The 144,179-nt window shown below is 38.0% G+C and overlaps 1 protein-coding gene across 1 annotated transcript; it reads left to right on the top strand.

Annotated features, from left to right (window-relative positions):
* The first annotated feature begins 47,349 nt into the window (after positions 1-47,349).
* Positions 47,350-103,715, top strand: MAN2A1 (mannosidase alpha class 2A member 1). Its single transcript, XM_032213800.1, has 23 exons — positions 47,350-47,555; positions 47,849-47,990; positions 56,903-57,163; positions 63,826-63,970; positions 67,727-67,898; positions 68,847-68,974; positions 69,796-69,969; positions 72,233-72,419; positions 75,360-75,537; positions 76,952-77,154; positions 78,848-79,033; positions 79,249-79,363; positions 80,302-80,369; positions 88,809-88,974; positions 89,964-90,197; positions 90,280-90,402; positions 91,801-91,915; positions 94,333-94,466; positions 95,507-95,648; positions 95,941-96,074; positions 98,259-98,453; positions 100,010-100,120; positions 101,153-103,715. Exons 2-23 carry the CDS (start codon positions 47,850-47,852, stop codon positions 101,303-101,305), a joined length of 3,465 nt encoding a protein of 1,154 aa, XP_032069691.1. The 5' UTR covers positions 47,350-47,555; position 47,849; the 3' UTR covers positions 101,306-103,715.
* Positions 103,716-144,179: the final 40,464 nt, after the last annotated feature.

Here is a 144,179-nt window from a genome sequence, read left to right as displayed (position 1 = left end):
TATTTAAAAAATGAAAATAGGGATCGACCTCCTCTCATAATATTCCAACAAAGACAATCAAGGACATCCACATAATTAGAAAAAATATATTTCATTCCATTGTATCCTGTTCTTGGTGACTGCCTGCACAATTTCCTTCAGATTTTTAGGCATTGATTTGCCACTGCCACCTCCTTAGGACTGAAAGAAATTGACTAATCAAATGTCGCCCAGGTGACTTATGTCTAAAGCAGAACTAGAACTTACAGTCTCCTAGTTTCTAGCCTTATGCCTTAACTACTGTGTCAAACTAGCTTTTTTGTTCCATAATTAGAATATACTTTCATTGGTAAATGATATATTTTAAAAATAGCAACTTTAGTAGAATGCTCCTATGTTAATCAAACAGGTTACCAAACCATGATTGTTAGTAGTAGCTATAAAGCTACAACAGAAAGGAATCAATTATGTTTATAATTAGCTATAGGTATATGCCAATCTCTTCTGATCTATAGTAGTAACTTTCCATGCATTCTCAGTAGCATTCTCACTCTTAGCAGCATGATCAAGGGCCACAATGCATTGAGATGTTAAAAACTGTTGTCCAATATACAGTATAAGAGGTATCCAATTGGGATAGGCTAAATAGTTCTACCTATTAACTGGAATATAATGGATAACCTCTCCATTCAGGTTAAATTTTGCCATGACAAAAATAGAATAGAATTATAGAATCTATCTCCAGATTCCATAGTATTCTCTTTCAATGCCTTAGCAAATTCTACCTACATTGTGTATTTAGTTCCTTCATCTGTTCAATGGCTCTAAGAAACAGTTAGAATTAAGCCAAGCCTAAGAATTAAGCCAAGGACAGACACACTTTTAAGCTACTGCAAACATCTGGAATTTTAAGAGGTCATTGTTGATCCTCTCATAAGATGATCATCATTGGAAATGTGAGTTCTGCAGTTTGAAAATCATTGCAATAATGGTTGCTAGTCACAATCCTCCTATTTACCTATTCTAACTCCCCTGATTACTCTAAAGCATACTACCCAGCTTACCTTTGTTTTATTTTCTCTGATAATTGATTACATTTCCAAACAAACCAGTATATTTCAGCATTTACCCACCTATCAGTTCTTTATGATTTGGCAAATGTCTTTCTCATGCTGAACTACACAGTTCTGGGACTTTCTGCATGCAAATCAAGCACTCTATCACTGAGCCATAATTTTTCCCCTTCAACAAGGAAATGGAAACCTGTATTTAAGTCCCACTGGACAAAGTTAATCAAAGCTTTATTTCAGTTTTTGTATACCGTAGTACCTAATATAGGAAGCCCCCTGATAATTAAATATTTTGGGGGATATTAAAAGAGATGGAATATTATATTTCCCCAAAGGAGAAATGGAGAAAAATATTGACAAAGACAGAAAGCAGCCCTAGTCTTCTTGCTATAGCCTCAAGTCTTTAGAGAGACATATTTTATACCCATTAAGAAAGACTGGGCCAATCTATTCATAAATAAAATGCCTTCAGCCACAACTCCCACGGAAGGCTGGAGCTGATGGTATTAAGAATTTACATTCCCCCACCCAAATTCTAAGGACAGGAGACAATAGGATTTACCCATCACCATTTGAATAGCAAAAGACACAAGGTTCACTACATTGCACAAACCCCTGGAGCATCTCAATCACCAAATCCCAGAACTCTATAAAATCCCTCTACTTATTCAGCCATTTTCTCAGCCGCCCCAGAAATATGCTGCTGTCACTGAAGAGTCTGGAAAAAAAAATAAACATAGACCTTCTTTCCATGTAGCCAGTCTCCATTTTTATTTCCAGTGTCTTTCTTCCAGCTGGGAACCAGACTGGATTTTTCTTCTTACACTAATGAAGTCAAATCTCTTTCAGGCAATGGCAATCTAGAAAAATATTGTGCTCACAAAATTCTACTATAGATTCCTATACCATTTATTAGAGGAGTCCTGTATTCCTTGCACCCATCTACAAAAAAGTAGAAATAATAACATAATGATTGCATCCTAAAAATATTATTTCCAGATTGGTTTGGATACTTCCAGCTACTGATTTTTTTTAACTTTCTGAAGACTTTTATATTTGTTAGGATTGAAAAAAAAAGAATAACCCTGAATACATACTAAGGAACTATATTATAAACTGCACTTTATTTTTGATAGATGAATTTGGCTGAAAATGTCAAATGTTTGCTTTGATAGGATTTCCTAAAATACTAATAGTATTTTTTTCTGGGAGCTTACAACTAACCTATTCATCTCAGTAGCCATAAAAACCTCTCTTGCCAACCCCCAACTGCCTTTTTCTTCCTGCCCCCTTTTTGAGAAAACACAGATAGACAAGCAATAGACAAGGCTCAGAGAAGGGAGAGATCTTGCAACCTTTGTCATTATCAAAAAAATAACCATCATATCTCCTAGGAAACATAGCTATTGTATTATCCTCTGCTTCCCAAGTATTAGAGAAAAACTTCAGTCCTGTGTTGCCTGTTAAGATGAAACATTTATTGAGCAAAAGATCTGTACTTTCCTCTTTACATTTCTGTCCTCTGCTCTTTAATAGGAAATTATGTTCTTCAGTGCAATTAGGGGTGTCATCTATAGTTAAGAAATGTCTGACTTACTTTCTACTACCTCCCTATTGTTGGTTACCTGCATTTTGTATCAAAAGACTTTTTTTTGGAAAAAAAGAATGGGGAAATGGCCCAGAAAAGACTAAGTAGATACAGATTTGCTGCAGAAAGATTAAGAATTTTCACTTTGCTATGATCCAAATCACACAATTTTATATCATCATTATCATTAAGTTCAAAGCTTGTGGACTAACCATTTGTACACAGGTTATTCCCAAAGCAAACATATAAAGTTTGAAAACAGAGCATGGATATCCATGCATCCAGTAGCAGCATATCTGGAAATTTTATTGAGGTATAGCTCAATAAAAGGTATATGCAGACTTTAAAAAAAAGATAAACAACAGTTTCATGAATTATGAACTACTATTGCAAATGTATTGCATCATAAGTATTACATCTAACCATTTCCTATTTTGAGATATTGAACCTAGAGGTAGTCCTTGAGTTAGGACTATCTCTAGGTTGCACACAACTATGTTTGTAAGGAACCACACAACTATGTTTGTAACTCATCATAGTTATAAAATGGGTCACCAGATTTTACAACCTTTTGTGAAACAACCATTAATCAAACATGGCTGTCATAAAGCAAATGCCATGATCATTAAGGGAGCACAGCAGTCATTAAGTGAAAATATTGTTTGCTACAGAGTGTTGCTCAAAACCAAAAGTAAATGCCAGTCAGTAAGTGATCAGTTGTACATTGAGAACTACCTTTATAGAATGTTACTGTAGCATCATGTCCTTATGTATATTATCTCAGGAAAGGTATATTACTTCAGAAACTGTGTTGCGTTACATAATTAAATCATGAATTTATGCCATGCTTTGAATAGCCTTACTAACATTTACAACACGAGTCTCTGGGTGATTGTTAAAAGATGTTAACGATTCACAGTGGTATTTTAAATTGCTACAATTAATTCCCTAGAGAAATTTGTCTTTTTATCTATAAAGGTAATTATGCTTCCAAGTAACTCATGATTATGAAATGAAAGACTATCAAGGACATCTGAAATTTTAGTAATTGGAGTTGGATGGCCACAGTATATTATTTTGTACAATTTTTAGTCAGAAAAATGGTCTCTTACACCACAAGGTATGGCAAACTATTTATATACTTTATTATAATACTGTTCTATTTGTATTACCCAGAAAATCTTCTGTATTTTCATCTAGAATTCTTTCATTATGCTTTATATTGTCCGCTTATTTTATTTGTAAAGCATTTACCTTTTGTTCCTAATAGACCTTTCCTTTTTGCAGAATGTAAAGACTCCTAACAAAAGTTGTATTACGTTTCAAAGATGGTAGATTATGACATCATTATACCTGTGATTTTAAATAATTGTATTTAAAGTTTGCAGCCTGATTATAAACACATTTATGGATATTCCATTGCTTTCTATACAAGGGTTATTTATTATAGGCATTTGGAAATAATAAGCACAGAACTTGTTAAGCACAGGAATGGGATTAAAAAGCAAAAAAGACAGTAGGAAACATAGTCAACAAATTTAATACCTGGAAAAATAGCATTGAAGTAAACTATCAAATGAGCTTATGTGGAAAGGAAGTTCAAGAAATGGGAAAGCTTTCTTTGAATACATTTTGGTTTTTATTGTCATGGATATTTTATTGGAAAGAGACAATAGTTAAAATATGACTCTAGCAAGGTCAAGATCACAGACATTTATTTGAACAAGGTGAATGAGATTTTATAGGCATTATAAGAATGGAGTCTGGGAAAGAAGAAAACCTTCTTCCAATAAGAGAAGGAAGATTGGTTCATTGCATTCTATGCTAGTAAATTTACTTTAAAAAGATGACATAAAGTTGTTTAAGTTTATACTAATGGATCATTAGCAACTTGTGAAGAGTTTATGCTTAAAGAATAGGCTTATTGATTTTCTGAAACAATAAACCAGATTTTGACTATGTATCGGGGGTGGGTTTCAGCCAGTTCTAACCAGTACGCTAGAACCCGTTTGTGAAATTCACTATATGTTTTAGAACCCGTACGTCAGGTGGCACAGTACTGGAACACTGCCTCCTGGCTGCCCCCCCCCTCACTCGCTCCCCTCCCCTGCCCTACACGATCTCCTTTCATTCTCTGTCTGCCTCATTCACTCGTCCAGGTAGCAGAGAACAAAAGGAGATCGCATAGCTCAGGGAAAAGGAGCCTGCAGCATCCTTCATTCAAACGGCTTTCTCGCATGCCTTCTTTCTTTCTCCGGAAGGCATGCGAGAAAGCCTCCCCCATTGCCCGAAGTGAATGAAGGAGGCTGCAGGCTCCTTTGCTCTAGGTTAAACTACGCTACACTATCTCCTTTCATTTCCCGTCTGCCTCATTCACTCATCCCAACCTGTGATAGCTTTCTCCTGGATTCCTCTCTCTCCCCCCTCCTCCGATCTCCCAAAGTTCTTTCCCCAGCCTGTGATAGCTTTCTCCTGGATTCCTCTCTGTCCTGCCTTCTCCGATCTCCCTAATTTCAACCCTTAATCCTCCAGTTGTCTGTTTTTGGGAGTTTCCCCCCTTTCTTCCTCCCCGCTCCATTGGAATCCCAAAAATGTTTGCCATGTGGGCATGGCTTGGGGGGGGCATCATGTGACTGAGTGTGCATTAGTGATGTCAAGTTGGCCATACCCGCCCAGGCACATGACAATCAAGCCATGCCCACAAAATAAGCCACACCCACAGAATAGGTTCTAAAAAAATTTGAAACCCACCACTGCTATGTAGGTAGGTAGGTAGGTAGGTAGGTAGGTAGGTAGGTAGGTAGGTAGGTAGGTATGTAAAAAGTAGCAGCAGATCATTGAGGACAACACTAGGAGATACATTAATTTTAAAGGGAAAATATTGTAGTTCAACAGTATTTGCTTTTCAAAAAAGGAGAAAAAACACAAAGAATTATCAAAGTAAAATTTCACAGAGGTCAAAATATGTTATGAATGCAGATGGTGCCTCATATTGGGATTAACAGTGGAAAGAAGCAAACTTCATCTATACATATATATGACTTTTAAATCTATTTCTATTCTTGTACATATAGCATATTTCCTTGTATTTCAAGTTGGAGATCAGAATTTCATTCAGATTCAACAATTCAGATATAAGAAGTACAAAGTAAGATTTCTTTTCTTCCTTCAGTCTTTTGAGTGCATTTATAATCTTATTTGTATTGTTTTGTATAACCTTGCTACAATCATATTAAGCTACTGAAATACGCAGTTTTAAAAAAGAATGGGGATATACATTATTTTGTTTCATCCAGCTTCTGTGCATATATTTCTATAAATTTCACTTGGTATTTTTGTATTATTTCAAATTCTAGAATTGCTCGTATACATAGGGTTTTAGCCTTCCAGAGCCTTGAGGAGCTTTCAGGAGCCTTCCCTGAAGGCTCCGGAGGGCAAAAAATGGCCCAACAAGCAAATCGGAACTATGTTCTTGAACTTCCAGTTTGCCCGTAGGGCGGGTTTTTCACGCTCCAGAGGCTTGAAGGCTTGAAGGCTTGAAGCCTCCAGAGGGTGAAAAATGGCCTCAAAAGAAGGCTGAAGTCAGCTGACAGGGAAACGCCTCACATACCCTGACAAATGGCTCTGCGTGCCACCTGTGGCACGTGTGCCATAGGTTCACCATCATGGACTTAAACCATTCTTTAAAACATGTAGAAAAGGAAAATCTATTGAAATATTAATGATTTGAAATATTATTATATTCAAACAGATATTTATGTATAAATATGGTACATTATAAAAATGCCAAATTTTGTAGTGAATCTGACCCTTAGCTAGGGCTACCAGAAGAACGCCAACTTTTTGTTGCCCCCAAGGTGTCGTTCAGATTTCTTCAGGTCATATCTGATAGTCTTAATTCGTCCATGTTCAAAAATGGAGTGTAGACACAAAATAATTACTTTGGAGCCAAATATGTTAAGCTTACATTTTGAGCAATGTACATTTAAAATTTTGTATTTTATTTATGTTTAGATTGTTTAGTATAGCTTTGGGAATCTTCCTGAATGAAGAGCATATTTTTAAACATCTTGCACTAATATACAGTAATTAAGTACATTGACTTAGAGGTTATAATGCTTCTAATGGGCTGACCTAGGTATCTGCCACCTGAGGCAGCCCATCTCAATAGGTTAGGGCAGATCCTCGCAACTGAAACAGACCTATCACTTTTTGAGTTGATTGTGTCTACTTCCTCTGATGTAATTCACCTCAAATAATAGTTCACCTTTGCTTTGGTCAATTTGTTCTCCAGTGTATATTGTATTATACTGCATAGCTCATATAACACCTACAGTACTTTCTTCCTTATCTCCAGTCAAAGTCCTGAAATGGGAACACATTAAATTAGAATCACTATGCAATAAAGAAAAGACTCAAGAAATATGCATGCTTTAAAGCAGAAGAAACCGACCAAAGGACAAAAATAACAATACGCTTTCAAAAATATTTAAATGGATTGCAGAAAAAGTCTACATTAACAGGCTTCCTAAGAAGCCTATTAATGCATTTTAACAATATTATCCACTCTTGTGAGATGAGATTTATGCTCCAATGGAGCATTTTCTGAAAGGAATGAGATTTAATATAACACACTCACATAAATCATTATGTTAAAAAAGTAAATAACAGAGTGTTAACTTATTTTGTTATTAAAAATTAAATATATTTATAGTTGGAGAGAAGTCTGACTCATTTCCTTTTCTAAAAAAAACATATCCTATATGGATTCAAAATATGATTATTGTATTTCTAAATAAAATGTTTGAAAAGGGGAAGATTAAATAATGTAAAAAGAACTAATAAAATTTGTGCCATTTTGCATTCCTCTCATAATCTTAGTAAAGTGAATGAAATAATTTGTTCTATTTTGTCATTCTTGTTATAATATTCACTACTGGAATGGGGTTTCAAGAAGCATTTAGACTGCATTCCATATTTTATGAATCAAAATACTCATAAAGTCTTGACCTTCTAAATATTCTGCTTTTTTTTCCTTCCAGTATTCGGAGAATTCTCTTTTGGTTAAAAATGCATTGCATTACTAAGAACAAAATAATCTGATGAAGATTTCTTTTTGCATAATTCAAATGCAGAAAAAACAATTAGTAGAATCAATCAATTTTAATTCTTCCCCATTATTTAAGGTTAAATTATACAAGTGCCAATCTTTGTGACAATGACCCTAATGGTTATTTTTTTTTTACTAGAATGATCCTTCAAATTTTGTTCTACTTTTTTGGGGGGGGGCATGTAATTTAAGTCCTTTTCTACTTGATATTTCTGTGTGCACAAATTTGGAAAATGTGCATCAGATTTGTTCATAGGATATTTCTGATGAACCTCCAAGGTAAGATGGGAAAGAACAGAGTACTTAAAGACACACTGAAGTATCAATTAACCTATATTGGAATAACATGCCCAGGTTAGTGCAAAAGGTGGTGATATTGCTGATTGTACATCATGGTTAGAAATAATATGTAGATTCAGGATTCTATTTTTAGATAAACTCACTGAAGTTGCCATGTAATTGTACAGACTGAGCCTTGGTCCTCTTTAATTATAGAAGAGAATGAAGGAATGCAACATTAAATGCAGATAGCAAACAGAGTGAAAATCTGGATTAGTCAGATGTGGTATTCTGCATATTTTGGAGCCTGAGCTCTTTTTATTGTTACTAGTCCTAAAAGGCAATGTTTTCCCCCCCCCCCCTTCTGCACTATATAGATTTAGCAACTATATTTTTAAAAGAAATTCTCAGTTAGGAAACTTACTTTCTACATTGAGATTCCATATCACCACTTATTCCATTCCACGCAAGCCAGAACCTGGAAAAAATGTTTCCTTTGATAAACTGACTGAGTCCCAACTTTAATCATTATTTACATTCAATTCAATATACAATACACTAAGGGGGTGAGAGAGAGTACCTTGGTCTATATACCAAATGAATGACCCATTGGGATCTCCATATCAAAACAACTTACTTTATGTGCAGCCAGAACTTGAAAATAATATTTAACACATCACAGTACTTAAACAAAATGGTTCGGATGAGATCTGCATATGTGGGACTGATTGGGGTAGATTGCAGAGGTGACACAGAAATATAATTTATCATATTTTATTTATATCTTAAATTATTGTATTCTATTCCAATTCAGGGGACATGGAGGCTCAGTGGCTAAGACGCTGAGCTTGTCGATCAGAATGATCGGCACTTCAGCAATTCGAATCCCTAGCGCCGCATAATCGAGTGAGCTCCCATTACTTGCCCCAGCTTCTGCCAACCTAACAGTTCGAAAGCATGTAAAAATGCAAGTAGAAAAATAGGGACCACTTTTGGTGGGAAGGTAGCAGTGTTCCGTATGCCTTCGCCATTTAGTCATGCCGGCCACATGATCATGTAGACATCTTTGGACTGTGCTGGCTCTTCGGCTTTGAAATGGAGATGAGCACTGCCCCTAGAGTCAGGAACTACTAGCGCATATATATGCGAGGGGAACTTTTACCTTTATTCCAATTTCATTTTAGGCTGTAATATATTCCAATTCCTTTTAAAATCATATTTTATTCCAATTTAATTGTAAATTGTATTTTATCAAATTCCATTTTAAATTTCTTTTATCAAATATTAGTAATAATTTGTTTCTAGAACGTTGCACTTTTATATGGCCCAAGGGCTAATCTTAAAGACTCAATGTCAATGTCAATACAATATACTAAGCCATAAACCATAATTTACAAACCGCAATACATGAATTTCTACAAGCTACAGCAAAACAAAGAAACCACATTATGCTTCAACACCATGTGTGACCAGGCCAATGGCAGGAATTCTAAAATTTAATATTCCACAATTATTCCAAATCAGAAATAGGTTGACAACTAATGGGATTTACTACAAATAATATAAAATTAAAGTTAGAATATTTGTCCAAATTGAATGAAATATTGAATGTTTTTATTTTCATTATAATTTGTGAGGTTTTAACAAAGTATTATATGAATATAATTTCACTGAATGTATTAATTGCTCTAATTCAATAATCTAAAGTGCTAACATTGATCATGTATGCAGAGGAAGATGTAAATTTAGTTACTGCTGATTATGCATTTGTTAACAAGGTTGCAAAAAAGCTTATGGGTTCATAAAGCGTATTACAAGCATACAAAATGTATACCTTTGTATGGCCTGTGACTAAGTTACCCATAATTTATCATGATTATCTCAGTTATATAAATATGTCTACCAAACTGTCCATAAGGAAATAGTAATTTCATTTCATTTGTTCATAATTTCTGCTAACATTCATGGCAAAGTAAAATATGTTGTTGCATATTTTTTCCTGCACATTGTAAGAATTAGATTGCCAGTTTTATAGGTTGCAAAGAGCCTTTTTTTTAATGAGTTCATGGAAATCATCAATTTTTTAGTGCTGGGCAATCAGTATCTTGGGGATTTTTGAAATGTATCATCTTACAGGTTGCCAAGTGTTGTCCATACCAGCATCGACAGATAATTGGAGAGGATGCAGAAAAAAATCCACACGCAATCTACCTCTGTGCCATAATTTTGCCTTTCATGCATGCTTGATTGTAGGAGTGTCAGATTCAAATGGAATTTTTTCTTGCTTTTGTGGATGAATAATTACTATGTCAGGTCTTTACAGGATTTACTGATTTATCCTATAATTGAAGTGAAGGTTTGAGAGTTAATTCTCACAAAGAGAAAAACAATCTGTTATCAGATCTGATTTTTTTTCCAAAACAAGAGATAGTTGGAAATTAGGCTTCCTGTCTCCATTTACTCCATTGCTATAATTGTATGTAAAAATGACCTTGGGAGATAGGGACACTGCCTGGGGAACAGTCAGATAAGAGACAGCATAGTCTACAATTGGATAGAGCCTGGAGTAAGAGGCTCAGAAGAGATTTTCCCTAATTTCTCAAGGTCTGTGTGTGTGTGGGGGGGGGGATTGTACATTCAGACTTGAAATATTCTGTTAATGTGACCTTATCATAAAGTAGAAGAACTCTACAGCCTCCATATTGTTGTTAGTTGCAAAGTCGTGTCTGATCCATCACAACCCCATGGACAATGTTCCTCTAGGCCTTCCTGTCCTCTACCATCCTCTGGAGTTCATTTAAGCTCCTACTGCTTCAGTGACTCCATCCAGCCACCTCATTCTCTGCCATCCTTCTGTCAGCCTCCATGAACACATGTAAATAATGAAAGAAACACATCCTCTCTGAGCTTGCTATTAGGTAAGGAAGAATGAATGAAGAATGAAGTTTCCTCTAAGAATGAGGGAAGGGGAGATGCTGTGAGATTTACGTTTTGCACAGAAGAAATAATTTGATACAAATTAAACAAGGGAAACTTGGCCTGTCTAGAAGATCATTGTGTAGCTTGGCCAAGAGAAAGAGATAAATAAAACATGTGCTTACTGTTGTGGCCCAGCAGGAGCTATTGGAGCTGCCACCAGACTCCGACAGCGAGGGGCCTATGAGTTGGCTCTGAAGGATGTGGAGGACCCTGGACAGGTTCCGACCCAGAGCAGGGCGCAGAGAGGCTGGTTGGCCACCAGGAGGCACCTGAGCCTTGGACCAGTGGGGAGGAGACAAGGGAGAGTGATCCGGATGCCAGCAGTGAGTTGTTCCTGGATGCCCGGCACCAAAGAGCTAATAGGCATCAGGAACAGTTGTGCAAGTATAGGAGGTAATTGCACTCAGCTGGTGGTCATTAGGCTCCTCTCCAGACTATAAAAGGACTGCTTGTGCGCATGCCCTTTTTGCAGAAGTCAATGCAGGAACGAATGTTAGAGAACATTATTGTGAGCTTGGCAGGCTGGATTGCTGCCATGGATTGCTGCCCAAGCTTATCTGTGCTGGATTCCTGCCCAAGCTTGTCTGTACCGGTCTGCTACCAAGGACCTGTCTGTCTGTTAATTAAATGCCGTAACTTATCTTTGGCTCGGAGTGTGTGTTGGTGTGGGACGAGGGGGGTCAGAACAGCTTACTATAAATAGGAGAGAGTTTTGATACACATTTTCCATACATAGGCATTGTATTTAATTGGATCAAGCCTGGTCTTGCCAAAGAGAAGCCTGAGCAGAGCTTGTTGTTATCCTTCATGATATTACATAACAAAGCAATAATACAAAAGTTTTCACAAATGAGATGTAAAGAAACAGATATAACAGAGGTGAATTAAAAGATGTTGGAAAAACCTGTCCTCAACAAACAAACTGCATGAGTTTTATTCTCTGGTTTCATAAAGTAAGGGGTCATGGATCTAGTATTCAGATACATAACAGAATTCCAAAAGACATTGACATTGCTAATTTGTTTTTAATCTACTTGAAAGTTCAAAGTTCAACTTTTAGAGAATATGCAGAGAGACTTAGTGATTTTTTGGTGATCAGTCTACTAACAATATACTAGCCAGCCAACAACATATAGAAAGGTCAATTTTCCTAACGGTTATAAATATTTATCTCAAAAGAATTAGCCTCTAGATATAACATTGCAAAAAGTTTAATATACAAGTATTCCTGCGGAATTAAGAAGATCTCACCAGCTTTTGACCACTTTTCCAAATTACCTTGTGATCTAGACTGTTAAACACTATTAGAATATAGGGATAATCCCAGAATGGTTTTCACATTTCCCACAGCAACATCTGGTTTCTACTTGATGGTGATTGTTTCTTCTTGATTTGAACCATCCAGCAAAGTCACATAACATTATTAGGGATGCTTAAATTTAGATCTCTGCATTGAAAAGGGTGTTTGCCTTCATCGATTATATTGGACCTTCTTACCATATGAACTTATGATCATATGGTGGGGATAATGGCTTTCCACTTGATACTCCTCCCACCCTCAAATTGGATCCAGAACAGTGAATATGACTTTTAGCCTTTTTCATTTTCCAAATGATTGGTGGAATCAGTCAACAGGGGGAACATGCCTGGAGCTAGTAGAAATGGTACTTCTTGTCCCATCCATGTGTACTATGGGATGTCTAAACATTCTATTTTAGTAGCCAATTTTGTTCTCTTTTCTGTTTTTCTAGGAAACCTTTAATGGCTCAGTATCATGCCCAAGGACATTTGGCAAGATCCCTGACAGAAATATGTTCTGGAAAAATCTGTTCCCATGACATTGCCTTCATCTGATCCCAGACAAGAGTTTTCTTTATATCATCCTCAGATATACTTGTGTTAATGTGTTTTTCCCCTTATTCCAACATTGCAAGGCAGCTGTAATTTACATACAATCTATTAAAGTTTTTCACCCTATGTCTGGCAGCAACTGGGAACAGAGACATTAAGTAAGACAGGAAATTGACAAGGAACAGCAAATTTTACGCCAGTATAGTTTCCTGATATTTAAAAGGGAGGTGAAAAACGGTGGGAATAGTCCCAAATGCAGATTTGGCTAAATTTGGCTTGTTTCTCTGTGAGCCATGCATGTTCCCAAATTTTACTAACACTGAACATATTGGGCTGGGAAGAGGGAGGACATTTAGGTGGACAAAATGGATCAATGGGCATATAGTTTGGACTTGGTAGAAAAATGTGCCCTCATCTCATTGATTAAATATAAGTTCATATATAATGCTAGCTTCTGATAGCAAAGTCACCTTGTATGAATCAACTGTGAGCATGTGTAAGGGAAATCACTCAAACATATAAATCAGTAATTCTACCTATTTTTCTTTGCAAGGGGAATGCAACTTGAAATCACTGAGGATGTCTTAAAAGATCATGTAGGATTTGCTTGATTCCTTGTGGAGTTATAAAATGTGAATGACTACAGCATTTAGCCCTTTGTGGCTTGTGTACTGATTCTTTTCTCTTGATACTGTCTTTGCTGTACACCTTAGCCCTCTTGGTAACTGTTATTCTGGAGTTTAAGAAGTGTGTAACTCTCTGCTAAGAGGATTCACTGTCATTGTGTGTTAAATACTTTATCCAAGCATTCTGTATGCGGTAAGAGATATCTGTGCTATTGGTCCCAAGTAACAGCCCTTTAAAAGTAATTTCTTCTAGATGACTCCAAATGAGATGGCAGTCTAAGCTAATCTTTAAATCACATCAACACAGACTTAGTTCCTCACTATATCACACTTAATCAATGGGGAAATGCACAGGAGGGACACAGATAGACAAGCGAATGATCAAATGCTTGGATTTCATTAAGCAAAGAAATTGAATGAAGATGTATTTACAGGTTAACATTTTCAAGGACGATAAAAAACGATTTGCCAACTTACTGTTTAAAAGCAGTGGATCTAAGGAGCATGTGCAGCTACTGTTGGGCTAGATCTCATTGTTTTTATTTTATTTCTACCATAACTTGCATAATCTGCTGAAATGTCTGAAAAAGAAATATTAAAAAAGAGAAATTTCTTATCAGAGATTTAAATTATTTACTTTTTAAAAATGATTTTTATTGATTATGTGCCATCAAGACAGCATTACTTTTAGCAACCATTCAGATATCTTCTCTAAGATGGTCTGTCCACAGACTGACCTTTAGGTCTTCTAACAGTATACCCATCACCACTATAATCAAGTCCATCCTACCAAAAGACTGCAGAAAGAATAATTGCAACCAGCCTGCCTTCCAAGAAGAACCGAATCTTGTGCCGATCAGAAGGAGGACTGAGAAGATATCTGTAGATTTCTGTTACATCCTGGACATAAACTGTTTCAACTCCTCCCCTCAGGACAGTGCTATAGGGCATTGCATGCCCAAACAAACTAGATACAGGGACAGTTGTTTCCCTTGTACATCATTCTGTTAATTCTCACAGTGCTGTCTAATGTCTATGTGTATTCACCCATGTAGTATGACTGTATTATTATTATTATTATACTCATTCTCTTCTTTATTCCTACATATATTCACCCCTCTTATTGGTATGATGATGATGATGATGATGATGATGATGATGATGATGATGATGATTCTGTCATTTTGAATGTACACTGAGAGCTTTTGCACCAGAGCCAAATCCCTTGTGTGTCTAATCAGACTTTGACAAATAAAGGATTCAATCACTTCAGTCACCCCCACTACAGTTGGTCATCCTTTTCTTCTCTTTCCTTCCTTAAAAATCTTATCATCAGATAAAAATTATATCCACAACTGTTCATATCAATTAAAAATAGTTCCTGCCTTTAGACTTAAAACTTTTAAAAGGTGGGGGAAGAGACAGGACAAGCAAGCAAGAAGTCATGAAAAGTGTTGAATTAGTTTGACTAAGCCAGAATGCTTCCACAAAAAGAATGCAGTTGATCCACCATGTCGTTCTTCTAGCCAATGAGCAGATACCAGCATATGCTAGACTAACTGAACCCATTTTGATGTTTGATGATGGCAGCAAGATTTTGACTAATAGAGACTACATGTTATGGCCTGCTGACTCTATCCAGTCCAGATAGCTTTTTAGAATTTGAATAAGAAGGTCCATTTTAATCTTCATGTCAGGATGCAACTTGTTTTTGTTCCTGATATCACTATTGCTGTTTTTACTGGATCAGTCTGCAATCAATGGTTTTATACAAGATATATAGATATATACTTGTACATTCTCTTTATTATTTAATGTTATGCTAGACATTGAAATGACAGAATAATTTTGACATTTCCCTCGTCCCCCATGCACCCACATTCTATGGCCTAAAATCTTTCACTATCTAAAGACTAATTCCTATTTATTTTACATTATCTCTGTGCTTCTTTGATTTTATATTGTAAGCTGTCATGAACTTCAAGGAGCGTGTAAGTCTAATGTGCAGTAAATAAATATTTCATTACTATTTTACATCAAAGTATTTTCTTTCCGATGAATGCAAAGAACAGCATGCCCGTTATGATTATTCACAGAACTGATTTTGAAGTTCCTTTATTAAAAAAAGATGATGTGGAATTCATTGGAAGTCTCATATTCATATTAATATAGCCTCCCCCCTTCATCTGTGAAAAATCTATTGAATGTTATTTAATCCCTGGCATTTTACATCATAATCACATTTCAGAAATTAATCAATGTGACTTGACTTTTTAAATGAGTAGGAATAATGACCAGATTTATATGTATTGGGGCAGTGAATAATATTGGCTGCATTACTAAACACTTATATTCATGTGAAATACTTTTAAAGTCAGGACCAGGAAAAGCAATCAGAAATAACACTGGCTATATATATGGTACATATATGCATATGAACATGAACATGAACATGTAATTTATTTGTATATTATCTCTTCTCACTTCAATGGACGGTATGTGTCTTCCTTAATGTTGTTTTGAGGTTTTGAGAGTTCTGCAGAGTATCCTACCTGTTTCTAGCACCACACTCTTCTGAACAGAGAGTTCTGATGTTCTTAGAACCCATTGGAGCCACTCTCCCAGCTTAGGAGTGACTTCCCTGAGTGGTCCTCCCATCACTGCAACCATCTTGGCTTTGACTTTCCACATTTTCTCTATTTTATCCTTCAGGCTGTGATTTTTCTCCAGCCTCTCATATTGTTCCTTTCTGACATTGCTATGATTAGGAAACCACTACATATATCATCCCCACTATCTTCTAGCCTGGGTCAACTACTACAATGTTTGTTTGATTTGACTTGTCCTTGCCTGTCCACCTGGATTTGGAAATCTCACAGAATCCTAGCCCTGTTATTCTCCATGAGTTTTTATAGAATCTCACATGTGGACTTGGGAGAATATAGCCAATACACTGCACAAATGTTCCTCTGTGCAATGCCAGCGACTTGATCATAGCATTCAGTTTATGCTGATCCCACCTGCATCTTATACACTGTTATGTAGTAATGTATGCATTATGTTAACAAGCCTTTAGGCTGCTCCAATCAGAACTGATTCATTATAATATTTACTAGTGGTCTATCATCCAAGTACTTGCTAGATTCAGCATATTTAGCTTTAAAATTCAGGTCATGGCGCTCATCTTTTGCTTTTCAAAAATGAATATGGAAGAGTAATAAAATATGTATTTACATTATATAATGTCATAATTCATTCTAGAAAACTGAAGTGACTATATAATATGAATCCAGGTGTGCCCAATTAAAAGTTTTAAAACACTAACACTGAATGCACTTGGACTTAATAATAGAATTTAAGATTGTACCTTTGGCACATAATAAAGGAAAATAAATATATATTCTGTACCTAGATACATTCTGGAATCACTGTTATAATTCCTATACAGGTGATCATTGATCTTGCAATACAATAGCAGGATGCAGGGACTGCTATCTCCTTGTGTTCTTTTTCCATTTTCTTTCTCGCTTTTATTTTGCTTTGATTTTACAAAACTGGACAATTGTTCAAAAGTCCTTGTTCTGCATAATGAATCATAGTTGTGTTCCTCCATTACGTTCATCAGTTTAAAGGTTCCTACTGCTTATAAATAGATATTAAGATTGCTGGTCTTAAGAAATGTTTTAAAAAGGCATTAGACTGAAGATGTCTAAAGGAGAGAATCTTGAAAGAGAAACAGTAGTGTGCAATAATAACAAAACAGAATGTCTAATTGCCAAGGCCTATTTTCTTTAAACTCCATCAGTCAAACATATGGGGGAACCTGGATTACATTCAAAAGAATGCACTCGGGAACTAAATAAGTTATACAAACCAACTAAGATAGATTTTTCCAAGCCACAAGGGATAGAAATGTCTCTCTTCTTTGAAGATAATTGCAAGATCCACAGATAACAAGATGGTTTGGCTAGAAGCTAAGATTTCCTCTGAGAACTGGCAAGACTTTTACAATAGGCTATACAATTCCTTCTCCATTAGTGCTTGCATCTTCTCACCCTTTAAATAGTGTTCTATCCATCCCAGCTGCAGTATTTATCAATGAAAAATGAGAAAGAAAAGCCCCCAGTAATAATCAAATACTTCCCACACTCTTGAACAAATAATGCCATTGGTGGGCTTTCCCACTTGCTTCCCTCCTCCCTAAGCATTCGATATGTAACATATATTAACAACACATTCCAAATGCTTTAAAGATTGGACTTTTCTATTATTGCCCCATTATTTAACAAAGGCAACAGCACTACCACCTGAGTTTCTTAAGTGTGTCTAGCAAATTGTAGGCAGTTCCCAGAAACTGTGTGCTACAGTTTTGAACTGGCTAGAACAGGAAAAATGTTTTGCTAATACATAAGTGTGCGGTCTTACAGTTCCTAGCAGAGAAATGCCCACATGTATACTCTGTGTCATTATTGATTTCAAACCAGTTTTTGATTCCTTCCCTAAAGAAAAATTCTGATGGAAATTCTTTCATTCATCCATAGATCAGAGATCACTTTGCTTAATTAGGATGGTGCACAAAAACACAGTTATACAAAGATGTCTTGAATGATATCTCAGAGTGCAAACAAGCCTTAATTATGGCCCTTCTTCAGTATTTATCTGAACTGAACAGCCAGCACCTTGATCAAAGCAGAACTCTAACACCACATGCTTAACAATAGACAGCAGGCCAGCTTCTTTATGCCAAAGATGCAGTCATTCTCTCCTAATCCAGTTTGGCCTTAGAAGAAGTTTTGGGGCTCTAGCAGATGAGTCTAGGGAGAAAAGACTCCCAATAAACTCTTCTGAAACCAAAACCGTGGTTTTCTTGAGTGAAATTAGATGAGTAACCATCAATGGCAGAAAATAATAAATTAGTACAAATGTCATTTTTTTGTGGTATTCCAACCTTTTTATAATCTGTAATCTGTCGTGAACAGATTCTTACCATGAAACTTTTAATGCAAAACCCATAAATCTAAATATAAGCATATACTGTAATAATCTAGAGCCCTTAGAAATCATCCAGTCCAGATTCCTAAGAGCGCTACTCCAAGTAATCAAGTAATTTACTGTGTTTTAAATGTAGCATTCCATTTAAAAACTGGAATCATATTGTTACATTTGGCTCACACTTCACTTCTTAGATATTTCCTGGCTGCTGTGATTTTGTTAGATTTTTCTTCTTTCTGGAAAAACTAGAATTCAGAATGATCTATACCAGTGCAGCTTCTTATTTAAAGGTATTCTGTCCATGAGTCTATTCAGAGTTAAAGACACAATCTGGGAGCAGATGTTATAAGCCTCAAAGAACAGCAGGGCAATTTAAGCAATCAATACTGGCAGGATGTAAGCAGAAAATTGTTCATGTCAGCAAATTAACTATTCAGTATTAACTCCCCCATATACCTCAGAGCTTTCTGCTTAGCCTGCTTTGATGCCTTGACCTCTACAATATTGGAGGCAAAGTATAGCAATACTCCTTTTGCCCTGTGACCTGGAGGAACTTGAGCCTCTAGTCTATCCCATTTATTCCTTCAGTGCCCCTCTTCTATAGCAACTTATACTCTCCCTTCAATATTTCACCTATATGAACTTTCATTGATTCTGAACAAGATTTCATTTGCATTTCATTGTTGGATTGTAATTCCAACATCTCCCAGAGAATTCAAAATTTATTTTAGCTGTCATTGCATTACACAGGAAAACACTCTGTCCTAATTTTACAATATTATAAGTAAAAAATTTTAAACTTAAGCTTAAGCTTTCTATGCTGTTTTGTATTTTTTTTAATGTCTTGGTTACGTCTCACTGGTCTGTAATTACATGCAAACAGATTCACTTTGTAATTTGCTATTTTATTTCCAAAGTTTTTATAATTAATTCAATTAGTTTTAAGTATTATTTTTTAGTATTCTAATACTCATATTTATAGTTTTACAGTTTGAATCATTGGATTTATTTATTTTACTTATTCTCTTATTTTATTTATTGGAATCTCATAACACTTTTACAAAAATTGTATAAAATACTGATTGGTGACAATTAAGATAGTGTTACTGAATAATATCAACAGACAGATACATGCACACATAAATACGCACATGTTGAGAGAGAGAGAGAGAGAGAGAGAGAGAGAGAGAGAGAGAGAGAGAAATTAAACATAGATTTATTCAACAAATTAATGTACATAAGGACATGGTGAATAATTTAGAAAATCAATATGAAAAACCTGAATAATTGAAGGGTGCATAAGCAAAGATCTCTGTAGGTTAATGTTTAATATAGGCCTATTTAGTGACCTGTGTACTAGCAGTAATTGTTGAACCTTAACTGCATGAATAATAATCGCAATGGTTGTAAGGAGAAAGCTGAGAAAGAGATAAGCAGGTCACAGTCTAGTACTTCTATGAAAACCTCATGGATTCTAGCTGAATTTTCTTGCTAAATTAATTCAAATTAAAATTGCACTAAAATACAAGTATCCAACAAGATTAAGAATTGGTATTATTTGTGTTTTAGAATATTAGTTTTTAGAAAATGTAATTTAAAAAACCTTAAATATAATTTGCACATATTTTTGTTTTAATTCATTAAAACCGTAAGCTTCTGTACTAATTTTAAAATAAGATTTTTTTAAAAAATGTCAAAAAGATAATTATGAGATCAGAACCTAAACTGCAATTAATCATATGAACATGTTGACACATAAACAATATTGTTACACAAACTCTGTCCTTATGGACATGACAATAGTAAGTCAATTTTTTGCATTATTTTGTCAGAAGGCACATTTTGTCACTTCCTCCTGCTGTCTCCCTCCCCATGAAAACTTCTGATTTCTTTGGCCAATGTATTAGTTAAATAGACTGGGAATTTCAACTTTGGCATTGCTTGCAATGTCGCATGAGGAGACAGAGTACTCAATTTTACTGGGCCTTTCTATCTGGGCAGCTATCCGTGGTTGAATCCACTTTTTTCTGCCTGGATGTTCTGCCAGGTGTTTGGCACGGAGAAAGACAGTTTTTCTTGACTACACAACACTCAATGCAATGGTTAAAGTTGGAGACACAGTATTGCAGTAGTTCTACTCCTTTTTGAGCAGGCTGGTTGTGAGTTTGGGAATGGGGAGAGGTTGACCCTCCTTAGGCACTATGATATGAAGTGGTTCAGGGTTCAGTCCATTCACTTATTCAAAACCTACATGAAACTACTAGGAGAGATTATGTGGATGAAGTATCATAAATATGCTGATGATACTGAGTTATATAAATCCATCCCAGGTCCACTGGGAATTGAGGTCATGACCATATATCTATGGGTTGTCAGGGTTCAGATGAAACAGGAGCCAAGTGAGCAATACTGTTCATTGAAGTAAATGTTCTGGTTCTTGACAATTACCAGGACTTTACACATAAACTCAAAAGACCCTTTGGGAATCTCAGCAGAGAATCACAGATAGAGAGAGATTTGGAAGCTCTAGCAGGGATAGTGAAGAGTATATTTCAGACTTTTTTCTATTTGCCATTGTAGGGTAGAATAACTAAGCCTGAATGATGAGTACAAATAAATGATGACCTTTGAGATGAGCAGGGGAAGCGAAGTGAATACCAGAGGTGGTATTCAGCGGTTTCTAACCAGTTCTGGAGAACCAGTAGCAGAAATTTTGAGTAGTTTGGAGAAGCAGTAAATGCCACCTCTGGCTGGCCCCACCCCTTCTATTCTCTGCCTCCTGAGTCCCATCTGATTGGGAGGGAATGGGGATTTTGCAGTAACCTTTCCCTGGAGTGGGGTGGAAATGGAGATTTTACAGTATCCTTCCCCTGCCACGCCCACCAAGCCACACCCACCAAGCCACGCCATGCCCACCAAGCCACGCCCACAGAACTAGTAGTAAAACAAATTGAATCCCAACATTGCTGGAAGTGTAATTATAGCTGCCTGACCAGAAGAGTTGAGACATGGGAGGAATGGAAAGGGGAAAAAGAGCCTACTGCTTCCTGTCTTCCCCCATACCAGTTCTCTCAATGACAACCTCAGAATCTAGCATTGGACAACTCATGCAAATTGGAGCAGCCAGTAAATCCCTGTCATCAGGAGAGAAACAGGAAGATATCCAGGGCTGTATTTTAATGTGGGACCCCTGGACACGTAGCTAGATCATGCCCAGTAAAAGCATGAGTGATGGTCACAACAATAAGATGCAGAACTTGTAAACTAATGGAGCCCAAAGCCAACAAATACTTAACTCGGTTCTAAACAGCGCCTCAGGGAAACTTTACCAGCCTCCCATCTCAGAGTTCTAAACAGCAGCCATTCACCATTTGAGGATGCAGTGGCTCAATGGCTAAGATGCTGAGCTTGTCAATCAGAAAGGTTGGCAGTTCGGTGATTCAGCATAACAGAGTGAGCTCCCATTACTTGCCCCAGCTTCTGCTAACCTAGCAGTTCGAAATTTGTAAAAATGCAAGTAGAAAAATAGGAACCACCTTTAGTGGGAAAGTAACAACATTCCATGTGCCTTTGGCATTTAGTCATGCTCGCCACATGATCATGGACAGTGCTGACTCATCGGGTTTGGAACAGATATGAACACTGCCCCCTAGAGTTGGGAACGATTAGCATACTTATTTTCTCCTGTTATTGTTACTTCATATTCCAGGCAGAATGTGGCACTTTCTGCTCTCAGTTGACTCTGGGGCAACTGCTATTTTTGCCCTTTGTTCTTCCTCCCCCCAGCAAAGTGGCAACCAGTTCCTTGGCTCAACAGAGAAGCAGGTGCAGCAGGAAACTTCATCAAGGCTTGGCTGAGGGTCACGAGGAGAGACGAAACTTCCCTAACATATATTGTACATGAAAATTATATAATAGATTTGTCTAATATTTTCCTAAATATGAGTGGCAAACAAACTCTTCTACTACCTTCCACTAGATACCTTTCTGATATTCAATTGAATGCAATCCTATCTATTGTGACTGGTAGCATTTAGCCTGGCTCAGGCTTTCTTATTACCTGCTACCTGACTCTTTCATTTGAGATATCAGAGACTGAAAAGAGGCATTTGGTAGGCAAAGCATGTACTCCCCCACTGAGCTATCAATGGAGATTCCACAGACTGCACTTTGGCTTCTATAAAGAGACAATTGTCCTCACTGGTGTGTCTCTTGGCAGCATCAGGCTCTCATTTATTAATGAAGAGTCAGATGGATTTTTCACGGGGCTGGGGAAGAAACCCAGCAGGAGTGTTCATAGCTTGCTGGCACAGTGATAAAAGTGATAAAAAGGATTTCTATCGTGCATTAAAATATTTGGCACTCATATCATAGAACAGATTCAGTCATAGCAAAATCACAAACCTTGATAGGAAAAGGGAGCAACCAGCTAAATAACATCCTACCAGATTAACGCATAGAAATTGCCAATTACCGGTAAGCAAAGTATTTCAAGAATAATGAGAAATTCTATCTATAGAGACCACCGTACCTATGTTATAACAGTATTAAATGTATAATGTATAAATGTCTAACACAATTTAACATGTAATAATTGCCTTTATTGCCATGTTCTATTATCTTTGTCCCCGAAAATCTCTAATATGCAGATTTTCCTCACCTGTTCTAGTTCAAGTACTTTACAATTAGTAGTCCAATATATCTAGAAAGTAAAAGATTGACAAAGATTCCCAATTTTTTTCCTTTCCTTTCCTCCCCTTCCCTCACCCCCGCTTTTCTTTCTTCATCATTTCTAAGACCAACATTTTAATAATAAAATTCAGAATTGCCTGCATATGAGACACTGTGAAACATAATTTTCCATTTCACAACCTGCAATTGCTGAAATCTATTTTGAATTAGGAATTGTTTTGGGATTTTAATTCATTTTGTAAACTCTTTTTTGCCTTAAATAATTATAAGACTGTTTATGGCAAAGGGAAATAATGTAATTTTGGCAATTATAATAGAGGGGGACATGCTAGAAAAACAAATGCTTTTATAAGATCTCTATAAAAATAAAGTCCTAGTTTCATCTTTGTAATATTGGAAGACAACAGCTAATGGTGAATTTATATGATTTGCACTCTGCTGTTATTTTATGTGTTGTGAGTTACAAGAAATGTTGTACAAAGCATGAGAAAGATTGTACAAAAGGTTTATCAGTATGGAATGATGACCACAGTGCACCAATGTGGTGTAATGGTTACAGTTTTGGACAAGGAATGGAAAGATCTATTCTACCTTCAGTCATGGATAGTCACTGGATGACTTTGGGCCTGTCATTCTCTCTCAGCCCAATTTACCTCACAAGATTGTTACGGAGGAATATAGGACTTTGCACAGGACTTACCTTTAAATGCATATAAAAATTAGTACTAAAATGCTAATTTGATAGTCTCTTGTTCAGCTTCACTATTGTGAAAGAAAAGCTAAAGTTAATATTTGAAATAAGCAAATTTGGTAAGAAAATAAGTCTAAAGTTAGCATTTGTTTCTTTATATACCATATCTAATACAAAACTGATTAATAAATTAAAATTTTATTTTAAGACATCAAATTGAATATATATTGTTTTTCTTTTTTAATTTAAACATTTTTAATTGTTAACTAGATTTGATGTTTTAAAATAAAATGACAATCAAGTGACTACATGGCACTGTGGCAAACTCCTTCCAGTTGCAGAGTGCCTGAATCTCTATTACATAACAGCACAGCTGCTGTAACAGTCATAAGTGTGAGGATTGGTAATAAAGTTACTTTTTTCAGTGCCTTGATAACTTCTAACAGTCACTAAATATAGCAGTTGTTAAGAGAGAACTATCAATAACATTATAGTGGGATAAACTAACTTTTTCAACTTGGTGTCCTTCGAACATATTGGGGCTACAATTGCAGGGAACTCCAATACACATTGGTGTACATGCATGACAGTAAGCAGTAGGCATGTAGAAAGGATCTTTTTGAAATCAACTTGGGATACTAAAAATTAAACCTGATACCTTTTTAATATGATCATGTTCGATGCTATTATGATAGATAGATAAATGGAGAAAAGAAAAAAAGTACTAAACTGAAGTTAGAGACAGGTGCATTTGTTCTATATACAGGTGGTCAATTGCCTAAGAATAGCAGATGGTGGTTCTAAATTAAACAATTTATATGTTAAATGGCTTTTGAATCTAAGCTGGAAGATACCATAAAATGTTTGTTCTTTCTGCTAAGGACTAATTTTTTTAAAAAAAAATTAAATGTGTATTTAATTTTAAAAGTTTAATAGTTTCAATATGGAAACTGCAAAGAAAGTATTATAGGCAGAAATCAATTTGAAAATGAAATCAGTTCTCAGAACCATTCTGCTGGAATTTACCGAGTTGAACTGGATAAGAGTAGTGGGTAGACTGATTAGGATGGATATAGTCATCCATAAATTCTGTTCTGGGATCATTTATTGCAGTTTTTTTAAAAAAGCTTTTTTCTTTTAAAATTGCTATTCTTGATGATTTTTTTTTGCTTGGTCACAAATATTGGTGGCTTCTTGATTCTCTGTAAAGCTTCAGTAAATGACCTAGCTGAAAGTCACCTAGAGCATTAGTGGCAGAAAATAAGGAATCAGTACAATCAATCATGATTAAATGTTCATTTTAGGGAGTATACCATAGTGATAAGAATGCCAAAGTGTGACTACTTCTCCACAGATTGCATCTGCACATTCACCTACAGTAGTCATTTAAAAGTTACCTAAGCCTTCTGGGTAATGATAATAAAAATAATCTCTCTTCAGGTCCCTGTGACATGTCTGCAATTGTTTATTGAGATAAAACTGCTCACATTCATTCTGTGTTAAATGTCTCTTGCACAAAACCTTGCAAGATAATTGGGACAACATAATGTGGACTTTCTGGTATTCTTCTGGGCTTGTAGACTAAGATATAAATATGGGTTTGTAGCATCAGTTTTATCATTTCTGAGCTGGATCTCACAATGTTCCCATTTGGTTAGGAAACTAAAAATGTGTGCAGAAATTCATGAGATTTTCAAGCTCTCTGTAAGTGGGAAATTGATACTATTTGCCCTGAAGAAGACAGAAGTAGGCACGTCTTAAAGACACAATTTCTTGATCTAAACATCAGGTGATTTCCATACAAACATTCCATTTTGGCTAAGAGTTTGAAGAACATATTTGCAGGATCTCAGAAAAAAATGATTATCTGAATCTGTTTTGTGCTCAATTATTCTCTGGAAATGGGAGGAAAACAATGTTACAATACAAAACAATACAATAGCAGAGTTGGAAGGAACCTTGGAGGTCTTCTAGTCCAAACCCCCGCCTAGGCAGGAAACCCTATACCATTCCAGAAAAATGGCTAACCAACATTTTCTTAAAGACTTCCAGTGTTGGGGCATTCACCAGTTCTGGAGGCAAACTGTTCCACTGATTAATTGTTCTAACTGTCAGGAAATTTCTCCTCAGTTCTAAGTTGCTTCTCTCCATGATTAGTTTCCATCCACTGCTTCTTGTTCTACCCTCAGGTGCCTTTGAGAATAGTTTGACTCCTTCTTCTTTGTGGCTACCCCTGAGATATTGGAAGACTGCTATCATGTCTCCCCTAGTCCTTCTTTTCATTAAACTAGACATACCCAGTTCCTGCAACCGTTCTTCATATGTTTTATTCTCTAGTCCCCTAATCATCTTTGTTGCTCTTCTCTGCACTCTTTCTGAAGTCTCCACATCTTTTCTACATCATGGCGACCAAAATTGAATGCAGTATTCCAAGTGTGGCCTTACCAAGACATTATAAAGTGATATTAACACTTCACGTGATCTTGATTCTATCCCTCTGTTTATGTAGCCTAGAACTGTGTTGGTTTTTTTGGCAGCTGCTGCACACTGCTGGCTCATATTTAAATGGTTGTCCACTAGGACTCCAAGATCCCTCTCACAGTTACTACTATTGAGCAAGGTACCACATATACTGTACCTGTGCATTTCATTTTTCTTGCCTAAATGTAGAACCTTACTCTAGTAGTGTTGGCTTGAGTTGCCTGGAGGCTACAAGAGTCTGGATATAGATGAACTGGCTTCAACCCAACCCTGGCAATACAGAATCACTCAGATTTGTTGCCCACTTCCCCCCCTCCTGCCGATCCAGATCATATTTTATCTTTGGATAGGGTGATACTTTCCCAGTCTGAGCTGGTATGTAACTTGATGGTCCTCCAGGACTCATGGTATCTGATCAAGGAGCAGGTGGCAGCTGTGGGCACAGACTCATCTATGGCAGTGTTTCTCAACCTTGGTGACTTTAAGTCCTGTGGACTTCAACTCCCAGAATCCCCCAGCCAGCATAGCTGGCTGGGGAATTCTGGGAATTGAAGTCCAAAGGACTTAAAGTTGCCAAGGTTGAGAAACACTGATCTATGGTGCCAATTATAACCTTTTATGGATCAGAAGGCCTTGCTCATGGTCACTCCCATGCCTTGGTCACCTCTTATTTGGATTACTACAATTTCCTCTACATGGGACTGCCCTTGAAGGCCACCGAGGAATTTCAACTAAATTAAATGCAGTATGAGTACAGCAAGGTTTACCCATCTAATGATTGTATTGCAAGAATTGCAATGGCTTCCAGGTTTCTTTTTCTGGATACAATTCAAGACACTGGTCATCACTTTTAAAATGCTGTTATGGTACAGAGTTGGGTTATTTGCAGAACCACCTCTCCCTAAGGACATCTACCCATCCACCAGATTATTTAGAGTGAGCATGCTCCTAGGATCTAAGAAGCATGTTTCTTCCATGGCAGCTCTTGAAACACCCTTCCCCCTAAAGTTTGGCAAGCTTCTACCCTTCCAACCACTCCATAAGGGGTTAAAAACCTGTCTTTCCTCCCAGCACTGGAATAAGATGAGGTGTACATCAGAAGCTAGACTTGGTTTAATAGTTTCCATACAGCTTATATATTATTTGTGTTTTTGATTGGGAGTTGCCTAAAGTTTTTTATAAGATGGGCAGCTATATAAACATTTTGAGTACATACAATGCATGTATACAGCTACTCTTTAAAGAGCTACAAAACTTTATGGTGTTTTAATACTAGATTAAAGTTGTTACCAAGCAGGACAAAAGCATAAATATACTGGTGAGGGTATGGACTCTCTTTGGCAAAATATCTATGGGGCTTAGCTGACGTGGCGCAGTGGTTAAATGCAGCACTGCAGGCTACTTCAGCTGACTGCAGTTCTGCAGTTCGGCTGTTCAAATCTCACCGGCTCAGGGTTGACTCAGCCTTCCATCCTTCCGAGGTGGGTAAAATGAGGACCCGGATTGTTGTTGGGGGCAATATGCTGACTCTGTAAAGCCCTATGAAGTGGTATATAAATCTAACTGCTATTGCTATTGCTATTATTTAATCAACCCCCAGCAAATGGAAAAACCTAACAGTATATCTCTGATCTCTACTACAGTATTATCAGTAGAAAAAATCCTCTTAAAATAAGTGATTGAAAAAATGTGTTTGAGTTGCAGAGCTTGAAAAGGTCATATACTAATCACTGAAACACTCCCCCCATTCTTAGTAATTCTACAAACTAATTGATAAACTATGGTATGTTTTTACTGAGAAAACTAAATGAATATCTAAGTATGAACCAGCAATGTGCTGCAGCTGCCAAAATCCCCAAAGTAGTTCTAGGCTATATCAACTGATTCAAGATCACAAGAAGTGAGAATACTGTTCTATACTACACTTGTGAGGTCACACTTGGAATACTGCATGCTGTCTGGTTGCCATGTTACAGAAAAGATGTTGAGATCCAAGAAAGAATACAGAGAAGAGCACAAAGACGGCAAGGGGTCTGGAGGCTAAACTGTATGATTAATGGTTAAGGGAACTAGGTATCCCTAAAGGGTAGGGATGACAATAGCTCTTTTCGAGTCCTTGAGGGTCTGAGAAGAGGGGGTTGACTTATTTTCCAAAGCACCAGTGGGCAGAACAAGCAACTTGTTAGAGAGAGATCCAATGTGGAACTAAGGAGATATTTCCTGACAGTGAGAACAGTTAACCCATTGAATAGCTTACTTCCTGGAATTGTAGATGCTCTATTACTGGAGGTTTTTTTATTTAAAAAAAAATGCATAGCTATTTGCTCAAGATGGAATAAAGACTCCAGCCTTGGGCAGAGGGTTGGACTAGAAGACCTATAAGGTCCCTTTCAGCCCTATGATTCTATAAAGGTACTTAGTACAGACTTCTTCTGATCACAAGATAAAAACAAAGCAGGGAAGAAAGCACACACAAACGTATTCCAGGACAACACACTTTAATAACACATTATTTATTGTGAAGAGGGAAAAGGATATTAGCTTACATATCCCAAAAATGTACATAAAAATTCTATTACTGCTAGATTTGTAGATTTGTAGATTTATTATAATTTATAGGCCGCCCTTTTCCCTGAGGGGACTCAGGGCGGCATACAAAAACACGGGAAAGGGGGTACAAAGACAAAAAGCATAAGACAGTACATAATATTAAAAAAATAGAGCACAACATTCATTCATCATTCGGGAGGGGACGAACTAAGATTTTTATCCCCAGGCCTGACGGGATAGCCAGATCTTAAGGGCCGTGCGGAAGGCCTGGGCGGTGGTGAGGGTGCGGATCTCCACGGGGAGATTGTTCCATAGCGTCGGAGCTGCAACTGAGAAGGCTCTCCTCCGCGTAGTCGCCAGTCGGCACTGACTGGCGGATGGAATTCGGAGGAGGCCTACCCTGTGCGATCTGATGGGACGCAGGGAGGTAATTGGCAGAAGGCGGTCTCTCAAATAGCCAGATCCACTACCATGGAGCGCTTTGTGAGTGGTAAGTAGGACCTTGAAGTGCACCCGGAGACCAACAGGTAGCCAGCGCAGCTCACGGAGGATCGGTGTTATGTGGGCGAACCGTGGTGCGCCCACGATCACTCGCGCGGCCGCATTCTGGACTAGCTGAAGTCGCCGGATGCTCTTCAAGGGCAGCCCCATGTAGAGCACGTTGCAGTATTCCAGCCTAGAGATCACAAGGGCTCGAGTGACTGTTGTGAGGGCCTCCCTGTTCAGGTAGGGCCGCAACTGGCGCATCAGGCGAACCTGAGCAAATGCCCCCCTGGTCATAGCTGACAAATGATGGTCGAAACTCAGCTGTGGGTCCAGGAGGAGTCCCAAGTTGCGGACCCTGTCTGAGGGGTATAAATTTTGTCCCCCCAGCCTGATTGATGGAACATTAGCCAAATTATTGGGAGGAAAACACAACAGCCACTCGGTCTTTTCCGGGTTGAGCACCAGTTTGTTAGCTCTCATCCAGTCTTTGACAGCCTCAAGGCCTCGGTTCATCACTTCCGCCGCTTCATTGAGTTGGCACGGGGCGGACAGATACAACTGTGTATCGTCCGCATATTGGTGGTATTTTATCCCGTGCCTCCGAATGATCTCGCCCAGCGGTTTCATGTATATGTTAAATAGTAGGGGGGATAAGACCGAACCCTGCGGCACCCCACAAGTAAGGGGCCTCGGGGACGATCTCTGCCCCCCCACCAACACCGACTGCGACCTGTCCGAGAGGTAGGAGGAGAACCACTGCAGAACAGTGCCGCCCACCCCCACCTCCCGCAGTCGTCGCAGAAGGATACCATGGTCGATGGTATCGAAAGCCGCTGAGAGGTCAAGGAGAACCAGGATGGACGCATGGCCTCCATCTCTGGCTCTCCAGAGATCATCGGTCAATGCGACCAAAGCGGTTTCTGTGCTGTAACCGGGCCTGAAGCCAGACTGGAAGGGGTCAAGATAGTTAGCTTCCTCCAAGGTACGCTGAAGCTGGAGAGCCACCACCTTCTCAACAACCTTCCCCACAAAGGGGAGGTTGGAGACTGGACGGTAGTTGTTAAGAATTGCTGGATCCAAGGACGGTTTCTTCAGGAGGGGTCTCACCACCGCCGCCTTCAGTGCGGTGGGGAGATGCCCCTCCCGAAGAGAGGTGGTAACAACCGCCTGGATCCAGCCTCGTGTCACCTCACTGCTGCTGGCAACCAGCCAGGAGGGACACGGGTCCAGAATACAGGTGGAGGCGCTCACAGCTCGCATAGCCTTGTCCACATCCCCGGAGGCAACATCCTGAAACTCAACCCAGAGATGGTCTGCCAGATCATTCCCTTGTGTCTCGGCTGGATCTGCAGGAGTGGAGTCCAGGTCCGATCGAAACCGAGCAACTTTGTCCGCCAAGAACTGTACATACTCCTCAGCCTTACCCTGTAAGGGGTTCTCCGTCTCCCTCCTATTCATGCTAACCTTTAGCCAAAGAGCAAATAAGTACATGAATGCAGTTAGATATATAATCTTTCACAATGCACAATAGATATTCTAAACTACATTTTCTAACAACTCACAGGTAAAAATAAGAATGAATGGGTTTGATTATTATTTTTTTAGGAGAACTGATTCATAATTCCTGAACTGATAGATGATCAAAATATGTTTGCATTTCACTCATGAATTTGTGATGCAGTGCTAAAGTTGAAAATATTGTTCTAGTAATAAAATATATAAAAACAACAAATAATTTATAGAAAATGTAAGCAGTATATTGTTGTATATTTATTAAAAACCAAAAATAAAACAAAAAATTAGTAGAACACATGAATCTAGCTTAAGATATTTTGCAGTCATAATTCCATTGAGGTTCAATCATCATCATCATCATCCCAGGAGATGCCAGAGCCGAAGAAAAAGAACTAGAAAAAAATCACGAAATATCGCGACCTGGCCATTGAAACTACACAGCTACGGATGAAACATGTAACAGTGATACCCATTGTCATTGGGGCACTTGGTAATGACGTCCAAGAATTTTACAAAACACATAAAGAAATTGAAGCTTCCTGCAGTAACACCAGCAGAACTGAAAAAAACTGCACTGATTGGAACATTGTATATTTTAAGAAGGTACTTGGTGGATACCTAGGAAGCTGGCAGCAACCTGTATCAATAGTACCGCGACCTGGCCATTGAAACTTCTCGGTTATGGATGAAACGTAACAGTGACACCCATTGTCATCGGGGCACTTGGCACCATGTCCAAGAATTTTACAAGATACATCCACAAATTGCAGCTTCCTGCAATAACACCAGCAGAACTGCAAAAAACTGCGCTACTTGGGACATCTTATATTTTAAAAAGGTACTTGGTTGATACCTAGGACGCTGGCAGCAAACCGTATCAACCATTAGCACCAGTCACTGGTAATTGTAATGCATTTTTGAATGTTCAGTTGTCTGAGTTTCATGTTTAATGAATAAAGATAATAATAATAATAATAATAATAATAATAATAATAATAATAATTTTGCAAAACCCAAAAAACAATATCACAAGTGGAAATAACTGATATTCAAGACACAACTAAAGACATTATAGTAGAATTCCCAGAAGAAGCTCTCGGGGAGGAAATAACATCACCACCACTAGAACCAGTTATCACTGAACCAACTGATGAACTAACTCAAAAACAAAAAGAATTGAAGGATAAGATCATGGAGCATTTTCTGCTTCATGAGGAAAGGCAACGTTTACCATCACTAAAAACTGTGCCTAATAAAATTTTGGCCCCTATCATGAAAATGGTTAATGCAGTGTTTTCAACAATTGAACCGGGATCCATCTTGGAAACAAACCAGTTAATGTACAGCACAGCTGTAATAGTCACTAATGAACTAGGCATTAAAATTAAAGTACCTAGTCACACAACAGAAAAAGCATCAAAGCCAATGTGGAAAATCTGTTTAGAACAAAAAATCAAAAAATTAAGGGCAGATGCTAGTAACTTAAAGAACATGCATGAGCAACGGCTTAAAAACAACAAAATCATAGATCAGCTAATCAGAAGATATAGATTGGATACAAGAAACATCAATGAAGCTGTAGAGATTGTAAAACAGCAGATAACAGCAACAGCTAGAAAAATTGAAAGATATGAGGCACGAATCATCCAATATAAACAAAATCAGCAATTTCGATCAGACCAACGGCGTTTTTATCAAAGTCTTAATGTGAATGGTGACACCAAAAGTGAAAAACCAGAAAAGCAGGCCACAGTTGAATTCTGGAAAGAATTGTGGGAAAATGCAAAGGACTACAATAAGTAAGCAAAGTGGATACATGACTTTGAGAAAAGCATTGGCAACAAACAAATGCAAGTATTAGAAATAACAACTGAGATGGTCAAAAATCGAGTTAAAAAGGTAAAGAATTGGACATCACCTGGAAAGGACCAATTACATGGTTTCTGGCTCAAATATCTGACCAGTTTACATGCAATATTGGCCAGGCAACTGAATGAAATTTTACAAAAGGGCCAAATTGATGAATGGTTAACAACTGGAAAAACATACTTGATTCAGAAAGATGCAACTAAAGGAACAACACCTGAAAACTACAGACCAATAAAATATGCTTGCCAACAACCTTCAAATTACTCACAAGCATTATTGCAGATAACATGGTGGATTATTTGGAAACAAACAACATCTTGCCAGTAGAGCAAAAAGGCAACAAAAGAAGGAGCAGGGGCACAAAAGATCAGCTCCTAATTGATAAAATGATATTAGAAAATTGTAAGAACAGAAAAACGAACTTGAATATGGTCTGGATTGATTACAAAAAGGCATTTGACTCACTGCCACATAGTTGGATCATAAAATGCTTAGAAACAACTGGCAATAGCAAAAATATTACATCCTTTACTGAAAAGGCGATGAAACAATGGAGAATTTAGTTGGCAGTAGGGAATGAGATCTACGGAATGGTTAATATCAAGCGAGGAATTTTCCAGGGTGATTCACTTTCACCTCTTCTCTTCATCATCGCAATGATCCCACTATCAGTAATCTTAAAAAAAATGAAATTAGGCTACCAAACAGCCAAAGAAGCTGAAAAAATTTCGCATTTACTATATATGGATGATTTGAAACTCTATGGAAAGTCAGAAATAGAAATCCAATCACTGACAAACACAGTCCGAGTATTCAGCACCAATATTTCAATGCAGTTTGGCATGGAAAAATGCGCCACTGTATCCATAAAAAGGGGCAAAATCACTGCATGTGAGGGAATTGAAATGCCCAATGGCCAATTAATTAAATGCAAAGAAAATGAAGCCTACAAATACTTAGGCATTCTGCAGTTGGATAACATCAAGCATGGAGAAGTAAAAACTATTGTCAGGCGAGAGTACACCAACAGAGTTAGGAAAATTTTGAAATCTAAATTGAATGGTGGAAATACAATCAAGGCCATAAATACCTGGGCAATACCAGTTATAAGATACACAGCTGGTATAGTTAACTGGACACAAGCTGATTTGGACCTTTTGGACCGAAAAACCAGGAAACTAATGACAATGCACTACAGTTTACATCCACGTGGTGATACTGATAGATTATACCTGCCCCGAAAATCAGGTGGCAGAGGATTATTACAAGTGAAGCAAACAGTTGAAGAAGAAAAACATGCACTGGCTGATTATTTAAAAGAAAGTCAAGAACATCTGTTAATCGAAGTAAAGAACAAAAATCTACTGAAGGCCCAACAGACGAAACAAGAATACAGAAAAGATGTGATAAAATCAAGAATGGAGAGTTGGCAGAACAAAGCACTGCATGGCCAATTTCTGGAAAAAATAAAAGTTAAAGTGGACAGTGAACAAACTTGGTTATGGTTAACAACAGGTACATTAAAGAAAGAAACAGAGTCACTAATCCTGGCTGCGCAAGAACAAGCTATCCACACAAATGCCATTAAGGCCAAAATCGAAAAATCCTCTGATGATGCCAAATGCAGACTTTGCAAAGAAGCTGATGAAACTGTTGATCACATACTCAGCTGCTGTAAAAAAATCGCGCAGACTGATTATAAATTGCGGCACAATTCAGTAGCACAAATGATCCATTGGAATTTGTGCAAAAATTATAATATTAAAACAGCAACAAACTGGTGGGAACATCAGCCTGAAAAAGTCACCAAAAATCAGATGGTCAAGATCTTGTGGGATTTCCGTATACAAACCGACAAAATACTGGTGCATAATACACCAGACATCACACTGGTTGAGAAAAATAAGGTCACAATCATAGACATTGCAATACCAGGTGATAGCAGGGTCGCCAAGAAGGAACATGAAAAAATTGCAAAATACCAGGACTTAAAAATCAAAATTCAACGACTATGGCACAAACCAGCAGTGGTAATTCCAGTGGTAATTGGCACACTGGGTGCTATTCCAAAAGCACTGGAATTACATTTAATACAGTTAAAAATTGACAAAATCACCATCAGTCAAATGCAAAAAGCCGCACTGCTTGGATCTGCACGCATATTACGAAAATACGTTACGACGTCCTAGGCCCCTGGGTGGGGCCCGACTAGTAACCAATGCCAAATCCGGCGAAACAACTGGCTGCTGTGATACAATTGTACAATAATAATAATAATAATATAGAGCAATATATTGTGACATTCTACATTCTTGGGAAGAACCACATTCCTATGTACACCAACACCTGCTAAAGATCTGGCAGTGTGATTTGACATTGTTGTGAACAGATAATTTGTGAACATCATATATTCAGTGTGGATAATTGATGTGGCAATACCAGGAGATACTGGAATAGAAGGCAAAGAACATCTGAAAATCAAAACTGAAAGATTATGGCATTAACCACCATAGTATTCTGGTAGTTATTGGCACACTGGGTGCTATACCAAAACCTCTTGGAGGGCTCTAAGAAAATGTAAACATTGACAAGATTTCCACCTGTCAATTACAAAAGGTCATACTACTTGGATCCACACACAAATACTACACTAATACATTATGACACCCTAGATTCTTGGGAAAAATTCAGTGTGCATGAAGGAAAACACAAGCTAAGGAACTTAGCAGCTGTGATTCAACACTGTTGTGTATATAATAATTTATTAGGATCCAGTCAGGATTTAGGCGGGGCTACAGCACGGAAACCGCTTTGGTCGCATTGATCGATGACCTCTGGAGAGCCAGGAATGGAGGTCATGCCTCCGTCCTTGTGCTCCTTGACCTCTCAGCGGCTTTCGATACCATCGACCACCTTCTGCGACGACTGCGGGAGGTGGGGGTGGGAGGCACTGTCCTACGGTGGTTCTCCTCTTACCTCTTGGACAGGTCGCAGTCGGTGTTGGTTGGAGGGCAGAGGTCGACCCCTAGGCCCCTGAAGTATGGGGTGCCGCAGGGATCGGTCCTGTCCCCCCTCCTATTTAGTATCTACATGAAACCGCTGGGTGAGATCATTCGACGGCACGGGATAAAATACCATCAATATGCGGACGATACGCAGCTGTATCTGTCTGCTCCGTGCCAACTCAGGGAAGCGGTTGACGTGATGTGCCAGGGCCTCGAGGCTGTTAGGGACTGGATGGGGGTTAACAAGCTTGTACTCAACCCAGATAAGACCGATTGGCTGGTGTGCTTCCCTCCTACTAATTGGCCAAGTGTTCCATCTCTCAGGCTGGGGGGTCAAACAGTACGCCCCTCAGACAGGGTTCGTAATTTGGGAGTCCTCCTGGACCCACAGCTGACTTTTGAACATCACATGTCGGCTGTGACCAGGGGGGCATTTGCCCAGGTTCACCTGGTGCACCAGTTGCGTCCCTACCTGAACCGGGAGGCTCTCACAACAGTCACTCGTGCCCTTGTGACCTCTAGACTGGACTACTGCAACGTGCTCTACATGGGGCAGCCCTTGAAGAGCATTCGGCGACTTCAGCTTGTCCAGAATGCAGCCGCGCGAGCAATCGTGGGTGCACCTCGGTTCACCCACGTAACACCTATCCTCCGCGAGCTGCACTGGCTAACTATTGGTCTCCGGATACGCTTCAAGGCGCTAGTCGTCACTTATAAAGCCCTTAATGGTATTGGACCTGGGTACTTGAGAGACCGCCTGCTGCCAATTACCTCCACTAGACCGATTAGATCCCACAGATTAGGCCTCCTCCGAATTCCATCCGCCGGCCAGTGTCGACTGGCAACTACCCGGAGGAGAGCCTTCTCTGTGGCTGCTCCGACCCTCTGGAACAAACTCCCCGTGGAGATTCGAACCCTCACCACCCTCCAGGCCTTCCGCAAAGCCCTTAAAACCTGGCTGTTCCGACAGGCCTGGGGCTAAGAACTGTTGCCCCTGTCTCGAATTGGTATGACTGTTGTGTTTTTAATCATGTATTGTTTTTATGTCGTTTTAAATTCTTGTTTGTACCCCCCTTCCCTGTTGAGTTGTAAGCCGCCCTGAGTCCCCTTCGGGGGAAAAGAGCAGCATATAAATAAAATCAACATCAACATCAACATTATTAAATTTAAATGAGCCTGACAGACTGGGTAGATTACATGTTAAAACTTTTTAAAACATGGAACAATACAAAAAAAAACAGAACAGTACAAGAGAAAAGAACAATGGCAGAAAAAGAGAACAAAAAGGAAGAAAAGAGCCTCATTTAAACTCTCTTAAGGTCTTTTGAAATACTGGTAAGGTGGGGAGCACTCAAGCTTCAGGAGAAATCTCATTCCAGAGGATGAACATGAACACTGGAAAAAAAAACAATTTGAATTAGTAGGACAGTTATTTATTAAAGACACTTTCAACTACATAGGTTTTCCACATGCAAAATGAAGCGGGGGGGGGGGGGGGAGACAGCAAACTGCCTTCTCATTCTATCTATGGCACCTTTTGCCCAGAGAGACTCATCTAGCATCTTTACAGCTTTTTGGTGAACTTTGCTTTAGATAAAACTTGGACTGTAGCACTTTTACTTTAGTTTGTTTATATTAAAAAAAAAACCTTACCTGCCAATCATTTTGTTCTGCCTTCCCTAGAAGGCAAATATCACATTCTGTTTGGAAATCTTTTCTGGTAATTCTGGAAAATACAGTCCAACCACTTCAACACTGGATTGGGGATGGCGATGAGCCAATTACTAACCGCAAGTTCACTTCTTCCTGCGCCTACTGATGGAAAAGTTAGGCAATTATTAACAGACAGATTAATGTAGGATAAAGAGCGACAAAAAACTGTAGTAAGAATATCTGTGTCTACACATGATGTAACTGTGGATCAAGCTTATTAACTTGAGAATTACAGAAATGTCAGATTCTTACTTCTATCCTATACAACAATGGCCATGCTATGTGTAGATAAATAAAAACTGTACAGAGGATATCTTGAGTCTTATTTAGGCATGGAATGAGGTTTAGAAATTAGCAAATTGATGTCCTCCTTTATTCTCACATCTAGCTATTTGGCACAATTGTCACCAATGGAGGCTTTTCCTATTTATGGAGGCTTTGTGTAACTTGAAACCACAGAAAGTCAATGCTTTAAACTTCAGAGATCTAATACGGATAAATTCTCTTCTGCAGGTAGAAAGCAAACAGCAATCTGACCCATCTCTATTTTCTCTTGTGAGTGGAACAAATATGAGGCACTTTGAACTATGGTGGTGGTGGGCAGTTGCAACACTTCCACAATCATAAGGGTGGACACACTGCCAATCACCTGAATATTGATGCTGTAAGTGCAGAGGCATTACAATAGTCAGAACTTTCACCAGGGGTCATAAGTCCCTTCATTCAGCATTTCATTCAGCATCATAATTTCAGTCACTGAACAAACAAATGTAAGTTGATGACTCTCTGTATCTGAAGACATATAATGCTCCATGGCATCTACTGACTCCGCTCTACCAACTCAATGTTATTTTCTGTAGTCACCCAATTTTATTTTTATGAATGCCTATGTGGGGTCTATATATATTATAAAAGTCACATAGTACAGCACGAGTCTTCCTTTGTTAAAACTTTAAATCCCCTTCCAAATGAAGCAAGAATCAGAATTTAGATGGGATAAGTTGCTTTGATAAAAGGCAATTATTATATAGATTTATACCAGGTTTAGGTACGGTAAGCCTAAAGGGACAGTAAGGTAAACTAAGCTAAGCTAAGCAAGGGATGCAGTGGGTCAGTGGCTAAGGTGCTGAGTTTGTTGATCAGAAAGGTCATCAGTTCGGCAGTTTGAATCCCTAGTGCCGCATAATGGAGTGAGCTCCCGTTACTTGTCCCAGCTTCTGCCAACCTAGCAGTTCGAAAGAATGTAAAAATGCAAATAGAAAAATAGGAACCACCTTTGGTGGGGAGGTAACAGTGATCCATGCACTGTGTTTAGTCATGGTGATCACATGACTATGGAGACATCTTCGGACAGTGCTGGATCTTTGGCTTTGAAATGGAGATGAGCACTGCCCCCTAGAGTTGGGAACAATTAGCACATATGTGTGAGGGGAACCTTTACCTTATACCAGGTTTTACCCCAACTACCCATTATTTTGGAAGAACCAGAAGAAGCAGCTGTGAGTTAAACTCTTGAGAATATAAAACCCTTTTACATATTAGTACTAGCGGTGGGGAACGATTAACACACGTGTGAGGGGAACCTTTATCTTTACCTTTATTAGCAGTGGGAAATTAGGTACTATGTATGATTTCAATTTTGTCTGTAGAAAATATTGTAATCTAACTTAACCACATTTCAGAATTTTCAGCCAAGCCAAACTTTGACAAGATGATTTACGATAGATTGCCAAAAATGTTACAGACAGGTGTTATTGCAAAGGATTATAATAAAGGAGTTAATGTTTAATCTATTTTTCTTGAAAACTATTTGCTTTTCTATACAGAAATGATATAGACTATAAACCAAAGCTTTATCAGCATTCTCATATCTTGTAATTGAGATGTGGTATTAATCTCTTCCTTCTCATGCTTGTTTGCATAATTACAACTCCCAACTCTGACAAGAAATTATTGCACTTTTCATGCTGTTAAATCATAAAGTTGCTTAGCAACTGAATGGACTCTTTTCAGTTCAGGCTAATATATTTGTATATACTATGATCTTTGCTGAATCTGCAGCATTCAGACAACTATATCATTTCTAATTCAGAGAAAGAATATTAGTGCACTTAGAAGGTAACATATATTTAAGTATTATTTGGGAACATTGTTAGATAAAATACATGTGCAAGAAATAAGACCTGAGCTAAGAACTGTGAACAAAAGATAAATGAAATTTTCTGCAGATTCTGCAAAATAAATCAGTCAACAAATGAAAATAAGTAGCAGAGAACTGAGAGGCTATGAAGGCTTTTTCTATGTGGAACACAGAAAAAGAGAAAGGAAAGCATCAACATTCAAGAAAAGATGCTTCCATCCACATTTCCACCAAATGAAAGGAATTTTATTATGGAGGATTAACATTTTATTTAGGAGATTCATGATGGAATCTCATAATATATTTTTCAAATCTGTGAAAAACAGCTAATTTGAATTTAGGGAGATAGGGAAAACAGTGGGAAAGAGGGAGACAATATTTAGACCCCCTCTACCAAGACATTTGCTAAATAGAAATCCTGCCCCTTTAATGCTGCTACCATATTAGCTCTTATCACATTTAATCTTGACACTGGTGCTATTGTTAACTCATGTTAGTAATAATGTAGCTTCTTTGATGTCTTTGCTAAGCAAGGCATCTATTTTTTTTAAATTCTACATGTATTCCAATGTTCTGTGCAAATGGTACTCATGCAGTTAAACAAAGTTTATGTCTTATTGTATGAAGCTAATCATGCTTAACTCAATGAAGCCTAATTAAAAATTAGCTTAATACTCTATTTGAATCCCAAAAGAGACTATTAATTCTTTATACAGGTTGTATTCATTTAACAATGGTAATTGGGCCTGCAACTCCATTTTGTTAAGGGGTGTGGTTGTAAAGCATGACATCACATGAATGCACTGACTTATGACAGCAGTTGCAAAAGTTCTGGTTGCTATCATTAGGGAAATTCCATGCAGTCACAGCATCCAATGGTCATGTTTGCGATTTGCAACCTCCTGCTGACTTTCTTTACCATTGCCTTTGCTTGTCATAAGCTGGCAGTGAAGGTTGCAAAGGCAGATTTTCCAATCACAGGACACTGCAATTGTCATAATTGCAAGCCAGCTGCTAAGTGCCTGAACAGCATCATGTGACCATGGGGATGATGCAATGGTGGGTTTCAAATTTTTTAGAACCTCTTCTATAGGTGTGGCCTGCTTTGTGGGAGTGGCTTGCCAGCCATGTGACTGGGTGGGAGTGGCTTGCCAGCCATGTGTCCGGTGGGAGTGGCTTGGCAGTCATGTGACTGGGGGCATGGCCAACTTGTAAAATGTGGTGAAACTCACTTAACAATGCTCTTGCTTAGCAACCAAAATGTTGGCTCAGAAACTCTGGCATTTGAAGCACGCAAGTCTTAAAGCTGTCAAGTTACAAGACCCTTGAGCCCCTAACCCTTTAGAAAAAAAACCCAGGGGTGTTCAAACTTGACAGCTTTAAGACTTTAAAGTTTAGATAGGTCTCCTAGAGGCAGGCGGGATGATTGGTGAGCCAGCCAATCAGTGAGCAGCAGGTGGGGCAAGCGTGGTGTGGACACGGGGAGAGGGAACTGGAATCGGTTCTAAATGGCATGGTAGATTTGTGGAACCTCTTCTATAGAAGAGGTTAGAACTGGCAGAAACTCACCCCTAGGATGATGCCATGGATGCAACTATGAGGACTATCATAAATTCTTCATGTTTAGTGTCATTGTAACTTCAAATGGTTATTGAATGAGAAGGTGTTGAATGAGAATTATTGGCATCATGATTTATTTTAAATATAATCTATTCAACAGTCACAAGGGGAGAAAAAGAAAATGGGCATTGGGGGGGAGGGCTTGCTTTCTCCTTTCATCATATTACTTGACAATTAGCTATTTTTAATTAAAATATCAGGGATACAGTGAAATATTAGTGGTATTCAAGGAACAAAGAAATATCCTAAAAGTCTCTCACACTGACTATCTTCTATAGTTTTTGTTTCCACTTCCTTGCAAGAGCATCCTGACAGTAGTAAAATATATTTTAACATTACTTTGAATTTTAGTAAGGATTAAGTAACAATCAACAGAAATTATGCAAAATGTATCATTGTGCTGCCAAAATTATTCCAGTGCAGTATGTAACAATTTAATTATTTTTATACCATACATTAAAATATCTGACGTGAACTGAAGAACATTGAAAATCGAAAAGTGATTTTACTACCATATTGCCTTTTTTCAAAAAAGTAAAAATTCAAACAAATCAATACAAGATGAATAAAATATTATGTGCATGTGATATTTGCAATCCTAAATGTCAGAGGAAAAAGAAAACTTCCCAAGTCACTCTAATTGGCCATTTAGTTTCAAGACTAGTACTTGGCCACACTAGTATCTCGTCTAGCTTGATGTTAATGTTGCCTATAGATATAGTTGCAAGCCAGCTTCACATGCAGTAACTAAGATATGGTTTGCTAAATACCGGTATGCTACAAATGTCTAATAATGATTTTGTGATTTATAGCATAAATCATAATGAATTATGTAAACATTATAATCAAACTAAGTGCTAATATTCCTGAAACTGTCAGTTAAAGAGTGTTATCTTTCCAACAGCATTTAAATTGTGAGAGCTAGAAAAAAATGCCTAAAAGTTATGTACTGATTTTATTATTTGTACAAGGTAACTCAAAGAATTGAACATATCCAACACACCTTCTTCCTGTTATTTTTCCCATAGCAACAAACCTGTACGGTGGGTTGGGCTGAGCCATAATGGCCAGCTGGATAACTTTGAGCTGAAGTGAGACGTGAAAGTTACGGTCTCCTGCTTTGTAACATGAAGCCTTAACCATTATAGGCTTGAAGCATTATTTGTACAAACCATAGTCATAATCATGGATTATGACTCAATGTTTGTATTCAGACAACTGTAGTTCATTAATTCATGGCTTAGTACAGAGTCATATTATCTCTTTATACTATATTGTAAGTATAAACTCTTGTAGCCAAGAAACAACTTTAATTTGTTGACTGTAATCATAAGCAAACCTGAACTAGCAAAAACTCACTCAAACTTTAAAATGCAAGGCTGCATTCTTAGCAAGAAGAGTAGTGACAGAAGTGGCCTTAGAAGGAGAAAGCCAGGTTTTCAAGTGAGGGATCGAGAAATGAACACATTCTAGGAATGCCAAATTATCAAATCATGTATCTTAGGCTTTCACTCTAAAAAGTTAGAAAATCTACAATTTTTAAGAACCTAGCCTGTAAGTTCTTGGCTGTTGTGCTGCATTCTCTTTCAGATCTTCCCTATATCAATCTATTTACTTTGATAAGAAACATTAAGCAAAGTTGACATTTAAATGTTGAAATTTTACACTGCAAACGTGGAACATATCTAAGGAAGAGAGCCTTGTATTTTCTGATGCACAGAATCAGTGGTGGGTTTCAAAAATTGTTCGAACCTACTCTGTGGGTGTGGCCTCTTTTGTGGGAGTGGCTTGCTGCCCATGTGACTGGATATGAAGATGCCGACGACACTTGTCAGAACCACCTTAAATTACCTCACACACAGCACTGGCGTGCATAAGAATATGATGTAAACTTGTTTTTTAAAAGGCATCTTTGGTTTGCATTAAAACAACTTCAACACACGCAATGTTCTGATTGCACCACAAACGCAATAGTCATCCTTACCTTTCACAGAGGCACTGAGTTTTATAAATATTAGCATGATAGCATAGAATAATCATATCCAAGGACCAGTGATGGGTTTCAAAAAAAATTTGGAACCTCTTCTGTAGGTGTGGCCTGCTTTCTGGGTCCACTGGTGGAACCTCTTCTAACCAGTTTGGTAGATTTGACGAACCGGTTCTACTGAATAGGTGCGAACTGGTAGGAACCCACCTCTGCATAGAATGCAGGTAAAAAGATTGTACAATAGTAACATGTTTATTCCAGCAGTTTCAAGCCACTTGTTATCTACTAGTAAGCTATGTGGAGCCAAGTGGATTGCTTTCAGTTTCAGAAATGTTCTGGACAATATTAGTCAATTCAGTTGCTATCCAGTTTCTGAAACAATTAAGTCTACATTTGGAATGCAGTTGTATCTTCCATGTGCAATTTCCCAGATTTTGTAAGCAATGAAGTAGGTCATTAGTACATTTATGGAGTCTTAATCTTTCTACCATTAAGTGCGCTTAGCATTCTGTTCAGGAGTGGGTTGCTGCCGGTTTTACTACCGGTTCACAACCTGCATGCAATGTATGAGCGTACTACCGGTTCACAATCTGCATGCAATGTATGAGCGTGTGCTGTTCAATGTAAATTGTTCTTCATGCATGCGCAGAACAATTTATAGTGAACTGGGCGTGCACAGTCACTAAAAAACTAAATGGCAGCGCCCCAGCAATGGTGAGGGAACCAGTTCAGGGATGTGGCAGACCTGGGTCGCTGCCGGTTCTGCGACTCAGGCCTGAATTCCACTACTGGTTCAGCTGAACTGGGGCGAACTGGGAGCAACCCACTTCTGATTACATTGTTCTGAAACTCAGCTAGTGACATTGCTTTATTCATCTAAGTCAAAATGATCCGCAAAGCCGAATTTCCTATCTCTGAGTGATGGAAAATAACTTTTAAAATTACATTGAAACATTATATTAATGGAAGCATGATTTTTACAGAGCTGCTTATTAGAAGCTGGTTGGGAAGCATGCAAATGACAATCATGTGGCTGTGGGATGCTGCAATCGGCATAAATGTGTGTCATTTGTAAAGCTGATCATTGCAACTTTGAACGGTTGTTAAATGAGGCAATTGGTGATGACTAGCTGTAATCTATAGAAAATCTCTAAGAAATTCCTGTCTACCTCAACCCAGAGGTTATCTCAGAGAAATCTTCCCCAATGTGATCATACTAGTTTATGTTTTTGACATATTATTTATATTTTTAGAAAACAAGAGGGAGGACACCTACCAATGACAGTGTGGTAACTGGGGTGGTTGGGAGGTTCAAAGTAAGAGGTTGTGCAATTATTGCATACAATGTTGAATCTTGGTTTAGATGGTAGATACAGAGATCCTATCCATGGAGTTCACTTCAACTGTACCTACGAAAAAGCTTTGGTGTACTTATAATGGAGTTTACATTTATTGCAAACATTACAAATAAGAATGTGCATCACACTTCACCATTTGACTTTTAAGGAGAGAAACTGAAAACATCAATACAGGTAAGTCGTCACTTACAGACCACTCATTCAACAACCATTCAAAGTTGCGATGCACCAAAGGAGTGGTTTATTACCAGTCCTGGAAGTTCCAACCATCACATCACCTCCATGGTCATGCGATCTTGATTCAAGCACCTGTCAAATAACTTGTGCTTACAATGGCTGCAGTGTACCACAGTCATCTTATTGCCATTCATGAGCTTTCCTGCCAGCTTCCCACAAGTGAAGTCAATGCAAATCAAGAGCCACCCCCTGCTTCCCCCAGCCTTCCTAACTCATGTGAAGCCATACCCTGCTTCCCAACTTACCTGCATTTTTGTGGAATCGCAGCCACTTTTCCTCAATCTCCCTATGTTTGTTTCTTCCTGTTTAATGAACTGGGCACCTTGGGGTTACAATGGCAACCAAGACTGTCAAGATTGCCATTGTTATGTGAGGTCACACTTTATGACTGCATCACTTAGCAATGGCAATCCTGGTCCCAATTGCCGCCCATCATAACTCACAGTCTACCTGAACATGATAAAGCTGTAAGTAGATAAATTAAGCAAAATTCATGTGTAACTTCAGAAAAAGTTGGGCGGGGAAAAATTATGTTTACATTAATTGAATACAAATGCTTTTTCATTGGAATACATACTTTGCAGAAATTTTCCTGTATCCATTTAAGGATTTATTTTTTATTAAATATACCTATGCTAAAATATTTCATCCCTATTTCTGCATCTTACTGATAGTAATGAGTCTTCTAAGAGATCAGTAAGAGGAAAAGCAAGAGAGAGAGAGAGAGAGAGAGAGAGAGAGAGAGAGAGAGAGAGAGAGAGAGAGAGAGAGAGAGAGAGAGAGAGAGAGAGAGAGAGAGATGAAGTATGCCTTGTACTTCCTTTGTGGTTTGGTCTTGCAAGATACCAAGATATTAATACACTTACTGCACACATTTGTAAACAACTAAATTATGACTTTTTAGTAAACGTTCACCAATAAACCTCCCAGGAAATGGATCCAAATTTTACGTAGACTAGAGATCTTGCAAGAAAATTCCTCTTCTGTACTGAAGAAGCATTAAACCATCTGCAGAAAATCTGAACAATTCTTTGATACTGATCTCCTAAAGCACAACCCCTGCCCCCAACCACAATTTACGGTTAGGAAAAAAATGTTAGCTGAAGCAGGCATGATCAAGCTGTATAAATCATTAATTGCACAAGATGGACAGATGGATTTTTACTCTTTTCAAAACACTAAAGCAGGGTTCTTCCAATTATGCTAGCTGGAATACCACCTTAGGTACAAAAAAAATTCTTTGCACGGTCTAATTAATCAGAAATCATTACCACAAAATGTGATGATGAGCCACTATAATGGATTGATACATTCGTGAAAGAGGAATCTATTGATACGACTTTTGAAAATTCAGTTTCCAAATATCCCAAGTAGGAGAGTAAAGGCAGTAAAAGAAGGTGCCTACAAACACCCCAGAAATATCTAGCATAGCCAGTGTGAGAAACAAAATGACAGACCAAGGTGGGTTTTGGCCCGATTCAGCAGGCCCATACTTACCTTAAGACAATTTATAAAGAGTGAACTAGTAAGGCCTTCTCTTCTAGCTATGAGCAGTTACTGACAAATGTGTCAGCATGTCAAATATAGAATGGTGGGTGTATTATTATTAGCATTGTTATCGTTATCATTATCGTTGTTGTTATTATCCTGTAGAAAAGAGAAAGAAAATGCCCCAATTTGTGTCCCATTGATAAAGGCAAGTAGGCGGAAACATCAGACGTTAAGGGGACACCTTGTTCTATCTAGCCTGAAAATAGACAAGAAATGCCGGGCTTCTGCACCGCCCACATCTGCCGAGCAAACTGTAAAGTAGTAACAGCTGGTGGGGGGAATATCCACAGAAATTGCAGCCGGAGCAGCTGCTCCCTTCCCAGCCTTTCCAGTGTATACAAAAGGGGCTTTCTCTCGCCCCGACACGTTTGCCAAACTCCTTCCTTCCTTCCACGATTTTTACTTTATTTATTTACTTAGTTTGTAACTTATGTACAAGAGAACAGGAATAAGAATACGGATAGCGGGTGGAAATAAATGGGGACAGCAGGACAGGGACGTCAGGCACGCGGGTGAGCACGCCCTTATTTTTGCGCCCACCCGTCAGCAGGCACGCAAATGCCTCAGCCGTCTCGAGGGCGGCGGAGCCGCTGCCTCACAAACGGATCCCGAGCTCGGTGGACGCGTGTACTAGTCATAAAACACACACAAACACACAAAAGGAAGTCAAGCGAAGCAGCGGCGCCCGTAATAGGAAAGCGAAGGAATACAACCCTCGGCGCACGGCGCGCTCTACCTAAACGGCATTGGGGGGGGGGACGGGGACCTAATCACAGAGCCTGTGGTCGCCATTGGGCGAAACGCCGTCACCTCTCGCCCCCCTCCCCCGACTCGCGAGGCGAGCGCTAAAGCTCGGCGCTCTCGTCTAAGGTTGCCGCCATAGCCGCGGTTGCTGTTGCTACGCGACGAGAGGGCGGGGACAACGGGGACGAGGCTCCTCCCCGTTTCCTTCCTCGCGCCGCCTTGTGGGTTTGTGGAGCCGCTGCTTCTCGCTTCTTGCCGCCAGTCCTGCTCCGGGGAGGCGAGCGAAGCTGGCGCGGACGGGGTTTCGGTAGTGTCGCAAGCCCGGGCGGGTTTCCCTCTGCCGGGCCCCTCTCTATCCGCTCCGGCGAAGCGCGAGTAGCGTCCGCACCCCTTTCCGGAAATTCCCGGGCGGATTTTACAACGGGCTCTTTTCGAGGTCGAGGTTTGTACGCCTTTTCGGCCGTCCAGCTCACCTCGAACGGGGGAGCTCAGCTGAGTTACGGCGGCTTTCAGAGACGGGTTGGAGGGCGACCCCTTTTGTCCCGGCCCCGCTTGCAAACTGTCCGGGCCCGGGAGGAACTTTGGTCTTTCCAGCCACCCGCCGGGTAGGCAGCGGGGCCGGGACTTTCCACCAACGTGGCCAGAACTTGATCGTTGGAGCGGCCGTTGAGGTTGGGCTGGTGCGCGTCGGAGACCCGGGGCTGATCTCTTGGGCTTCTTCTCCGCTTGGCGTAGGATGGCGATGAAGCTGAGCCGGCAGTTTACGATATTCGGCAGCGCGATCTTCTGCGTGGTGATCTTCTCCCTCTACCTGATGTTGGATCGGAGCCACTTGGACAACCCCAAGAATCAACGCCGGGAAGGCTCCTTCCCCCAGGTGAGCGAAGGACGGGAGGAGCCGCGGAGCCGGGTGGTAAAAGAAGGGGGAGGCTTTGGTGGGATGGAAAGGGTGGCTCGCCCGGCAAGCTGGGACGCTTCGAGGAAGGAGGGGAGAAAATGCAGAGCGCTCCGGCTGTAAAAAAAAAAAAGGGGGGGGGTGCGGATGACTCAAGCAGAGTAGGCATATCTTCAGAAAGGAAGTGCGGGGGGAGGGGGTTGGGGAGTCTCCTTGTCTCGGATCCCGGGAGAAAGGAGGAAGCGGTGAACCTCAAGCCCTGCCATCAAAGCAGGCTTGCTGGAGATGTAAAGACGCTTACGCTAAATCTTGACCGTTTCGGTTTAATTGTTGGGGGGGGGGGAGAGCGCGACCGAGCAGCGCCCTCCCCCTTTAGCAGATTTTGAATGGAAGCTCAATCGTAGTTGTACTGGATAGATTTCACACGAGCCCAGTTCCGGGATCGGATTTTAAAGAACATACTTGCCCTAGTCCGGGGCCCTATGCCTATGAACTACTGCCTTTTGTTACATCTCCAGGAGTGACTGCTGATGAAGACTTTAGGGTGGGATTTTCCAGAGAGGGGTTGCTCTGGTGCCCTGTAGGAAAAGGGTAAACCGTAGGCAAGGATAGGATCTTGACTCAAAATATAAGTCAGCTACTTTATCAGGTGTTCTTTTCTCCCATGACTTTGAGAGGAAACTTCGTTTAAGTCTAGGAAGTGTAAGTTTGCTTGACTGTTAAATGAGTTTCACTACTGGTACTTGAGTATAAACTGCTCAGTTTTGTTTTTCCTTTCATATCCTTACTTTGATTTGTGGATAGTGGAGTAACCCCTTTCCAACAAAAAGGCTACATTCTTTTATGGTATGGTAAACCATATTTCTAGATTAATGGGTTTAATGAATAAACCCAGCCAATTGTATTTTATTTATCACATAACTGTAGTTTAAGACACTTTGAGGGCACACCCTGAATTCTTTGAACAGCCTGTGTGATAGATGGTGAGTGGAAGATTGGCCCAGTGCTAGACCTGAACTCAGGAGTTCAGTGAAAGTGGAGAGTTCCAACCACTGCATCACTCTGATAACTAAATTGTAGCTAAGAAATTAACAAAGTATCAAAGTGTAGCGCTTTCTATAACTGTTTTGTTCTATGCATGAAAATAGAGTTGTATAAGGCATTGAGGTGGTAATTTATGGCATTGAGTTTCTACATTTTTAAAAAATATGTAATGCTAGGTTTGCTTGCTTTTGAACCAAGTCTGATACATCTGGTATATTTCCACGTATGCATTATAAATATTATTTAGAACTGCCAGATTCTGGAATATTTAGCAAACTGTATATTACAAAATGTATTATGCAGAGAAAGGTTCATGGTCTTGCCTAATTTTATGGTTCTAAAATTCCAAGTTTCTACCTTTTTAGGTTTATTTTTAGATTTTTTTAAAAAAATCTTTTATAAATAATGCATGATTAAGATATTTTTTCCTATTTTTCTCACAACAACCCTGTGAAGTGAGTTGAACTGAAAGAGTGACTGGCCCAAAGTCACTCAGTGGGCTTTCATGCTGGGGTGTAAAGCAGCATCCCCCCCCCCAAAAAACCTTTCTGACACCATCAGTGGGCTTTCATGCTGGGGTGTAAAGCAGCATCCCCCCCCCAAAAAAACCTTTCTGACACCAGGGACCGGTTTCAGAAGAAAAATTGCCTTCCATAGAACTGGGATGCGGGGGAGGAGAATGATTTTGCATGCTACTTAGATCCTGTGCATGCACAGATGAAGCTTTGCTTGCTCACCTGCCACTTGTGCAGCCCAGTGCAGCCCAGTACTGGTCCGTGAGGTGTTGTAAAGGAATCTTTTTAAAAAAAGTAAAAAATGGCAATTTATTTAATATGTATTGCTTCCTAGTTGAAGCACGTCGAAGTGGTTTATATAAAAAACAAATTAAATGTATTAAATTCAAACAATGTAGAAGAACATTTAATAAGGTGTGTTAAAAAGATAAGTCAGCACTGTCAGAACTTACAGTATGTACAATACAGCGGTTTTAAAAATAAGTCGAACATGTGAGCTATAAACTGGTAAGTTTCACAGTATTTTGTTCTTTATAGTAATGTTTTAGAAAGCTTTTCTTACTGTATTTTTGCAACAGTACATGTGAATTGAAGTTCTGTAAAAATGAGTTTGGAAACAAAAAGATTCAGGTGATTTTTGGGTAGGCGGTATCTTTGTTTTCTATTTTGAAAGACCTCTTACTTGATAGACTGTAAATTATGAGTATCTCTTTACTGTAACAGTTTTATAGCTGTGACTAATTCTACCCTAAAACATTGTAACACCTATAAGTGCTGCCATCTGTTGAGAGAGTAATAGGAATTCTTCCTATGATAGATAGGATTTTCAGTTAAAAGAACCAGTTAGGTTACTGAAGTCTGCATGTTCCCCTTTCTTATCCATTTTTATTTATCTCAGATAATTGGGTGCTAGGCCAAATAAAAGCATTTATATCCAGCGCTTAGCTAGAATTGGAACATTGTTGGCTTACTTAACCCACAAGTTAGTATTATGATTGCTTAAAGCAAGAAAACAAAAGTACAGCCAGAGCAATAAAAGGAAGCTAAAATTTCTAGCTTAGCGTTTGCCTGTGGATAATATGATAGGCAGATGCTTAAGCTTGCTGAGAAATGGATATAAACAAACCATCCAGGAATCTCTATTTGGCAGAACTGTGCAGCTGTAGATTTCAGTTATCTCCCTGACACAGGCCTCACAATGGCTTAGGTTGCATGCAAGCTGTAAACTTGCCTGGAGGCACAATCTGATTCAGAGCAGTAGATCAGCGCAGAATTCCAGCTTGCATTCACAGACAATAAACATGGTAGATGTCTTGATGTTGTCTTGGCTTGTAAGCTAACAAATTATAAATGCAGTGTTTTTCACTAGAAACAGAAGCACACAGGCCATGTTGATATAGATAGTTTACTTTGAAGGATGAGAGAGGTTTTTTTTAAAAAAGAGGAAATTCATTTTTGCAAGGGTGACATTTAACTTGAATGACTTATCATGCTGTTAAGTTTGCATTGTAATTAAGGCTACCAAAAAGTTACTGTTCTCAATATACTGTAAAATATCTTTATCTTGAAATACTTAGAATTTTTAATGGGATTGGAAATACATTTATTAGAATGTTTTAAAGTCTTGATTAATCTTATAGAAGTGAAGTAAATTTAAATATTCACTATTTTGAATAAACTCTACTTTGCTATCTGAACGGAATATTACATGGTCACTTTATTTTTTTAGATCTATAACTGCTATAATTACCCAATTTACTAGCTTCTTCTCTATTCCAATATTTTTAAAAGATCCAGTTTGTCACTATACCTTTTGATATGTGATGCCTAGAACCAGAGGCAGTATTCCAAATAGGATCTGATCAGGGCAGAATTGAGTGGAACAGTTACTTCCTGTGAACTGGACTCAGTGCTCTTGTTAATGAAATTCTTGTTCAAACAAGTCTTACTTCTAAGAGTTGCCATTATTAAACTCGTTTGATGTTAAGGTGTATTTTCACTTGAAGATAGGTTCCTATCTCCAAAAAGTGTATGGATGCAAGATTGTGGCAACACTTAAAATTAAAAATTGTACTTACTGTATATGGTGAGGGTTTGAATTAAAACATATTCATCTGCAAAGGTGGTATCATTGATTTTAAGATTCTTTTTACTAAGGAAGAAATAGATAGGCAAAAAATATAAATGCAGTCCAAAAATTATTTGTAGTGCCCACCTTCTTCACCATTTTAGTCTCAGGGTTTGAGTTTCAACCAAACCAAATCTAGAGATTCCTCTGTTCTAATTTGCCCGTGTGACATATTTGTGTGTGTGTGTGTATGTGTGCATACATGTCAGCCAGAAATCATATAAAAAGTTACATATGCATTTTAAACTGCTGATTATATTAGTCTTTAAAATAATTATAAAATGAATTAATGCCTGTGGAAGGAAGGATGTGTGCTATTTGGATTGTTAGTATCCATGTTTCACATTTCCTGTGAAAGCCCCACTCTTATTGAAATATTGAGCCATCTCTTTACAAATGCTGGGCTGTGGCACAGATTGTGACAGAGCTGAGGGAGAAATGAGAATATGAAAAGAGCAAACAAATAACCAACCATAGAGGTAGTCCCAAAAACCTGTGTAGCTCTTATGAGCAATCCAGGCACAATTGCCGAATAATCCAGACTGCTGCCATTTTGATGAGGGGCCTAGAACACCTTCTCAAGGTGGATAGCTTATGGAAGCAGGCTTGAAGATGTAAAGCCAAGACCAGTGCATATAGCAGAAGTGAACTGACTGAAATTAGGAGAAAATACTATTCTAAGCCTTGAGAAATATGGTGCACATTTAAAATGTATGTTTTAATTTGCCATGTTAATTTAAAATAATTTTGTATACTGAACATTTTAAACTGTTAAGATTTGTGTTTTGCCAAGCTGGGGGAAAATGTATGGCTGATACATGATTTTGTAATAGTTGAGCAGCTTTTTCTTTTAAACCTTTGACAATGCATTAAAAAGCTGTAAAATTGTTTGTAGGCAATTAGATATCACCCACAAAGTTACAAAATATTAATTTTATAGATGGAGGATTCCTTTTGTAATAACTTTAATAAATTATAGTAGTAGATAGGAATTACATAGAACTAAAAAATTATCTTTTTCTCTAGTTTGCTTAATATACCACTAGGGGGCACAAAATGATGCTTCACATGTATGATGACTTTCTAAACTTTTTCTTCAGCATTTTAATAGTGTATATAATTTTCTTTGAGATTATCAATCTTTACATGTTCAAATATGATTTTAAAATATATGAATCATAGTACTTGCTTAAAAACCACCCATTAAATTGGAAACTTAGTTCAATAGAAACTTGAAGTATATTTAACATACTATAAAGGTAAGCTGGAAATCACATAAAATTGGAGAATTGCTTCAGTGGTGGCTGATAAGTCATGAAAATGCTCTAAAAGGAAATATATAGGCTACTTTCCCCAATCTTTTCTCCAGATATTTTGGATTTCAATTTCAATAAACCTTAGTCAGTTTAGTGAATGGTAGTACATTCTGATCACCGGATAAAGGGATGCTAAATGCTGTTCATGCACGAACATCAGCAAGATACCATCTTATTTCAGCCTTAAAAGAACAGCTCTCTCTGCTCTATTGCCTCTGTAGGCGAGGCCTGACTTATTTTTCCCAGATTATCTGAAATGGGAGATAAAACAATAATAAAATAGTTAAAAACTGATCGGTTAATGAAGTTAAACCATGTCAGCCATGTTGGTTGTAATTCCAAAGGTGAGGTCATAAAAAGATTTAATGAACACCTATCAGGCAACCATTGAATGATAGAATTATGAAAACAGTTTTATTTGAGTTGAAACCATTGCAATTAATAGAACCTTACTAATATGTAACAAAAATGTCCCCACTAGTAGAAATCAAATTTTAAAGATAATAGTGATGCTACAGTTATCACCTTGCATTTGCAATCTTTGCACAGTTATTTTGATTAAAAAGGGGTATAGTTTCAATCCCTTACTTGCACATACCATTTGGATGTCACTGACTTTCCCTGCAGAAACCCTCTCTCTGACACATTCTGAAGTAACTCTTTTAAAAGATTTGTACAGCCCTAGTAGAACCATTTCATGGTAAGGATCTAATCCTTGTCTTTGAAATATTTCTCTTGTCTTCTGGAACATGAAGATACTGACACTGAATTGTAGGTTGTATGCAATGGTTGGGATTATTAATAAATATTGATATCATATATTGTTTAACATATTTAGTGTTTTTGTTAATACTAAACCAAATATTAAACGTACAGTTTGATTTAGACTAAAAAATTACTTCAATACATTTTATAAATAAATTGGACTTGAGCCTTTTTTAACACAAATACAAATCTGTACCATTTCCTGACAAAAGCTCTGTTTTACTCCAGATTATAATATTTCCTACACTTCTAAAATATCACCTTATACTTCTGGTTCTTAACAAAAATTGATGCTGATGCTGAGCTGAGCTGAGTGTAGCTACAGGAGTGTTGATTAGTGTGGGACTGATTCCTGAATAAACTTGTTTCAATTTGCAGATTACTTGCACAATATAGGGGGGCATTGGCCTTCTGGCATGCAGAAATGGCAGGGTTTTTTAATTGATTGCACATATAATCTGAAAACAAAACTTTTAAAAAGTACTCTGCATAATTCAACATCGTACTGGTTTGATCTTAAAACAGCTTTTCCAAACCAGAAGCTCTTGTCATGGGATTCTTTGAAAATTTAAATATCAAGGTAAAGCTACAAAATATGTATAACATCTTTGATATTCTGAATCATAATCTTGGCAATAAATCTTTGATTTCATACTTTTGATAATAAAATTAAATGAATTTTGATAGAAGCAACAGTTGTACTAAGTGTTAAGGGTTTATGAATACTAACTACTGTATTTTTCAGAGTATAAGATGCAGCAAGATTTTGAAGAGGAAAATAAAAAAAAAATTTTGCACTCTGCAAACCTTCCCAAAATGGCCTGTTTTTCGCAAAAACGGGCCCGTTCCCCCCCCCCAAAAGGCATGAGTAGCCTTTAGGGAGCTTGCAGGATGCTCCTGGGGGACGTGGGAAACCAAAAATGAGCAAAAAGACAGCCCATTTTTCGCAAAATGGCCCTGTTTTTCATTTTAAAAAGAGCATGGATAGCCTTTAGGAAGCTTATAGAGTAATCCTGGAGGCTGGGGGGTAAAATTGAGGAAATAATGAGCCATTTTTTTATCATTTCTGCCCTTTCCAGCCCCCAGGAGCTCTCTGAAAGCTTTCTAAAGGCCAAACACGGCCATTTTGGTGAAGGGGGCGGAGTTTCGGGGGCCAAAAAATGCTGTATTCAGTATATAAGATGCACCCAGATTTTCAGCCTCTTTTCTGAGGGAAAAACCTGCGTCTTATACTCTGAAAAATATGGTACATAAAATTATTTGGAATTAAATATGAAATCAAGGAAGATTTTAGAGTGATACATTGGTACTTATCCTTAATTGATTCCAGGATGTGCAACAAATACTAAAAATGAATTCCAGAGAAACCACATGATTTATCACATGTCCTTTATTTCAATTGGAAAGAACTTCCTGTCTGTCCCTTTTCCTATGTCAGTGACCTTCCTAGAATGGCCAACTTCCTGTTTAACCTCTGCAGTTGTCCCCCACTTCCTTTTGTAGCAACCTTTCTGCATGACCAACTTTCTGTCCATTCTCTGCAGCCATCCCCCTCTTCCTATCTCAGTGCATCAAGGACCAAAGAATTGAGTACTAGAATATTTTCACATGAAAATGTGTCAAGTACCAAATTCGACAAATTTTGAAGCAATTGAGTGTCGAGGTACAACACATTCTATAGTTAATCCTTCCAAGTTGTTTAGGAATGAACAGCAAATATGTCAAATATACATTTGTTGTTTATACTTTTTTCTTTTGTGCCTTTAAGACAGGTTTTTTTTCTTTAGCTCTAGCTCCTGCAGTTATCTTGGCAAGGGTTTTTCAAAGTGGTTTGCCATTGCCTGCTTCCTCAAGCTAAAGAAGAATAATTAGCTCAAGGTCAGCCAGCTGGCTTTGTGCTTTAGCAAGACTAGAATTCATTGTCTTCCGGTTTCTAGCCTAATGCCTTAACCACTACATCATTATATGCACATACTGTTGTTGAAAATACATTGCTGCTGCTCAGAATTTCTATAAATCATAACAGGGGACCCCAACCCCCTGGTCCATAGATTGGCACCAGTCTGTGGCATGCCAGCAACCAGGCCATCCAAAAGAGTGAGAAACCCCATGAGTATGATGTAGACAGCATGCAAAACCACACCCCCTCCGGGCCACAGAAAAACTTTTCTCTCTGGTGCCCAAAAGGTTGGGGGTCACGATTTATATGGTGAGAACAGGAAATATAGCGTTCATGTCTATTTTAAAAATCTAAGAAAATATAAAACACCTGTATTTTTGTTAATTATGTTAATAATGCCATATTCTTCCAATTCTTGCTAAAACCTATAGTTGCAAATAAATGTACTAAATAAAAAGAAAAGAATATTCTTGTATGCTACCAGTATATAGCAGGTGCCACAACAGGGAAAACAGTATGGTTGTTATGATAGGGGATTATGCTTTCAAAAATATGCATGTAACAGTAGTAATACTGTAAGGAGATGCGATGAATCAACAAGGAAATGTATATCATCTACTTGAAAAAATTAGAAAAAGATTATTATTTAGCCTCATTAGCTAAATTTGATTTAATCTGTTATTTATTTTGAACTACACTTCCCCCATAAAATGTTTTGAACTGATCTTGTATCTAGAGTGCAATTCTGTAGCTAAAAAAGGTTCTCTGAAAGGCTGCTAATTATTCCTTTTGATTTTCTGTTCCGATATTTTGTAATATAACTAATTCTTCTCTTAATAAATAATGCCTTATTGTAGCCCACTAAGATATCATAATAGTATAATTTTGAATAAATTATTTTAATGCTGAGACAATTTTGGAACTTATTCTTGAATTCATAGTGTATTTGGAAAAATGGTGGGTTTTTTTTGTGTTTGCATCAAAATAGAGTACCCACAGTTATTTGCAGTTATTTTGTTATTTCAGAAAATTTCTAAATCCTACACACATTCACTTTAATTAAAGAATGAAATAATCTTGAATACTGTTTCTTTTCTGAGAAAGTTTCTTACACTGATTTGATGATAATTATAAGGTCTTTGCTATGATATTTAGAACAGGAAGAGGAAATAAATATTTTTCAACTACAAGGATATTTGGATGTCTAATTGTGTATTTTTCAACAGGGTCAGCTTTCAATACTGCAAGAGAAAATAGACCACTTGGAACGGTTGCTGGCAGAAAACAATGAAATTATTTCAAACATAAGAGATTCTGTGATCAATCTGAGTGAATCTGTCAAAGATGGACAACATAATCCAGAAGTGTTAAACTTTAATCAAAGAAATTTTTCAGAAGTATTGCCTCTTGCCACTGCATATCTTTCAATTGAGCCTGAAGATTGTCAGTTTGCTTCAAAAATTGGAAGTCAAGCTTCAGATGTTCAAGTAAGAATCAGTTGAATATTAGCTGTTATCCTTCATCTATTTTTAGCCCTCTGCCAAAGAAATATAGAGATTTTTGTGTAGCCTAATCCAAATTATACTTGAATTCCAAACTGTGAAATAATTGACTGGTAGGTTGATCAAACATACATGCAGATACTGAAATCACTGGGATTGCCAATGAAAATGCGCTATGATATGCAAATATGGTTTAAATCAGGGATGTAAAACTCACATCGTCACAGTGGTGTCATGTGACATATTGGGAATTTTTGCCCCCATTGCTAAACCAGGCATGGGCGCGGCCAGCACGTGACACATCCAGCCCGTGGGCCAGGAGTGTGACAGCCCTGGTTTAAATGGGTTATATGTTTTGTTTAAACTTAAAGTAATATATTCATTTGTGATATGTGCAGTTTTTGCATATGAATGTACACTGAGTATACTTGCTAATGAATTTTCCCCTTACTCTTTTATTTGAATGATTTTTTAAAATTATAATTTGGGATATTCATTTCACATTGATTGAATGACTTTATATTATTGTTTGATTCAGTTGATCTCTAGTGAAGGAGAAATTGTATTTAAATGTTAGAATAACTATTTCAGAGAAAATTCTTTACAATGCTTTTGTCTGAGTGATTTGAACTATTTTTAAAAAATTGTAGATTACAATTAAAAATAACACTTTCTCCATAGCTGCAAATGTTATTATATTAATGTCTACTATACCAAATGTTAAAGTAGGCTGTGTTGTAGGGGTTACAGGTAGTCTTTGATTTACAACCACAATTGAGCCTTCTCTTGTTAAGTGAAACATTAGTTAAGTCAGTTTTGCCACAGTTGTGCAGTATCCCTGAAGTGGATAAATTAGTAACCGGGTTGTTAAGTGAATTTGGCTTCCCCATTAAACTTTGCTTGTGAGAAGGTCGCAATAATGATCACGTGATCTTGGGATACAGCAACAGTCATAAATAGGAACCAGTTGCCAAGCATCTGAATTTTGATCACGTAACCATGGGAATGCTGCAAAAGTTGTAACTCTGAAAAATGGTCGTAAGTCATATTCTTCAGTACCATTGTAACTTTGAACGGTCACTAAACAAACTTTTAAGTCGAGAACTACCTGTACTTACTGTGGAAATGCTTACCTTTTGAGAAAATATATTTGAAAATAATACACTACTACAGCCTAGTAGCCAGTAATTTGACTTTTTATTTCAAATCATTGTGCACAACTAATCTCTAACAGCTGTTGTTTCTGGCCATGTATCCTATCTTTCCCTTAGTTCTCTTCCTTCCAGGTTCCTGAAAGTCTGGTCTTTTCTTTTTCCTATAATTTGCTCTGTTCATTTTTCCTATAAGTGGTTGGGATCCACCACTATTAGATCCTTGTTGTTCTGAGAACAAGCTAGCACATCCAGTTATGAGTCAGATCAGTGTTTTGCTTATATTTTTCCAACATTAGGGAAGCTCAATAAATTACCGACAATGGCTTGCTCAATTAAAAAAAAAAATTCATGAGTTAACTGTTGAGAGGCCAATTTGTGTGGAGGGTAAGGAAGATAGTATGAAGAAAATGAGACTGAGTTTTTCTTGCCCCCCCCCCCCAGGTTTGAACTTTTTTTTTTAATTTGCTTGAATTGTCTGTCTATTTGAGGGCTTACAATACAATAGTTTCTGTTCCAAAAGTATAAGAAACCATATCACAAGAGTTTTGAAATTTGTGGTCAAACGGATTCTAATAGCTGCGCATCACCCAGGAGCCTCATGTTAGGCAGCTGTGTTCTATATGATGGCTAGTATTTCATATTTCAAGTTTTTGAAGGATCAGTCATTTAAATACATTCAAATCAAATGTATTGAAATGCCAGACCTTGTACCAGGTTAATGTCTGAATATATACCCTTAGCACTCATGATTACACCAATTAAAATAATTAGGCATTTCCTAGAATTATTTCTTTAGATATGCATTTATATGATTTGAGGTGCTTTACTGGGATTGTAGTTTATTGCAGTGTCATCAACTTCTGAAATGTGTGTAGATGACAGTGCTACAACTTCATTATTAAAAAGAATAGCTTCTTCCTTGTATTATTGGGGCCAGAATCCTCAAATCCCTGGCCAGAATTCCAACTTTCCTTATTGTGAGATGTACTGTATTTTGGGTGTATAAGACACACTTCCCTCTCACCAAAAGTGGTGGAAATGTCTCCATCATATAGAGCAAATGTTGCTGAAGCCCTGCCCATCCACTGGCCCCCACCCTTGCAGCAAACAGCTTGGTCAGCTTCAGCACAGCCTGATTTAGCACAAGCTTGGTGGTTGGATCTGCCTCCTGGAAGACCACTGATCAGCTGTTCCGGGCTGCAGAGATTGCCACCGCCGCTGTCCATTGCCACTGCCACCTATTGCTGCCTCTGCGTGCCCCATTTTTGGCCTCCACGTTCCCCATTTTCGGCCTCCACATGTCTCATTTTCAGTCTCTGTGAGCACCATTTGTGGCCCATTCCAGGAAGGGGGGATAGGCAATGGTGGTGATTCCTGCTGCCTGGAACAGGCTGAAAATGGGATGTGCAGAGGTCAAAAATGGGACACATGGAGGCTGAAAATGGGGAACACGGAGGTGACAACAGGTGGAAGCAGCAATCCCCGCATCCTGGAACAGCTGATTGGCAGTATTCTGGGAGGCTGATCCAACTGCCAGTCAGCTGCTTGTGCTAAATCAAGCTGTGCTGAAGCTGACCAGGCTGTTAGCCAGGCGATTATCTGGACTCCTTTCAGTCCGGATTCAGGCTTGGCTACAGCACGGAAACCGCTTTGGTCGCACTGACCGATGATCTCTGGAGAGCCAGGGATGGAGGTCATCCCTCCATCCTAGTGCTCCTTGACCTCTCAGCGGCCTTCGATACCATCGACCATGGTATCCTTCTGCGACGGTTGTGAGAGGTGGGGGTGGGAGGCACTGTTTTTCGGTGGTTCTCCTCCTACCTCTCATACAGGTCGTAGTCGGTGTTGGTCGGGGGGCAGAGGTCGACCCCTAGGCCCCTGAAATATGGGGTTCCTCAGGGTTCAGTCCTGTCCCCCCTCCTGTTTAACATCTACATGAAGCCACTGGGTGAGATCATTCGACGGCACGGGATAAAATACCATCAATACGCGGACGATACTCAGTTGTATCTGTCCGCCCCGTGCCAACTCAGTGAAGCGGTCAACGTGATGTTCCAGTGCTTGGAGGCTGTCAGGGTCTGGATGGGGGTTAACAAGCTTGTACTCAATCCACACAAGACCGAGTGGCTGTTGTGTTTCCCTCCCAAAAATTTGGTTAGTATTCCATCACTCAGGCTGGGGGGTGAAATTTTACGCCCCTCAGACAGGGCTCGCAACTTGGGAGTCCTCCTGGACCCTCAGCTGACTTTAGAACATCATTTGTCGGCTGTGACCAGGGGGGCATTTGCCCAGGTTCGCCTGGTGCACCAGTTGCGTCCCTACCTGAACTGGGAGGCACTTGCAACAGTCATTCACACCCTCGTGACCTCAAGACTGGACTACTGCAATGCGCTCTACATGGGGCAGCCCTTAAAGAGCATTCGGAGACTTCAACTTGTCCAGAATGCAGCCGCGCGAGCGATTGTGGGTGTACCTCGATACACCCACGTTACACCTATCCTCCGCGAGCTGCATTGGCTTCCAATCGGTCTCCGGATACGCTTCAAGGTGCTAGCTATTACTTATAAAGCCCTTCATGGTATTGGACCTGGGTACTTGAGAGACCGCCTGCTGCCAATTACCTCCCAAAGACCCATTAGATCACACAGGGTCGGCCTCCTCCGGGTCCCGTCTACTAGCCAATGCCATCTGGCTATGACCCGGGGGAGGGCCTTCTCTGTCGTAGCTCCAGCCCTTTGGAACGAACTCCCCGCGGAGATTCGGACCCTCGCCTCTCTCCCGGCCTTCCGAAAAGCCGTTAAAACCTGGCTGTGTCGGCAGGCCTGGGGTTGATGAGCTCCCTTCCCCTCTCGACAGACATGGTTGTTGGTTATTTTTAAATACTTGTCTTGTTTTTGTATGTTCCCTTCCCTGTTTGAGTTGTTCGCCGCCCTGAGTCCCTGCAGGGAATAGGGCGGCATATAAATAAAACAAAACTTCAAACTTCAAAATATTTGCTGCAAGGAGACAATTTGCTGGGAGTCAGATTTTTTTTCTTGTTTTCCTCCCCAAAAACTAGGTGCGTCTTATTGCTGAAAAATATGGTTAGCTGTTTACATGCCTTTAAGTATTTAATGCAAGATAAGAAACCTGTGAGACGCCAGACTTTACTTATGACTAAGAATGCTAAGAATCACAGATAAGGTTGCCTATTTTGATCTGTTATATTTAACTATATAGTAGCCACAAGAAATAGTCCAATAGTCCACCAATATTCTGTCAAGTCTACAATTCTAACATTCTTCAAGATGATATCTTTTCCCCCAAAAGTAGTATTGGCAAGTAACTAAATTATCAGCACACTTACTGTAACAAACTTTGGTCTGTTAGGGAGTGTAGATGTGGTTTGCATAGCTAAATTTGTTATATGGTACCTTGTTATATAGAGCCTTGATTAGTGTATTTTTTTTTTGAAAAAAAAATATAGGTTTTAGTATATTCTTTTTGATTGTTGCTTCTACATTCTCTCATTGTTAGTTGTCCAAAGTTAATGTACAAGATAGGCAGTCAGAGTCATATAACTTGTGAATAAACAAATAGCAAATTATGGACACTAATGAAATTTAAGAACCCAAGCACTGCAATTAGTGGATCCTAGAAGGCCTCTGGATTGAGGCATACAGTATAATCTCTCACTTATCTGCTACTCTGGTAGAAGCATGTCAAAAGCAATTCAAAAGGGTCTTGAAACATTTTCAAATGGCAACAGCTACTGCAAAGAATAGTTACATATAGTTCAAGAGGTTAGGGAAGAACCTTTCTGATAATAAAACAGCTTTCCAGAACAAGAAACATTTTTCAAAATTGCAATCAGAACTAATATACATTGCTGGTATTTTCTATTTTCTCACATTTTGCAGTTTTGTTCTGCTTGTGCAGCTTTATATAGTATCAGTTTCTTTAACTCATACTACCTTGAGGGTAGTAAGCAGTGGCTTCCAAGAGCCTTAAAAAAAATCACAAGAAGTTATGCCTATGCACGCCAAAAAAACTTCAGAAAATCAGCTAGTATCTGCTTAGAGAAGGTTATTAAGATACATGATAATGGCATCGATTTTAAATAATAAAATATTACAAATAAATATTGCTTACAGTTTGATTTAAAAATGTAGCCAATTTTACTGTCTATTCATTTATCTGATGTTGACAGGTCAAATTCTTGAGGCAGATGTTGAAAGAAATTGATCCCAATCCCTTCCTAATAGAATTTCACTGCAAAATGTTTGAATATGCCTAAAATTTTCTTTATACCAGGGAAACTGCAACCATGGTAATAATGTTTGAGAAAGGGGAGAATGCAGTTCGGGAAGTACTATATGTAAAATAATCATTTTTCCTAGGAATAATTTGTTTATCAGAATTTCTAAGAATTAGCTACATTCTTAAAGTTTTCTGATAATGTAGAAATGTATTACTCTCTTAAAAATAATTTCTACTGATGTAACTTTCATGAAGAAAGAATCCAATTTGCCCAGAGCAAGTGGCAGAAAACTTAATTGAAATTTGTTTCTCTTATGTATTCGTCTGCAAGTTTAGGTAGAAACTGTGTATTGTCTCTCTTTACTTTGCTTATAATTCATTTTTATTAATTTATTTTTATTTATTAAATGTTATGCCACACATGTCCCCTACAAAGTGACTCTGGGAGGTTTGCTAAAAGATAGCTAAAAGATTAAAATGACACAGATTACAATATTATTAAAACTGTTTTGACTTTTAGTACAGATTTGAATTTGTTTAATAATTTGTTTTGAATCTGTTATTGGCAGATTTAATCTAATACATATGGCTTACCTGAAGCTGCAGTAAAGGCTGAATATTATTTATTCATGATCATTAGTGTTACATCAAGTGATACTTGAATATTTGTATGTGTACAAAATAAACATTTGTGTTGTGTGTGTTTTAATGGTTGTAGGCAGAACTAGTTGAACCTTAGGAATATTTGATATGTGTGTATATTTATAAAAGACGATAAGTGGCATACTTTAGACTATTGTGGCCAATCACATACGGTATGTATAATGTTCAATGTATGATATCTAGACAAATAATTTTTAAATAAAAATCTATGAAAAGCATTCTTTAAATGTAGTATTCAAACAGAACTTTGGAATGAGACTCTTTATTTGTTTGTTTGTTTGTTTATTCATCCATGCCTTAGGGTCTTTGCTGACTCAACTGCCCGGATAAATCTGTGGTGTGTCCTTGCTTGCTTCCTAAACCTGAGAGAGTGTGACTGACTCAATGTTATCTGTCAGCTTTACAGTGAAAGCAAGGCTAGAACTCTTGGCTCCTCTTTTCTAGTCCAGTGCCTTTTATCACCAAATCAAACTGGCTCTCAATGATTTGCTTGAACTTTGTTTAATAGTAAATTAGTGGTCCAACCATACTTACAGAACTATGTGCATCAAAAATTTTATATATCATGGCTATTCTTTTTATGCATTTTAGATGCTGAAAGTCTATGACATTCTTCCTTTTGATAATCCAGATGGTGGAGTTTGGAAGCAAGGGTTTGACATCACTTATGATGAACATGAGTGGGATGATAAACCTCTTCAAGTTTTTGTTGTACCTCATTCACATAATGATCCAGGTAACATTTCAGAAAGCTTCAAAATATGTTTGGGGCAATCATATTTGTGTCCTCAGTTCCATGAAACATAATTTTTTATCATTATATAGTTCTTTTTTATTAATGTACTTTCCTTGATTCCACTGCTACTAAAAATGCTTTATGAATTACAGAATCAGCAGGTAATCACTCTAGCTGGCTAGATTTCAGTACAAATTGTACAGAAATAACCAAATGAGCAAAAATGAGAGACCAGTGACATACTAAGCTGTTTTTACAAAATTCACGACAATTTCTGTCTGCCTTAATCTCTGTGCCATAATCTTTCAGACTACCACAAATAAATACTGGATTGGATTTTACAGTCCAAAATAAAGAGATTGCACAATATGGTTTTGCAGGCACTGGCTGCCAGGCAGTAGCCAGTAAATATAGTGTTTGCAGACAATAGACTCAAATAAGGGTGACTGCCAAAAAGGATTTCTTTCATTTTGAGTAAATATTAAGAAAATTGCAGGAGAAAAAGAAAATACACCAGACTACATCATCTCAGCCTGTCAAGAACCCCAAAATGATGGCAGATGCCCTCCCCCCGGAACTGGCTGACAATTGCATAATACCTTCCCAGATTGTTAGATCTTTGTCAAGGTTTACATACCTGGGAGATTTTGTCACTATTTTATGCTTCTTAAAAAAACCAAGAGTATAAACCACACAATATCTAGAGAATGCCTGGTGGCACATTTTATCAAGTGTCTTGGTCCTTGAATTTAATAAATGTATTTAAAATTATGGGATATTTGTGAAAATTTAAATCTGTGGCCTTGCATAATTACAGTGATCATATTTTTATGGAAAAATTAAAAAACAAAACCTGAAAGGGAGCAAATTTGAGAGAGGTTCATAAGAATAAAAAATTATTTGTATCTTTGTTTTACAAAGGAAATTTCAAGAGCAAAACCAAGAAAATAAATAAGTAAATTATATAAATCTAAAAGGCAGCTTTTTGTAATAAAGAGGGTCTATGGTCACTGTATCCATAATTTAAGACTTTAATGCTAACAGCTGACATGATTTTCAGGACCTATACACAATAGTTCATTATGCTTTTCTACTTGCATTTAGTGGTTAACTTGACCAAAAGAGAGCATATTAAATAAAACTGAGTAGTAGTGGATTAGCAAGACATACCATGTATTTCATTTTGTTCTGCTTTGCTTTACAAATTCTTGTCCCAGAAATTCTGACAAATACTTGACATTTATTTTTAAGTTACCTGACTTCTTGTTGCCAATATATATATTTGTGTGTGTGTGTCTATGTATGTATGTGTATATATGCGTGTGTGTGTGCATATATATATATATATACACACACATACACACACACACATATATATATATACACATATACACACACATATATATATACAAATATACACATATATACATATATACATATATATATATACATATATATATACATATACATATATATATATATATATATATATATACATACACACACATATATATCACTGACGTGCGGTGAGGTTTATGGCTGGTGCAGTGGTGGGTTTCAAATTTTTTTAGACTTGTGGACTTCAACTCCCAGAATTCCACAGCCAGGCATTCTCAGTTCCAATTTAAAGCAACAGCATTTGTTTTTCTCCTTTGCGAAAGAAGTTTCTTCTTTCTTTTTCTTTTTCTTCTCACTTCCTCTCCTTCCTCCCTCTCTCCCTCCCTCCCCCTCTCTCAAACACGCACGCACACACACACACACAAAAGGTGGATTGAACTATCTCTCTTACCCCCTTCCCTCTCACTCACTCACTCTCAAACACAGACACAGACACAGACACACACACACACACACACACACACACACACACACACACACACAGTTGGATTGGAGGGAGAGCACCAGCGAGGAGACCACAGGAGGAGGCAGGAAGCCAGTCAAAGAGCCATACTGGAGCACACACACTTTCCCCCAGCCCAGGAAGGATCCAGCCCAGCTTTACTGATTACAGGTTTTGAAAAGGCAACGTGGCTCTGCCTGCAATCAAACTACACTTGGAGAGGGAGAGCACAAGCAAGCCAGGAGGCAGGGTCCTTCCCTCCAGCCTTTGCCCAAAGCCCTGCACCAGGAGGATGAAGTTTGAATTCCTCCCCCTCCCTCCGACCCACACGTATCTTTTCCAGCTGTTTCAGAGAGGATTTCAACTCTGCTCTTGCCTCGGGTCCTCTGAAGAAGCCCCGCCCAAACGAGCGCCCTCTACTATGAGGCAGGAGAACTGCGTGCCTCACCTACGTCAGGAATTTTTTGGCTTTTAACCCTTGCTTAACACTGCTCGAGTGCTCATAAAATGCCTAAAGTCAGACTAAATGAGGCACACAGTTCTCCTGCCTCATAGTAGAGGGCGCTTTTTAGAGGCAACAGTTAAGCAGAGTCATTCACGGTGAGGCAGCAACTAGCTCAGCCTGACCTCAGCTCTCGCCTTTTTCCTTTTGCATTTTTTTTGTTTTTTATGATGACAGTGGTGAGGCTGTGCCTCACTTACCTCACCTGTCTGCACGTCACTGATTATATATATTATATTATAATATAATATAAAGGACAAATGTTTTTATGTTTCTTCTGTTTTAAAACAATCAAGCCACTGGTTTTTTTTTTCTGATGAAAGATTCAGATACAGTAGTTGTAAATATCATTGTAGACTCTGAAAAAAACCCAAGATCTTTTTATAGCAATTTATTTAACTCAGTTCTTAAGTTTGCTCACATTCTTTTTAGATTAGTATTTTACATTCTTCTTTATGTTCAAATTGGGGCCTTTAAAAATCCCTGATATTTGGGATCACATACATGTCTAAGCACATATTCATTTTAACTGTCCCATTCTTTTCTTTTAGAAAACTCAGTGACTTTAAGAAATTTTGTTCTGAAGAGATTCATAACTACATAGTATCTAGCATAAGAAAATAATTTTCATTTTGATAACAAAAGTGAATAAAACATCAAAGATCTCATTTTTCATCACTGAAATTACATTTAGCTTTTTAATTGATTTTTTAATAAAACATTTGTTTCCATTTGCATTGACTTTGCGAAGATTTTCTTTGCCTTCATTGTTGTTAGTGGTTGCAGCAATAACAAGGTGATTTTATCTCTTATTGGCCATCATTTTGTTCTCAGAATTCTATGAAAGTGTTAAAAGCACTTTAGGAATCATTCTTTTTTTCTGAAATGTTCTAGAATGACATATGTTTTAGGAGCTTCTAAGAAAATGAGAAAAAAATCTGCATGCATTTGCTGAGAAAATAGTTTATGACTTACCCTTACTGATATGGCTGAAGTAATGAAACAAATCCAACATATGCACACTTATTGCCTAAGTTGTTTATAACAAAAGGCAGTTGAACTAAAGTGAACCCCCTTGGTACTTTTTCTTAATATTGACTAAAAATTAATACTTTCTTCCGCTTTAAAATTTTAAAGCAATTGACTTCCTCGATAAGATATTACCATTATCACCATAGTTTGTGCTTTCAAAATGTTATTTTAAATATAGATATACTTTAAAAAAGTTTTTTCTTATTGCGCAATTCAAATTTGCAAACCCATCACAGTCTACTTTTTGTTATTGTCTAGTTTTTTTTAGTCATAGTGAAATTTTTGTTATACAAAAAGCAGTTATGATTCTTTTTGAGAAATCCTGATATTATCACAATGTATTCAGTTTAAATTCTTCAGCGTGTGATATTATGTTTAATAGGTTGGCTGAAGACATTTGATGACTATTTCAGAGATCAGACACAACACATTCTCAATAACATGGTTCTTAAACTTCAAGAAGATAAAGGAAGGAAATTTATGTGGTCTGAAATTTCTTATTTTTCAAAGTGGTGGGATGGAATAGATAGTCAGAAGAAGGATGCTGTGAAAAGGTCAGGATATTTTAATATTGCATGTATATATTTTCTTTCAACCTATTGTATGCCCTAGTAAAAAAACACATCAGTATTCATTGTCATTGTGACCCATTTTTGTATAGGTTTATAAATTAGAGTGTTCTTATACATAACTAGACTTGGCCTTTATTTCTTAAAGCACAATTTAGTTTCCTTTCTTTTTAATGTTATGATTAAATTACCAAGCTTAATAAGTGAACACTTTGGAATAGAAATGTTAGTTATAGGCAAGGTCATTTTTTTAAAAAAAAATAGTGATGCTGGTTCAGTTCATAATAAAGTTTCAATGAAATAATAATTTAATTGTCTACTGAAACTCTATTATTAATATTCACTTACTCTAGACATTTAATAAAACAGGCAAGTTTCTCCCAACAGACATAGTATAATAACTAAATCCACATTTCTCTATTGGCAATAACTCACGTCATTTTACTTCAAGTCAGTGGAATAAAATGGAAAGAATAGAGAGGAGAAAAAAATGGAACAAGATAAAGGCTTACCACGACATCCAATCGCTTCAGTTGGAGTCTTGCATTTCATATCAGTAAATGTCACTCTACATCTGCATGTACAGATGTATCTATTGATATCTCCTGATCCATGCAATCATGTTTCCTAGTTTCTTAAAAAGTTAGCTAAGTTAGCTCTTGAAGAGGTGAACCAGCGACTACATTCACGCCCCCCATCTTAATTTTAAGGCTGCAGAGTTATTCTTAGCGAGTGCTTTAATTTTTCTCCCAACATCACATGGTTTTCATACCATCTTGAAAAATTAGGGGTCACACATTTTTCTAATACAAATGATTTTCATTTTTTTGAGAAATGAAGTACTTGCTATCAGTATTTAAAGATGACTGGTTTTATTATTGTTTATAAACAAGAATATCACAGATGATTTTAAAAAGTAAACATATATTTCAGGTTAATAGAAGATGGCCAATTTGAAATTGTAACAGGAGGTTGGGTCATGCCTGATGAAGCTTCTGCTCATTATTTTGCTTTAATTGACCAGTTGATAGAAGGACACCAGTGGCTAGAGAAAGCTGTAGGTAGGTCTGTGTAATTTTTGTCTTGTGAGTTTTGCCAACTCTTCCACTTGAGCACAGAGGTTTAAGTGATGAATGAATCAATTATTTTCCTTTATAAATTGTCAAACCACAATTGCCAAAAAAGTATATAATATGCTTAACTGGGTTTATAGTAAAGACAGATGTCAGTAAAAACATTTGGATAACTCTACTCCTAAATGTTATTGCAATAAGTTCAATATGACTTCTGGATTAGTATAGTAATATACCAAATTTTCAGTGCTAGATTTTCTGTCTGTCATTGATTATTAAAGTTGAGAAGAGAGTGGTTTTGAAATTTGGAGCCCACATTGTTCACAGGCTGTAAGGTGCCTTATCCTCCTCATGCTTTATTACTCATTTTTAAATAAAAGGCTGCCCTGCTGCAGAGTAAAAGACTGCACTTATTCTTAAAAAATATAAATGGTAGGAAGTCAAGGTAGCATTAATTTTGTATGCCAGCACTTTTTAATTTGTGTATTTTTTGGAAAATTTAATAATTTGTATTTGTAGAAAAATGTAATTCTACATTTTGGGGAGGTTAAATAGGACCTTTGTCCTCATCCATGTAATCATGTTTCCTGTTCTACTGAAAAAGAAACAAAGCTTTCTATGAGGCAACAATTTATCTTTTAGGATTTATTTATTTATTTATTTATTTATTAGAATTGACTATATGTTAACCATTCCAATTTGTGCACCAGTCCCCAAATATTGGGGATCCTATGTTAATCTGTAAGAATAAATTTTATGTATTTATATAGTCTGGCATTATGTTGGTTTTAACACATTCTTTTTATTAGGAGTAAAGCCAAAATCTGGTTGGGCAGTTGATCCATTTGGACATTCACCAACTATGACTTATCTTCTAAAACGTGCTGGATTTTCCAATATGCTAATACAGAGAGTTCATTATTCAGTTAAAAAATATCTTGCAACCCAGAAGGCACTAGAATTTTTTTGGAGACAGAATTGGGGTAAGTATTATTTTCATATTAGCTCATTGCAATAAATACTTTGGAGTCCTTGGCAGGGGTGGGATCCAACCGATTTAACAACTGGTTCGCTGAGTGCGTGCTTTGCATGTACTCACTCACTTCACTCGTGCATGCACCTGACATGGCTGATTTGTTTGAATGTCAACCTTCCAGTAATTTCCTAGCGTTTTTGATTTTAGCTTGATGTAAAATGCTGAAGTTTTCCAGTTGCAACTATGATTAATTTTGTCTACTTATGGTGAGTTTTCTGACTGCTGGTTGCTAAAAGCCATTGGTTTGATTTGCCAAAATTTAGTAGTATTGTTAAACTCTTAGAAAAATTCTGCCCTTCATTTCCTAACAAAATGGATGTAAATTTCAAAACTGAATAATTGAGAGTATAGCTTTAGTTCCTTTAAATATGTACTTCGGTATTATGAAGATCTTGGCAATAGCAATAGCAGTTAGACTTATATACCGCTTCATAGGGCTTTCAGCCCTCTCTAAGCGGTTTACAGAGTCAGCATATCGCCCCCACAGTCTGGGTCCTCATTTTACCTACCTGGGAAGGATGGAAGGCTGAGTTAACCTTGAGCCGGTGAGATTAGAACCGATGAACTGCAGATAACAGTCAGCTTACATACATACATACATACATACATACATACATACACACACACACACACACACACACACACACACACACACACACACACACAATCTTTAAATTCCTGCAAGGAATGAACTTTTTGTGCTACAAAGTCTGCTGTCCGGAGTAATGTAGTGTCGGCTCTGAATAATTTTGTATTTTAAATTTTATGTCATTTAGGACTTTAAAAATATGGTATGTTAAGGAAGCCTAGAGGAATAGAGGATGCATTTACCCATTTTTGTTTATTTATAGGATTTTTTAATCCTCATCTTTAGCCATATGTTTCCCATAGCGAATATAACTAACAATATAATATAGCTTATAATCAAGACATAACATACAAGGAAGGATATGGAGAGAAACAAGGAGAGAAAAATCTAATAATAATCAGCTCAGCTGGAAATAGTCAGAATAGAATAACAATGCTTGCAGGCTAGGTGATATTTGCGAGGGAGCAAAAGTGAACTGGTTTTCTACCAGGAAGCAGGGGAATACTGTTACAGTTTTTCTTTTTCTCTGTTTTGTACTCTAATCAAATGGCTATTTAAACAAGAGTGGAGCACACTTAAAAGTAATCAATTTGGAATAACCCTTACAACAGAAGGCCTGTTTTTGGGGGTAGTGGAGTTATAATGCCAACTTAATCTGTTCGTTTTAAAACCTTATTTATGAACTTAAATGTGCAGAAGTAAAAGTTAGGCAGGGGAATAAGCTTTCAAATCACCTTCCCAAAATCAGTTTTTGGATGTAATGATGAAAGAAGCACATTCCAACTTATAGACAGGTACCCAAATTAAGTAATGTTTCCAAGATTTTTAAGACAGGTTTCTCCAAGGTTTACTATACCTTTGCTTCCTAATCCTGTTTTAGCTGATGTCTGTTTAGTTTGACTTTTCTAAGACATTCTGAATGCTAAGAGCATGCTTTATCCAGCATTACTAGATTTCTTTTAAAATTCATAGTATATAACACTATTAGACTTCTCTATGTGTAGAGCTTCTGAAGTACTTGTCTATCATTCTAGAGACCTCATATTATCAAGAATCATTTGGCTATTAAGATGAAATCACATAAACAGTTTGAAATTGAGTGCATGATCTTGGCATATGGCATTCATTGTTAACTTTGAAAGCAACAAACTAGTAGGCTTTCGAGGTATAGTAGTAGTGAAACAGCACAGATTATAAGCATGTGTTACATTTCGTATATCTATTAAATAAAAAGTAGTTCTAATTCTATATATATGGCTGTCAATTGTAATCTTGATTATTCATTGCAAAATGAGTATGGTATGTAAATGCAATGTAATATTAATTTCTATCATCTGATGAGATAGAATATTGTTTTTTTGTGACATGACATGATCCATGGATCTAGCAACCTTGAGAATGACCAAGAGAAAAGACATATAATATATATTTTATTATATGACAGATGGCTCATAGTAAAAAGGGGGAAAAAAGAAAGAAAAAAAGTATTTTTGGAATTAATTGATGATGGAAGAAAAATTCTCTAAGGCTAGAACTTGGGTGATACGGATTCTAAGTAGTTTGGTGAATGATATAGGTAAAATAATTTATTTTTATATTTTTCTTGGTATTTTAATTTTAGATTCGGGATCTGATACAGATATTCTCTGCCACATGATGCCTTTCTATAGCTATGATGTTCCTCACACTTGTGGGCCAGATCCTAAAATCTGCTGCCAGTTTGATTTTAAGCGACTTCCTGGGGGAAGAGTTAGTTGCCCCTGGAGAGTTCCGCCAGAAGCTATTCATTCCGGAAATGTTCAGCACAGGTAAGTGTATAAAAATATCAATCTACAACAGCAATAATGCCCTAACTATAAAATGTGAACATTTTATAATTACCGTGTTTCCCCCAAAATAAGATAGGCTCTTATTTTCTTTTGACCACAAAATATGGCTTGGGCCTTATTATCAGAGGAGGGCTTATTGTTTTGGGGTTGCTGTGCAGCTTCTCTCTTGCGAGCAGGCTCCCAAAGAGCCGGACACAGCCTCAGGGGCAAATGGCTGGGTTGCGCTGTCGCAGCAGCGCAACACAGCAGCCATGAAGCGACCACTCTCACAAGCAGCCACCCGGCAAACCCCCTTTCCAGCTGGGCACAGCATCTTTCACTGAGTTAGGGGTATTGCCATGCCGCATGAGTGCCTGTTTGCCGCTGCCCGGCTCCTGCAGCTTGGCGCCTTCGAAATGCCAGTGAATGACGCTCTGCACAGCTGGAGAGGGGAGGTTGTGCGAGCAGTTGTTCCACTTCTGCTTGCGTGCCTTCCAGCCTCACGATGCCCTGGCCCGGCTCTCGCTACAGAGCCAGGGCACCTCCACTGCCACCACCGCCATCCCGGCATGGCTTTTTCGGTGGCTTCCCAACTGAGTCTTCTGGCAGTGGCCACTCTGGGCGTATACTCTATGGTTGTACACTCTGGAAGTACGCTCTGCTGGCAGCCAGCCCACAACCATACAGTGGTTTGGCATCTTCGGAATAACGCTAGGTTGGTGAGCGGTGCTCTGCCTGGCTGGAAGGGTGGGTTGTCCAGGGGGCTTATTTGTAGGGGAGTGCTTATATTTTTGCCCACCAGAAATATGTGGCATGGCCTTATTATCAGAGCATGTCATATTTTCGGGAAAACATGATAGAGAAAAATGTTTTTTGCATTAATACAACTTTGGATTTTTTAATCATTATTTCAAGCATTTTACCTGGCATATGAGCCAAAACCCGATGTCAGAGTAGCTTTTGAATTAAGTAAAAGAAGGTAGCTCACCCCATTTCATGCTTAAGATCTAAAGAATGACACACATGGGAAAAGGTGTTAGCAGGAATGGAAGATGGAAGTATTCACAGAAGATAGAAAAGTTGTTTTTTAAAAAACCAGCAGTGTTCTCAGCTATATAATTCTTAAAACCGTCAGCTGAAACAGGAGGAGTCTTAAGTGTGTTGGAGTAAAGAACTGTTAGGCTGTCAGTGGGACCAAAATAATAACTTTATTGTTCTTCATTCTCTCCTGGATATAGCCGGATGGAATTGTAAGCATCTGTATCTAGACAGATCATTATGACAACATGATCCAGTCTCTGTCTCTCAATATATATGTTCTGGCATTATAACATACATTTGTAGCATTCCATGGTCACATGACTGCAATTGATGATATATTTTTTTGCTGGAAATTGGTCTTTCCATCCAGTTTTTGGGGAAAATTGCCTATTGGGTACAATGAGTTCACTTAGTGACCATAGATTCACTTGATGACTCCTACAAAAGTCTTAATATCAATTGCGGTCATTTGGTAATCCAATTAATGACCAGCATGGTTTATGATTGCTCAATTATGTTCATGGACTGAGAACTATTTGTAATCACCTTAACTGTGTATATTCTATGTACTGTATGGACAAAACCAAGAGTTGACAATTCTTTGTTAGGCATTAACAAAGTTGTCTTCTATGTGGACATTTGCATCCACAATAGAAGTTGCTTTGTCAACCTCTGAAGGAATATTACTCCAAATGTTTAAGGATTGCGTCTTTGGAATTTTGAGTCAGTTTGAATGTTTCAGATTTAACATGTCTGGGAAATGCAAATAAGGCAAAATGCAAATAAGAAAATGGATGACTTGTTACTTTCTGAGAAAGACACTATATTGTATATTATCTCACTGTTTCCTAATATGTTAATTAAACTAAAGTTTTATATTAGTGGCATGATTTAAAAAATGGAGTACTTTACTTTTTACCATTTGAACTTTTTTTTCTTTTTTACTGGATTCTATTTTATACTGTGAGCAACTCTAGCAGTTTCTGAAATGGAAAAGCTTCATAATTCTTTGAAGAGCTCCTAGAGCAGTTTCTTTTTCTACTATGTGAGGAAAGCTCTTGGTTTATTGCAACAGGGTTGATAAAACAGAAGAATGTAGAAAAGCCTTCTTTGCATAGGCATTCAAGTTTGCATACCAGAGTAGTAATGTTTTTGCTTTCTTATTATTTTGTTTTGAGTGTTCCTTGAGTCCTGGGGTTGTTGTATTTATTATTTATTGTGTTCTATTTATACTTTAATTATTGTTTCATTGTTTTGATTCTGACCTAGCTATAGGGGATTCTCTAAACGTATTCTTTGGGAGTGAATAGCATATAAGTGTTAGTAAATAAAATAAATCAATATTTAATAAGTTTTTGTTGATTATAGAGTATTTCGGAAAATTTGTGGATATTTTAGAATAATGAGCTATGCATAAATTTAGCCATCGATGAAGAGTGGAACTGTAATCTGTAATGTTTTATTGGATGGATGGATGGATGGATGGATGGATGGATGGATGGATACAGTTAAAAATGGTGAAATTAATGAATGCTCTGAATTTTGCATGTTCCCATTTCATTGACACAGATTTTCTAAATCTGTTTGCTCAATCATACTGATTAAATATAAATAAGCTAAAGATTTCATCATTTTATATCAATTGAAATGAATGTTCATAAACCTTCATAGAATTGCAAATTTGATTTGAAGGAGTAGATTTTAAATCGTCAGACTATGAACTCAGAGATAAAATTTGATTGCATAATTCTTTTTTTTAAACATTAGTAATTCAATTCAATCAGTAAAATTCAGACTATGAACTCAGAGATAAAATTTGATTGCATAATTCTTTTTTTAAAACATTAGTAATTCAATTCAATCAGTAAAATTTTGCAAATCTATTCTTTTATTTCTAAGGGCTTGGATGATTTTAGATCAATACAGAAAGAAGTCAAAGCTTTTTCGTACCAATATTTTATTGGCTCCACTAGGAGATGATTTTCGCTATAGTGAAAGTTCGGAATGGGATCAGCAATATCAGAATTATCAGAAGTTGTTTGATTATATGAATTCTCATCCAGAGTTCCATGTCAAGGTAAGAAGCAATTTATCTTTAAGTATAACATAGTGTTATTCACAGTTTTTGAACTGCACTGTTTCAGTTTAGGTTTATGCAACTCTCATTCTTCCTTTTCCTTCTATGCAAAAGAGAGGGATTCTGTACATACTTTTCCTCAAGGTTTTGATGTCATTTTAAATAATATGATGGATATGATGGTTTAAGACAAACTCATGCCATATTCAAAGAAAGTGAATTTCAAAACATGGGAATGTAAGATAGGATAGTAAACTAACGGCAGTTTGTTTAAACACACACAGTTATATGCAGCTTTTGTTGCATGCAAAATTATGATGTTCCAAATTTTTGATATGTAATTCAGGAGTACATTCAAATCTTTAACGTTTACTTAACTTTTAATGCTTTCTCGCTGCAAGCTTCACACAAGCAAATATTTTGCTAGTGTGATGAAGGCATGGAGCATAGGCATATCAGCAATCATTGCCTTCCATGTTCCCTATTGACTTTGGGGGAGCTGTCAGGCAACATTGAAAATGAGGATGTGTGATAACGGTTCAGTGGGAGCTGCACTGAACAGCAGCAGTGCTACAGTGCCAAAAAAACCTCACCAAATTTCATTACCTCATTAGTAATGGGTTCCAGCTTTCTGTGAGTTAACTCATTTGAGGTACATTTTTGACAATTATTTTGTCCTATAATGCAACATTTTGCCCAATTGAAGGTTACAAAGTGTCAAATGGATGTGTTTTAATAGTATATAGATTTATAATTTAGATAAATTGTGCTGCTTTATTATGCTAAGCATTACTCTGGTATTTTCAGAAAAATAAAGACGAATGAATAAGATTAATTGTAATACACCGTAATGATCTATAAAATCTTCTAAAATTATATCAGGGATGAAAACTACTCCTGAAGCAGCTAAGTTTGCTTGGGGAGCCACAAGACTGGTAATAGAAAAAAAGATCAGGTCTTTTCAGGAAAAATATATGATTTTTCTTAGACAAGATTTTCTGTGAGCTTTTAAAATTTAAAAGAGACAAGCTGACTACCAGTGCTAAGTAGGAACCTCAAATCAAAAGAAAGAAGTTCATTCTTCATCTGTGTCATGTTCCCCATTACAGTGTTCCACTTTTGGATGATTCATGGTCTGCATGCAAAATATATACATCAGTTTTCCCCATCTCATCTGTTCACTTGAGGAATTAATAAGCTACAGTAGTGAAACTGAGATGGAAAAAGTTATTTTTGTATAGAGAAAAGAAAAACGAGAGGGGGGAAACTAAAGTAGGTCAACCTAGAACAACAATGAGAAAAATCACAGCTTTTCAGTAGATCACAGTAGATTTTTCAAAGTTTGCTTGAAGAAAAAAATTATTCTAATTGATCACATGGTAGAGAATTTATACCACACTTTAATTTGCTTTAGGCTCAGTTTGGAACACTATCAGATTATTTTGAGGCACTGCATAAAGCTGGCAAATTGGATGGAAAGAGCGGTAATTCAGTGTTCCCTGTTTTGAGTGGAGATTTCTTCACCTATGCAGACAGAGATCATCATTATTGGAGTGGATATTTTACATCACGACCATTCTACAAGCGCTTTGATAGAATTCTAGAATCATATTTAAGGTAAATATTGTAATTTTGAATATTTATGCTCTTATGTTGTCAAGTAGCGCATGCTTTTATAATTATGTTATATTTCTATGTCAATCCAGTAGCACTTATTACTTATAGATTCTACAATAGAATATTGCAAGAAAACTTGGCCTAAATGTTAACTACTGTAGAAAATTATAAAAGCTCTTACATAATTAATATCTTCTACTGCAATAATGGAGAGAGAGAGAGAGATGGCATTTATAGAATAGGCATATTACTAATATTATAAGATGGATTCGTTAACCTTTTAATTTTTTTATTATGTTGTGCTTCTATTCTAAAACTATTTCTTCCATAATCTCTCTCTTTTCCCCAAGATTTTATTTCATTTTGTTAACGTCTCATACTTTTTCTAATAGATTATTTTTGGTTGGTATTAAAATCCTGGAATTTTCTCTTGATTCTTTGACTATTTGTTTCTTGGAGTAATTCAGGAGCTTCTGTTCTATTCAAGAAATAATCTATCCAGACAATAGAAAATAGAAATAATCTATCCAGACAATAGACAATAGAAAAATACTTCTCTTTGTCAAGCAACAAATACTTTAATGTCAAACGGTTTTTTTCAGATCCAGCTTAAAAATTGTAGGAGAAAATACATTTCCACCTTTTGGGTAATTGCAGCTAAATCTATTAAATATTCTCTGATGTGCTCAACAATTTGATAAAACTGTTTTTGTTAATTTAATTACATCATGAATTCTACATTTTTAAAATAATGATTCAATTTAAAATACATTTATATCACTTCTCATTGCAACTAACCCTAAAGTACTTCACAAGCCCAGTAGAGTGGAACAAAACACTCCCATTAATAAATTTAGGGGATATAATGATTACAGGTAATCAGCCTACAAAAGTGGGTTTTTAAAAACCACTTTTAAAAGCCTAAGACATTCAAACACATAATTCCAAAAGATATGTAAACAATATCCATTTATTTTACTTTTTCCATTTCTGATTATGACAGCTTCTAAGTTAGCAACATTCAATAGAAATTCTTACTTTTTAGGGAAAGGAAACTGTTGTTGCTGTGAGAGTCAAAGCTTGTGATTGTCAAAAAGTGCATGCAAAGCATTCAGAAAGGTATTTCCCATGAGCAAATTACTACTTCATCAAGTTGTAAAGATACAGAAGTAATACAGTTGCTATGGCCCCCAGGAAATAGAAGTGTAGAGGCAACCAAAGAAAATGGTTGTCTCATTATTTTGGGATTTTCAAATGTTATTCATGTGTCATCTACTCCAAAAGATTATGGTAATCATGATGATGACAAATGCTTAAATTTATACTTTGCCAAAAAGCCCAATGAAGTAAGTGAAATTTAAGTTTAAAGGAATTGTTTGTTTATAAAATGTTTACATTGCCAGAATCCCAGTGATTTCACTTATCCATTGAACAATATTATAGAAGGCCTAAGATACCAAAATATAGATATATGCATACTTAATACAATGCATCCCAGAGTTTGTTTTTCAAGCTATGATTTTTTTATGAGTGTGAGCTTTCCATGTGTGAAAGGATCAAAATAATGCCTCTAATCAAATATTTTCCTAACAGCACTTGAGTGATTGTATGACATGTAAAACAAAAGTGCAAATGCCCAGCAATATATTTGTTTAGCTAATTATTCTATAATAAGCAATCTCTTTAATTTCAGAACTGCAGAAATTCTATATTCTTTGGCTGTGGTACAATCCAAAAAGTTTGAGAAAACAAAAATGTTTCCTTCAGTAGACTATTATAGATTGCTGACAGAGGCGAGAAGAAATCTGGGACTTTTTCAGCATCATGATGCTATCACAGGAACTTCAAAAGATTGGGTGGTTGTAGATTATGGCACAAGGTGAGGATTCAGAGTCTTGACAGGTTTGATTCTTTAAGGTGAATCTAATTACGGTATCTGGAGTCTTGTTTTAGATCACTAAAAATTGTTTGCTTGTTTTAAGCAGTCTAATGCTTGCATGTCAATTTTAATTCAAAAAAATACATTATGGCAAATTTAACACAAAAAATATTTGAATTTAGTCTTCATAGTTGGTATATTTATTTTATTCACAGGCTTTTTCATTCATTAATGAACTTGAAGGAGATCATCACGGAATCTGCTCACATTCTTACTCTGAAGGACAAAGAAATGTATAGCTACAATGCAGCAACACCATTCTTTACAATGGTGGGTTTCACAAAGCAGCTAATGTGATCACAGTTACTGTAACAGAAGCCATAAATTGTGCTGATGAAAGATATCTTTATATAAATATAAACTTGAATTGGTCTTTTAACCAGGAAATAGAACAGCAGAAGTGAAACCCGCAACTTTATGTACACATGACACATGCATATATGCACAACATGCCTTGCCACACTCCCAGGATCTATTTATATAACTTCCCTGTTTCCACCTTAGCCTTTTTTTTTGGGGGGGGGGGAGATCAGCTGGAGTACTTTACTTTAAAGCAAACTGGCTTCTAACTGCCTTTTTATTTTTAAAAAAATACTTCTATGTCTTTGTGAGTTTAATACTTGTTCATAGGAAAGAAAGGTGTTAATGAACGGAAATGTTTATTTTGCTTTGAAAAACAATCTGAAGTAAAACAGAGAGGAGATATTCTGGAAACTTTGATGCTTCATGGGAGTTGTATTGTGAACTATAAAAGTGGCATTTCCACTGAATAGGCAATCTGAAAATAAAATCTGAAATAAGCTCTTCAGTCTAAATTACAAAAAAATTACACTTTGTGACTGTCTCAGTTTCAAATATCCTTGTTTGGTTAGACGTTGACTGTATTTCTCTTGCATTACTTTGGGCACAATGGATTTGTTTAGCATCTCACATAAATGTTTTGGTGTGAGTCTCCCTTTACCCAACTGAATAGGTTTTACTCATTCCTGAGGAAAAAGACTGATTCTTGTCTGGCAACACTGTTTGCTCACTCAGCACAGATAAAATCTGACTATAACTTAAACTGAAGATTTTGAATTTAGATATGTAAAATGTAAGAGCCAAAGTCATCATCCCTCATTATAGGACCATTGCAGCGTCTCTTGGCTCTGATTTTTGTTTTGTATGTTGCATCAGTAATTAACCAAAAATACTTTCCCTGCTGGTAGGATATTACTCAGTCCTCGCAAGACTCTTTGCTACATAAGACTGTCATACAGCTGGGAAAACAGCCAAGGTAAATATTTGGTTCTTTAATATTTAAAAATATTTAACAATGTTAGATGTTTCTCAGTTGTGTATGTGTGAATGGGAAAGCATGCATTATTCAGCACAAACCATTTGCTCTAGTTTATCCATTTCCAGCATTTGCCCCTCCCAGCATGTGCCCCCAACCCAGATTACTTGCACAGATGTTACTTCTGATTAACAGTAGACCAATTTCTATTATAAATGGTTAACTATGTCATTAATAAAGAAACCTGACTATGAAATAATGCTTCTTGAATAAATAAATGCTTAGATTCATAAAAATAATTTGAGTTGCATCTAGTTCTATAAAGCAGAACTCTACAAAAATATGCTGTCATCATAGTGAGATGTGCAATTTTTGCTTCTGGGGAATTGGACACTTCCCAAGAGAATATGCAACTTCATTGGAGACTGTGAACCGAAAAGAAGACTAGTGGATTTCCATTCTCTTTTCCAGTAAAAATAAATTCTATTCATTAGCACATGTCACCATTGAACTTTTTTATTTTAATTATACTTTAATTTTTTAATACTTTAATGTATCTTGCTTTGGCAGCCCATTAATTGATTCTAATAATGCAATGTAACACAATTCAAATGTTTTTTTTGCATTTGAACTAATTCTTGTATAAAACAAAACTAAGCCGGAAACAAAGGAAATGCTACGAAAAATAATTACAACACAAACATCTTTTATTGGTAATAAAATATGAGAGAGAGTAATAAAGACACATTCAGAGGTCATTAAGGCAAAAAAATGTTAAAAACATTCAGACAATACTAAATATTTAATAAATATATATCTAAAATGTCTAACTTTTTAAAACAATCTTTAAATCTTAACTTTTCTATTGATTTTATTTTTTTAATTTAATATTTAAATTTAAAGATAGATTATTATATAGTTTCAGAAAATCTGCTTGATATTATTGATTTTATGTTAAGATTCAATTGATGTTATGAAGAAACAGTAGCAACATGAAATGAAAAAGGCTACAAGTGTCTTAGCCAATTGATACAATATAATAAACCAAAATATGCGATGCATCCTGATGTGCATTGCATTTTCTCTTTCTGCAAGTAGTTTTGAGTAACAAAACCACAAAACCACCTATTGCTTTCTACAGAACTGTCTACAGTTTGTTAGCTTTTTTCTGCTCATGTGAAAAGCAAGTCTTGCAATCAGAGTATTGGACATCAACTTGTAGCATGTTCACAAAGCTTTATATTAGTCATAAATAAGCTGATATGCATGCACATTACATGGACCACAGCAGAATAAATTTGGAAGATTAAGCCTGACTGTTGAAAATTAATCATTGCTAACAATGAAAGTTAAAATAAAATATTTAAACTCCTAAGGGCCACAAGTAATGAGAATAGAATTGTAAGAGTTAATTCCTTGAAACCTTGCTCACATTCTATAGTTCTTGTTGTTGTTGTTGTTGTTGTTATTATTATGGTTATCATCTAATTTATATGTCATCTGACTCGTATTGCTGGATGAAAGCAGAGATTTAAAAATACTTGCTTCTGCTAATATTGCTCATAGCTTATGGCTCAGTGCAATGGAAAATGTTTATGTAACTTCCTGTGCATATTTATATAATCTTTCTATTATAGCATTCCCAACTTGTATGGCCAGTGGACACATTTTGACAATATTGTTCTGAGTATGGTACTTGTTTTGCATTGGGTGAGGGTTGTCCATTCACACAACCATAGAGCCCAACACAGACAAGAGGGCATGAAGCTGAAAAGAGACCAAAGTGGAGGGCTGCAAGCACAATAATGAGAAACATAGATCTAGTTGGGTCTCAGAGGTAAACATACTTGGATGTATTTTTTCTTACAGTGTTGTTTAGATAGAAATAGCAGAAGTGACAGCAAATAGTTTTAGGTACAATAAAAATGAAAAAGATACCAATTGCATTGTAACCAAAGAAAAACTAGCTCTGGCATAGACTTGTTTGCACATTTGTTGAACAAATAATCTGTGATGTTGTTTAAAGTGAATATTACCGTAATACTATATTTTTTTTATTACAAGCGGTATGACTTTATTGGCAAAAATAGTACAGGTAGTTCTCAACTTATTACCACAATTATGCCCAGAATTTATGTTGCTAAGTGAGAAATTTGTTAAGTGAGTTTTGGCTCATTTTCTGACTTTACTTGCCACAGTTGTTAAGTAAATCACTGTAGTTGTTAAAGTAATACCATGGTTGTTAAGTGAATCTGACTTCCCAATTGACTTTGCTTGTCAGAAGGTTGCAAAAGTTGATAACGTGATTCCAGGACACTGCAACTTGTTATATATATGAACCAGTTGTCAAGCATCTGAATGGAAATCACATGACCATGGGGATGTTGCAATGGTCGTAAGTGTGAAAAGGAGTCATAAATTACTTTTTCAGTGCCGTTGTAACATCGAACAGTCACTAAATGAACTCTTGTAAGTCGAAGGCTACCTGTATTATACTGGGAATTTTTTAAAAATAGAAAATGTATTGTATGCACTTATAAAGTTCAAGGTTCAGAGATCATTTGTAAGTTGAAGGTAAAATTTTACTATGTGTTTTTGATTAAACTACAAGATTCAAAAAGATGCTCGATTTTGTTGAAGCCCTTCTTTTTTCTTCTTTTTTCTTTTTTGAGGTTTTTTTCCCAACGTTCTCTGGCCTTGTTGCCTTTTTCAAATATGTCTTTAATCATTTAGGATTTAGATATTATTATTTTTACAGACGGCAATTATTTTTTTAGGATTCCAGGCTGCATTATGATCTTAATTTCTTTCGGTACCATTTATGGATGGTACTATAATTTGTGAAATAATTCATCTATTTTTATGATGATCTGTGGATTTTGCTAATTGTTTCTCCTGTTTATCAGGAGACAGGAAGCAAACTGTCTCTCTTTGAAGATCTTGCTCACCTACCAGTTATATATTAATGCTTTTTGAAGAGATTATGTTTTAGCATTGAGGGTTTTGCATTCAGTTCTGCTACAATGAGCGTTTGATGCAGTTCAGTTTTCCTAGTTAAAAAAAGTTGAATGACATAATGTTTAGGCATATTGGTATGAATTTTTCATGGAAGTATCTTTGATACTAGAGGTAAGTAATTTATTTTCTTTGTAAAGGTTAATGCTTGCAGTTGTCTGTTTCTGGGAAATTACTTAGGGCATTTTTAAAAAAAGCATCTCTCTTGTTTTTGTTAGCATGCAATCAATGCAATAGTTCCACCAGATTTTTTGTAAACTTCCTGAAACTTCATAAAAGGAGGTGGTACTTTTGCAAATGAAAATTTCAGTGTACCATCCCATTGCTTAGGATCATATCAAGGTAGATTTTTTTTTAACTTTAATTTTTTTCCCCCTTGCCAAAGTGGCAGTAAGAATAAAACATAATTTGACTGAAATTTTGGAGAGCACTTTAATGCTGGAATAGGCCAAGCCACACTTCTAATTCTAGGAAAAAAAATGTTCTGACTGGAAATTTTTTTCTTCAGGGTCTTTCTGGCTGATCGAAACAGGAGAACAATTTTAAATTTTTGAAGGAAGAATCAATTCCAGCATAAACCCAGAGGCCAGTGCCACAAAGAAGTGCTCTGAATGGTGAGAGCAGCATAGCTGCCTATTGCCTCTAAAACAGAGGTAGTTGTTCAGTTTTTCCAAGTTCTCCAGAAATTTAAATGGGGGAAAAACTTCCTTCAATAAACCTGCCACTATGCTTCAGGATTTTTTATTATTTTTTATTTTTTAATTCATTTGTGATGAGTTCTATCTGGTCACTGTCTTCCACATGAGTGGTGTTCTGTGCTACACAAAATGAGTAGCGTTTGTTGTGAGTGTGATGCTTTGTTATTGTAACTGTGATGCTTTGATTATTGAAACTATGATATTATAGGTGGCATAATATATACATGCTCTAAAACAGTATGGTAGACTAGTGTTAGTTATAGCTACAGTGTGCATACTGTTGTGTATCTGAAATGCAAACTTATTAACTGGAATCTCTGTATAGAAATCTTGTGATTTTATTTTTCTTTTCCAAAATTGCAAACATACATTTGAAGATTACTGTGTTTTCCCCAAAATAAGACAGGGTCTTATTTTCTTTTGACCCCGAAATAAGCGCTTGGCCTTATTTTCAGGGAGGTCTTATTATTTTTGAGGTGCAGGAGGCAGCAAGCTTGGTCACCTCATGGCTGCTGCTGTGTTGCAATTTTTTGGGGAGGGGTTATTTTGGGGGGAGGGGTTATTTTTTAGTACATGCGCTCAAAAGCCTGATTGGGCTTATTATCTGGGGAGGTCTTATTTTCAGGGAAACAGGGTACTAAAACGATGTATTATTTCTACTTATAGCAATAGCACTTAGACTTATATACCACTTCACAGTGCTTTACAGCCCTCTCTAACCTGTTTACAGAGTCAGCATATTGCTCCCAACATTTTGGGTCCACATTTTACCCACATCGGAAGGATGGAAGGCTGAGTCAACCGTCTTCTTAGCTTTTAACTTTTCTCTATTCCCTAAAACATTTCTCTCCATGATAAATTAGATTCCCCCATTTAATTTATGTTCATGTGTCATAAATCAATTTAGTGACATTTTTCTTGGTGGTTCTGTTCAAAATAGAATATTATACAATTCGTCCTCAATTTATGACCAGTCTGTTAATGACTGTTCAGAGTTACAACAGCCTCAGGAAATGTGCTTTCCATCATAAAATGCTGCATGCTCCCCCACCTCCAGCATGGCCACATGATCGCATTTCAGGTATTTGACATCCAGCTCACATTTAAAACTGGCTGTAGCTACTTGCAGTCATGTGACCAAAGTTTGCGACATTTTGGCCAATTTTCAGTATTTTTTGACAATTAGAAGAATGATTTGCTTAATGACCACTGTAAAAACATTCATAAAATCAGATCTGGTCACTTGGGTGTCTTGACTTCCGGCCATTATGACTTATGAGCAAAATTTCAATTCCAATTGCAGTTTGTAAGTCAAGGATTACTTTTATTGCCCTTATTTTTCTGCATCATTATTAGTCAGATTGAAAGTTTTCTCATCTCCTCAATTTGTGTTTTATGCAGATTATCTATATATTAGCATATAGATTGCATGTCTCTTAGATTTAGAAATATATACATTCCAGTTTGCATCCAGTGACAAGGTACTAGAATATATCTGGGTTCATATAGTCAATGGGGATATGAATTACAGTTTGAAATCAGCAAATAGAATTAATCTTTATTTGAGAATGAAAAGGTATGTAACGAAAAGGTATGTAACATAAACACTGGAGTCTTTATGGATTCCAGCATTCTATTCTGATAATGGTCAGTAACATTCCTATTATAAGCTATTATATAAAACAGAATATTAACTTAATAGTACTCTTCTGATTTAATTTTAAAGATGTTACATTCTTCTTCCTGAATTTCCAACATTCAACTATATTTGATCCTGGATTTAATATTATATGAATGTCCTTATTTACTTTTGTAAATAAGAGTACAGTATAAACAACCTTAAAAGCTGGAATTAATTATATTGTAGTTCCCAATTACACTAGCATCCATGGATCTTATATTACCTACTTTGGTGTAAAAGATTTATATAGGCAAAGCATAGAACAGAAAATCTGCTTGAATGATTTCTATGTAAATCTTTGTATTATTTTGTTGTCTTCGTTCATAACAAAATTGTGTACTTCTTGACATTGATAGAAGATTTGGTGATACAGATTCAGTCGCAATTAAATGCTACTTGGAGTTATATTGCTAGTATATATAACGTCACACTTTTTATTCTTCTGGAGGTATTTCAGAATAGTACACATCAAAGCAGATATTTTCTTTCTGATATGGCCAGATTGATTTTATAGGTATATCAATTTTGTGGAATGTACCTTACTCTTGAAACTTAGTTGCTTTTATTCTTATGTTTTCTGTAAGTATAGAACACATACACACACACACACACACACACACACACATACACATCTCAATATATTCATTTTGACCTTTGCAGCTGGTACTTGTACAAATTTACAGAGGAAGTATTTCTGTAATGAAACCAATTGTGAAATATGATAAAAAGATGAGAAGGTGCCAGAAATGCCATGTCTAGATATACTATTCTAATAATAAAACTATTTTTTCTGGTAATTTGTATGAATATAGAGTTAAGTTTAGAGTTTCATGTCCATTAATATATTAATTGTGGTTTTAACAGTGCAATAGCATTTCTGTAGCTATCTTTAGATTCACCAGATTTGTTAGTTCAAATTGGATAATCCCCAGAATTTAAGTTTTAGCCCCAATATATCTGGATGCTGCCAAGTCAGCAAGCCGCTAAACAATGGGTTGAATCTGGCGAGTTTCCTTCATTGGAGGATGTTTACTTTGAAAGAAGCTTAATTTCACACAATCCTGTGCTATGAATTTATTTCATTTTTTAAAATAACAGTACATTTATGCATTGTAATTATTTAAGCGGGTGTTATATAAGTCCATTGAATATATCCTACAACAGGATTACACAGTCCTCAATTTATGACTGGTCGCTTATTCAAAGTTATAATGTCTCCCCTACCAAAAAAAGCTAGTTAATACCTGGTTCTGAAGTTCCAATGGCTGCCTACCCCCATGGTCACATGACCACATTTTGGATGGTTGGCAACTGCCCCTCATTTACAGCCATTTGCAGTGTCCCACTGTTATGTGACTGCAATTTGTGATGTTTTTGGTGCTTATTTCTGGCTTGCTTAACAACCACAGTGTTTGCTTAACAACTGTAAAAAAAAAGATGTAAATTTCGGTGGGTTATGTACCTGCTCTGTTGGCCATCATGGGTTATAACTGTAATTCGCAGGCCTAATTATGGTTGTCAGTCAAGGACTACCTGTACTAATTCACCTTGATCAGGGATTTATTTATATATCCATATATGTATGTATGTGTATATATATATATGTACACATATGTATGTATACACACACACACACACACACACACACACACACATATATATATATATATATATATATATATATATATATATATATATATACTTAAGAGCAGATATATATTTATGCTGATAAGGGAGCTAGCTGATGAGAGCTAAATAGCTTGAAATAGATCTATACTAGTCTCCCTTTATTTATTTATCAGCATAAATATAACAAATGTAACAAAAAAGGCAACAGTAAAAAATATTGGGTTTCTGTCTGGATGGACTCTTGTGACGAGCCTAATGACAGAGAGTGGAAGTGTGACCTTCCTCCCATACTTGGGCATACCAGGGGTTGTGACTTTAAGTATATACCTCCCACCCTGGCTGGCTGATAAGGAGTCCTTCTCTGTAGCTCAAATGGTTAACTCCCTGCCTGGGAGGCAATAGAGCACAGGTTCGATTCCCAAAAACTTGGGTATGGCTAGCTGATGAGAGCTAAATAGCTTGAAATAGATCTATACTAGTCTCCCTTTATTTATTTATCAGCATAAATATAACAAACATATATATATATATATATATATATATATATATATATATATATATATATATATATATATATATATATATATATATATATACACACATACATACATACATACATACATACATACATATATACACATACATACATACATACATACATACATACATACATATATACACTGTGTTTTTTAAAATTAGAAACAGGCTGGGTTCATACATCATAAGCCATATTTATTTCATATAGGCAAATGGAACAATAAGTAAAGTGTATATTATTTTGGGACAATAAATAATCATTTGAAATTCTTGATGCAGTCGCTTTCTTCTGTTGTTCTTCTGTTCCATTGTGTCTGATTCTTAGACACTCTCTGGACAAGTCCTACAGTTTTCTTGGCAAGGTTTTTCAGAAGAGGTTGCCTTATCCATTGCATCATTGCTAGGACTGAAAGAGACTGGCCCAAGATCACCCAGCTGATTTTTTGCCAAAGACAAAACTAGAATTTACAGTCTCCTGATTTCTAGCCAGATTCTTTAACCACTACAGTGTACACTAAACTGGCTCTTGGTTGCTGTTTAGCAATATATAGTAACAAGAACCCATTTTTTATACTTTAGGTGCTTTCTCCAACCCTTTATGCAATCAATACAAGTGCATAGAAGAGATAAAAGTGGTGAAGAGAAATCATGAATTGTCCAAACAATTGATGACTGCTTTATTTCTCTACAGACCAAATCTGATTAATGTCGGCCTTGTTCAAACTATTCATAAAATAAATTATGGCTTAGTCCAGTCATGAACCCAGTCATGAATATAATTGATCCAATTTCTAATGATTTCTTGTTTGTCTATGAAATTTATTTTTAGTGAAGCAGAATTATTTGACCAAATTACAAGGTTCATCAATTTTCTTCCAGGCACCTTTTGATTTATAATCCTGTGGAACAAGAACGTTCATCAGTGGTTTCACTCTATGTGAATACACCTAGAGTTAAAGTACTCTCTCCATCTGGAAAAGCAGTTGTGGTCCAACTTAGTGCAGTATGGGATGGAACATCTAAAATATCACATGATGCATACCAGGCAAGCTATTTTAATACATATGTGTTCATACATGTTCTAAAGCAAACTGAATTTTGGAAAATGTCCTATTAATTGAAAACTAAAAAAAATACTAAATTTTGGTTAATAATTTATTAATGTTGATAAAGAGTGTCTTCTGGATTGTTTTTTAAAAAAATCCAAATACAAAAAAAAATCCCTGCAGATATTTTAACTAGATGTTTTATATAAAAGTATGCAAATAACTTTTCTTTCTTTCTGTTTTGTGGTAGGAGAAAATAACTTTAATTTCACTTTGATCTAAAGTATTAGTTAAGCACTTTAAGATAATAAGATGTTCATACTTACTGGTACTATATGCTTTGTACCTATTATGTCATGTAATGGGTTATATAAAGCAAATAAGATGTCTACTTGAAACATACAATAAAGGTCTGAAACATAAAGTTCAAACTATTAAGTATAATATTTTGAGTTTGTTTCCTTTTGCCCAAATGCAGTTATCATTTTTATTATACCAACTTATTTTACCTGTATAATTCTTAAAATAGGAAATAAACATATTTTAGTGATATCTGTGACAAAAGACTACTTAGGAAATTGCTGCTGTAGGCTTGGAAACTAAGCATAAATTTCAGAAATGCCCACAAAATCCTTGTGTGGGGTTTGGTGAGGAGGCTACATTTTTAAAAAGAAATCTTCAAATAAGGCAGCGCCACTTCCATAGCTTCATCATGAAAACTATTGTGTCCATGCAGTCATGAGGAGCTGGGCTTACCTGATGGTGTGTTTACTATATGATGTATGTAACAAACTAAAAAGTGTAGTTAATGTAGGAAATAATTCTTCTTAGTAACATTTTTCAGGTTGTTGATGTTTCTTTTGATTTATCTGTAGTGTTGATTTTAAGATCTTAATTATTGGTTGTTTTGAGAACCAGAAATATTTTTGACACTTGGGATATCTGCTCTTGAGATCATAAATGTAACATTTTCTTTTTTTTTAAACAGATCTCTTTCTTGGCTCAATTACCTCCTTTGGGTTTTGGAGTTTATGAGCTTCTGGAGGGACTGAATTCAGAAACTGCACTTGCTGATTATAATCTGTATCATAATGATAAAGCTAAGTTAGTCAAGCCATACAGAATATTTACTGTTAAAGAGGTACAGAATGCTTTGGATGAGATCATGTTAGAGAACCATTACATGAAAATCTGGTTCTCAGGGAATTCCGGACTTGTTGAGGTATGAGTGTAAATTATTTTTAAAATAATGTTGATACTGGAATTATCACAAAGATTAAACTCATTAATTGCTTTCCCTTTAGAAAGTAAATACAAAAGAAGATAATAAAAATTATCGGGTAAAGTTGGACTTTGCTTGGTATGGAACTACCAGTAACAGAGATAAAAGTGGAGCTTATCTCTTCTTGCCAGATGGAGAGGCCAAGGTAATATTACTACATTTGCAATAACAATAGCAATAGCAGTAGACTTATATACCGCTTCATAGGCCTTTCAGCCCTCTCTAAGCGGTTTACAGAGAGTCAGCATATTGCCCCCAACAATCTGGGTCCTCATTTTACCCACCTCGGAAGGATGGAAGGCTGAGTCAACCCTGAGCCGGTGAGATTTGAACCGCTGACCTGCTGATCTAGCAGTAGCCTGCAGTGCTGCATTTAACCACTGCGCCACCTTGGCTCATAAGTTTACCTTTGGAGTTTTTGTAGGAGGGAAGTGAAGTGACTGTTGATTTATTCACTTGGGATCAAAGTTGATTCTTTCCTAGTAAAAATAAAATAATTTGACTTAATAAAAAGAATGTTGAGAAAACTGCCTCCAGACTAATTAAAGGAGGATGGGGTTGCTGACTGGTTGCTGAAATTACAGTTGTATTTGATGTACGTACTCTGCCTGCTCTTTGTTTTGATAAATAATCAGGCAAATTAAATGAAATAATGTGTTATATATTATACACTGTAATCTCATTCATTATATGATTAAGTTTAAGATAAACTAGTTTAGGCTGGATTTAGAATTTCAGAAGATTTAATTTTTGGATGATTTCTCATGTTGCCATTTAGAATTTGAGATCTGCTAGCAGGGAGCTAAAATGGGAAAGGGGTAATTGTTAACTCGATTAGTGTTCATTCTTAGTGAAGAGTGACATGGAGAAATAAAATTAGCCTTACTAAAAGTAGTCCTCAACTTATAACAATTCATTTAGTAACCATTCAAAGTTACAATAGCACTGAAAAAAAGCCACTTATGACCCTTTTTCACACTTATGCCTGCATCCCCATGGTCACGTGATTTACATTCAGATATACTTGGCAACTGGTTCTTATTTATTATGGCTGCAGTGTCCTGGCCTCATGTGAACATCTTTTGTGACCTTCTGACAAGCAAATTCAATGGGAAAGCCAGATTCACTTAACAGCTGTGTTGCTGATCAACTGCAGTGATTCACTTAACAAATGTGGCAAGAAAAGTCATAAAATGGGACAAAACTCATGTAACAAACTTTTCCCTTAGCAATGGAAATTTTGGACTCAATTGTGTTCATAAGTGGAGGAATACTTGTATTTACTTCATGGTAAAATACATGAATGGTTTAATCTAGGGTTCTTCAAACTTGGCAATTGTAAGACTTGTGGGCATACTGGCTGGGGAATTCTGGAAGTTGAAGTTTTAAAGTTTCTAAGTTTGGAGAGCCCTAGTTTAAACATTTGGAGGAACTAACTGGAATAGAAGGGATGATAAGTTCCCCTTCCACTTCTCTGTTTCAAGCAAGACCATGAAACTTGAAACTAGAAGGTACAAATTTCTTTTCTTTTCTTTTATTTCAGCCTTATGTTTTTTCCGATCCACCTATCATACGAGTGACACATGGGATAATTTTTTCTGAAGTTACTACTTTTTTCAGTCATGTGACACACACTGTACGACTTTATAAAGTTCATGGTAAGGTAAATTAACAAATGTTGTTAGCTCTTCCGTTCTATTGAAAGATAAGAATAAATATTTTTTCCTAGTGAATAGATGATTATGACTGACTATCATTTGTTTGTTTGACTTGCTGTGCTATTGACCATTAAAATCTGTCAGTGATTTGCAATAAAACCAAGTTTCAAATTAATAAATTAAAATCAATTTGATTAAACAATAAAACAAGTAGAATCAATTACTGAAAGTAATCTACAATTAAAAAGCCTCACTAAAATATGTCTTTTAAAGGTCTTTCAAAAAGCTAATACATATACTAACTCAACTGCAGAGGAATTACATTCCGGAGAACTGAGGCACCACTAGAAAAGATACAAGCCCAAGTCCCTGCTGAAGGAACTCTCATCCTCTGTAGGAACTTTGCCCCTGAGAATGGAAGCTCCTGTGAAATGAGTTGTTCCCTTAATCATAATGGACCTTGGTCATGGTCCCCATAACAATTAACATTTTGTTTTTTTGCCCTGGAATAAATTGACAACCAGTGCAGAGCATGAAGCCTATGCATGATATTGTTTGGGTTTTTTTGCATTCTTCCTAAGACCAATGAAACCTCTGAGTTTTGTAGCAACTGAATTTCTAGATTGACCACAAAGGCAGGTCCACTTAGAGTGCATTAATATAGTCAAGCGTAGAGGTTATTCAGAACTAATGCTACATTTTCTTCCAGAAAGAAATGCAGTTAGCATATCAACTGGACCTTATAAAAAGATTGATACTGATTGTTGCCTATATGTGGGAAACCAGAGAGAAATTCAAGGAGCTTCACCTCATACCTGCTGCTCTTGAGCGAATGTTACCCCAATCTGATCCCTTAGGAAAGAAAAGCCTTTGACTCCATTTGGTTAAACAAAAGGTTATTTTACTAAGGATATTGGTTGCAATAAAGCCAAGCCAACTCTGAAATTACCATGCTTACTAGATACAAAAATAGGTTGTATATTTTCCCCAGCCCATCCCTCCTCCCCTGACCATCTATTTCCAGCCAATTGGAACTCACCAAGATGTTTTGAGAACTCTGAGATGTTTGGTAGTAATACACATATTTCTTAGGGCACCTGGCCATGGGATACTGGTACAATCGGGATCTGGCTGCTCTACCCTTATCACCTGCCACTCCCCCCTCCCAATTTCTTATCACATACACACAAAGCTTTATTGCCCTTTCATCCTTCTTCCCTCTTTAATCCCTCCTTCTTTTGATGGCAGGATGCCTATGAGGCATCAAACCAAACCAGGCAGAGCTGACAGTTATTCCATTCCAAATAGGCAGACCTATTACCTCTGGGAAAATATGACTCCTCATAATAAAGGATGTCACAGAGCACTGTTACTTTCCCACTGTAGTGGTTCCCATTTATCTACTCAGGTATGCATGCTTTCAAACTGCTAGGTTGGCAGGAGCTGAGGTGCTTAGGTCTTGAATCTGGGTTGCTGGCTTTCCAGCTGGCAAGCTTAGTATCTTAACACCACCCTGACTCCTAACAATAAACCCTTTAATTTTGTCTGGACTCAGTTTCAATTTATTATTTTTCATCCAGCCCATTACTGACTGTTTAGGGAAGTTCTAATCTAGTTTTAACTGCATCAGAGGTTAATGTGCTCGGTTTATGCAGAGTACTTGAGGCTAGACTATTGTAATAAATTGTATGTGAAACTGCCTTTGAAAAGTGTTCAAGCTCTGGTGACTTTGACTTTTGAAAGTCTCCGAACTATCAGCAAGGTCATCTCAAAGATATTGTATTTCAGCAAGTTCAAATGTTAACCATATATTAATATTTGAAAAGAATATTTCCTTCAAGACATAATACTTCAGTTATTTTTGTAAGAAAATATAGAAAATAAAACATGTATAACATTTATTTGGAAAGTATTTTAGCTTTCTGAAACACCTGAATTATATTGCATAGTTAGTTTCTGCTTCTGTGAGTACGATGGAGAAATAGAAAAAACCAATGAGCAATAAAATATGTGTCCGTTTGTGTGCTTACATACATATGTTTTCCTAATGATGTATGCACTTTCAGATGTGTGAAATTCGATTCCCAGAATTCTCAGCAGTACCATGTGGGGGATAATTTTAGGAATTTAAGTTCACAGTGCTGGAGGGCATTCAGATTTTGGAAGGCTTAGATGTGTGTATGGTTAGTTGGTTACTTACTTAGTTATATGCTTACTTATTTCTGTCCTTGGACCTTGGAGGTCTTCTAGTCCAACTCCCTGCTCAAGCAGGAGACCCTATACCATTTCAGACAAATAGTTTTTTTTACCAAAGTAGGAGATTAGGAGAAGCTTGTATCTGCTAGATTTATGAGTTTAACTAATGACTTATTGTGAAATGTCATGACAATGTATTATGAGATACCTTTTACATTTAGGATTAGAAGGTCAGTCTCTTGAGATATCCAATATTGTGGACATAAGAGGAGAATACAATCGTGAGATTGCAATGAGAATTTCATCGGATACAGAAAGCCATAACAAATTTTATACTGACCTCAATGGTTATCAGGTAATTCTCATGAATTAATGAATACCATACGCATATATTTTCATAAGTTCCTTTTACATATTTTGTTGAAAGTAATTATATAATAAACTGCCTAAAATCCAATTGAATTTTGGGACACACAATTTTATTTAAAACTAATAACTTATTTTAAACACTGAAAAGATATATTTCTTTATTAGAAAAAATTATGTACTTTTTTCTAGGCTAGGGGTGTCAAACTCAATTTCATTGAGGGCTATATCAGGGTTGTGTTTGACCTCAGGCGGGCTGGGGGGGCATGGCCAGGATGGGTATTGCCAGCTCAACATCACTCTTTTAAGGGTGCCTGTGGTGACCCAAGCGCTTTGCCAGTGAAAACTGCCTCCTACAACCCTCTGCCAGTGAAAATGGAGCTCCATTTTCACTGGAAGTGGGTTGCAGGAGGCTGCGGCAGCCGAAAATAGCTTTGAGACCATTTACATTGGCAGAAACACCCTGGGCCTTGAGTTTGACACCCCTGTTCTAGGGAAATAATATTTGGGAAATTTTGATGGATAACTGCGTGTGTGTGTGTATGTGTGTGTGTATTTGAGATGCTACCATAACAACAAGAATTGTGTCAGGGTTCCAATTAACACCCCCTGCCGAGGCTGAGTAGCCTGCCTCACCAAATTGAGTAAAAAAATCTTTTTCTTAAACTCTTATTTTTTTGTAGGCATTTGTTTTAAAACAACAGTTTTTACTGTTCAGACTTTCAAAAAATATATCATTAAAATGTATTTTCTATGGCTAATGTAAATAACATCTTTGCCTGGTCTTTTTGTGGCTGAATTTTGCAGAAATATTTTTAGCAATCATTTTGGTAACAGCTAAGAAGTAATGTATTCTTGTTATTGACAAGCCTCATGTTAAAAATGTGATTGAAATATCCACAAAATATATACTTTTATAAATTATATAAAGTAGTATTTACAATTACTATTTTTGTGAAGCAAAAGCAGCTTTTCTTCTTGTATTATTTAAATTTTCAACATTCACTGAAGTTACATTTTCTAATATAGATTCAGCCTAGACAGACAATGAGTAAATTGCCTCTTCAAGCAAATTTTTATCCAATGAGTACAATGGCTTATATACAAGATAGCAAGATTCGCTTGACCCTTCATTCTGCTCAGTCTCTTGGTGTTGCAAGTTTAAAAAGTGGTAAGAAATGGTAGTAGCATTTTGATATGACTGATGAAAATCACAATTTATTTTAATAATTCCATTGTACACTATAATCTAAAAGTCTTTTCTGTTTCTCAAGTATTTGGGACTGCTATTTTGAGTTTGACAATTTATAACAATATTAATGAGGAGAAGTTCTAAATTTGCTATTTTGTAAATATCCTGTATTATTGCTTCATTTATAACAGTTTCTGGGAAATATAATCCAGTAAATGTTTAATAGCTAAAATGTGTAGAAATAAAATCAGTGTTTGATTTTTTTTTTAAGGCCAGTTAGAGGTTATCATGGATCGTCGACTTATGCAAGATGATAATAGAGGTTTAGGGCAAGGTGTACAGGACAACAAAATAACAGCTAATCTGTTTCGAGTTCTGCTGGAGAAAAGAAATGAAGTAAATATGGTAAGAAGCACTTTCATCATCTTATAATCTGCCAACTATTAAATATATTCACTTATGTATCATCAATATATTCCACAATATTTTTTTATAATCTTATATTAAGCAATCATCTTCAGTGTTCAAATCAGAGTTAATTTCATCAGGATAATTGTATTGTCCTTCTAGGCCAGGAGTCCCCAAACCCTGGGCCACAGCCCACTACCAGGTCACGGCTTGTTCAAAACTGGGCCACACAAGTGATAGGCAACAGCACGCAAAGCTCCACTCCACAAGTGTCTGGTGCTCACATGTGGAGCTTCAAGTGCAAGCACAAGCGCCCTCCGCTCACGCACAAACCTCCATTCATGTGAGTGAAGAGGGCACACGTCTGCCACTTGCACAAATAGAGCTGTGTGCACGTGCATGCACCTGCCACCCACATGCCCCCTCATGCCGGACAGGCTGCCAAGCTGGAAAGATTGGGGACCACTGTTCTAGGTCTTTCTCTGAAAGCCTTAATTTTGTAATGTGGCATTTGTAAATGTAGCTGTTTCTTCACTGCTCAGTGCTTTTCCTTGAAAGAAAGACGTTGGTTTGATGAAAAACAACTAGAGTTATGTGTGCAGATACCTCAGCAGGTTCACTGAAAATGCATATCTAATTCAAGGAGATGCTATTTCAAACTTCTGTTTCTGAAGCAAAACTAGGAAAGGGCTTGGACCTTATGTTTGATTTTGTTTCTTATCCCTGATTTAAGTTACAGTACAGAAATACCTTTGCTGTCTTTTGGAAAATACATATTTTAATTAATGATAGTATATAATTTCAGAAGCTTAAGAAATGCAACACTGTAAGGGGGAGGGTTTCTCCAAAAAGGCCCAATATCTCTTTACCAATGCACAGATTATGGGGAACAAATAGGAAAAACTGGAAGTCTTAATGCAATCAAGAGATTGCACTATTGCACTAAAACTACTGGTTGTCTTTGATGAGCAGCCATTCATTCAGTGACTGTTTGACATTACAATATTGACAAAAGGTAGATATGACCCATCCTCAAAGTTGCAACCATTGCAACATTCCTCTGGTCATGTGATCAAAATCCAGGTGCTTGGCAGCCCATTCATATTTACAACTACATTGTGCACTTCAACTCTCCCATCTGTGCTCTTTAGGGCCCCCTGGCCTCCATTGCCAACCTTGCTGATCTTTGGAGACTTCCTCCTCCTCCTTGGCTCTGGGGCTCTGTTGGTGCTGGGCTTGCCACTGTTGACCCAACTGCCAGACTTCAATATTCTTAGCCCGCCACCCAGTCCAATCTGCCTGTTGGGGCTCCTAGCAGCAAAGTGCCACCTCCTGGCTGCCATGGTGTTGAAATATTTAGTTTTAAGGGGTTAGCACATCCCAGTATATGAGGAAAGGCAAATCAAAGTAAGCAAGCAGTTGCAGATTGTGAACTGCCAGAACTTTCATCACTTACGCAGTGCATTTTGCCTAACGTGAAGCTTAGGGGTGGAAATTCCAATTATGTCCAATTCCAATTATGTTGTTAAGTGAGGATTACTTATATAATGGAGTGGAAACAACTGAGATATTACAGAGGTGGTATAGGCTACCAAATTAGGTAGAAGATCTGAATAACATTGTCTTGAACCAAAACTTTCAGGGGAATTAGGCAAAGTAATAATAGAAGACTTGTAAATGTATCAACAATGCCCTATATGCCATAGTAAAAGAAGAAAACAAAATAAAGTGCTTCATTCTTTAAATAATGCTGACTTTAAATTAAAATCAGCATTTTTGCTGTCATTCATTCTTATACAGCAGGGGTGTCAAACTCTCGGCCCACAGGCCTGATGCATCACTCACTGGCCACACCCATGCCTGGTTTACCAAAGGGGGGGGGAGTTGCAATACATCACATGATGATGCTGTGATGATGCGAGTTTGATATCCCTGTTATATAGCATGACCAAGTCTGACACAGACAGAAACGTTGATAAGGGAAAAATGTAAGTAACACTTTGCCCCAAATCCAAGTTGCAGATATATAAATGGACTAATTACTGTGACAACTCGGCATATGTAAAATTTGCACGCATTTAGTTTTATCCATAGACTCATGTATCAATTTAAATAGATGTAAATATGCCCACTGTACCACATAGGCAAAAATCTAATTATTTTCTTTCTGCTTTTTAATAGAAAGAAGAACAGTCACCTGTCAGCTACCCTTCTATACTCAGTCACATAACATCATCTTTTATAAATCATCCTGTGATTCCAATGATTACTTCTGCAGGCAGCTTTAGCCCTTCACTGTTGAATACTTTTTCTCCTTTAATTTCATCTATGCCATGTGATATGCATATAGTTAACCTGAGGACAATACAGTCAAAGGTGAGTTCCTAATGCACATTCTTACAAAATCCCAATATTCCTGTAAATATTATATATATAAATGTTTGTGAAATCTTATTGATACCATTCAGGTGGTGTTCTCCAGAGCAAGGGTCTCCAACCTTGGAACTTTAAGACTTGTGGGCTTCAATTCCCAGCAGAGCTGGCCGAGGAACTCTGGGAGTTGAAGTCCACAAGTCTTAAAGTTGCCAAGATTGGAGAGCCCTGCTCCAGAGTAGTGTAGAACTGGCATGATATGCTTGCAGATGAGATCCACAGTTTCTTATTCTGTGTAACAAGCATAATATAGTAATAGCTGCCTCCTCTTAATGTGCATTGATTTATAGGGGCATTTCTTTTTTTCTCCATAACATAAACTGTATTTCAGAATGAATTGAATTTGCTATATAACTGGGTTGTTATTATGCAAACCTGCTGAAGGAGAGAGTGATAAATGTCTTGTGTCTTGTAAATCACAAACTACAATTTTTGTAATGGTAACAATAATATTATGAAGTTATCTGGCTAATAATGTATGTCACTGAAGCACTAAGACTAAAAATATCACCAAATTGCTAAAATAGTGAGATAATGAATTAGTACTATTAACATATTAAGACTGACAACATGTCACATATTTCAGTAACCAGGAAGGAGTGGTACATATTTCATGACATATACATTCGATTCATACTTCTTTAAATTAAGAGTAGAATATTATGGCATATGCACATTCTTTTTGACAGCTTTGAATAGATTGGAAAGATTGACTGAAGACATTCTTTAAAATAGTAAAACATAAAAAGAAAAATACTATTCCTTTATGAATAGCAGGGAGCAAAAATGGGATTTTACTTTATTGTAGGGATTGCTATCAGGTCTGGTAAAGACATAGTTTTCCTTTTAGAATGGGCATTAACTTAATTTGGAATAGTTGTGATGTCTCTGTAAAATTTCCAGTTTTGTGCCTCGTGGACTTTCGACTGAACATAAGAGAACACATGTTGGATTTAATGAATTTTCATCTGATTTACTATAGCTCTTTTGAGCAACAACAAAGAATAATCTTCAGGGAGATTTTGCTTGAGAATTTCTGCAATTTTTTTTTATACCAGTTGCCAATTGAAACTACTTTAGCCATTCTTTTGTTACAAAAGAATTTGTTTAATATTATTGGTATATGTACAATAAATACAAACATATACACAAACTTTTAGGGAACAAACTTTTTAATAATTTTGAGAGATAAATGAACATTTATAATATTTCTTAATAGTGTCATTGTGCATTAACAGTATGGAAGTTTGCTAAGTCATTAATTATTAAAATCATTAAAGGATTTTACCTGCTATGTTAACCACTGTTTTCTAACGTTTGTAAATATCGTTCACCATATAATAACGTTCAGGACTTCAGGTGTGTATAAATATTTCAATCTAGCCATTATACAGATTAGACAGAACAGTGTCAGGCAGTAGAATACCTTATAAGCAGCCTAAACATTATGTAAGATAAGTTGCCTAAACTTCCTAATTGTTTTCCAAATTTGATTTCAGACAGATTCAGGGCCATCTGAAGAAGCTGCCTTGATTTTTCACAGAAAGGGTTTTGATTGTAGATTTGCAAACACAGACTTAGGGCTCCTTTGTTCCACCACTCAGGGAAAGGTAAGATACAGTATTTGAATAAGGTCTGTATACTGCTTGAACTGGTTATTTGGTTTCCAGTTGAGTATGCTCAATGGAGTTAATATTTTTTTAAGGAGTAAAGCTTCATGCTGTTATAACAAATCAGAGCTTGAATTTCTTTTGGGATACCAGATTTATAGTAGACTTTATAGTTTTTACATATTATATTATGTTAGGGTGCATATTTTGGTATCCTTAATATAAGTTATAGAAAGAAAAAATGTTCAGCTTGTGAGTTAATTCTGAACACATATTGTCAATTAAGAATGGGTTTGTTTTTCAGTCAGTAGTATCTAATATTAATTAACTTTTTATTACTTTCTGCTGCCATATGTCATCATAATTTTAAAATTTTGTAAGGAAAAATATAAATTTAGTTTACGGAATAATCTTAAGATTCCATTGAATTCTCTAGATTTATACTTGTCAGAATGGCATTCAATTTTCCTTTATAGTTTTAGTTGGTTTATCTGCTGTCCTTAAAAGCAATATACACACAAACACATCAATTATTGCCTTATGTAGTATGGGGTTACTTATTTATCAGATTTGTTTAGTCACCCATATTGCAAGAAATGACTCTGAGTGGCGAACAATAGCTAATAAAAATAAACAATAATATGTAAAATAGATATTTAAAAATCCACGAATAGATAATTAAACTAAAATATGTACTTATCACTTTTGTTGTATGTGTTCCCTGTCACTAAAGTGTGGCTACTAGGCCTTGTGTGAAGCTTTCTTATCCAGGCTTGACAACAGAAGAGCGTTTTGGATCTTGATTAGTTTCCTTTAGGCATTCTAGGCAAACTCTCTCCTTGCTTTTAGCAAAAGTAGGCATTTGTGCATTAGCCCTGTTTCAGGTGATTTCAATGGAGAGTTTCTTTAAACCAGAGAAGTTCTACATACAGTTTAAAAACTTTGGAAGAATAATCTTTAAAACAATGAAGTAAAATTTGCATTCAACTGGATATTGGCAGTAATTTATTTTTTGTCTTCTTCCATTTTCAGTTAAGGGTGTACAAACTCTTTAACAAATTCCATGTGGAAAGTCTAATACCTGCGTCCCTGTCTTTGATGCATTCATCTCCAGATGCCAGAAATATCAGTGAGATTAATATGAATCCTATGGAAATTAACACATACAGAATTCAATTGAGATGAAACCTGATGTTTGGACTTGGATACTAAAGAAGAATATACAATTCTGTGTCTTCTCAAAGATTGATGTGCAATAAAAAGCACATTTTAATTCCAGCTTCTAGATACTGTGACAATGCATTCATTTTAGAATCTATTTGATCTTAAATGCCATAAAAGCCATGATGCAAACAGTTTTTCTTATTCTCTAATAAAATGCCAACACCAGTATACATGAATACAAAAACTGAGGGAGAAACAAAGGATATTATCTCTCATCAACAAAATGAATCTCAGGTTAAATATTAGCTTATGATTTCTAAGTTCATAATTTGTACCTGAAAGGGAGCTAACACTGAATTTAAATTGTTTTCTGATCCCTAGCTGACTCTTAAATATATACATTGTTGAAATCACAGTTTGAGATTGAACCTGAAAATTCTCTGGTGAAGCTATTGTCCAAATACTTGTAAAGACTTCTATAAATTATTTCAGCTCAAGGAGTCTGCATTTATCCCACTCTATCTAACTCTAGAGTGAAATCCAAGAACCTTTGAAAAATGTGGAAGATTTTAATATTAGCCAACCATCTTGAACTGTGGAACTTAATTCTGGAATTATAAATCTTTTTTGGAAAATACGTTAAATCTGTTCTGTTACTTGACACATTGGGATACGTGCAATTACTCCAGAATACAGAATAAGGAAGATGGAAGTCTGAGTACAAGTTTTTTTTACTGAATACTTGGATACTAATGCTCTCTGAATTGTGTTTTCTATTTCAATTTAACCTTATCAAAATAAATGTGCCTTATTTTTTGTATAAGTGTTGTTACTTTTTATGTGTCCATACAAGAAACAGGACAAAGTGGAGTTAACAGTTAAAAGAAACTGTACCTTTTATTTGACAGTAACAGCCACATTCTGATCTACTGCAGCCTATGTGATCTAATGGTGCTCTGAACACTATGAATGTAGAAAAATAAGCTTATAAAACAAACACATGAATAAAAGATTAAAAATAATCATTTGCTGGCAAATAAATATTTGAAGGCTGGCAGAAATTTGTCATGTGCATTACAACATCATGTGCCTCTTTAAAATACTGTTGTACAAACTCAGTATTTATGGTTATGTAGCCAATTTAGTTTCTTTGCATCAAGCATTTTTTGTTAAGTTCTTGAAGCCATTTGGCTTTAACATTTTCATCTCTAAAGGTTTTTTTAAAGAATTATTTAAAGCTGTAGTCCTATAAAACCATTGAAAACAATTGCAATCTAGTACCTTCTGGGTATTTTAGACTTCAGCTGCTGTCTATCTCATTGAAAAAAGAAAACAACAAGAGGTTGTGTGTGAAAGTTGTAGTCCATAGTATCTAAAGGATATCAGTTGGTATCTTTTGCTGTATGAACATTAAGTCCTTCTGAGCTTAATGGATTTCAGTCAAGAAATGTACTGTATAAGCTTGCGCAATAAATTTAGTTCAGTACGATTCCTTTTTTTTTTCTTTCATTTTTTAACTTCCTTTAAAACAAATAACTAGAGTATTGCTTTCAGGTTCATATATTTTGTATTCTATTCAACTTATGTGTGTATTATTAATTTAGCCACCGTTCCAAATTTTTAGTGCATATATCATATTCAGTGTTGAAGATCCCCATTATAGTTTCTCTACTTCAGTTCTAGGAGAGTATCATCTGTGCTATTAAAAAGTCAAAGAGCATAAGGAACTGAAAATAAATTTATGCAATAAGTGTATATTTTTGAATACTTTTATTTAAATGGAATTTTAAGTGCAGAACCTTTCTGTCACTGTTACTTACAGTTGTCATAGAACTATACATTTTACAAATTGTCCCTCCCAAAATTATTCAGCATATTATACCAATAACCATTTCATAAGTGTTTAAGTTTTTACTATAGAACATCTTTAATTTTTATTTATTTATAGGCCACCCAAAGTTGTTTAGGAGTTGGATCGCCTATACATTAAGTAAAATAAGTAAATGTTAAATAGTAAAATAAGCGCCAACCACATAATTATAGTATTACTTGAATAAGCCTCTTTCCTAACCAAGTTCCTTCCAGATATTTAAAAGTTTTAGATTCTTAACAGTCCTTGATGTATGGGGGTTCTAAGCTAGCGTATATGGAAGGCATTGAAGTAGGCAGGATTGTAGCTGAATAGGAATGGAAGTCATATGTTGTATATACTTCCTGAATCTCTATGCCCTACAGAAAACATCCAAATGACAAAAGATTAGCTCAATAGATTGAGAAATACCTAATATTTTTTTAATATGTTATGAATACAACTCTACAAATTTTCCTTTCCTATAGGTTATTTTATTATGCTAGAACACTGCCCACACCCAAATCTTGGCTGTCAAAACTTAATTTTAAAAGATTGCATTGAAAATTTGGTCACCTCTTTTGGAGAACTAAATTGCAAAGGGAGCTGCAGTCCTACCCTAAACCTACCTTATAATTATAGAATCTAATGTATCTTTCTAATAAAGAATTCTGATCTTTGTTTTATGACCTTAAGTCTTAAACTGTACAATCATGTCTAAATTATTAATGATCTTTTGCTTTATTTCATAATATGGCCTTTTGCAATAATAGTAATTGATTGTTTACATTCTGAAGTTTGTCAAAAACAGTCCAATTTGTAATATTTATTTCTCTATATAATTGATAACTTCTCAGTTTTTGGTGGTATAATTTCTAGTACCTATTCAGATATGATCCAGAGTTTGCCCCCAAAAAGCAAAATTCTTTCATAGTAGGCATAGTAGGCATCTGATTCAAAAGAAGGAACTTGCTAATAAATTAAGAGATCATTTTTGTTAATTTCTCCTTGCAACCACTTTAAATCTGTTCCACAAAGATTGGTAGTCTTTGGAGTACTTTAGGTGGAGTGATTAATGGGGAAGGGAATTGATGAAAATTGCTTCGCTTCCTGTCTCTGTAAATGAAAGCATTATGAGCAAAGGTCTGTTCAAGGAATGCTACTGCTGGTAAATTCTGGATCCCATCTTGGGTATTTTAAGATCAGTTTGTATATACCACATACTAAGCAGTTAAAAGATTGTATCTGCTACCCTTAGTAAAGCTGAAACCAAATTTCTTCTGTAGGTATGTTGTGAATTTTGAACATTTCTTTATATTTTGATTTCTTTTGAAATCAAGTGATTTAATTTGTATGATCATTTTCATATCTTTATTTCCATAGATTTTCTTTTCTTTTTCTTGCAGGGGGAGTATAATGTGTTTGCCAATAAAAAATTCTGTTATGATAACCATGCGTGATGCTGTCTTGATAGACATTTTAGATAAACCTTTGTCTCAAAATAAGGCTGTGGTTCTTCAGGACAAATGCTTTACTATAAACAAGACCCATCCATTGTATACAGGTTAGGTTTATACATATATCAATAGAGCTGAAAGTTGGGGCAGGGCAGCTTTTCCACAGTATATGCTGTTTTGCATTTTGAGGAAGGTGTCTATAGAACTGCCTCATGACAATTCTTGGAATATCAAAAAGTTTCTTGACTTCTCTGTTTATTTTCCCCTGTAATCTGGAATACAGGTAGTCCCTGACTTAAAACAGTTCATTTAGTGACTATTCAAGGTAACAATAGCACTGGAAAAAGTGCCTTATGACCAGTGGTGGGTTACGGATCCCGTTGCAACCGGTACAATGCAACGGGGCCCAGCATGCACCACATGAAGATGTGTGCATGTGTCCTACCCTTCAGTGACGCCTCCGCAACATTCCAGCTGCTTGGTGGAGCATCACGCAGGCACCGTACACACTATGCGCATGCACGGAAGCGCTGAAGAGTTCAAATACAGTTAAGAATGATGGGCGGGCAGGTGAGCCCTCTGGAGCACCATAACGGAACAGTACCTGGTGACCCGGGCAGACACCAGTACGTCCGTACCAGGGTGTTCCACCTGCAACCTACCAATGCTCATGACTGTTTTTCACTTGCAACTGTTGCAGCATCCCTATGGTCATGTGATCAAAATCTGAACACTTGGCAATTACCAGTAGTTCATATTTAAGATGATTGCAGTTTCCTGGGGTCATGTAATTATCTTTTTACAAGTAAAGTCAATGGGGAAGCCAGATTCACTTATCAACCATGTCATTAACAACTTCAATGATTTACTTAATAACTGTGGCAAGAAAGGCCATAAAATGGGGCAAAAAGTTAAAAGTTTAACTTAGCAACAGAAATGCTGGGCTCAATTGTAAGGCTACCTGTATACACGAGGACTACCTGTATATAGGAAACTAACTTTTAAAGCTCATTGTGAAATCTGTAGAATAAAATCATGTTCAAGATCTTTTATCCTAACCTCTGCCACACATTCATCACTCTATGCCAGCAAGTTGGCTCCAGTGATGAAGTTACACTGCAGAAAGAACTGCCAGTGATGTTTTTCACACAGGATAGGATACAAATGTAATTATTAACAATTATAAATATTGTGAATTACAAAAGCAATAAGTTTATAAAGTAAAAGCACAAGGCAATAAAACAAATTATGGGTGTCATTTTGCAATTCATTAAATATGTTCTGCAAGTAGTATGATCATTTTAGGTATTTTATAATACAAAATAAGACACTTAAGCTATTAAATTCCCTCAGATTCCTCCTATTGCCTCTCCTCTTAAATCTGTGTTGCTTCTGCTGCTTTTAGCCTCAAGATCAAATTAAAATGCAGCCTCTAATCAAATAAAGTGCATGCCCTGATTTAATGTGGTCACTATCAAGCAGTCTGGACATTAATAGTTCCCATACAATTACACCAAGCAGGAAAAGTAAATGTCTTTATTTTTGCTATAACTAAGACTTGATAGAAGCAAAATGATTGCATAAGTTTTGATACTATTGCTCGGTTTCGGACGGACTTGGACTCCACATCTGCAGTTCCAGCCGAGACTCAGGGGGACCAAGTACAACAGCTCTGGGTTGAGTTTCAGGAGGTTACCCCCGGGGATGTGGACAAGGCCATGAGAGCTGTGAGTTCCTCCACCTGTGCTTTGGATCCGTGTCCCTCATGGCTGGTTTCCAACTGTAGTGAGGTGACACGAGGCTGGATCCAGGCGGTTGTAACCGCCTCCCTTCGGGAGGGGAACTTCCCCGCCGCACTGAAGGCGGCGGTGGTGAGACCCCTCCTGAAGAAGCCATCTCTTGATCCAGCTGTCCTTAATAACTACCGCCCGGTCTCCAACCTCCCCTTCCTGGGGAAGGTTGTTGAGAAGGTGGTGGCCTTCCAGCTCCAACGGTCCTTGGAGGAAGCAGACTACCTAGACCCCTTCCAGTCAGGCTTCAGACCCGGTTACAGCACTGAAACCGCCTTGGTCGCATTGATGGATGATCTCTGGAGAGCCAGAGATGAAGGACATCCCTCCATCCTGGTCCTCCTTGACCTCTCAGCGGCTTTCGATACCATCGACCATGGTATCCTTCTGCGAAGACTGCGGGAGGTGGGAGTGGGAGGCACCGTGTTACGGTGGTTCTCCTCCTACCTCTCGGACAGGTCGCAGTCGGTGTTAGTGGGAGGGCAGAGATCGTCCCCAAGGCCCCTGAAATATGGGGTGCCGCAGGGTTCGGTCTTATCCCCCCTACTATTTAACATTTACATGAAACCGCTGGGAGAGATCATCCGTAGGCACGGGATTAGATACCATCAATATGCGGACGATACTCAATTGTATCTGTCCGCCCCGTGCCAAATCAATGAAGCGGTTGCCGTGATGGACCGGGGGCTCGAAGCCGTCATGGACTGGATGAGGATTAACAAGCTTGTGCTCAACCCAGAAAAGACCGAGTGGCTGTTGTGTTTTCCTCCCAAAAATTCGGCCACTAATCCAACACTCAGGCTGGGGGGTCAAATTCTACACCCCTCAGAGAGGGTTCGCAACTTGGGAGTCCTCCTGGATTCACAGCTGTCATTCGACCATCATATAGCGGCTGTGACCAGGGGGGCATTCGCCCAGGTACGCCTGGTGCGCCAGTTGCGACCCTACCTGAACCGGGAGGCCCTCACAACAGTCACTCGGGCCCTCGTGATTTCTAGGCTGGAATACTGCAATGTGCTCTACATGGGGCTGCCCTTGAAGAGCATCCGGCGACTTCAGCTAGTGCAGAACGCAGCCGCGCGAGTGATTGCGGGTGCACCCCGATTCACCCGCATTACACCTATCCTCCGCGAGCTGCGCTGGCTACCTGTCGATCTCCGGATGCGCTTCAAGGTGCTATTGACCACCCATAAAGCCCTACATGGCAGTGGATCTGGATACTTGAGAGACCGCCTTCTGCCAATTACCTCCCTACGGCCTATAAGATCTCATAGGTTAGGCCTCCTCCGCATCCCATCGGCCAGCCAATGTCGGCTGGCAACCACAAGGAGGAGGGCCTTCTCAGTAGCGGCCCCGACCCTTTGGAACGAGCTCCCCGTAGAGATTCGTACCCTCTCCACCGTCCAGGCCTTCCGCACAGCCTTGAAGAACTGGCTCGCCCGTCAGGCCTGGGGATAAGGACCATTACCCCGCCCGAATGTTGTATGCATGTTGTGTATCATTTTTATTATGTGTTGTTGTCTTAGTACTGTATTGTATTGTATTCCCCTCTCCCTGGTTTCTGTGAGCCGCCCTGAGTCCCCTCAGGGAAAAGGGCGGCCTACAAATAAAATCAATTCAATTCAATTCAATTCAATACTATCCCAATCTATGGAGTTTCACTTATCCACTGATCGCCACCATTCCTATCTTTCTGCAGTTGCTATGGCAATGGCTCTATTCTCTCCTTGATATTTCATCCTGGCTCTGCTGTATGTAGGCTGACTTGATTTTGCATCCAAATCGTCATAACAAAAGTGAAGATCCAGCTAACAGAAGATTAACAACATGTAATAAACAAAACCACGGTTGTGCATGGCAAACCTCTATTTGAATATGGAAACTGGATAGTCCAAATACAAAATAGTTTGATGTTGGGGTTATGTGGATATCCAAGTAGAAATAATTCGTTCCCCATGAGTCGAATACTTTCTGAAGTACAAGAATACTTGGGATTTGGGGTTTGGATCTATTCAATTATCCTGCAGTTTACATGGTAAATATATAATTAATGGGAATAAATGATTTCCAGAAAGACAAAAGACAACACTGGTACTATTATCTAGTTTGGGTAATGAAATGTCTTCAAGAAAACAAGCAAGCTCTGAGAGCACCAAGGACCCCTTATTTCAACCCTGAGCTACAAATATTCTCCTTTATTGCTACAAAAGGCTCAGACAACCTTCCATGTAGGTTTTAGCTGCATTGTATTTTAGCTGCATTACAGTTGGTGTGTGTGTGTGCTGAAAGCAATTTGTAGGGCTCATACCACAGTTATTGTACATTCTGCTTTCCACAATAATTCAATGGACCTCCCCCCTCTTGTTGGGAAAACTTCCTGCATGCTCTTCAGCCTTTGCATACAAAGGCTACCCAAGTATGGCGAGTGTGCCACTACAGCCCCTGACCTCCCATCGCAAGTGGAATGAAGGAAGGCAATCTAGCCAACATACCAACCTCTCCCTTCTGTGATTAGAACCAAGTTTAATTTTCCTAAACAATACTACAATCTACAGCAAGAAGCAGAGAACAGTTTGGAAAAAACTTAAGACAACTTTGGGAGAAACACTTTTCATATCTTGTAAGTACAGTGGCCACATGTCTTTTATTATAAAGAAGGGTATTGGAGAAAACTGTCCTTTTTATTTATTTTAGTCATTTAACTTTTACATTACAAATAGTACCACACCTAATCTTTAACAAGAAATTAAATATTTTAAAATAATTTATATACCTATGTTTGATTTTAGATATTTTATTAGAGTACCCTATTTTGGGGATTATAAAACATACCTCCCCCCCTCAAAAAGAGGGTGAAAATTTGGGTGCATCTTATTCACCGAATGTAGCCTCCCCTCCCCCACCAGAGGCCAAAAACGCTAGGCATGGAGGCAGTGATGGTCTATGGCAATCCCTGCAGCCTGGAACAGCTGATTGGGGGTATTCTGGCAGTCCCATCCACACGCCAATCAGCTGTGTTGAATCAGGCTGCAATAAGTGATGAGGCTGACCTGGTTGATCAGAGTTTGCAGCAGCAATCACATTCCGCAACACAGGAGTAACTGATTCAGCAGGATTCAGAATAATAATAATGTACAAAGCAATACCAGATTTTCCAAGGTAGCAGTAAATACAAGCAAAACACAAGTAGTTTCACTTTCAGTTCTCAGCTAAGCCAGGCTCCTTCCGGTTTCTTTGTTGCTCACACAGCAAATACTGTTTCAGAGTCCAAATAGCCCTCATTGGCTAATTTAGTTGATATGCCAATTCATTAGCTGACCTTGTTAACATGTGTTCCAAGTCAGGAAGCTAGCCTGCTGAATACCATGGATGCTGGTAGGCAAAGGCAGAATTTTTTTTCTTCTTATTTTCCTCCCCAAAAACTAAGGTGCGTCCTATATTCCGGAGCATCTTATACTCTGAAAAATATGGTATATGTTTTTGTTGGTTTTGCTCTAGAGCCTAACTCTGTAAAGCAAAGTTATAAGCAAACAATTAAATATGTTTATCATTATGAATCATGTTTGTTCTTTATTTTTTCTAAGAAAAAACTGTATTGTCACCATACTTCAAAGCCAGCTGAAACAAAAATGTTTGTGCAATTGTGTTCATACATTAATGTAAGCAGAGCTGTGGTTAGCTGAATAAGGCACAACTGCCTGAATTTAGAGGTTATACTAAGCTAGAAATTATTCATTACCCAATCCACCCCAGGTTTCATGTACTGAGACATGAATTTGACCTTCCATGCCTTTGAAAGATGGGGTGTGAGTTCAGGATCTTATGGTTATCATGACAATTAGGGTTTTATCCAAAATAATCACAACTTTATCTTATCTTCACATATATACTGGAACTGGTTTTCATCTTACTACTGACAAGACTGTGAATTGACAGGAGAGGAGATTAACTTCAATCCATTATCATAGCAGATTACTATCTAATTGCTTTGAGATTTGCAGCCACTAATAACCATCTTAGAAGAACAGGCTCATTAAACTGGTTCATCTCAAGCAGCTTATAGATCTACTTAGGCACTTGGGAAATTCCCAGCAACCCCAAAAAACCTCTGTTACTTTTAAGCTATGGCACTACTGTTCCCAACTAGTCTCCAAGTGCTCCTTATTTATTGATTATCTTCAAAAGATGAAGCACCAAATGAGATGCCAGGAGTAATGCTGATGAAAGACAAGGACTAAAGAGGAGTGGAGACAGTTATAAGTCCATGCCTGGGCCTATATCATAATGGTAGAGTACACATTTATTCAATAAAGTGTCAATGGGTAATGTCATTTAGGTAACAACATTCCATTCTCGGCCTTGAGAACCTAAAAGATCTTCCTGCTGGCCTTTTGACACAGTTTGGCTAGTTTTTAAAAAGACAAAATCACTCATGTTTGCTCTGAAGTGGATACTGAATGGATAGAATCATGTGAGATTATTTTTGCATGATCAGTTGGGGCTCTTTTGAGTCTGTGATGGCTGGAAAAAGTTGACACAGTCATGTGTAGGATGAAACAAATCATTGGCAAATTAGCCCCATAATGTGCAGATAACAGGGACATAATGGTATGAGTACAAAAAATGAATGCATCTTTGCAAAAGAGGCAGTGCCTACTATTTGAAGGAAGCAGTGGTGGTCTCCCCTTTTCCTTGACCTAGCTTTCCTTGATAATTATCTAGTTTCCTACCTACCATTTTTGGTAAGGTTGAAAAAATGATTAGATTCTATTCAGAAGGTCCTAATTATTTATATCCCTTCCATCTAGGAATCAGGCCTAGACATAGAACAGAGACTGAATTGATTATTCTTATGTATGAGCTGCAGTGGGACTTGAAGGGGAGTGATGTGGTTCACATTATTATGGGAGACCTCTCAGTAGCATTCAATAGCATTGGTAATGATCCTTTCTAGCTATCTACAAAAACCAGAGATATTGTGGCTCTCATCCTTCCTAATCACTACAGGTAATCCTCATTTAACAATCAACAGCTGATTGTCAAGCAAACAACCTGGTCATAAGAAAAACACTTGCTAAGTGAAACCACAATTGTGCTTATGACTTTCATCTTTCTTTTGCTTTATCGAGCTATGAAGGTGGTAAATGTAAGAATTGGTCAGAAAGTTACTTTTTCATCATCATTGTAACTGCAAGCAGACACTTAATGAGGCAGTTATTTATTGAGACTACCTATATTGCTGGGGGAGGAGAGTTTAAGCTTTGGCCATGCCACTGTAGAGTGCTCCTGAGGCAATGGTGGATTCCCGATCCCGTTCCAAACGGTAGGGTTGGAATGGGCCCGGCGGTGTCCACATGGACGTGCACAGCACGTGCGCATGCGTCTTAGCACCTCTGCGAGTCTCCGCAACACTCAAGCTGCTCAGTGGAGCATCGCACAGGTGCTGTATGTGCCATGCACATGCATGGAAGCACCGAATACTTAAGTAAGGAGCGTGGGTGGGAGTATGGGCTCTCCAGAACACCATCCGGAACTGTTTCCAGTGCTCCGGGTAGGCTCCAGTACGCCCGTACAAGGGCGTACTACCTGCAACCCACCACTGTTCTGAGGTTCCTATCTAATGTACATGCATGAAACTATTAGAGAAGATGATCTATCAGTATGGAATTAGGTATCATCAAAATGCTGATTATTATTCAGTTGTAGTCTTTTTTATCCCAGTTTAAGTGAAAAATGTGCTAGATGTCCTGTCCTAATATCCAGAAACTGTAAGGAAGAGACAGTTTCTTGAAACTGAATTCTAGCATGATGGGGCCACTGCTGGTACATTAATTCATGGATATTCCATCCATGAATGTCCTGAAGAGGATTGCTGGGATCAGTATATAACATTCCTTGTAGGATAGCTTACCCCCTGAAGTCAGATTGGCTTCAATTATTTTGTATTTCAGAAAAATGGTGAAAACTGTGCCATACAAAAGCTATGGAAGAGTTTACTTACAACCGCAACATATATTATTCTAATGATGGAATGTTTTAAGGGATATTTTTATATCTGAATATTCTAGGCTCTCTAGAATTGTACAAGTAAGTAATCCATAAACTGAAATGAATAAAATAAATTCCTAAACATGTAAATATTAACAGAATTATTTTCCTTTTCCTCCCACTTCTGTTTTTTTTTCCTTTCAATGATAGAAAATATATAGCTTAATTATTTGCCAGATTACTGATACATTTCATCATTTGAGAAACTTTAGGTACCACAAATTGAAGTGGCTGAAGATCTGCACAGATCCAGGCTGTGGTCTCATCACTGCTGCTCATGAAGTAAGGCTAAATCTTGAAGTTGAAGATTTTGTTACCTCTTATAGGCATTTGTTTAAAAATACACTATGTAGATAAGGTATCAATTTCATTCAGGAAAGAAATGTTTCTTTGTAGCTCCTTTGTTGGTAATGGAAATAACTTTTCTGTTATTTCTGTAGTTTCTATTCCTAATGTCATTTTAAGATTTTTGCCCAGACTATAGTTAGACCAGAAAAGATTAAATTAATTTTCCCCCTTCTATGATCCCAGTAATTAGCAACATTGCTTTGGTAGTTACCATGTGTACTCTGAATAGAAAATGCAGAGTCCTAAAAAGGGTGTTCATGTATATTTTTAAAAGCATACAAAGTTGTAATTAACAATGCTAATTTAACTTTTATAAGAATTTGGTGAAGGTAGTATGAAGAAGCCCTTAAAAATAGAAATTTGTAGAATTGACACCTAAAAATGTAGAGACAATTGCATTTTTAACTATTGCGAGCCCCATCTTAAGAAGAATAATTAGAATTTACAGGATAGTATCGGTGATGGACTGTGAGCAGTACGCGTGCCGGTGCCTGCTGGGAGCAGCAGGCACTGTTCCAGTACGGTGCTTCGGAGGGCCCACCTGCCCGCCCGCGTTCCTGAGCTGTATTTGACCAACTGGGCCATTTATGCATGCGTGCACAGCATGAAGCGCCTGTGCGATGCTCCGCCGAGCAGCTGGAGTGTCGCAGGCAGTGGGTGTGCATGCAGACATGGTGGACTCCCGGCCCTGTTGCAGTGTACTGGTTGCGATGAGATCTGGAACCCACTACTGGACAGTATGTTCTACTGAAGTTCTTGCCGTGCAATAGCACCACTGAAGAATGTTTTTGTGTGTGGCGGGGTGCGCGCGCTAATTCTACAATTAGCCAAATTTATTTATTTATTTATTTCACCAAGCATGTTATTTATTTATTTATTTATTTATTTCGTCAAGCATGTATTAGATAATATAAATAAGTGTAAACATGATTTTCAATACATGAGATGGATATGAATAAAAGGGAACATTAGGACAGGGACAGTAGGCACGTTGGTGTGCTTATTTATTTATTTACTTATTTATGCTGTTGTTTTCACTAACCTCAGGAAACTTATTCCAACAAACTGATTTTATATACACAATGTGTGCTTCTGATCTGTTTCTACAAATGTTTTAGCTAGACATACTATTCTTGCAACTCTCCATACATAAGTAAAGAAGTAACTGCTGGAGCAGAACACTTTCAAATGACGCTTGGAAAATGGCCTGTTTTTGTAAATTTGTTTGCCTTTTACTTTCATTGCTACTATGCTGTTTGGAACATCACTAAATAGAAGCCAAGAGGTGCAATAATTAAGATTTATCTAATCAACTTTGTAAATGACAAATGCTTAATGAATGTGTCAGCAGTGATACTATTCAGCTATTCTTTTATTAAAAGACATTACATATAGAAATCTTTGATCTAGATTAACTAAACATGCCTTAGTTTCGTCAAAGAACATTCAAAGGTCTTGATATTTAAAACCACAAATTTCCCCCACTCCTTTCAATCAACATTACAGTGTTTCCAAGTTAGCAGGATTAACTTTACTTTTTAGTGAAATCTTGCTATGCACTTGATCTTGGCTCAAAAGGAATGCACTTGGGGGGGAAAAAGAGTTTCAATCCTAGGCTTATTTTGGATATCAAAACTTAATTGCAAGCACAAATTCCTCATGAAAAGCAACTTCAGATTGCCCATTCCTGGCTCATTGCTTTATTTCTCTTTAGGATGGGAAACAGCTATTGCTACCAAAGAGCAAATCATAAATCCTTTGTGATCTATCAGTGCATACTGATTTACCCTCTGCTTTCAATAGATGTTTTCCTGAAAGCTTGTGAATTTTTCTTTGTATTGACAGCATCTGAGGTAGCACATTGCAAATGACCCCCAAGTGTCACTAGGGTCCTTACAACTGAAGATCAATCAGCCAAAATAATTTGAAATCCTAGTAGGACATTGCAAGCCACTGACATTGAAGGAGGTAGACGATGGTTAGAAGGAAGATTTGACTATGCTATTAGCCCTTAACATTGCTGATTCTTAACATCCTCACCCATTAGATACTTAATTAGCTGTACCAAAGTTTAAATCATATGCCAGAAGCTTAATTTAATTTGCGAGTCTAAGCAACTACCATAGTAGTTAAGTTTGCTTTCGAAAGAAATTACTATAGGTTATTCAAGCAAAAATGTATTAAACACAAGAAAGCTATCAACATGCTAAAATATCACTGCTCAGTTTCCTTAAAAGAAAAAAAAAGCACTTGAGAATATTTCTGAAAATTTTAGCATAATCCACTAGGCATTTCTGCTCCAAAAATATGGATGCTGTTTATTACTTCACATTTGCATCTATGCTTTTATATCCCAATTAGTAATCTCCAGATATGTAGGTCCCTCATTCCATATGCACATGTTAAGTTAGAGTTGTGCAAGCTGGAAATTATGAGTTCAACAAAGACTAAGATGCATTCTAGAGCAACTGTTAAGTTAATCACTAAAATGAATGCCTGTATTGTTCAGAGCAGCAAGCCATATTAGTCTTTTGTACAACCCATTTGTATTAATAATGTATTTAAAGGCTTTAGTTTTCAAAATTGGTGTCTGCTGGCCCCATTGAATTCCAAATATCCTTATTTTCCCAAAAACATCTTATATTAATTTCTTGGTGCCATTGTAATTTATATAACCAAGACTTCCTTATTAAGCTAAGCCATGACCTTGGGGTTTTATGACTAAACTGTTACTACCTTAGAACTTATAAAGAATTGTTGGAAAGATGAGCAGAGAAATAAGTGATAATTAAGATGAATTTTCATGCATTGCCTTGTGCCTATTCTAGCATCTTTATTGTAATTTAAACATTATAATTTATTCATTACATTTGTATGTCACCCATCTCACCAAGAGGTGACTCTAGGCAGCTTATATCTAAGTAAAACAAGACAAAATATTAAAATAATAAATATTAACATTAAAACTGACTATAAGATAATCAAAGGTGAGATGGAGGGGAGCAAGATGCACATAGGGTGGAAGTGGCATGTTATCTCAGTCCATTGTCAGTTTACAATAAATGTTTTGGGCTAGCTATTAAAGTCATGAAAATCCAGTTTAGTCTGGACTCATTTAGACCAGAGGAGCAAAAGAAATGTGACTTTCCAGAGTGTATCAGAAATAAAAGTCCCAATTGTTCTGAATGGAAATCAGAACATTAATGTTCCCTAAATGACTACCAATATATTGATCATGTCTCCTGAAATCTTTTGGAAGTTTTAGTCCAAGCATACATTCAAATTTGGAAAAAGCTGGTCTGAATAATCAAACCCATTGCAAGCTGATTCACCTCAGAGAGATAATTAATGATATTTTTAAAAAGGCCTACCAGTTTTAGAGATTTGAACCATGAAGAGACAGAATGAGCTCTGATTTCTTTAGGGAGACAACAACAAAACAAATGATACATGCCAATTGAGTCAGGGCCACCCACTGAGAATATGACTCAGCTGTAACAGACCACTCACTAAAAATATGGCATAGAAAACAAGGCATTATGGATAAAAGTGGCCTAAGAGGTTATAGTGTATAGTTGAAAATATTCCAACTGGAGCTTCTCCTGCAAAAACAAGACTAACCAGGATTTTTCCTCTGAATCAGCATCTTTGAACTGCTACACAAGAAACGTTCTATTTTTTCTTTTCTTTAAGTTTCATTTATTTCATCAGAATAATTGTGCCTTTTAGGGAATTGTGTGTCCTAAAACAAAACAGGCATTCTGTATATGTTATGAATAAATGTATAAAGCTATGGTATGGTAAGCAACACATTGCCCTTTTTATATGGATAAATTCTAAATATCAGGATCCCTCACCACTAATTGTATAATAATTTAGCAACATCTGGACAAGAGGTGCAAATTCCTCATTCAGAATTTCAGAAGAGAATTTCCTAACCATGATAATTTTCAAATTGTGGATTGTGTCCTCAGACTTTTCAGCAATGAGACAGGCTGATAAACACTGCTTTTATAGGCAAGAGGCAGCACTATTATATTGCAAGTGTTAATTAATTGGCTACAGCAGGGATCCCCAACCCAGGACTGGTATCGATCTGCGGCATGCCAGAAACAAGTGAACCCCATCTGCAGGATGCAGGTAGCATATGAAACCAAGCTCCCTCCAGTCCGTGGAAAAACCTCTCTCCACAGAACTGATCTCTGGTGCCCGAAAGGTTGGGGGCCACTGAGCGAGAGCATGTAATAAATTCGTGGCAGTGATGCAGCATTTAACTCAGGGTCAATTACTTTACATCTCTGTTTCTTAGCTAGTGTATTACACACTGTACATCTATGGGTCCAAAAGGCAAGAGAAAGGTTGATGCCTTAAAAGAAAAAGGAGAAGGAGAAGGAGGAGGAGGAGAAGAAGAAGAAGAAGAAGAAGAAGAAGAAGAAGAAGAAGAAGAAGAAGAGGAGGAGGAGGAGGAGGAGGAGGAGGAGGAGGAGGAGGAGGAGGAGGAGGAGGAGGAGGAGGAGGAGGAGGAGGAGGAAGCTACTTTTCCCATAATAGAAAAAGTTAATTTTTTGTAGCTGGCAATGTAGCTCTTCCATATGACATATTGTGGCAAGTATGAGCATAAGATTGCAACCTAAAGCAGTAGTAATGGTCCTTGGAGTCGATATACCAAGTAATTAAGCAGATCAATTAAATCTTCCATAGTTTAAGACAAATTCTTTGAAGATGTGATTAAAGAAATACCTGGGACATAAAAACATCTGTTCAAATTGCTTCTTTGCAATTTGACATTGAAGGTCAGGGAAAGGACATATTCTTAAAAGCAAGTTAAGAATGTTCTTTTTCTTATCATTCTTTTTGTAATGTTTTAAAACTTCACCAAAGATTTCAAAGGGTAAGAACAAACCTAAGCACACCATATAAATTGCTCCTTTTCCCTTGAGAGTTGAAAAACACAGCATGCAAATTTGTCCCTACTTAATATTTAACAAAATTTTAATCACTTTGATAGTCAGCTTACTTTTTATTTTTATTTTCCCTCCCTACCTTTTAAAAGAGAACAATAATACCAACTTTCATCCCTAGGAAAAGAAGCTTTTCTTTCTTTCTTTCTTTCTTTCTTTCTTTCTTTCTTTCTTTCTTTCTTTCTTTCTTTCTTTCTTCTTTCTTTCTTTCTTTCTTTTCTTTCTTGCCTTTTCTTCCTATCAGATATTAATTTTTGATTATGATGATCTTGATGGATGTCAGTGAATAGCAGAATAATAATTAGCTGAGTGGAATGCTACACTTCTGTATATATGCTTACTGAAAAATAAATTTCATTATACTCAGTGAAATTTACTTGCAGTTAAATATATGTAGAATTGCACTCCAATGCCTAAAAATAAAGTGACTGTTAGCATGAACTGTGAATCAGAGGTTGAGAACATGTCACATAAAGCAGAAGGTGACAAACTGGTGGGCTTTGGAATGTCAAGGAACAAGTGAAAATGGATGGTCGTATAAAATGGCCTTGACTATTCAGAAAATGCAGGTCAGAGTGACCTAGTTCCCCCCTTTCTCATGATGCCTTTTCTTATTCTAGCTGATTTTGCTTACTTTGGGAGCACACTATTCCAAAGTGTCAACAAAAAAAACCCAAATTCTAATAATGCAGAGGAAAATACTTAAAATCATGCTTTTGCAAATTCACTCCATTACCCCAGCATACTTTCCTCCTGCATTTGATGGGCTAGGCAGGATTTAACCAGTCTTGAAACCCAGAAGGGGAAAAGAAGATCAGATCCCTCTAGGGAGGAAATTCCAGATGATGGAGGTGATGATTTAAATGACAACTTCTGAATTCCCATCAAATAGGATTCTCACCTACATAGAATCTGGAGGGAGTTCATCCTACTTTTCTTAACTTCAAACTGAACTGATTGGTTGTTAGGCAAAATTGACATAATTCTGAATTATGTCAATAGATAGAGCAACTATATGACACCGAGAACCTATCCATGACACCGAGAACCTATCCATGTTTTTACAAGTAGCAAAGATGCATTTTATGCCTTATAAAATGAACAAACATGGACCTAACTATATGGTCAAAGGTCAATTATTAAATCTATCCTATGGAGATATAATATTTTAGTTTTTCATTGTTTTCTCCTTGGAAACTGAAGTGCTTAAATCAACCTGAAAAGTCAACCTGAAACATGGTCCCCATACTTCCTACCAGTGGTGGGTTTCAAAGTTTTTTAGAACCTCTTCTGTAGGTGTGGCCTGCTTTGTGGGAGTGGATAGCTGGCCATGTGACCGGGAGGGCATGGCAGACTTGTAAAATGTGGTGAAACTCACTTAACAATGTTCTTGCTTAGCAACCAAAATGTTGGCTCAGAAACTCTGGCATTTGAAGCACACAAGTCTTAAAGCTGACAAGTTACAAGACCCTTGCTCTCCTAACCCTTTAAAAAAAAAACCAGGGGTGTTCAAACTTGACAGCTTTAAGACTTGTGGACTTCAACTCCCAAAATTCCTCCTCTCACTCTTCATCTTGATGATGTGCAGATGGGCGGAGAGAGGGAGCTGGAACTGGTTCTAAATGGCACTGTAGATTTGTGAAACCTCTTCTATAGAAGAGGTTAGAACTGGCAGGAACCCACCCCTGCTTCCTACCTATCATTAAATACACCTATACAATGAACATGCTTACTCATTCCTGTTTATGCTTCTTTTATCACCAACTTTGCAACCTACTTTTGTATTGCAATGGCAGAATAAATAATAAATCAGAATCTTCAGGATATCACAGCAGAAAGCTTCAAACAAAATCTGGTGTGACCTGCAACTAAAGAGTTTATCAAGGAGACTAATTTTCAGATTGTTACAAATGTTCCCATTTTAACAGACTTGGTGTATCAGATATTTGAAGTGCTGGCAGACTTTTAAGTTTGGAAATATTCCCTGAACTACTAGTAAATTAATGGAATAGAAATAATTTGCTTAAGCAATATGTTCCATATTCTGTGCAAGTGTGGTTATTGTAATGTAAATGTTTATGCCATCTATTTCTCTTGGACAAACACCTTTGTTTTGAAGCTGGAAACAGCTACAGTAGATGCACAATGTGTTGGACAGGTTAAAAGGTGGAGGGACATTTTCCCCCTCTTTTCCTTCCGTTTTTCAATCATCTATTGTCTTGTGCTTGTGTGTATTTGTTTTTGTTGTCCACAAAAAAAAAATGCTTGTCAGTCAGTCTGATATGTTGAGGAAATGAACTTATCTCAAAGTTGTTAGATCCTAGATAACCCAAGTTAGCTTTATACCATTCCTATCAGATCTAGTGGGTGAATGAGACTTTTAGCATTTAATAACCTCTTAATGACCTCAAACTATGACTGGTCACTCAAACAGGCATTGCTGACTACTAGTATTTCCTCATACCAGAGGTTGAACAGCATTTTTTGGTAATATGCTGTATAAGATGAAAACAGAGAAAGCAGTTGTTCAGAACTGTTGTTTTTATTCATATATACATTTATCCATATAACTAACCAATTAATCAAAATTTAACTAATATTCCAGACATAGAAGGCAACTCTAAAAAAGATAAATAGATTCAATCTCCCATAGTAAAATTCCTCAGCTCAAATTGATTGATTGATGAATTGATTGATCAGCATAACTAGTCTAGATTAAATGCAGATAGACTTCAAGTTACAATACCAATTGGGACCAGGACTGCCATTGATAAAGGATGTGGTTGTAAAGCATGATGCCCCATGACCACATCACTTCCCCATTGACTTTGCTTGTGGGAAGCCTGCAGGGAAGATTACCAATGGTGATCACATAATTGCAAGATGCTGCAACCTTAATAATTGCAAGCTGGTTGCCAAGGTCCAGAAGCATAATTCTGTGATTGTGGAGATAATGCAATAGTTGGAACTTGGAGAACCAATTGAAAGTACCATTGATTCATGCTATTGCAATTTTGAACAGTCACTTTGTTGGTAAGCAAGGACTATCTGTAACTATCAATACATTATTTTCAGTCATTGATTACATTACTATCTTGAAAACAAAGGAAGCCAAAGGATTTTATAAGTTCTGGTATTAATATTTTTAATACACAGTGAACAAAGTTCCTAGCAAGGTGGCTTATTGCTAATTCCATATTTCTCTCCACATTGAGAGTTGAACAAGATTTAGTGCTAGCAATTTGAAAGGGACAAGCTTTAGGCATGGAAGTGTGTATGCATATAAATAAAATTGTTATTTCTGCTTCATTGCTAATGAAAGAAAAATGATCCACGTACTCTGTTAGGATAACAGAATCTTGAAATCCATTTAACTCATGATTTAGATACTCCTGAAATTGTCAACAAATTAGTCAATACTCATTAATGAGCTTTCACAGATGTCTTATTAACTTATTAACTGCCAGTTACCTAAGCTTCAATGTTGCACATGAAAAATAGATTCTAGCAGTTTGGAAACACACACACACAGAGGCCTATAATAGAATAACAGCATAACAGAGTTGGGAGGAACCTTGGAGTCCAACCCCCTGCTCCAGCTGTACCATTCTAGACAAGTGGCTGGCCAGACTTTTTAAAAACCTCCACTATTACAGCACTCACAATTTCTGAAGGCAAGCCATTCCACTGGTTAATTGTTCTCACTGTTAGGAAATTTGTTCTTAGCTCTAGGTTGCTTCTCTTCTTGATTAGTTTCCATCCATTGTTTCTTATCTTGCCTTTTGATGCTTTGGAAAATAGGTGGGCCCCCTTCTTCATCTATTCTCCCTCCCTCCCTCCCTCCCGCCCATCTTTAGACCAAGAAACCAATGCCATATAAGTCAGGACTACTTTTATTGTAACAGCCATAGTAATAGAGTCTTGAAAGTCTGAATGTACTTTCCTCCTTCTCACTTTATCTTTGTTTGTACAGAAGTTGCAGATGTGCAGTCTGAGACATTTTCTCAAATTAGTTTCTTGGAATGGAAACACCATTTATCTGACCATTGTTTGGTAGCAAGTTTTCTTCCTGTCTTTCAAGGCCTTTTCCTAAACCTCTATATACACATGGAGCAGTGATGGGTTCTGTATTCTTTTCCAACCTGTACAGTTGGAACGACCCTGGCTTCACCCACATGGATGCGCGAGGCACACACATGCATCATACTTGCCTGCGACGATTATGCAAGCCTCTGCGACGCTCCAGCTGCTCGGTGGAGCGTCATGCAGGCGCCGTATGTGCCATGAGCATGCACAGAAGCACCAAGGGCTTAAAGGACAGGTAAGGAGTTTGGGTGGGCAGGTAGGCTCCAGTACAGTATTCGGTGCTCTGGGCAGGCTCCAGTACGCCTGTACCAGGGTGTACTGCCTGTAACCCACCACTGATATGGAGGTAAACTGGAATACACAATGGTGTGGGATGTAACTTATTTCCAACACCCATTTAAAATGTCGTAATACTGCTGAATTTTCACATCTCTCAGCATAGTAATGTGTTGTGGCCCAGCAGGATCCGGTTGAGCTGCTGATGGACTCAGATAGTGAGGAACCATATGAGTCTGCCATGGAAGATGTGGAGGATCCTGTGCAGGGTTCAGACTCAGAGCAGGGACCAGAGAGGCTGGTTGACCACCAGGAGGCACATGAGGTATGGAGCAGTGGGGAGGATCAAAGGCAGTTTGTCCCTGATGCTAGATTGAGAAGGGTTGAGAAACGGAAGAAGCAACTCCATAGGCAGACTCATAGAAGATAATTAAGCACAGGTGATTGTGGATTGGCCCCTCCCAAGAGAGTTTATAAGTGAGGGGTTGGGAGGGAACATTTGCAGGAAACAACCATTCGAATTAGTCATGAAAATCTGTATTCTAGCCATGTCTGTTCATTTGGATTATCTGTGTTGCTTCATTTGAACTATCTGGGTTGCTGCCAAGCTATTCTATTGAATGTGAGTTGTCTGGGCCCTCAGCCAAAGGATTCGTTATCTCAGTAATTAAATAGTGGCAAACAGCCAAGCCTGTGTTCTGGTTTACTCACAGGCCAGGGGGGGGGGGGGGTTAGAACAGTAATGTATTCAGTGATATGTTTCTGAATAGGAAGAAAAAATGAATGTTTATAAGCAGACATATTTGTTGTATCATATTTGTTTGATTTGACAACAAAATCAAAGCCTAATTTGCTCATTGATCAATTCAGTGGAAGAGGGCCTAATTGTCAGCACAACTAGGAAATTAGATGAGGAAATTCCATAGGGAAGCTAAAACTATTATTTATTGAGATTGGCTATAATAGCAGAATCTTACAAATCTGATTGTGCAGTATCTCCTTGTCTTCATTCTTGTATTCTGGTGAGTTAGAGATCTGTCTTCCTGAGCCCCTTTCAAATGTTGTTTGGGATGTCTGTAGTGATTCTCAGTCATCCAGGTCATGGTTGTCCCAAAGGTGCTTTTTCAAAAGGCAACTGGACTTTGTTTTTTGTTGAACATGTTTCTTGTGAATTTAAAAAACGTTTCAGCCCCTCTGCCTAGGTAACAGTTCCTGCATATTTCAGTCATGGTCATCTTTATTCTCTACAATAGCAGCTAATCAACATGTAAAAGTTGAGTTTGCACACAAAAAGTGCTATTCTTGAAACAATACTAAACATCTGAGTTAATATTTTCTGGTAAAATTGCACACAAAAGCCATGCATTCTACACACACACACCCCACTTCTTTGTATCTTCTCAGTGTGTCTGACAGAGTCATATAAATTTGACAAATAATTAAATAATCAATTAACTTAAATATTTTGCACACTTTAGATTGAGATGTAGCTCAACCCACAAGAGAATATTTATATAGGTGAGATGCTTAAATGGTTGCAATAGAGTGAGAATTGCTTGTGGCTGATTGCAGATTCAATGATATGTTCAAAGTCTTGTAAGCAAGGCATCTTGCTGAAAAGACAAGAGAGTTCTTTTAATGATAATGCCTCAAAATTCATCAAACATAAACCAACAACCAGAGAAACATATTCCTCCACAAATTAGTTTGATCCTGAATCAAGTAATAGAAGATGCGATATGGAATCAGCTATGTTCATTTTCATATGCAGTTGTAATCTCCAAGATGCAGGACTTGAAGTAGGAAAATTGTACTTTTTATGGTTGAAACGTGAGTATGAGTTATACACAAATATTGAAATATTCTACATTGCCCACGTGGTACAATGGATGGTTCAAAACCATCCATGGTGGATGGTTGATGAAGTTGACAGATTTTGCTGAAATGCACAAATTGATTTCTTTGATTAAAGAAAAGATATTACCCATATTTTTTGGTGACTGAAAGCCTCTTGTGGTCTCTGTGCATAAAAATAAAAAAATGAGCCTGTAATTTATGGTTTGGATGAGTAGCTAGGTTACAGTACATTATAGAAAAAAATGATATAACTTTATAGAGGTTAAAATATATTTGTACTTATAACTGTCATGAAGAATATCAGAAACCACTTCCTTATACCTTTTTTCTATTTTTTCAACTTTTTTCTTTTCCTGTACTTTTTGCTTTTCCTATAGATTTTCTTTTTCTTTTTTCTTCCTTTATGTTAATTTCTATTCCTTTTTACTTTCTTGTTTAAACGTTTTAGTAAAAATTATATGTATAAAAAGAGAAGCATGCATATGAGTAATTTGTGATTCATAAAGAGCACGTACTCAATCTGTGAATGCCCCCTCTGGAGAAGAAAATGACAGGCTGGCACTGGCAACAGGCATCTTTGATCTGCCTCCCAGTGTCTCTAACAAGATTGTAGTGAGTCCCACAGGGCTGCCGTCAGTCATCACAAAAGTTGAGGCATTCAGATTTTAATAAGCCAAAGAACATTCTTTAATTGAACTTTTCAGCTGTTGAAATGCAGAGTCAATTACTGCAGACCAGTGCCAAGCAAATCCTTTTGTAGTTGCAGTGGACCAAAATATTGGCATAGTTAGGAATAAATTTCACAAGGCCACGATTGCTAGAAAAGAACACAGCAAATCCAGATTCTTGGGAATTGGAGCTTGCAAAATAATTTCTATCTACTTTGGATCATGGGTTAGTACTTTAACTGAGATGTGTCCTATCATAACAATCTTTTCAAAACCAATGCAGCATTTGCTTTTGTTTAGTTTCAGCCACTTTTATGAAATCTCTTAAAAACAGCTGTTAGAAATCTCTCAAAAACAGCTGTCATCGAAGAAGTATCTCAGAGTTCTTTAATAATTGCCATGTAGAGAATAATATGATCAGTATAGCAGAAAATACAAGGAAAACTACAGGATTAAGCCCATTGCCTTTTGATGAGCTCAAATGCATCCAAGAGTCCAAATGGAACTTCACAGAATCTGTAACAACCCCTGTATGTTATAAAGGTTATCAGTGGTGGGATTCAGCCAGTTTGCATTATTTTGGGAGAATCAGTGGTTAAGTTTCTGAGCAATTTGATGAACTTGTTGTTGAAAGAAATCATTAGGAGAGAGAACCAGTTGAATCCCACCACTGAAGGTTATCAAAATGTGAAGTGCTATATTTATTTTCCAAAATCATTAATTACATTACTGTTCCAAGCTGTGCGTCAAAGATATGACAATACACAAATTTTAGTTGGCAATAACTTCGACTCCTTGCTTGTAAATATTGCATAATAATTGTTGTTTCAAATAAAATTTGGTTTACTCCCATTAACAATCACTATCTCTAATTGTTTCCTATTAATGGCTTTTTTTTAGAACTCATAAACTCCTCTCTCCTCTTTTTTACTTTACTTTACAGATATCCAAACAAAACTAACAAGCATGCTCCTTACAAGAAATGACTTGGTTTTACTTTAAGAAACCAAAGCTAAAGGACTTCCTTCCTTCCTTCCTTCTTTCCTCCCTCCCTCCTTCCCTCCTTCATTCCTTCCTTCCTTCTTTCTTTCTTTCTTTCTTTCTTTCTTTCTTTCTTTCTTTCTTTCTTTCTTTCATGAATATGAGCAATATTCAATGCACTACATTGTTTTCTGAAATGGTGTGATAGTCTATAGTGATAATAAAGAATTTCTCTGTGCTAAAGACTTTAATGCCAGAACACTGTGTCCCAGATACCTTTGACTGCATTCTGCTAATGAAAACAATTAAATGAAGTGTCTATGGAAATGCTATTCATTGCTGTCATTAAGTAATTTTCCTATTGAACATTTTAATATAATCTGGCCAATGTCAGATCTTCTTATTGCAGGTTATTTTTCATGCAATGTTATATGAGTGCATTTTCCTCACCACTTGTTCTTCAATTTTATCTGCACAAGTCTCCATATGCACATAATTTAACAAATTCTATAATTGCATTAACATTTGCATCGGTAGATTCATTAGGTAGTTATAGTCTATTTTCAGATTTAAACTGTTCCATCAGAACATTTCTTCACAGAGTGAAATATTTATTCAAAGCAGCTTTAGTTTATGAAAAGTTACTCTGGTAAGTTTGGGGGGAAATGTTTTGGAACTTCAAAATGCATCATCATTTCAACAGCATCTTCTTCTTTGTTCAATCTGACATAAATTTCATAGGTTCCATCCACATATTATAGTTTATATAGAAGTCATCTGTATTCATAATCAAAAATAGGAAAGCAACAAGACTAGCATGTTCTAGGATTCTACCTTCATTTCCAATTGTTGTTGGTTCCCAATAGGCTTTGGGTACAATTGAAGTTACTGGTTGTTAGCTTTAAAATCCTGCATGGCATGGAGTCAGATGGGACTGGATCTCCACAATGGTTTCTGCCTGTCATGTTAAATCTGAAGTGGAGCATGATTCAAGTCCCTCAGTGAATCAATGTCAGCTGGTGGGTTCAAGAAGGATCCTTCTCTGTCTTTGCAGCTGCCTTATGGAACTCTAATAAACTGCGACAATAATCTTGAAGAACAAGCAAGAGAAATTTGAGTTCAAAACAGGAATGCAATTTGAGAAACCATCTCAGATTTGACTCCCATAGCTTTTTTTTTTAATGTAAAAGCAGCATCTGAGTTGTTTTCTCAAATTACATTTGTGTTTCAGACTTGGATTTCTCTTACCTGAGCAATGTCTTGATTGCAGCTATTCTTCTGTTCCTCAAGGTTATTATCACAGTTCATTACAGGAACATCTTCTTTCCAGAGATGCAATGTGGCCTTGACCTTATCAGCCTTTTGGAAGGCTGATAAGAAATAGATCTTCCCTCAGGTATTGGGGACAAGCTGTTAGTTTTCTTTCTCCAAATCTTTATTTCTGAGGTCCTTTGAGCTTTTCTCACTCTTTATCACTACTTAAGCTGGCTGGTGTAGCTATATTCTACTGCTACTTTTAGTGCTGGCTAAACATGGGCATATTATATTCTGATCTGGAAATGAAATGAGAAAGTATAGAAAAACAGATTGGAGCATTCAGAAACCTAGTGGAAATCGTGATGCATATCTGCTTAGATAAAACTCAGGTTAGGGATATGTAGATGGTGAAATGTATCGCTATACATCTAAAAACAAACTCGATTGTTTATGATGAAAAGTTGAAAAATTAGTGAAAGATATAAAAAAAATTAAAAATTCTGCATAAGGGGAAAGATGGTATTTTGGTAGCCTATCAAAATTATTTTAGATGGAATATTGGAATTAGAAGAAAATAAAACAAGTATAAGAAACAATAGTGAAAATGGAGCACAGGGACAAAAAATTACAGGTCCTATGTGGAAAAAGTAGTAGAAGATAGATTGCTCTCTCACCAGATTGAAGGGGGAGCAGACATGAAGAATGAGAGTCTGAAAGTTGCTTGGAGCATAGTGAAAAGAATTATGTTAGAGAAGACCATTGAAGTGTGTTGAGTTATGCTAATGGAAATATGAAAAAGGATGCTTGAAGTGAAAGGATGTGAAGTGAAAGAGGCTATGGATGAGAAAAATACCATAAAAGAATGGTTGTTGCAAAGAGAGGGGGGGGGAAGGATACTATAAAATGCATACAGTACTGTACAAAGATAAAAGATTAGTTCCAGGGAATGTAATCAAAAAGCAAAGAATGGTTAAGATGAAATGAGGCACAAAAATGCAGAGTAGTTTCAATGGAAATAAAAAAAGTTGTTTTGGAAGTGGACAAAGAAATTTAAACAAAGACGTCCAGCAGAGTGAATGGAATTAAAAATAAATACAATTAAACGCTTGGGGTGAAACTAAAGCCATGGTAAGATGGAACAAATATTTTCAGAGATTTGTTTGGGACTGATAATATTATATCAAAGACTGGAATTGAACAAATCCCAGTATGTTAGTGTCCAGGAGAAATATAGCAAAAGCACTAACAAATGCTATGAGAATGTTGAAAAATGGTAATCCTATTGGTGTAAAAGGAGCAATTAGAAATTTTTAAAATATGAAAGTGGTTTGTTGAGGGAATGGTTAAGTAACTAGCTTAATGTGTATGTGAAGAAGGTATCAGTGTCTGATGATTGGAGGAGTGCCATTATTGTTCTACTACTGTGCACAAAGAAGCAAGAATATAAGCAAGAACTACAAGGTTAGTTGTTAAAGGTGCTTGGGAAGGTTTGTGTCAAAATTCTGATTGAAAAGATACAAGAACTGACAAGCAAAATTTAGTGCAGAAGGCAAGAGTAAATGAGATTACACAATTGAACATAGTAATGAAAAGTATTTACATATTAGATGTATAGCAAGTCTTTCCTTTCAGAATGTCACTCATGGCTTAACAATTTCTTAATCTGTCTTTTGACTGAACAGTACTGCCCCTGTCAGATCTGCATTAAAATCAGTTATTTGTTCATGTGGTTCATGGACCATTTAGACTTTTAGCCACAGGGGAAGACATCCTTCTGCTTTCAGGTTTACTCTTTTGAAATAGAAACAGTAATTGTAGTGTACCAGTTTTTCAAGGTGAGCCAATCTCTCTTTATAAAATTACTCCTGCAGTTGCTCATTCAATATATTTATTAGTAGCAGTATATCTGGAATGCTTTTAAAGCATTGATATGAGGTAGAATTAATAGTATATACTTAAGGGGGTAGGGGAGAAGAAAATAAGATTGTAGTAACCTGGAAAGGAAAGATAAGGAAACTATACCTATTTATGCAAGAAACTATACTCTCAAAGTTTTTAATGTTTTCAGGTCTGCAAAGCTAAAACTTAATCAATTGTATATTTCAGAAATTGATTATTTATCAAACCGTGTTAAAAACACGTATTAGAAACCGAGAGGGGAAAAAAAGAAAAATTGGACATTTCTTCCCTCTCCTTGCCCCTATCCTGTGTGCGTGTTTCTCAACTGTGACAACTTTAAAATGTGTGAACTTCAACTCTCATATTTTTCCACCTAGCCTCTGGAAAGTTGAAGTCCACATATCTTCTGGGAGTTGAAGTCCACACATCTTAAATTGCCAAGGATGAGAAACATTGCTCTTTGAATTTGATAGCGCCAAAGTAGTCACAACAATAGTTCCTGGGGGACAAACTCTGCAGTTCTATGTATTTAAGCTAGCAAGAATATGGAACTCTTGAAAAACCTATCAGAAAAATGGAACAAACCAGACCAGCAAAAGGCAAGCCAGACAGACATTCTAATCTAAACCAGAAATGTGGTAAAGTAACAATTTACTTTTGCCAATCCATTTTGCATGCTGCTGAGACAGGTACAACCAAAGTAAGGCTATTGTTTAGATGGTCTACTCCTGTGACAGCAAACCTATGACATGTGTGCCAGAGCTGGCACGCAGAGCCCTCTCTGGGCACACGTTCCATCATCAACTGCTCTTCTAGTTTTGGGTATGTGCATACACACTGGCCAGCTGATCTTCGCACACTCCAGAAACAAGAAGACCAGATGGCTGGTTCCATGCATTCCAGTTTGGGCACTCAGTGCCAAAAAGGTTCACCATCACTACTAGTCTACTCCTTACAAAATAAGCACAAGCTTAAGACTTTTGTATGTGTGCAAATTAATTTATACCACAGGGAGGTTGAACTGTAAATGAATGAAATTAAAAACCAAAACAGAAAATAACATGTTCTACTAACTGTAGATATGTTTCTTTTTAATGTTCTATTGTTATTGTTGTAATCACATGAAGCATAATAAATATGTTGACTATTCAATACATACATAAATAACAAGTTAATGGCATCATTTCACTGTATATGGTAATAATTACTGCAGGACTTTCCATAGGCTAGCTCTCCCATGAGATTTAAATTTTATGCCTGCAACTTGAGCTGCTAAAAGCAAACGTTTGACCTTAACTTACATCAAAAGACTTGCCCTGCTCACTCCTGCGTCACAGCTAAAAATATAGTTTTGTGAGCAGCAGATTAATCCTTAATGATCTGACAAAATAATCTTACTGCCGAAAAAGAGAGATTATGAAGCTTCCATAAATTAGGAAAAGGTTACTGTATCAAAAAAAGTGAGAACAATTTACAGATCTGTGATGCTCAGAAATGTGAAGACTTCCATTCTTTGTGATTTTAGGATCAAGAGGCCACTGAACACGTTCACTATTTTTTCTATGCTGCCATATGTATTGTAAAAACTATTAGTAGTATACAATTTCCCAAAATACAGATAGCAGGAAAAACAAAGCCGAGGTATATTGTATAGGGACCAGTATACAATGTAGCTAATTTCCTAGCCATGTATAAAGATGGATCATAAAAATATTGCCATAAGCAAACTCCAGAGGGATCTTAAAATATATCAGAACGATCCATGGGCACCCAATAAGAATGTGTTTGTTTTTTTTGTTTCTCTATTGCATTTTCCACTCTTTGGCACAAGATTCAATAGAGGCTTGCAGCCTGTTACATCTTACCTCTTGCCTGTCAGATATAGAATTATTTTCACTTCACAAGTGTCAGGACCCTAACAGCATTTTGGGAAAGGACAAATCTGGCACTATTTACAGTGGAGAAGAATCCAAGTTATAAATCACAGCAATGTGTAGTTCTGCCGTTTGAGAATCAAATCCTTGCTTTGGCATGCCCAAATAATTTGCTTACATTTTTTCCATCGTACCTTAGGACTTGATATAAATTGCATTGCAATTTATAGAGTCAGTTATGCATACTTATTAATATCCTGATCAAGGGCAGCTGTCAGTATTCCTGCAGCTGTTTTTTTGTTGCCATAACAGGTGACATAGTCTCGTTTGACATCAGCAATAAGCCTTTGTAAGCTGCAGAGTAAGATGAAGGAAGAAGGAACAATGCTTCTTGTCTCCATTTGATTTCTTCAGTTCCTTAAAGGGGGAGATGAAACATGCCAGCTATGCTAGGAATTGCAAGCAGGTAAAAACGAAGCTGTTACCATGCTGTGACAGCTTACTTGTTAGTATACACACAGTTGCATTCTGTTCTAATTCTATAGAGTTTTTAATCAATTAATTGCTTAATTGAGTTATGCAACTTCCTTAACAACCAAAAAGTTGATAATCTGTTGATGGCCTTAATTCCTTGTGCAGAAATTAGTTATTTACCCAAACTTAAATATTGATTACACAGAGGCACCTCAACATCCAATTCCTTAGAGATTTTCAAACTTTGCTATTCCTTGATGCTCTAAGATGAGGCTTTCTAATGCAGCTCTGATGCAGCTCTGAATCAAACTAGTTATTTAATAGGGATAGGGTTGAATAAGACATAAATCTACTATAAAGGGATGTGTAGATATAATAAAAATTTCAGAATCTTGACAAATTGGTCAAATTAAAAAGTGAAAATAATATTGAATTTTATTAACATATGATGAGCACAGCACAAAAAATCATGGGCTGTCCCCTAAGCCCACTGGATGAAATCACCAAGACCCACTGTCTTCCCAGAGTGAGGAAAATCCTTAGGGATGATTCACACCCTGGTCAGCACTTCTTTTCCTACCATTGGGCAGGAGATATAGAAGTATAGCCAGCCGAACGAACTGAAAAATAGCTTTTATCCATGGGCCATCAGACTTCTGAACACAACCAAACACCACAATCAGGTTTAATACAGTAGATTTGCAGGGCCAGTGCAACGAGCTATATGTTTATACTGGTGTAATATAATGTTCCCCTTCAGGGATTACTGACTTGTCGTGGCGAAGGGGCTTTCATAGCTCAATGAAGCTATGAGCTATGCCGTGCAGGACCATCCGAGATGGACAGGTCATAGCAGAGAGTTCTGACAAAACATGATCCACGGGAGAATGTAATGGCAACTCCCTCCAGTATCTTTGTCATGAAAACCCCATGGACATTCTATATACGTATATGGGAATGTGTCCTAGTTATTACTTATTTGGGTTTAGGGATTCTTTTATTTATTGAGTTATTGAGATGTATTCTGTGTTTTCAGGGGGGCTGCACCAAGGGAGGCTCATTCAATTTCATTGTACACATGTTATGCATTGACAATAAAGGTTTGATTTGATTATCATATATAATTCTACACTATGAAGAATATGAGTGTACTTCTAGATATCATGCCCACAGAGATGCCCACAGATAAAACATTTCTAATAGACGTTTAATCTATCTGTGGGTTGAGCGTCAACCAATCACCAATACTCTGAAATAATTGTTTCAGTCGTTCTACCCTTTAGAAATTTAGAAGTTTTGGCCATTTTGATGTCAATTAATGAAATCTATCAAACACCGTGACCTCCATCCTACTTCCTCATTACTACAGGAGCTCATGAGAACAGCATGAGGGAAAATTTTGGGTTCAGAGAAAGAAAAGTTTGATCTCGCCTGTAGTTTGTTACTGTCCAGGAAGGGGAAATGGGATGCATGGGAAAAACTTATATTTTACACTAACTCCCCCAAAATCATTCTTTAAAGATGACATCTAAAAGAGGAAGGTCAGCAGGGAAAACCCCAAAAAGGTCTGGATTCTCTTTAAGTAACTCAGAGAAACACATACAGGTTGGCAGTTTATTTCTCTATCACTTTTCCACTGGAAAACAAACGAAGTGGGAGGGGAAACCTTGAATAAATGTAATAACCTTCAGACTTAAAAAATACAACTCCATTGTCAGCTATTTACAAGGTTATTTCCCAGGTTTACTGTGTGGATGAACTAAAAAAAAACCCCAAGGTTTGGAGTGGTGGCAATGAAGAAGACATTATGACTAAACAAAAAAACAAACAAATAAAAACAAGACTTCTCCAAGATCTGTACTTACCACATAGTAAGTCTTATTTCTTGAACACTTTTTGATCTTGGCTTTGATAATCTGCCCTCTGAAGTTTTAGGTTTAGGTTTTACATTATAAATGTGTTTATAATGATGATGCAAAAGAAACAAAAAATAAACATGGAAGAACAGCAATTTAATTTGAAACATCACATTATCTGTCCCAATATGTGCACCAAATCTTTTTTTTCCCCAAGGGAGTAATTTAAAAAAAAAGTAACACCAGGTTAATAGGGAAAGCTTCACTTCCATTTTGCTCAGGAAAAATAAGAGTTGGGGAGATGAGTATTATCAGTTTCATCTTTTAATATCCTATGGCATACATTTTTAATGTGGAAAAATATGCCATATGCAACAGCGGTACATATTAGAATGGAAGAAATGTTTCAGCTTTCAATACCACCAACTATATAGTATTCTTTTGGACTGGCTCTGGAGCCTGGGTAGGTGATATGCTCGTGGCACGACAAAACCGCGCTACGCAAAATAGCGGAGATTAAATCGCGTCACTAAAGTCGCGACGTCATCACCGCGCGTCATCACCGCGGGGACAACAGCGCGGTAACAGAAGGGCGTTCTACATGCTTCGTTCTTTGCCTCCAAAGGTAGCCCTCCTCCTCCAGCTGACAGCGGCAGCGGGCACGGGGCAAAGCGGGCTGCCCAGCAGCAGCAGCAGCCTGCGGGAAGGGTCCAGCACAGCCACGGGGGGCAGCAGGAAGCCTGCGGGGGGCCCGAGCAGGGCCGCCGACGCTGGCGGCGGAGGAGGATGCAGCAGCGGCGGCGGCTGAGGCTCTCCCGGGGCCGGCGAAGCGGGCTTGCCCGGCAGAGGCAGGCCGCCCTCGTCTTCCTCAACAACATCTCCTTGGATGGGCGGCTGTCGCCACCGGGCAAGTCCGCTTCGCCGGCCCCGGGAGAGCCGCCTCTGCCGCCGCCCGCCCTGCCTCTTCCTCCGGGGGAGGCGCCGGCGGCGGAGGCCGCCCATCCAAGGAGATGTTGTTGAGGAAGAAGAGGGCAGCCTGCCTCCGCCGGGCAAGCCCGCTTCGCCGGCCCGGGAGAGCCTCAGCCGCCGCTGCTGCCGCGTCCTCCTCCGCTTCCTGCTGCCCCCCGCGGCTGAGCTGGACCCTTCCCACGGGCTGCTGCTGCTGGGCAACCCGCTTTGCCCCGTGCCCGCTGCCGCTGTCAGCTGGAGGAGGAGGGCTACCTTTGGAGGCAAAGAACGAAGCATGTAGAACGCCCTTCTGTCACCACGCTGTTGTCGCGGCGGTAGGGTCATTTTTTTCTTAGCGCTTCGGACGCCGCGGATTTGCCTCCGCACTTATGTCGGCGCGGATAAGGGCATCGCGGTTTTGTGGTGGAACCGGTGATGCTATCCAGGTGCTTGCCCAGTTCCTGAAGGCTGTAAGGGTCTGGATAGGAAGAAACCAGCTTAGATTCTTTTGGGGCAATAATAGAGTGGCTTTGTGTTTTTGGTCCCTGGGAGTCCAGTGAGTTTTCATCCTGGACTCTTGACTTGGTAGCATTATTTTGGATACAAGTGGTATGCAGTTTGGAACTCCTCTTGGACTTGTGGCTCTTGCCACAAGGAGCAGGTGACAGCTGTGGCTTGGGGACTCTTTACAACGGTTTTTCTTGAATTCTAATTTCACCTTTTCCTGGACTTTAAGAGCTTGTTTACTGTCCTGCATGTTTTAGTCACATCTTGGCTGAATTACTATAACATATACATGGGCTTGCTACATGCTGCAGCACACACATTTCTGAATTTTGCCTGTGTTACACTCTCTGATATGCAAGCTGCATTGTCTTCTAATCGTTTACAGATGCAATTCAGGTGCTTGTTATCACCTTTAAAGCCTTACATTGGATAGAGTCAATTTTTTCATAGGAGGCTTCCCTGAGGGTAGGTCACACAGTGTGGGCAGGCTCTATGCCCTTTCCTTTTAGTATTGCCATCTGGTTGGACCTCAGTTGTGTTTTCTCCAAGGTTATCTCTTCCCTTTAGAATGGCTTCCCCTCTGACATTTTGGACCACAACCGTACCAGCCTTCCAGAGAGTTGTGAAGATCTGGTCATTAGGCTAGGATAGAAGAGAGTTGAGCAAATGTAAATGTAGTCAGTGGAATGTTGCGGCATTGTGATGAGATATGATGTAGTTGTGGGATTTTGTGGGTTGTACTGATTTTCGTTTTATAGAAATTTATTGGGAGCCCTCTGAGATAGATGGCCATAAAAGTTTTCTAAATAAATAAAATAACTGAGAATGAATCTACATTACAATCTTCAGAAGCTCTGATGAATCATCAGAGTACTTCTGAGCATAAGCCCTGTGATTCAAAGTAAGGAGTGGGTTAAGTTTTATTATCCTATGTTATGATTTTGTTCTTTCAGTTTTCAGAAAATGTAAATGTGGCATATGAACATTTTGGCAGCTTTTCACATGAGAAATAAAGTAGCAGCAACAATAAGTGTTAATTTATACAGGACCAGAAATATCTTTCTGGAGTGGAGATTGTATTAAATTAAATGCTACTTTTTAATGGAATTGCCTTCACAGATGTATAAGCTATAACCCTTTTTCAAGATCCCTATTAAGGAGAGGATAATGAAATGATGTTCACTAGGCATGACTTCTACCATTGATGATGCTAGTAGATTTGTATTGTAGGATAATGTAAAGGGAAACAAAATGAATTCAATAGTATTCATGGAAATTTCATTCACAGAAGTGACAACTGAGTTTCCTACTCACCTGAATGAGATATATAACTATAACTGAACAGAAGCATCTTCTAACTGCAACATGATGCAGTTATAGGAGAACTGGTGGAAGAATCTGGTGGCCTCAGCAGCAAGAGAAGATGGCTGTAGCCAGCCAGTCAATCAGCTGCCTAGAACTGAGGGAGGTTCATTTGGTATTGAATGGACCTGCTGAGCAGGTGATATACAGTATCTTAATAAGGGCAGCAATATACAACAAAGGCCTAAATCAACAATTAATGAGGAGGAAGGCCCACACATCTTCCTGATGAAGAAGAATGTATCCATTGGACAAAGGAGCAGACTGGCTGAACTGCCTGGGTGCTTTGTTAGCAGTGAACAGTGCACCTAAAACTCCTGTGAGCCAATTGAAAAAAATGTGGATATCCCTGCCTTCTGAGTGACTGTTAATGAGAGAAGATAACGGGAAAGTGAGCCATTTTTTCCTCATTTTTCTAAAAACATAGGGGAGAGAATTGAGGCCAGGGGTTGGCTGCTGGGGGTTTGCAGAGGTTCGGGAGAACCTCTAGCTAAGATTCTGTGCAGTTCAGAGAACCCCCAAATCCCACTCCTGGCTGGCCCTACCCTACTCTGCCCCGCCCACTCTGCCCCTCCCAGGAGTCCCCATGCAGCCCATTTGGGATGCAGGTAAGTGCGAGGTACACGTGGAGGCTCAGGGAGGGTGAAAAAAATGGGCCTACTGGAAGTTCAGGAGGCCCATTTCCGGCTTCCTGGGGAGGCATTTTTCACCCTTCTGGAGACTTGAGTAAAGCCTCCAGAGCCCGGAGTGGGAAAAATGCCTCCCCTCTGGCATCTTAATGTTAATCTACCATGACCTGGTAGATATTTGAACAGTGGTGCAGGAGGAAAAAAAAATCCATGATTGTGGCAGTAGGTGAGCTAGAACCTCTGGGGTTCCTATAAGCTAACTACATAAAGGGCTGGTGGCAAAAATCTGTATAAATAGGACATCACCATCTATACAAAGAGAAAGGGAGAGTCTCTCTTGGGACATACGTAGGGGGTGTGACAACCCCCCCCCTATGCTTCCCCACCCTGCATATATGCACACACTACCCCTGCACATGTGCCCCACCCCTCTGTATGTGCATCTCCCACATGCGTCCGTCTCCCGTGCATTTGCGGCAGAGAGCAGAGAACCAGCTGGCCATCAGGAGGCATGCGCGCATGCAAGATGGGGCTGAGCGAGCACGACAGCTCGCATGCCCGCAGAGAGTGCCCTGTGTGCCACCTGCAGCATGCGTGCCATATATTCACCATCATAGGCCTAGACATTGATATTTGAACATAGATCTTTTTAGCATTTATATTTTATTGGGTTCTACTAATTGAGTTGAAATGTTAATTTATATTGGTAGTCGATGTATGATATGCCATACATTAAATAAATAAACCTCACTAAATATTATTAGACAAAATTAAAGAGGGTGCTGTAAATTATCCTGAGCCTTCTTTGAGATACTGAACAGAAGAACCCATTCCCTGTTTATTTCATTTTTAGGTGACTGAAAATGATAGTTGAGTTTACTGTGAAGTATCTTTTTAGTCCTTAAAGGTGAACCTGACAGTCCCCCACTAAAGTCATAATTAGACTATTGCAGGCACCCACCAAATGTTTTTAATCAATTTGGAGCCATCAGTTTTTTCAGTTTGTTTACTGACCCCTTTGTATTATGTATGTATATATTTTGAAAAATAGATTATTTTTAGGCTACCTTTCAGTGGTGGGTTTCACAATTTTTTAGAACCTATTCTGTAGGTGTGGCCTGTTTTGTGGGAGTGGCTTGGTGGTTATGTGACCGGGTGGGCGTGGCCAACTTGGAAAATGTGGTGAAACTCACTTAACAACGCTCTTGCTTAGCAACCAAAATTTGGGGCTCAATTGTGGTTTTAAGTTCTCTTTCTTTTCTTTTTTTCTTTCATTTTTCTTTCTTTCTTTCTTTCCTTCCTTCCTTCCTTTTGTCTCTCTCCCTCTTTCTTTCTTTCATCTCTCTCTCTCCCAATTTATCTTTCTTTCTTTCTTTCTTCTTTCTTTCTTCCTTCCTTCCTTTCTCTTTCTCTTCTCTCTCTTTCTCTTTCTATCTTTGTCTCTCTTTTTTCTCTTACTCTCCCTCCCTTCCTCCCTCCCTCCCTCCCTTCCTTCCTTCCTTGTGTGTATCTCTCCCACTTTCTTCTTTCCTTCTTCCCTTCTTTTCTTTCTCTTTCTTTCCTTCTTTTTTTTTCTCTCTCTCACTCCCCTGTCTCTCACACACACATCCCTTCCAATTATGAACTAAACCGGTGCCCAATAAATCCTATGATCACGGCATTCTGTGTCCTACAAGCCAATTCACAGAGCTCCAAATTCAGCCTCTTCTGGAGGTTAACCAAATATGGTTAGTCATCCTGTTATCTCTTGGCCTTGGTTCCTGCCTTTTTAGCAGAGTGGCAGAGAGGGCTAATTTTAAATGGCTTTTTTTCCTTTTGCTGAAGCCCGATTTTTCTGCCACTCTGCGGGTGACCTGGTGGGTGTCTGAAGGTGTTGGGCACGCCACGGAAGGCACACGCATTGTGTACACACAGAGAGAGACACAACACGCTTGCCGCAATGCAAGGTGCATGTGTAAAGGGGACTGGATCAGCTGGGAGGCTGGCAGAAAAGAAGCCTCTATTTCTCCTCTGCCACGGATCACAGACGAAAGAGGCAGGGATGCTGGCCGGTGCTCTCTTCACTTACTGTTTGGCTTGCCGGCTGCAACCCTGCCTGGCTAGGTGGCTGGCTGGGAAAGTGGCGAGGGGGCGAGTGCCGGCCATCGTCCCTGCCTCCTTCCTCTCCAAGCCACAGTGGAGAAACAGAGGCTTCTTTTTTGTCAGCCTCCCAGCTGATCCAGTCCCCCTTACACATGTGCGGTGTGTCTCTCTGTGTGTGTGTGTCTGTCTATTTGTGTGTGTGTATGTGTGTGTGTGATAGCTGCCTTGTTTCCAATGGTGGGGAAACCATGCAGAGGGGGGAAAAACATATAGATCCCCCCCCAATTGAAAATGAGGTGGTTGTCAAAGAGAAGGGAGTAGTGTGCATCACTTGGGCTTGTCCAACAGCTGACGAAGGAACAGGAGGTTAAGATTCAGCTATTGACATGGCATGCACTCCCTTCTCTTTCACAGCCGCCTTGTTTTCAATTGGGAGGGATCCATGTATTTTTCCTCCCTCTGCATGGATTCTTCCCCCCCACTGGAAATGAGGGAGGAAAATGCATGGATTTCTTCCCCACCCCCATTGGAAACCAGGTGGCTGTCAAAGAGAAGGGAGCATGCACCATGTGGGCTTCTCCCAATCCTCCACTCTGGCAAAGGAAGTGGGTGGGCGGGTGCGAACAGGTGGGGCGAGCGAGTGGCGACTAGGCAGGTGGTGGGGGGAGCAAGCAAGCCGGGGGGCACGCAGGCCAGGGGAGGGAGCGTTCCAGTACGGGGCCTCAGGAAGCTCAAGTATGGGAAGGCATGTTAAATTTCACAAAGCAGTACATGCGTACCAGTGCATACAGGCTGAAACCCACCCCTACTACCTTTCTACTGAACTCAATTCACATGAGTGAGGAAGAAGGGTTAGCCTCCATCAGATAATGAAAAAGTTAATTCTTGCCTCGCCAATGTTAACTGTCTTATCAGGTCCATCTGCAGTGAGAGAAGAACATTTCACAATAAACCTGTGGCATTTCTGTCTTGTGATTGATTCAACAATGATCATATAGTCAATTTGTCTAAAAGGTTTGACTGAAAATTGGACAGCACCTTAAGTCACCTTTCCCTGTAACTGCACCCTCTTGGTGTGTTGAGTTGCACACAGACAACTGCTTCAGCCATGTTGGCTTAGGGTGGGAAGCTGAAAATTAAAATCTCTGGAAGAAATCACTGAATTGAGATTATTGTAGTTTGTTCAAATATGGGGATGTATCTAAGCCATGGGTGTCAAACTCCCAGCGTCATGTGACGTTTTGTGATGTTATTCCCATTCGTGGATCTGGGGTGGGCATGGCCTGCATGTGTCACATCCTGCCAATTGTCACGCCCCACTCCATTCCATAATTAGGAAAGAAGACCAAGAGACTCCATGGGTTGGAAATCCAAAGTACTTTTACTAATTATAAATGGTAAGCGAGCAGTAGTGAAGCAAGATCTGAATAATATGGCGCGAAAGCAATTGATATATGGCAAAGCCCGTCCCCCCCCTTAGGATCAAAGCTCCAGTCCAATCATAAGTCCTTCAAATGTCAGGTGTGAGATAACTTCAAAAAGACAGGCCAAGATGGAATGTGAAGGCCGTTGATGCAGGCGGGAAACACGTACGCATGCGTAAACCCCAACGACTGGAACATCCTAGAACATTCCTGCAGCAGACCTCCAGCACATCAATTAAAACCCTCCCACATACACGCCCCCCCCCCTCCCGTTTCATGGCAGCTGAAGCAGTAGCAAAGCAGAAGCTGACATCCGGCCGTCCCCCGGAAAAAGGCTGTCAAGCCTGGAAGAAAAAACAAACAAAACAGACAACACAGAACAAAACAGACAAACAACAAACAAACAAGAGAGGGAAAGGAGAAAAGTCAAGGCTTGTCGGGATAAGCAGCATAAAATTTCCGAAGCAAGCGGGGAGCACGAACGTGGGACTTATCAACCCATTCCGTGTGGGAGGGGGGAAAATGTTTCCAAGCCACAAGGTATTGGATGCGATTGCGGTGCCTGCGGGAATCCAGAATGTCCCGGACTTCAAAATGACGTTCCCCATCAACAAGCAACGGAGCAGGCGGAGGGTCATCTGCGGGGCGCAGGTCAGACACCCGAACTGGCTTGATGAGGTTGATATGGAATACCGGATGGATGCGGTTAAGATGTTTGGGCAATTGCAAACGAACCGAAACAGGATTGATAACTTTCAAAATCGGGAAAGGGCCAACATACTTGGGACCCAATTTCTTAGACTTTTGTGTGGTATGCAAGAATTTCGTGGACAAATACACTAAATCACCAACGTGGTACTCATAAGGCTGAGAGCGTTTCCTATCAGCCTGCTTCTTATGAGCCTTGTGGGCTGCGTCCAAGGTGGAACGAGTGAGGGGCCAAAGGCGACTGAGACGTTCACTCCAGTCCGCCACGGAAGGAACCTGAGGCTGGGCCGTGGGCAGTTCGGGGATAGGAACAAAATCATGGCCATAAACGACCCTGAAAGGGGTGAACCCAGTGCTGGAGTGAACCGAATTGTTATAGGCCACTTCAGCGTGTGGTAACAAGTCCACCCAATCGTCCTGTTGATAATTGATGAAACAACGTAAATATTGTTCAAGGACGGAATTAGTACGTTCACAGCCGCCATTAGTCTGAGGATGGTAGGCGGAGCTAAGGCCCTGGGCGGAGCCAATACGCGTGAGGAACTCCTTCCAAAACTTGGATGTGAATTGGACTCCACGATCGGAGATAATACGGTCGGGAACGCCATGCAAGCGGTATATGTGGGAAAGGAAGAGCTTAGCCAAGGCCTTGGCGGAAGGAATCTTGTGGCACGGCACGAAGTGAACTTGCTTGGAGAACAAATCAGTAACCACCCAGATAACCGTGTGCCCCTGGCTCTCGGGAAGGTCCACAATAAAGTCCATAGAAATTTCCTTCCACGGGGCAATGGGGCGGGCGACGGACTGTAGAAGTCCGTGTGGTTTCCCCGGAGGTTTTTTGGCGGTAGCGCAAACCGGGCAACTGGAGACATAAAGTTCAATGTCCTTTTTTAAAGAGGGCCACCAGAATTGTCTCTTCACGAGGTGCAAAGTTTTCACGAATCCAAAATGACCCGCCATCCTGGAGTCATGAGTGCGACGAAGGACCACAAGACGTAAGGAAGCGGGGATGTATAATTTAGCTCCAATCCACGGTAGATCGTCTCTCATGGTGCATTCGTCCCGATGGTTCAGGAACCAGTCGTCTTGCGGGAGAGCTGCTTTGAGGTCAGAAAGCAGGTCGTGAGGCACGTCCTTTTGGGCCTTGGTCTGGTGACGTGTGAGCACCGGAGCCGCCAAGAGCGGTTGGACGATACTTAGCTTGGAACAATTATACTGAGGTAACCGGGACAAAGCATCGGCCATGAAATTCTTTCCACCCGGGATATACTTTAGAGTGAAATTGAAACGGTTAAAATATTGGGCCCAACGCATCTGCTTTGGGGAGAGACGGCGAGGCGTGCGCAACGCCTCCAAATTTTTGTGGTCAGTCCACACCTCAAACGGGTGTTTAGAGCCTTCAAGGAAGTGGCGCCAAGTAGCGAGGGCCCAACGAACTGCAAACGCCTCTTTCTCCCAGACCGCCCAGCGTCGTTCCGTGTCAGTGAGTTTACGTGAGGTGTACGCGCAAGGCTGTAAGGTACCCTGGTCATTGGCTTGTAGCAGAACAGCCCCAACTGCGACATCACTGGCATCAGCTTGGACAACGAAGGGTTGGTTGAGGTCAGGATGTTTAAGAACTGGTTCAGCGGCAAAAAGGCGTTTAAGCTTTTGGAACGCCGCCTGGCATTCCATGGTCCAGTCCAAAGGCTTACTGGGTTTAGGTTTTGGGTCGCCTTTAGTTTTGAGCAAATTAGTAATAGGGAGAGCAATGTCGGCAAAAGAGGGAATAAATTGACGGTAGAAATTAGCGAAACCCAAAAATTGTTGCAGTTGTTTACGAGTTTTGGGAGCGTCCCATTCAGTGACGGCCTTTACCTTCTCAGGGTCCATTTCAACTCCATGAGAGGAGATACGGTAGCCCAGATAGTCAATAGTAGTTTGGTGAAACTCACACTTAGACAATTTGGCATACAAGTTGGCTGCACGGAGTTTTTTCAAAACAGTGCGCACTAGATTGACGTGGTGGTCGTGAGAGCGGGTATAAATGAGGATATCGTCCAGATATACGATAACGCCCTTATAGAGATGATCGTGTAGGATCTCATTAATAAACTGCATGAATACAGCAGGAGCCCCCTGTAGGCCAAAAGGCATGACCCGGAACTGGAAACAACCAAGAGGGCAGTTAAAGGCGGTCTTCCATTCGTCCCCCTCCTTAATGCGAACCCTATAGTACGCTTCACGCAGGTCCAATTTTGTGAAGATGCGGCCCTTCCCCAGTTGCGCCAATAAGTCCTTCATCAATGGGAGTGGGTAGAGGTTTTGAGAACATATGGCGTTAAGGTTCCTAAAGTCACAACATAAACGAAGAGACCCATTTTTCTTCTCACGAAACAGCACAGGGGCCGCCACCTTGGGTCGGGCCGGTTCAATGAAACCACGTTTCAAATTTTTGTCAATGAAAGAACGCATCTCCTCCATTTCCCTGGGTGACATGGAGTAAATGCGGGGTTTTGGGAGTTTGACCCCGGGCAAAATGTCAATGGAGCAATCAGTAGGCCTGTGGGGGGGCAGAATGTCCGAAGATTGCTCGCTGAAGACTTCCTTAAGATCCAAATATTCTTTCGGAATTTTCTCCTCTCCTGCAATCCTCTCCTGCCCCCTAGCGGCTACTTCAGGAACGTTAGTGACGTCAGGTTGGTTTGGAGAGCCCTCCCCCACTGGAGGAACTTTGGAGCGAATACGCAAGCGGCCTGTCCGCCAATTTATGTGAGGGTTCCACTTCCGGAGCCACGGGATGCCCAAAATAAGTGGTCTGTCCATGCCAGGTGCGACCACAAAAGAGATTAATTCAGTGTGGGTACCCATTTTCATTTCCAAAGGCTCAGTAAAAAAATGGGCGGGCCCCCCCCCCGCAACCGATCCGTCTATCTGGCAAAAAACAATAGGGGTTTTCAAAGTGCGCAATTTGAGGCCTAATTTCTCAACCATGGCTGGGTTGATCATGGACCGGGAACAGCCGGAATCCAGTAATGCTAGGAGGGTGGCAGGTGTCCCCTCAGGAGGAACTTTCAATTCAATAGGGAGTAGAAGGGGCCCCTTGTTTGAACTCACCCAGTGAGGTGAAGTGTCGTCATCTGAGTCATCAGAAGAAGAGGAGTTAGCATCCGCGTCATCCGTCAAAGGTTGGGGAAGAGGAGGGGGGTTGGTTTCCCCAGCGAAAGCCGTTTCCCTCTTCTTCTTTTCAGAGCCTCTGGCAGGTTTCTCCTCACGTCTGGGAGGGGGTTGGGCAGAGAGGGGTGATTTCGCCCGACAGAGGGGGGCCGTATGCCCAAGCTTCCCACAGCGAAAACATGTTAAAGGTCTGGAGGAGCCAGAAGGGGGCTCCCTCGCGTCGCCTCGGCGTTTGGAAAGCGCTTGAGTAGTAGGAGGGGGGAGGGACTTGGCAGCTCTTTCTTTTCGCTTCCTTCTTTCTTCAGTAGCATAACGCAGACGAATTAAGTCAAGCTCAGCGTCAGCAGCATGTTCAAACCAAGTGATTAAACGCCTCGGCAGGTTACGATTGACACATT

The sequence above is a fragment of the Thamnophis elegans genome, chromosome 3, assembly GCF_009769535.1.
Source record: "Thamnophis elegans isolate rThaEle1 chromosome 3, rThaEle1.pri, whole genome shotgun sequence".
Taxonomy (NCBI): Eukaryota; Metazoa; Chordata; class Lepidosauria; order Squamata; family Colubridae; genus Thamnophis; species Thamnophis elegans.
This window is presented reverse-complemented; position numbering and strand designations above follow the sequence as displayed.

Excerpts from the sequence above, each read along its gene's own strand:
- MAN2A1 (XM_032213800.1), top strand. The coding sequence starts at position 47,850 with ATGGCGATGAAGCTGAGCCGGCAGTTTACGATATTCGGCAGCGCGATC. Across the intron at positions 63,971-67,726 it reads TCATTCACATAATGATCCAG|GTTGGCTGAAGACATTTGAT; the intron begins GTAACATTTCAG and ends TATGTTTAATAG. Across the intron at positions 75,538-76,951 it reads ATCCAGAGTTCCATGTCAAG|GCTCAGTTTGGAACACTATC; the intron begins GTAAGAAGCAAT and ends AATTTGCTTTAG.